The sequence below is a fragment of the Ceratotherium simum genome, chromosome 2 (assembly GCF_057802395.1).
Source record: "Ceratotherium simum simum isolate JZ-2026a chromosome 2, ASM5780239v1, whole genome shotgun sequence".
Taxonomy (NCBI): Eukaryota; Metazoa; Chordata; class Mammalia; order Perissodactyla; family Rhinocerotidae; genus Ceratotherium; species Ceratotherium simum.
In genome coordinates, this window is record NC_141901.1 from 93,660,674 (window position 1) to 93,804,852 (window position 144,179).

Here is a 144,179-nt window from a genome sequence, read left to right on the forward strand (position 1 = left end):
ATTTCAACCCATGTGCACCCTTTTAGAAGAATTCCTTCTAAAATCTGTGCACAACAGTGAGTTGGCTTCCAGGGAGGTTTCAGAAGATTTCTAACTAGCCTTGTGATTTATTAATAAAAACAGCCAATTCGTTAAATGCTTATCATATGCTTGGCACTCTGATAAAATTTTGTTTATATGACATCACTGGACACTCCCGACCATCTTTGAGGTGGATACAGTTATCTTCATTTTACTGCTGAAGAAGCTGTGGCCTATTGGAGAGGTTAAGCTAGTTACTGGCTCCAAGGCCCCACAGCTGAGTGGCAGAGCAGGGATGGAAACCACATCTGTGAGACTCCTGGTCTCACCTTCTTAGCCATGGATTATCTTCCTTAGAGCGGCTGCAGTTCACGCAGCATCAGAGCGTAGTATCCAGAACGTAGTCTCTGGAGTCAGGCTTGGGCAAGTCACCTAACCTCCTCTGTCCCTCTCCTGAGTGCTAATAGCCCCTATCTCATGGATAATAGTCCCTGTGTATCTCACGAGTTTATTATGATGACTCAGTGAGATAATATAGGTACAGCACTTGGGGGCACAGCACATAGAACGCCATAAATGTTAATTATATGGCACCCACTTTCCAATTCCCACTCTAATTTTCATTGTTCTTAATTCCTTCGTCTAAGTGACATATTGTATTCCCATTCTCTCTAACATTTGGGATGTCACCGCTGGTGGTAAAAGTCCTGGGCTTCCCTGTCCTCCTGTAACGCTGTGAAAACTTCCACTGAATTTTAATAGAGCCACAAATGAATCCATTTTCGTGTTCCCTCCCTAACTACGGAGGAACCAAGCTTTCCCCATTCCTGCAGTTTAGATCTTTATGCGGTTTGGATCGCCTGATGTTATCCAAACCTTCGTGTGTGTGTGTGTGTGTGTGTGTGTGTGTGTGTGTGTGTGTGTGTGTGTGTGTGGTGTGTTAACACAGAACAATGAGTTTCTCAAACTGTAGAATACCCTGACGTTTCTTTTATCCTCTGGGAGCTTCCTGTATTTGTGAACTCCCTTCAAATCAGCAACTGCTGCCTCAACATCTGGGTCCTTCCCTTAGTAGGGAACATAAATTAACTGGTAGTGTCCTGTAAATGTCAGGGCGGGAGCTCTGAGAGTGCACAGAGGCACGGTGGGGGGTGCACGGGGTGCTCTCACTATCCAGCAGCTGGTCCCGATGGAGTGCCTCAGAACTGGTTTTAGCTGACGTCAGATAACGCTGATGTGCACCAGATTGGCTTGTAGTACCGGTAAAGCGGATCCCTCCCATTTCCCCTACTGCCCCTGTGCTTGCCAGAACGCTGCAGACCATTATGAACTCACAGTTGTCATTTGATCTCCATCTGGCTGCTGTCACTAAAGCTGCCTTTTATCGCATGCCAAAAGTGTAAAACTAAAGACATTTCTTTCTCACAGATCTTTGCTTCTAGTTCTTACTTTTGCAAGTTTCTGGGTAGTTCCAAATAATTCTCCTTCTGTCTATGTACCACCAGCAGGAAACTAACAAAGGACCCACTATAATATTTACCCACACGCCTTCTTGGAGAACCAGATTTAGCAATAGATTTTTAGGAAGTGTTAGAGGTGGGCTGTAGCTTTGTTGACTTCAAATATTATGTCTTAAGTTTGATGTGGTTTGAATTTCTGATATAAATGTGAGATTTGCGTGTTTGATCTCATGCTGTGGTAAATTTTATGGAGCTGTAGTCACAACAGTCTAGCCACACAATTATATGGGTCGCTGTATTGAATTAGAATCTACACAAATTGAACAATAAATACAAGCGTAACACGCCATAAATTGGACCTTATAACAGCTTAATAATCTGAGGAGGACTGAAGAATGAATTCTGAGGTGATGTTTAAGGTACTTAGTCACTAGAATGTTCTGAGTTAAAGCTGATGGTAAATCTGGTACCAGCTTAAAGATTTACTGTTAGTGATCATCCAGGAGTTAAGATTTAGCAATCCCAGCAGCACAGCCTGAATCATTCTTGGTCGAGAGAACACTTTAGGGATGGCATTTCCCATGTAGTAAGTGTCGTTAATGGTGATGATGATGGAATATCACAGACTCTGAAAGTTTTAGAAACAAGTTTCGGATCCTGATTTTTACTTAGTTTAGCAAATTAATCCTTTAAGAAGTAATTGTAACGAATTTTTTATGTATGTTCTCAGTATACTGTTTATCAAAAAAGGACAAATTAGGAGGCACTATATTCTGTATGAATTCATATAGTGTGTTTATGTGTAAAAAGTGAAATAATTTGCAAAGACATACCTCACAATGTAAACAATGTTCTTCTTTGAGTGATGGGATTACAGGTCATTTTGAGTTTCTTAGTTTTGCTTACTTTTTTTTCCCGAGTAACTTTATTGAGATAAAATGGTTTATAACATCGTGAAAATTAGGGTGTACATTATTGTTTATCATTTTCTGAGTAGACTTCATAGTGGTCGTCCCAAACAGTCTAACTATTGCCCGTCACAGCACAGATGTGTCCCTGCACCTCTTGCACCCCACCCTGATGTTCCATATAATAAGCATGTGTTACTTTTTAAAGTATTTTTAAAGAGAGAGAATTTAGCTTCAGTGAAAGACACAGGTCATAAGTGTACAATCGATGAGTGTTAACAAATGTATACACTCATGTAACCCAATCAAGATATACAGTCCAATCAAGATATAACCCCATTGAAATGCAAATCAAAACAAAACTAAAATATTACCTCACGCCTGTTAGAATGGCTATAATCACCAAGACAAAAAACAACAAATGTTGGAGAGGATGTGGAGAAACAGGAACCCTCATACACTGCTGGTGGGAATGCAAACTGGTGCAGCCTCTATGGAAAACGGTATAGAGATTCCTCAAAAAATTAAAAATAAAAATACCCTATGATCCAGCTATCCCACTACTGGGAATCTATCCAACGAACCTGAAATCAACAACCCAAAGAGGTTTATGCACCCCTATGTTCATTGCAGCATTATTCACTATAGCCAAGAAGTGGAAGCAACCCAAGTGTCCCTCGACTGATGATTGGATCAAGAAGATGTGGTATATATATACCAAGGAATACTACTCAGCCATAAAAAAAGACAAAATCATCCCATTTGCAACAACATGGATGGACCTGGAGGGTATTATGGTAAGTGAAATAAGCTAGAAAGAGAAAGACAAACACCACATGATTTCACTCATATGTGGAATATAAACCAACACATGGTCAGAGAGAACTGTACTGTGGTTACCAGGGGCACAAGGGGGTGGGAGTGGGCACAAGAGGTGAAGGGAGACATGTATATGGTGATTAACAAACAAAAATGTACAACCAAAATTTCACAATGTTATAAACTATTAAGACATCAATAAAAAAAATGATATAACCCCATTAATGACATAACCCCAATCAGGATATATAACATTTCCATTGCCCCAGAAAGCTCCCTTCTACCCCCTTCTAGTCAATCGCCACATCGCATAAGCAACTACTGTTCTGATTTCTATCATAATAGATGAGAATGTCACTTTTTAGTTAAAAAACACAGTTTTTTTAAAGAAACTTCTGTGTAGACTGAGAATAGACCCCCCCCCCACCAAAAAAGTTGAAACAGTTCCCTGCCTTCAAGTATCTTAACTTGTCGGTGAAGAGATGAGAAAAATAATAGAGCAAGCTTAGGAGAGAGAATTTAAGAGTTAAATCATGTAGCTCAAGAAAACCCAGAGAAGACCAAGATAACCAGATAAGATTTTATAAGATCTCGGATTCATTATTTCATTCCAGCAGGAAAAGAGGGAAAATCTACTAGACTATAAGCTCTAGGAGGCCAGGGACTGTGTTTATTTTGTTCACCATGTCCTCAGTGCTTTACACATTACCTGGCAGAGGTACTGACTGAAGAAATATTTGTGGATGAATAAGTGGATACTATTACTCAGTTACTCAGGCAACAGATATTTATTCACTCTTCCAACAAATATTTATTGACCTCTTACTATGTGCCATGGACTGTGCTAAGCCTTGGAGATAGAATGGTAGACAATGGTCCCTAAAAATGATAGACATGGTCCCTAACCTCAAGGAGCTTACAATGTGTCTTGTCAGGAAGGCTGATATTAACAGTGTTTTGGAGCAGATAGAGCGGCACAAATGAGGGATTCAAGAGGAAGCGGCTTGGTGAGCCTGAAGAACTGAGGGAAGTCCAGTGCAGCAAGCAGGGCCGAGGAAGCAGGAGATGGGGCTGCAGAACTAGTCAGGGACCAGAAGATGCAGACGAGCTCTGTCAGATAGGTTTGGGATTTTGTCCTAAGAACAACTGGGAGCCATCGAAGGATTTTAAGCAGAGGAAGGACATGATAATTTTATGTTTTAAAAATATCATTCTGGCTCTTGGTCAGAGAAAGAATGGCTTGGATGAAGGCAAGGGTAGACACGGGAAGACTAGTCAAGAGGTTGTTGGAGTAGGGTAAGGGAGAGTTGAGGGCCTGGGGGAGGATGGCAGCAGAGGAAGTGAAAAGAAATGGAGTTACGTTACAGCATATTCAGAGGTAGAACGGAGCCTTGGCAAATGATTGACTGTGATGAATAATGGGTAGAGGTGTCAAAAGTGACTCCAGGTCCTGGCACAAGCAACTTGGTTGGTGGTAGAACCATTTAATTTTTTTCTCTTAGATCGTTATACAAAAAAAGCCAAGCTCATAGATCGACCATGGTGAGGATCAGACCTCTGTTGGGCAGAGTTCAAACCATGGATCTATAATGTGTCCATTGCATACCTGCAGTGCAAAGGTGGTGATTTGGAATGGCTGGTGCAAGGCAAAATGGTGACAGTGAAAGGATTTTGATGCCCACCTGATGTACCTGTTCATTTGGGTACCTTTTCTTGATCTTGCCCATGCTCCTCCCTTTCTTCCATCAACCCTCATATCCTTTTCATGTATCTGATAACTTATCCTTACTCAGGTAATTATGTACTAATAATTGTGGCTGTAAGGGCGGCTGCCTTTCTCCCACCTCCTAGATCCCACATACCTTGAGTCTTTGCTGTTTAAGAGTAACAGGATGGATATTAGGGAAATAGGATGGGTTACAGAGCCAGTTGTTGCAATTATAATTTCTTAGAGAAATGAGGCTGCACTTAGCCTGTGTAGGCGGAGCCCATCATATTGTTCTCTGTTTTACCTATTATTTTCTTTTTTTTTTTCCTATTTATTTATTTATTTAGGTGAGGAAGATTGGCCCTGAGCTAACATCTGTGCCCATCTTCCTCTATTTTGTACGTGGGATGCCTCCACAGCACGGCTTGATGAGTGGTATAGGTCCACGCCCAGGATCCAAACCCGTGTCCCCCGGGCCACTGAAGCAGAGCACACTGAACTTAACCACTATGCCACTGGGCGGGCCCCTCACCTATTATTTTCTTCCTTGCCCTTTTCCAGTATTTTCTTTGCACTTTGTCTATCATTTATCTTTACTTTGGATCCTAGCTCTGTGACCTTGGAAAGTTTACTTAGGATCTCTGAATCTCAGTTTCTTCAACCATAGTTGGGGAATAATATCAATGTCAGTGAATCCAATGTCTTCTACATGGTAATTCCTCACTGTTAATTGCTTTTCCCCACCACCCACTCATTGGCTCCATTGCTGGGAGTCCTCAGGAAGGGACTCTCAGGCATTCTCAACTTCCAGAGGCAAGCTTAGAGGTGCCACCACACTGGATTTGGGAGATGTTTCTCTCATCTCTATTCCTCTCCTCACTTGCCTACTACATGAGGATATGCCATCTTTGAGAGATGGTCATTTGTCTCACCAAGTTGTAAGTGTATGCCATTGGACACAATAATTATTAAGGGAGAGAGTATGGCTGGATCTGCACAAGCCCATCCCCACCATGAGAAAAGCAATTCAATAAGTGTGCTATAATGATCATACCCTGTGTATGAAGACTAGTCCTCTGTTTGAAGAGTACACATATGAATCAAGCAAACTAACCCATATCATTTATATCTATGAATAATACATGTGTTTATCCAAATCAGTTAACAAGGGCCCAGCATCCATTCATTCATTCAGTCATACTTGGTTGTTAAGCACCTACTATGAGCAAGAGTGTGCAGCAGGAGCTGGGTCCACAGTGAGGAATAAGACAGAGTTCCAGTGGAGTTCACATTCTTTTGAAGGAAATGCACTGAGACAACTAATTACAGAAATAATTGCTCAATTATAATTGTGGTAAGTTCTACAAAGAAACAATTACAGGATGCTGTGAGAGCTTATAGCAGGGAATCTGATCAAGTGGAGAGGTCAGGGAGGTGGGTGGAGATTCTGAGGAAATTACTAGCAAGCACTGAATATGAAGGCTAAAAAGCAGTTCCTGGGAGGGAAAGAGAAGAGCCCCCCAGTTGTTTGGAGCTAAAGATTCTGAGTTTCCCAGTGCTGGTGGTGTCTCAGGATCTGACTCTGGCAGAACGGGTTTCAGCCTCAGTGACTCAGTGTTCTGGAGCTGGGATCCGTAAGGATCTTCCCACTTGGTTACACCCAAAGGGAAGATACCCACTTAGGCACCCTTGGAACCCACCAATTAAAACTGGGTAGAGAGTATAGAAGTATTAAATATCACTTAATTTCTTTACCAAAGACTCACACAGGCTACTCAGGAACCTCACTTGATTGAAGGTCTACTCTGGGACAGCTGTTGTCCACATCCGTGAGCTCACCCAGTCCTCTGTCAACTTTGCAGTGTGGATACAGACCCCGTCGTACACCAGGGTAACTGGGGTGGGGTGGGGGAGGTTAAAGAACCTGTCCAAGGTGGCACCTGGACCAGCCCTCGGCCATCCGATTGGAAAGCTCATGATCTTTCAGCGACACGGAGCTGCCCAATTGTTAGCACATTGTTAGATGACTGCTCTCCTCTTTAGGAGCACTTACAACATTAAAGAAAAATTTTAAAGTGACAGTGAGCCCTGGAACTTGAGTGACCCCAAGTATAATCTGCAATGTTCCCATTTAAAAAAACTGTTATTTAACAAAGATGATTATGACTCACGAGCAGGTCCACGCTTTGACTATTTAAGTTTGTGTATGTTGACATTCTGGTGCCCTAAGGTTTATTGGCAAAGAGGTGAAAGGGAAGCTAGCATGATTGGGGGAGTTTCTATAAGTGGACTGAACCTTGAAAAACTGAATGGAAGAACACACCATTAGAGGGTTAAGGAGAAGTAATTTAGTTGTGTGAACCATTGTCAGCTTCCCAGGATCTGGGTGTGTACTCTCTTCATGTAAATGAAACTGATATTGCTGTATTTACACTGAACTTCCATTTCCAAAGCACTAACGTGTTATTTAATTTTATCCTTATTATAGCAGAGATCACATTCAAATAGTGCCAGAAAACCGAAGAGAACTCAGGAAGCTTCTTGGGAACAGTTTGGCAATTGAGAATTCACATCAGGAGGGTTTAAGGATCATTTCTTTTTCTATTTCATGGGAAAAACTCAAGTGACCCAAAAAGCCATGTTCTCTGGACGGAGATCAAGAAACAAATAAATAGACTCTTCACGTGCCCCTTTGCTTGTGGGAGTTGCAGAAATGGGAATCGGCACAAGGACTTTATTTCTTGCACTTTGTGCATTGGCCTTCTCCGGATTAGGGGGTGTCCCTGATATAAATGATGCTAAATAATTATACCAAGCACTGCTTTAAATTGGTCTGGTAGGCCTAAGCAAAATGGCGACGTGTTCTCCTGAACCCCACAACATTGGTCGAGCCTTTGGTCCATTCCTCTTTCCTCACGGGCTCCCTGTGCACCTGGAGTGTTAACTCCTGCAAGCTGTGCCTCCTACTCTCTTCTCAGACATCCCCACTGAAAAGGCCAGCTTCCAGACTTGAGCCTCTCTGGCCCCGGATAATTGCTACTGCTGCTGTGCTTCTCTCTCTTACACTCCTTCTACTCCCAATAGGAGCGTCAGAAGTATCTTATTGCAAACTAACCCAATCAGGTTGCGTCACTGCTGAGAACCCTTCTATGGCTTCTTGTTAATTATGGGGCAAAGTCCAGGCTGCTTGGCATGGCATATGATCTGAACTCTGCTGACCTCGCCCGTGTCATTTCCTGCCTCATAAAGTGCTTGTTCCCCAGGTACTTCTTGTTCCAGCAGTCCTGAAGCATTTATGGTGCCCAACAGGTCTGGCTCATGGACCTCCAACATATGCCTTTGCATGGGGCCCCGCACTTAGACGGGCTGTTTGATTTAATGCTCTGCTGTAACTGTTTGAAATTCTTAATAATTTATGAACAAGGGGCCCCACATTTCCATTTTGTTCTGGGCTCTGCAAATTATGTAGCTGGTCCTGGTGCCCCACATCATGTTTCTTTCTTCCTCTGTGTGTGACACGGACTCTTCTCTTTGCCTAGCGTATCTTCCCGTCATCTCCATCTCGTGCGCTCTTCTTAGTCTTCAAAACGAATTTGAATACCACTTCTCTAGAGAATCTTCCCTGAGCACTTGGCCCTCCACCCCTAACCACATTAATCACTCCCTCTTCTGTGCTATCCCTTTATGTTGCACAAATGTCTAGTATAGTCCTTCCATGCTATCTGGTGATTAATCACTCACCCGCCTGTCTCCCTCTACCAACCTTTGAACTCCTTGAGGACAGGGTCTACGCAGGGCCTGGGCTGTGGAGCACAGTGATTAGGAACTCTGGAACCAGACTATCTGGCTGGGCGTGACCCTGGAGAAGTCGCCTGGCTCCTCTGTGTTGTATTGCTCCTCCTTCCCCACTTAACCAGAGGAGGAGGATCATAGAATCTACCTTGAAGTGTTGTTGCCTTGAGGTTTGAATAAGATGATCCATGTAACGTGCTTGGAACAGGACCTGGCACAAAGTAAGTGCTGGATAAATATTTCCCGTTCTTGTACGCTATTCTCTTTTGTGTTCCTGGAACATGGTACAGTGGCTAGAACATTTGTCCTTGAACATTTATTGAATACTTACTGTGTACCAGGCTCTGTGCTGGCTGCCTGAGACACAAAGTGAAATAAAACATGGCCTCTGCTCTCAGAGAATTTAATTTCAGTCAGGGAGAGAGATAAGCCATCAGCAATCACGGTCCAGCGTGATAAAAGACTGAGTGCAAGTGACTTTGAGAGCAAAAAAGAAAGGCATCAGAATCAGACAGGGGAGGTGAAGCTTGATCTGAATTGTGCAGAAGGAGTAAGAGTTAGCTAAACATAGGAAAGGAGGAAGATTATCCTAGGGAGAAAGAACAGCATGTGCAAAGGCACGTAAGTGTGAAAGTCTTGCATGTTTAGGGAACTGCATGTCATTCTATGTGGCTGAAGTGAATGGTGATTGGTGACGTTTTGGGAGACTAGAGAGACTGGCAGGACCAGCAAATAGATTTTCCCTCTGGTTGTTGATGGTGGCCCTTGGAACGTTGTATTAGAAGGATTCCGAGGCCATGTGCAGTCTCTGTGGGAAAGAGTGATGAGATACGTAAGCCCAATTTGTTATGGGAGCAGAAGAGGGGAGTGGGAACCTGCATGTCACATGTCTGCCATTATTGATAGATTATGTAGGGCCTCATGTGCTGTGTTACAGAGGTTGGATTTTATCCTGAAAACTACAGGGAATAATTGAAAGATTTTAAGTATGGGAGTGACATGGTCGGATGACATAATAGGTGTTCCATAAATGCTTGTTGAATTGAACTATGAGCCCCACTTCACCTATTAGTGATTTAGTGTATCAAATGCACCCAGATGGTCTGAACCCAGCAAATAAAACATGCATAACTGAGCCTGTCGTGCTCAGAGGCACTGTACTAAGTGCTGAAAAAATTAGAGCAGCATCTAGAGGTGCTTAACATGCTCCCATGGTGTGGTTTACACAGTAAAACAGTCTGGTTCATGCTGAAGTTTCAAACAGAGGATTAAAGTGGCATTAATAATTTATGCAGCTATAATATTTCATGCTATGAGCTGGACACATCCCAAAAGAAAGACTTGCAGGGGGCTTTTTGAATCTTGAACCATCCTGCTGGTTGCAAATCAAACAGTAAGGAAATGATTGGAAGAAACAGATTTTAAATATAAATATATTGATATTATGTTTTTATAAATATTTCTAATAGGTGTTTCATTTGTAACTAAGTGAAAAGAGCTCAGAAATTTGGACTATTATAAAAAATAAATACCCAGTCTTATTATTCTTACTAAGAAAATAAATTAAAACCCTATAAATTTGGCACTTGCTATTTCAGTCGTTATCTTTTAACTGTGACTGCTTAAACAAATCTTGAGAGAAGCTGTGCTTCTGAAAGAATACACAAAGGAAGGTTGTCCTCAACAAATTCAGTATAAGAGCCAAAGGCGTATATATCTATTTATTTTTTCTTGATTCCCAAGGAATTTAAGAGAGCATAGAACAATGCAAACAATATAGGAAGGAAAAATTGATTTAAAATAACTATGAAAGATGGAGCAAAGGGAGTTTGAATATGAGGAAATCCACCGGAGTCCTTGTGTGGGATGAGTGTATGACATATAAGAAAGTGTATGCATCTCAAGGCACTCAAACCAAGAACACTTGAGTTCTTATTATGTACCCCAAAGAAAAATGAAGTCAATGACATTTCTGACTCAATTATTATAAGTGAAAAGACTAAGGTACTGCCTTTCAGTTGCTGCCTAGAAATGAATAAAAGAATCAGTGAAGATCTTGAGATTAAGATGAAAATTTGTGCCCCATTGACTAATCCTTTCGCCCTTTCTTATGTGTCTGCTTGTTGTGTCTTTGTAGCTTTCTGGCATTTCCTGCCTTTGACTTCCTATCATTATGAAGCCCAACAATGGTCATGGATCAGTATGGCAGAGTTTTGTCTTCGTGTAGATATTCTTGTTTGCAGTCACACTTCAGGAGTTGAGGGTAAGAGGAAAGGATTTGGGCTACAAACAACTCGAACAGACAGGGTTAGGTCTGTATGACTAGTATCTAGCACAGTTCCTAATATATAATTGATACTTAATAATTGTGAGTTGAAGGAAGAAATAAAGCTTCACAGAATTTATCAATCCTTACAAAAATGCATAACCACTGAAGATTTATGCCCATGTTGTACCTTTATCATAGCTTCCAAAAATCAGTTCTTAATTTATATGGTCATCTTAGCTGGACAGTTTGTTCTCAAAGCATCTAGGCTACATTGCAGCCCTAAGAAGAAGGTGCATTAGGAAGACGAGGAATAGAAACAAGAAAAATCAAAGAGAGAACACACAGCAATCCTTCTTCCTTTGCTGCACCATTATTTATTGTTTTCTTAATTCATGGTTTTATAAAAACAGGAAGACCTCCAGGGCCTCAAACAGGACTCTCCCACGACCACCCAGCTGCCCCTTATTCTCAGAAAGGATTTTTTAGCTTCCTTTCACCGAGACTCCAGAACACTGAGGAGATTTGGGAAGGAAAGAGGAGATCACTTTTCTTTTTGTTTCTACTTTGTGCTGGGTGCTCCACTAAGCAATTTGGCAGAGATTGTACTATTTAATTTGCACAGAAATTTTGATAGGCAGGTATTTTCTCACGTTATAAATGAAGAGACAACTGCTCACAAAGATATCTGGCTTCAGGGATCATAAGTAATGGGATGGAGGCAAGATTCAACCACACGTCCAGACGCCCAGCTTCTCTCCCTTTACTGCGTAAGGGAGCTGCCTCTCCCACTCTTGAACCTTTCTCGGGGACCTTTTTGTTTTAATTGTTGATCAAGACGCTCTATGCCCCACAATCAGGAGCACACAGTATTCCTCCCCCGCAATGGGTATTAATATTGTTGTTTGTATTTCTAATATATTTGGCATTAACTGTTATCATAACAGTTCAATCCAGTTAGCCAGGTACTTTACAACGATCTATTGTTTGAGTAGAAAAAGGAAGCCATGGCAAGCATACAGAAAAACTACTTTCTGTGCTGTCGCAAACACAATAGGTCTCCAGTCCCATGCGGTGACCATTAAGGTGTGTTTCTCCAATTACCAATATGATATAACGATGGTGATGAAATGGAGATGATGGCAGTAACGCTCTCATTTACTGAGCGTTTCACTTGTGTCAGGGATCGTTTGAAACACTACTATTGTGTCATTTCAGCTTAACAGTAACTCTACGAGGTAGGTGGTGTTGTTCTCGCCCTACAGATGAGGAAACTGCAGCTCAGAGTTGTGACTGGCTGAGTTCTTACAGTACTAAATGGCAGAGCTGGGTCTGAACCCAGATTTGATGATGCTCAGGCCCCTATTTTAGCCACGATGCCGCATAGCCTTCTACAGTAACTGGCACTGTGCCACTATTCCCCAGATTTTAGTTTTGCTTTCATGTCTCTACCAGAATTGCATTTGTTAGATTTTTTTTTTGTATACTTTGTGTGTGTGTGTGTGTGTAGTATGTGAATGTAGTTAATTCTGCCACAAGGGAGAATTCTACCAGCAATTCCATAGTTCCAAGCCTTCTTGGCCAGGATATTGCTGGTTTGTCATGTAACTTAATTTTACTATAACTTATAATGCTTCTTTTCTGTAATAGTCTTTAGAATGTGCTATTGTATTATTTTACTTCATATCCATATCTATTCCGTGAAAAACTTGTGCATATAATCTCAGTGGAATTATTTTACCTTTAAGGTGGAATGGTGTTTCACTCATGACTTCTCCCTCAACTCACATGTACTGAGTGCCCCCTGTAAGTCAGATACTCTGCTAGACATCCAGTATGTCAAGACGGAAGGACAAGGCTCCTGTACTCAAGGAATTCATAGTAACTTATTCTAGTTTATGAGTAAGGACAGATAAGATTGATCTGCAGTCAGTGGAATAGTCCAAGTTTAATTAGTGAAATATATCCCAGTAATCCCATTCCCCACTCCCCCCATAGAAACCCTTCTATGATAGGGCAACAATTTATAAAGTACCCATGTTTAGCATGCTAGAATAAGAGATGCCCAATGGCCTATGGATGCATTCTAGGTGATTCCTGCTCAAGAAGTTCCCCAAAGTCCTGGCACACTAGATATTGAAGGGGCCCCAGAAACTAAGAGAGATCACCATCAGAGATCACCTAACTATTGGAAGATTTTATTATTTCCACTGTGTTATCTAAAGCCTTGAAAAAACATACCCTACAGTCAAATCCTGACTTCTGCAGCTACTGTCTATATCATGTTGCTATGTAATATAACCTTTCCTGAACCTCAATACCCTTATTTGTAAAATGAAGATAATAATGTCTTTTATGGGTTTAAGTATTCATTCATCAAGAAAACATTTTTTTTCTATTTTTTATTTATTTATTTATTTTTCTGAGGAAGATCAGCCCTGAGCTAACATCCATGCTAATCCTCCTCTTTTTGCTGAGGAAGACCGGCTCTGAGCTAACATCTGTTGCCAATCCTCCTCCTTTTTTTCCTCAAAGCCCCAGTAGATAGTTGTATGTCATAGTTGCACATCCTTCTAGTTGCTGTACGTGGGACGTGGCCTCAGCGTGGCTGGAGAGGCGGTGCGTCGGTGCACGCCCGGATCCAAACCGCCAGCAGCGGAGCATGCGCACCCAACCTCTAAGCCATGGGGCCAGCCCCAGAAAACATCTTTTTAAAATACCTATTATATCCCAGGCATTGAGCTAGGCACCGGATAAACAATGTTCAACAAGACAGGCACTGTTCCTGCCCTCATGAACCTTACAGCCTGGGGCGGGAGAGAAGCAATAAATGAACAGTATGCTATGACAGAGAATAAAGGGCGCACACTGCTTTTGAGTGGGCGGTCAGAGAAGGCCTCTCTGCAGAGGTGACACAGGCTGACATCTAAAGAGGGCAAAGAGCGGGCTGTGTAGTTGGCAAGTAGGAAAAGTGTTTCAGCTTTGGGAAATGGTTTGTGCAAAGGCCCTGAGTTGGTAAAGAGGAGTTGAGAAACTGAAAGTAGCCTAGTGGATTGAAAAATAAAAAGGAGGGCATTATCCTAAAAAGTGGATATTGTCTACCCCAAAACCCAGTAATTCCACTCCTGGGTATACATCGTAGAGAAATTCTAGGAGACACATATAAGAACACTCCTAGTAGCACAGGAGTGCTACCTGTTGTTCACAATAGACAAAGCTGAAACAATCCAGACACTGGCAAAAGAAAAGCGAAGTCTTGGTATACTCACACAGTGGAATGCTAGTGGTGAAAATGAATGAATTGTAGCTACTCAGACCAACACAGATGAATCTTATAACTGTTACCTTGAGTGGAGAAAACAAATCATTAAAAAACAACTTACAGTGTTATTTACTATGGATTTAAAATCATCTTAGAATACCCAAAATTTAAAAATATTTTTTTGTGGATACATATATATTGTAAAAGTATTTTTCTTCTTCTTCTTCTTCTTTTTTTTTTTTGTGAGGAAGATTAGCCCTGAGCTAACATCCGATGCCAATCCTCCTCTTTTTGCTGAGGAAGACTGGCCCTGGGCTAACATCCACGCCCATCTTCCTCTACTTTGTATGGGACGCCGCCACAGCATGGCTTGACAAGCGGTGCGTCAGCGCGCACCCGGGATCTGAACCTGCGGACCCCGGGCCGCCGGAGTGGAGTGCGTGCACTTAACCACTAGGCCACCGGGCTGGCCCTTGTAAAAGTATGTTTAAAAAGCAAGGGAACTGAAACTTTTGTTTCTGGCCGAGATGTTGGAATGGACAGCAAATTTACCCTTCTGCCTTAAACAACTAGGAAACTAGAAAATTATATGAAATAAGGATTTTCAGAAATTGGACAACAGCAGAGCAGGACTGCAACGCCTGAGTGAAGGAAAACAAGGTGAGCTCTGTAATTGCACCAGCTCACCCCCCGGAAGGGGTTTCCAGGTGGTAGAGCAGAAGGAGAAACCCAGACAGAGTCCAGTGGTCTTGCTGAGCGGAGGAAACAGAGGCTGGAGTGAGAGGAGAACAAGGCAGACACCATTTGCCGGGCGGAGGACTGCAGAGGAGGTGGCTGTACAAGTGAGCTCAGAGCCCTGCAGAGGATTCACCTGACGTCTTTATCTTTGCTTGAGTGAGATGGACTTATCAGAGGTCAGGGAAAGACCCATCAGAGAAGACTAGACAGAACAATTCCTAGACCTCACACAGGACCGGGAAAAGTTCTTGTTCCTACAAGTCAGAGGGGAAAGACCTCATAACATATGGGATATCAGGAAGGAACCTCAGAAGTCCAACACTTTAGTAGTGGGCCTAAAACCTTACTAAAAGCTGCTGTGGACCCAAAATAACAAAGCTTAAAAGCAAGCTTGAAAGGATCCAAGTGTGACCCAAATAACTGTGTACCAGAAAAAATATAACAGTGTTTAAAGGAATACAAGAAAATCTAGCAAGCAGGATAAATTCACAATATCCAGTATCTGATTAAAAAAAAAGAAAAACTACGAGGCATGCAAAGAAGCAGGAAAATAATGACCCAGAACCTAGGCACAAACCAATCAAGAGAAACAGACACAAAAACAATATCAATGATTGAACTAGTAGATAAGGCCATTAAAACAGCTATTATAAATACGCTGCATATGTTCAACAGGTAGAAGAAAATATAGTCATAATGAAGATAAAATTTGAAGATGTGAAAAAGACCCAAGGGGAACTTCTAGAGATGAGGAATAGTATATCCAAAGTGAAAAATACACTGGATAGCATTTGTGTTGCTGAATTTAAAGTGCATCTCTGGTAGAAAACGTACATTGAATCTTGCTTTCTATAATCCAGTCTGACCATCTCTGACTTTTCCTTGGAGTGTTTAGTTCATTCATATTAAAGGTGATTATCAACATGGTTGGATGAGGTTGGCCATTTTGGTAATTTTTTCTATTCATCTCATCTGTTTTGTTGTCATTGCTCCTCTCTTCCTCCTCTACTAGTTTTTGTGCTTAAAATATTTTTGGGGGGCTGACCCAATGGTATAGTGGTTAAATTGGTGCACTCCACTTTGGTGGCCTAGGGTTCACAGGTTTGGATCCCATATATGGACCTATGCACCACTCATTAAGCCATTCTATGGCGGCGTCCCATATAAAGTAGAGGCAGATGGGCACGGCTGTTAGCCCAGGGCCAATCTTCCTCAGCAAAAAGAGGAGGATTGGCAACAGATGTTAGCTCAGGCTAATCTTCCTCACAAAAAACAAAAAAAATTATATTTTGTATTCCATTTTAATTCCTCTGTTAATTTGATAGCTTTATTTCTTTGCTTTATGTTTTAGTAGTTCCTCTAAAGATATACTATGCATCTTTAACTTATCCCAATCTATCTCAAGTAAACACAGATGTACTTCTAATAAAATACAGGAATTTATCACCAGTCTAGTAGCATTTCCTTCCCTTTTGTGCTATTGTTGTCATATATATTACACCTATATATGCTGTAAACCTTGCAATAAAGTGTATAACGTTTGTTTTAAAGATTCATATACCTTTTGAAGAAATTAAGAGAACAAAAGGGAAAATATGTAAATAAGCATAATCTTTCATATTTATGCACGTATTTACCAGTCCAGTGTTTTTCACTCCTTCCTGTGGATCTGAGTTACCGCCTGGTGTCACTCCCCTTTAGCCTGATGAACTTCCTGCAGCATGTCTTACCGTGCAGATGTGCTACCCACAAAGTCCATCAATTTGTTTATTTGGAATTGTTTTCATTTTGTCTTCATTTCTGAATAGTCTAGATATAGAATTCTTGGTTGACAGATTTTTCTTTTAACATCTGATTCGTCATTCCCATGTTGTCTGGCTTCTATTGTTTCTGACGAGATGTCAACCATTAATGGTATCGTTTTCACCCTTTATTCATTCATATATATTTTCTGCCCCTTTCTCTTTCCTCCTCTTTTGGGATTTCCACTACATGTTGGATAAAGTGTTTCATGTGATCCCTCACAGGTCTCTAAGATCCTTTTCGTCTGTCTTTCATCTTTTTTTCTCTCCATTCTTCAGATTTACCCTTTCTATTGATCTATCTTTAAGCTCACTGACATTCTTCTGTCAGGTCAAATCTTCTACTGAGCGCATCTAATAAATTTTTCATTTCAGTATGTACTTCTCAGCTCTGGAATTTCTATTTGGATCTTTTTTATAGCGTCTGTTTCTCTGGCGATGTTCCTTATTTGTTCACTCATTATTAGCATATTTTCCCTTAATTATTTGAATATATACATCTTTTTACTCCTTAGACATAGTTATAATAGCTGCTTTGAAAAATTTTTTGTGCTAAATCCAACCCCTGGGGCCTTTCAGAATCAGTTTTTATTGACTGGTTTTTACTTCCTGTGAATGGGTCATACTTTTATATTTCTTTGTGCGTCTAATAATTTTTTTGGTTAAAAAGCAAACATTGTGGGCCGGCCCCGTGGCTTGGTGGTTAAGTGAGCGTGCTCCACTGCTGGCGACCCGGGTTCGGATCCCGGGCTCGCACCGGCGCGCTGCTTCTCTGGCCATGCTGAGGCCGCGTCCCACGTGCAGCAACTGGAAGGATGTGCAGCTATGACACACAACTATCTACTGGGGCTTTGGGGGGAAAAAAATAAATAAATAAAATCTTTAAAAAGCAAACATTGTAAATAATCTGTTTAGTGATTTTGGACTCTTTTTTTTTTTTTTAGGAAGATCAGCCCTGAGCTAACATCCATGCCAATCCTCCTCTTTTTGCTGAGGAAGACCGGCTCTGAGCCAACATCTATTGCCAATCCTCCTCCTTTTTTTATGCCCCCAAAGCCCCAGTAGATAGTTGTATGTCATAGTTGCACGTCCTTCTAGTTGCTGTATGTGGGACGCCGCCTCAAAGTGGTCTGACAAGCAGTGCGTCGGTGCGCACCCGGGATCCCAACCTGGGCCGCCAGTAGCGGAGCGTGCGCACTTAACCGCTAAGCCACGGGGCCGGCCCTCTGGACTCTCTTTTATTCTTCTTTTGCTTGTGGTTTTTGGTTTCAGTAGGTAACGAACTTGTCTGCACTCAAAATTGCAACATCTGCCTCTCCCAGATGGGGCAGCCATTGATGTCTCTGCTCAGTTTTGTTTGGTTTGTTTTTTTTCCTGGAGGAGGAGTGCTTGGTCCCCAAGGTCCCTCCACACCTGCATGGTTTATTGGTAAGTCAGTGATTCGGGCAGGGGTTATGTTCAGACACCTCCAACCAGTGAGGCCTTCACTCTTTGCTGTCTATGTTGTGTTTAGGTTGCGGAGCACAGTTTATGGTACAGCAAATTCATACATCTGCCCAGACTTTCCATTTTCACTGGGTTCTTTGGGGAGCACGTGTAGTTTAGCACTCCCCCAGAGTTATGTGAAGATTTTATTACATCAGCCCTTCTATGACTTTCTTTCTTCTAAAATTTCCCCTTCCTAGCTGTTCTGCCATCCTCCCCAAACCAAGGCAACCACTTTATCCAGCCAATAAAGCTGTAGGGTTTTGCTACTCAGCATGTGGGTGGGTGCATGGGAATGCCGCTTGCCCCCAGCCCAGCATGAAGGCCACAAACTCATTCTTCCTATTTGGTATGGTAGAGTTTTCATGAACGAAACTTCTTACATTGCTGCCTGACTTTGGTTATTTTCCAGTGCTGTGAAATGGTTGTTGTTAATAATTTTGTCCAGTTTTATACTAGTTTGCTGTGGAGGGGAGTTTTTCTATCTCTTCTTCATGCCACCATTATAGAAAGTAGAGTCTCCAAGGAGGCTTTTTTTTTTGTAGAAACTGGCACGTTGATTCTAAGAGTCGTATGGAAATGCAAAGGACCTAAAATAGTCAAATAATTTAGAAAAAGTAAAAGAAACTTACTCTACATGACTCCAAGACTTACTATAACACTAGTGCGATACTAGCATAAGGAGAGACATGTAGGTCAACAGAAAAGAGTAGAGTCCAGAAACGGACCCACCCAGATAGACTCAATTGGTTTTTGACAAAGGTGCCAAGGAATTCAACGGGAAAAGGATAATCTTTCAACAAATGGCACTACAACAATTGGCCCTTACTTTACACCACAGATAAAAATTAACTTGAAATGTATCATAGACCCAGAGGTAAGAGCTAAAACTGATAAATTATAGGGGAAAAATCTTAGGGGAAGATCTTTGTGACTTTGGAGTAAGCAAAGACTTTTTGATGGGACACAAAAAATATAAACTGTAAAAGACAAAAATTGATAAACTGGACTTCATCAAAATTAAAATCATTTGCTCTTTGAAAGTCATTGTTAAGAAAATGGGAAGGCAAGCCACCAACTGGGAGAAAATTTTTCATAACATATATCTGATAAAAGACTTGTATCCAGAATATATAAAGAACTCTTACAACTTAATAAGAAGACAAAAACCTAATTTAAAAAATGGGCAAACAGGGGCCAGCCCAGTGGCATAGCAGTTAGGTTCATGTGCTCTGCTTTGGTGGCTTGGTGTTCGCAGGTTCAGATCCCGGGCACAGACATACACACCGCTCATCAAGCCATGCTGTAGTGGTGTCCCATATAAAGTAGAGGAAGATGGGCATGGATGTTAGCCCAGGGCCAATCTTCTTCAGCAAAAAAGAGGAGGATTGACAACAGATGTTAGCTCAGGGCTAATCTTCCTCAAAAAAAGAAAAAAATGAGCAAACAAAAAGAAATTTCACCAAGAAAATATATGGATGACAAACACATAAAAAGATGCTCAACATCATTAGTCCGTAGAGAAATGCAAATTAAAACCACAATGAGATACCACTACATACTCAAGAGAATAGCTAAAGTTAAAAAGACTGACCATACCAAGTGCTAATGAGGATATGGAGCAACTGGAACTCTCATACATTACTGATGCAATGAAAAAATGATGCAACCACTTTGGAAAAAGCTTGGCAGTTTCTTATAAAGTAACACACTTTTCATAGAACCCAACAATCGCATCCTGTGTATTTACCTAAGAGCAATGAAAACATATGTTTACACAAAGACCTGTACCTGAATGTTCAAAGCAGCCTTAGTCATTCTAGCCAAAACCTGGAAACAACTGGAATGTCCCTCAGCTGGTGAATGGATAAACACATTGTGGTATATCCACACCATGGAATACTATTCAGTATAAGAAATGAACTACTGATATGTGTAACAACCTGGATGAATTTCAAAAGTATTATGCTAACTGCAAGAATTCAAACACAAAGACTACATATTGTATGATTCCATTGATATAAAATTCTAGAAAGGCAAGACTATAGTTACAGAAATCAGTCATTGCTAGGGCAGAAGGTAGGGGTGAAGATTTACAGCAAAGGGGCAAGAGAGAACTTTTTGGGGTGAAAGAAATGTGCTAGATTATGATTATGGTGGTGGTTACTTGATGGTCTATATTTAGCAAAATTCGTTACATTATACTCAAGTTATGTGAATTTTATTGCATGTAAATTATTTGATAGTACATCTGATTAAGAAACAAGCAAGAGAATGATACAACAAAATTCAGAGAGTGGGTACCTTTGGAGGAGATGCAGAAAGATGGAACATGAGAGGTGCACATAAGAACCTGGATTATTGGTGATGTTTTTTGTAGTTTTTCTGTATATTAAGTTAAAAATAATGGAGGGGAAACAAGTGAATGGGGGAGAAGAAGTGTGGACATGTGCAGATAACCTTAGAGAGTTAAGGCAGCGGCTACAGAAGAATGTGATTCCAAGGCTCTTATTTGTTTGTTTTTAAATACAAGAGATGCTGGAGCATGTTGTTACACCAATGAGAATGGCTCACTAGGGAGGGAGGGAATACTAATGGAAGAGGAAGGGTAGGAAGAAGGAGCAAAGTTGTTGGGAAGGCAAGAGGGGACAGCTCTGGAGGCACGTGGAGGGACCGGCCATGGTCATGGGAAAGTCTCTTCCTCCGTGGTAACAGGAGGGGTAAGGAGAAGACGGGCACAGATTCAGCTGGGCTTAGGAGCTTAGTGGTGGGACGATGAAGCAATTTCCTTCTGAAAATTTCTATTTTCTCAATGAAGTATGAGGTAAGGCCATCAGCGGAAGTGAGGGGGAGTAGGAGATTTGAGGAGGGTGTTTGAAATGGCCATCTGGAGTGAGTAGTGAGGGTCCCATTGCGGGGTGTGTCCTCAGTGCCTGGTCTATAACACCCTTCCTTCCACCTAGTGTGCCCACTTTCAGCTAAACTCGGTGCCTCCATCAGTTGGGGGTTATTGACTCCCGTGGCTGCAGTCTGGAGGGCAGAAGTGCTCAGCAGTGACTTAGAGTCAGCAGAGGCGGCAGCTGTCTTCCTGGCAGGCTCCTTGTCCCGGAGCTGCAGTCGGAAACACTGCTAGAGATCTGTTTACAGCGTTTTGCAATTTGTGGAGGGCGAAGCAGGCCTTTCTCAATGTTTTGCTTGCTAATCTAGTGTTTCCAGCTAGGCTGCTGCTAAACAGAATGTGTTCTCGGGTAGTTTTTAGTTTGGGGCATTTCTACATGGTGTTTCTGATGTGTACTGAATCCATCAGATGATTGCTCCTGCTCTCTGTGCTCTACTATACTATAGATTATACTATGTATGTGTGTGTGTGTGTGTGTATATATACTATAATATACGATATACTATAGTAGTATTTTCTACTTATGATATAACTTGTGTTCACCATTCTGTCTGTCTGAGATTGTAGGCATTCAATAAATGTGGAAGGAACTAATCAATCAATCAAGATGTATTTATTGAATACTTATTGCAGTGCTTGGGAGACAGGCTTTAGCAAGAAGTGCAGACAGACACTGTCCTCAGGTCACCTACAATCTGGTTGGAGAGACATGTACATACTCTTAAGGAGATGCTGTGGTATAATTTCAACACACAGAATTTGGAGTTAGATTTTAAGTCTATAGAAACTAACAAAATTTATGAGCTTGGGCAAATTGCTCTATTTTCTGGGCCTCAGTTTCCCTGTTTATTAAAAATGGGAGCTTGGCTTGTTGTGAGAAATAAATAAGATAATACGGGTAAACTGACTAGCATAGAACCTGAGAATAATCAGAGCTCAGTAAAATTAACCCCGTGACACGCAAATATCTTGTTAAGTCCCACATTCAAGTGCAGACCGTTGTTCTCTCACCTGTGAAATGAAGACCTCAGCAGCATCTACTTCTCAGGGTCATTATGGAAATGGTGCTGGAACACTAATGAGTAGGTTCCCTGTATTATTTCATTTGGTCTTCATAATAACCCTGTGAGGGGGGAGGATCCTTATGCCCATTTTACAGATGAGGAAACTAAAATATAGAGAGACTGGTTAATTTTCTAGTACATTAACTAGTACACAATAGAATCAAGGGATACAAACCCAGGCAGCTTTTTAACCAGATGTTAGTGATAGTAGTGGTGTTAGTCATACTAGCAGTAGTGATGGTAAACGTAATTGTAGCAATAGTAGTAGTTCTAGAAGCACTGCTAGTGGAGTAGTAGAAGTAAGAGTAAGAGAAATCACTTTGGTGGGGATGGGCACAAAAGCCTTCTCAGTGGTGGGATCTGAGACTGGCTTTTAAGTGTGGCAAGATTTCTGCAGGCAGAGAGGGATGAAGTCTCCACAGCAGAAGGCGATTATCAGTGACAGCTCAGAGTCTGGGCCGGCGCGCTGCCCACAGAACTAGGCCTATTTGACCCCTGCAAAGGGTCTGCCTTACAGAGAAGTAGTGTAACATGAGGCCAGAAAAGACGGTTAGGGCCTGACAGAGAGAGAACTGAGTACAGGAATAAGACATTTGCTCACAGGTTTGTTGGGGGCAAGGCGTGTCTCTGATCCAGTGTGCCAGCCTGGACCTTGGGGACACAGGCCAGGGTAGAAATGAAGAATTGGGATGTGTGCGGGAAGGCGGTAAATATCTCCCGTCGTACGTCCTCACAGAGCTCACAGTTTGCCTCGTGCTCTCCCATCCAAGGCTTTGCTGAAGCTCACGGTAACCTTGTCATTGGGTGGGTGGTAACTCCTGCTCAGTTACCACACGTGAGGTGCCAACTTTAGAGTGGATGCTTAATTAAAGTCCCTTCCTTGTTTACAGACAAGACAGTGACGGCCAAGGACGGGAAGTAACCTGCCCAGGTTCACAGCGCTGTAAATGTCAGAGCGGGGATGTGGACACGACTCTGTTGTTCCCAGCTTATTCAGTTTTCCACGCTTTACGTTGTCTGCCCAATACTTAGCTCTACATAACTCATCAACAAACAATTGAGCACCTATTGTATGTCTCATACAGTATCGAGCTAGAGGGATGCAAAGATACATATGTGCAATGCTCACAAACCACTGGGGAAAATAGGCTTTAAAAATTTTAAAAACAGAGTTTGGCAAGTGGTGAGATGGCAGTGGGTTCATGACTGTGACAGAATGGGGGGAATAGGGGAAGAAAGGCTCCACAGAGAAGGCCAAGTGTGGACCGAGCCACGTATTCAAGTTCGCTCTCACAGATGGTCTGAGTCTTGCACTTAAGCCTCCCGGGAGGTCGCGTGTCAGTGGACACGCTGGGACCAGGGAGCCTCCAAGAGGAGAAACTGTGAGCCAGAGACAGAGCGAGGAGACGGATGTGGCAGCCCGGGGAGTGCTCCCTCGGGTCTCCCTCGAGGGAGCCAGATGTGAGGAGCACAGGAGCTGACAGCCTCCAGCTGCTGCCCCTGCGAGGGCCACTGCAGCGTTCTTACTGGGGTGACACTCTCCCCGGGCTGCCCCTGGCCAGTGTCAGAGCATGGCAAAGGTACTAGAGCCGGGTCATTCCTATCCAGCACCGGAGTCCTCAAACAAGTTCCCTTTGCTCTGGAGCTCATCAGCCTGACCAACACTTTCTCAGAGCTGAGCAGCGTGATTCCGACCCCATCCTCCCTCCTTCTCCTCTCCTTTTACAGGTGTCAGAGCCACATCTGGTGTGAAGCCTCTCCCACCTCCTCTTCCTCCCTCTCCTTGAACCGACACACAGAGTTAGAGAGGGAGAGACACAAAGGGCAAAACGCTTAGGAAATGCCTTTGTTTTGTAAGTGAGGAGAGGAGAAGGAAGAACACCACAGAGGTAGGAGGGAACCCAGCAGAAAACCCTGGGACCAAGACATGGAGAGAAAGCACATCTCAGGAGGACGCTCCCCAGCTGGATTCTGATGAGAAAATAGAGCTAGTGAGAATACTCACAGCTCCACACAGACACAGCAGTCAGCGCTACACAGAGCAATCTGAATGAATGAACAGAAGGGGAGAAATATTGGGGTGTTTAAAGCCAGCAGCTGCAACAGATAAACCCCCAGTTCTCAGTGGGTTTAACCCAATAATGGTTTAGTTGTCACTCACAGCAAGACCAGCGCTGGTCAGGAGACCCTTCTCTGTGGCTTGTTCTCTTGATGCCAAGAAAGGGGAGGAGGGAGCTGGAGCACGGGGGTCTGACTTACGAGTGGCCTCACTTCCCCTCACACCCCATTTGCCAGAACCTAGGCACAGGGCTCCAACCTAAGAGGGAGGGAGGGAGGGAGGGAGGAGAAAAGATCTGTTCCTGAGTGCCCAGGAAGAGGAAAATGAAACACAGCTGGATGAACTCACAGCGTTCTCTTAGCCACACGGAATGTGCCACAGTGGTTGGCAATTAGGAACCACTATAAACCTTCACAAAGACGAGCGTGGGCCATTTAACCCGTCACATGTTTTAGTAGAACCAGCAGACAGTTCAATCTCGAGGCGTGAGGGAAAGGGGAGTTGGGTTGTAAGGAAGTGGAGGTAACTCAGCGCTGTTTCTGGGAATCCTTCCGTGCTGCTCACCTCTGCCCTCAGAGCCCGGGGTTGAGAACTGCCCTCTCATCTCCCACACACCCTCTGTATCCATGCATCCTGCACCCGTATGGAACTAGTATAGCCCTGGCTCCCTTCACGAGGCCGTGAGCTCTGCAAGGAGGGGCATGAGTACTCATGTCTGTATCCCCAGTCCCTCGCACAGTCCGTTGGGTGAATGAAAAGTATTGCCTACTCTGGAGATTCTGATGTAGGGAATCTGGGGTAGAAAAAGGGCATCTTTCCTTTTTTTAATTTATTTTTTTAATTGTGAAATATGCATACTATAAAATTTACCATTTTAACCATTTTGTGCAGTTCTGTGGCATTAAGTACATTTACACTGTTGTGCAACCATCACCACCATCCACCTCCGGAATATTTTTCATCTTGCAAAACTGAAATTCAATACCCGTTAAGCAATAACTCTCCATTCCCCTTTGTCGCAGCCCCTGGCACCCACCATTTTACTTTCTGTTTCCATGAATTTGACTACTCTAAGTACGTCATATAAGCAGAATCATACAGTATTTGTCCTTTTGTGACTGGCTTATTTCACATAGCATAATGTCCTCAAGGTCCATCTATGTTGTAGCATGTACCAGAATTTCCTTCCTGTTTCAGGCTGAAGAATATTCCATTGTATGTATATACCACATTTTGTTTATTTCTTCATCCATTGATGAACACTGGGTTGCTTCCAACCTTTTGACTATCTGAATAATGCTGTTATGAACGTGGCGTACAAATATTTCTTCAAGACCCTACTTTCAATTATTTTGGGTATATCTATGCTTTTTTAAGATGCTTTGGGTGATCTGGAGCACAGCTAGGGTTGAAAACCTTTCATGCAAACCAAAAGAAGAGAATAAAGGGGATGATGAGGAATGTAGGAGTTTAGGGCAATGAGTGACAGTGCAAAGGTCAGGAGACAGTCCTGGGTGGGATCCTGGGTTCAGTGGAGGGGTTGACTACGGCCAGGAACCAAGAAAGAGAAGGAGGAAAGTCACAGGTGTCTGGAAAGGAGAGGATTTCAGAAGACCTAACTCCTTAAGCGGAGGCAATGTCGTCTGCTGATCAGAGAAGGGACGGGAGGAAAGCGAGGCTGGAGCTTGAGGAAAGAGAAGATGCGTGCAGTTGTTGAGAGGGATGCAATTGGGAGATGCTAGGAGGATGGATGATCAAAGGAAGAGACAAGGAATGGACCCGGTGGCATGTGTGTGTTGGAGGAGAGGGGGTGGAGGTAGAAGGAACTCCTTTTTATTAAAATCAAGTTCATTTGACGGCAGGGAGTGAGGAAAGTTTGTGGCAAGTGTGCTCAGAAATGGACGAGAAATCATGAGAAGGCAGCAAGCTGTCTGCAAGCGCCCAGGCAGATGGGCATGTGATGGCCCGGGTCACGTGGTGGGCTTGGGGGCTCCAGGGTAAGGTGGAGAAAATGGATCATAGAAGTGATCCACAGTTGGAAATGGGCCAGAGGATGTGGCAGAAGGTCAAGGGAGGGAGGGAGGCTAAATGCCAAAGAAGTGCTGAGTGTTGCATACCTCAACAACCCCATGCACTGCAAACCGAAATGCACAGAGGTTTCCTGGTACAAATAAGTAGAGTGGCTGGCACTGTCGCATACATAGGCACCATTGTCTTATCCCGTCAAAGCAATAGCAATGCTCTCTTCGAGCCTGCCCTCCTGGGAGGCCTCTCTATCCCTAGACTGGTAGTCTTCCTAGCTAGTCAAGGTCTCCTTGGCTGCATTCAGGAACCAGAATTCTCCCTTGATGGATGCCTCATTTCTCCATCACTGCAGCCAGGAACCCATCCAGGGCCACCAGCAACAGAAATCTGAGACCTCAGGGAGTCCCCTCCATGAGTCAAGGCGGTGACTTTGCACTTCTAGAAGTCATTGCCCTTCCTCCTATTTTACGATGGCAGCTGTGGGCTGCAGTGATAATGGCCTCAGGGACCTCATTTTGAGCTCATCTTTGTAAAAAGGAAAAAATCAGAAGTTTTCTAAGCAATTGTACTGAAAAATCCATTCCCATCCCCCTCCCTTCCTCCTCCTCCCTTCCTCCTAGGCGACCCAATCTATCTTTTGGATCTGAAACTTTTTCTGGTGTCTTACGGCCGATATGAAGCTTTGTTCATATTTCCCTCTGATGCCCTCAGTTACCCTGTCTTTGTTGGCATCGTTCCGTCTTTTTTCATTGCTCTGTGGGTCTTGGCTTCATCCCTGTCTGATTGCTCAGACGGCCTCCTGCCTGCTCTGAGAAATGTGTCAGTTGCTGCCTGCTGCTTGCTGTCTGTTGTCTTTTACTTGCTCCACTGGGCTTCAGGCTGCCCTCTGGACACTGCTGCTGCTCTAGGACTAGATAGAGATCTGTTTGTTTTTCTAAGTAGCCTCTTACACTAGCACTTTGCTGTCCACATTTTATTGCCTTTCTCTCTTTTTTTTCCTCCTTGTCTACTTCCTATTGAGAGCAGGCATGTTAGAGGCGCTCCAGAAGGCAGGCACCATCCTACTGGGAAACCACCACCCTACTGGAGTCCTTGGAGATGTCCAAAGTGACATCTTTGGATGTCAATGCAGTGCAAATGTGCAGGCAGCCTGGCAAGTGGCCAGCTGACTCTGGGACAACCCAATCCTCCGAGGATATGGAGGAAATTAACTTTGTTTAATAAATACACAATAGCCAAACAAAGTTAACTATAAAAGACGTGGGACTGGGAAAAGAAAAAGACGTGAAAGGAAGCGTTCTCTGGTTCTTTCTTTTGTCCGGGGCAACACTTTCATGTGCCATGTGGCTTCTGACTAATAATGGGAAGAGAGGCTACTCCAGGCTCTTCTTGGAAATGCCCAGGACCCTCCTTGCTCCCTTTCCAGCCTGCGTCCACTTCATTCCAGCTTCTGCAGAGCTGTTGACCTTTGACCCTTCTGTTTGCCTCTAGAAAGTGGTGCTGGCCCTTGTCTTCCTGTGTTTGTACCAACAGCACTCTGGGGATTTGGGCTATGTCAGTTCTTGGCTGCCCCAGGCAGAACACCCCACACTAGTTGTGGTCCCTTTTGAACTAACTCTAGGCACTGTGGTCAGGCTTTCCCCATCTGTCAGGCCCTCAGAGGCTGTCAAGTGGGTGGGTGGAGGGGGTGGTGGGTCATAGCTCACGAGGAGTATTTGAAGGATGCTTGACCCAGGGTGGCAGAAATGTGAGAAGAGAGAATTTTCAAGAAAAGAGTGGAAAGAGGTTTAGACTAAGTTCTTCGCAATATAAGTGAAAGAAATATAGGAGAAAAAGTCAGAATATCAGTCAAGTGGTTAAGAATACCATGAATCCAAAATTGGTAAAGGTCTTAAGAAATGGGGATAAATATTGAGTCAAATAGTGGAGCTGAATAAAAGAATCTGTGTGAGAATCAGATCCATGTAAAACGTAATAATAAAGACAATTGATTCACAACTGGCTTATACTATTTAAGGTAAATACTTAATATTTCCCTCTCCATGATCAAAAAAGTGAGGATATCTGGTCTCCTTCATTCTTTCACTGACCTAGTCTACAGATATTTTTGAACACCAGGCGAGTGCCTGCCTGGTGCTAGAAACCACAGGAGAAACAAAGAAACATAACACATCGTGCGTGCATGCCCTCAAGATAGCCAGATACGTAAAAGTGGAGTCAGGCCAAGGAAACAATAGGTGCTGCAAGAGAGCGTAATAAGTGTGGATTAAATAAGTACTACGAGTCCTCAGGAGGAAGCATCCTGGGGCTGGAGGGAATCGAGGAGGGTTCATGGAGAAGGTGAGCCCCAAGGGGCCTTGATGAACAGGTAAGATGGTAAAGGAGTACCTCCTCTCCTGGTGATTTACTGAGTTCTCACTATACGACAAACTGTAGAAGAGCTGTCTCGAGTTAAAATCAGCAAAGGATGTCTTTGCTATCTTCCAAAACCTAAAAGGAGAGAAAGATAAGAAGACTCAATGACAAACATCTGGTTTCTGGTAGTTGGGGTGACTGGTCGGGTGTTGTGGGTTTCAGATGCTGCACAGTATCTTTATCGCGGTACACATCTGGAGGATGTGTTCTGTGACCTGGAGAACAAGGATATACGTTTAGGATGCATTCAGCTTCCCATAATAGGATGCTTGACTAACAGCGGCTTCAACAATAGAGAAGTTTAATTACTTCACAAAACAAAAAGTCCACGGTTGCTATAGCTGCCCACACATGCCATGAGGGGCCCAAACTACTTCTTTCACTCTGCCATCTTCTCTGGAATTTTTCTGTGTGTGCTTAGGCTGATTTCCCCACGGTCACAAGATGGCAGCTGCAATTCCCACAGAACCGCATTCCAGGTGCGAAGAAAGGGGACAGAGCCAAAGAGGTTCTCTTCCTGTGGCTCTGTCTTTCCATCTAAGAAGAAAGTCTTTGACAGAAGCTCTCCAGCAGATTTTCCCTGAAATCTCACTGGCCAGAACTCGATCATAGGCCTACCTCTAGCCAGTTACTGGCAAAGATTTAAACCACTCATGATTCATCCCCTTGGCGTCGGGTAGATGTGCAGCTTCCGTGAGATCGAGGGATCTCTACCCACTTCCTTAATAAAACCAGAGCTCTCTGTGGCAGAGAAGGGAGTGGGGATGATGGCTGAGTAGACAGTGAACACTGTCTGCCACATTCACCAGCGTTAAGGGTCCCTGCCCATGTGGCTCCTCCAGTGGCTGCAAGCACCTTCTTCCTTTGCTATAGCCAGCCCCTGACCTTGGCCTTCATTTACAACTGTGAATTTTTTCCCACTTCTTAAAAATTATTGTTCCTGCATAGTGGATCTGACATATGCAAGAGAGGTAACTCAAAACTCCAAACAGCAAACCCTCACTCAGAGAAAATCCTTTGGCCGTATCCCATAACATTGGTGAATGAATGTATTTTATATGTTTTAAGTTTAAAAAATGTTCAAGTTAGGTACCATTTTTACAACTCCCCTCCTTAACTTAACTGGCTAAAAATGAACCAACCAATCTCTAAAGCCAACTGCTTTAGATAACAGAGCTTCATATATAATAATAGTTAGCTTTTTTGCTGGAGTTCCCTATCTGATTAAAATCTAGAGGACAGAGTTCAATGTCCTAGACAAGTCTGCATCCTGAATTCTAGAACTGTGTTCCCAAGCTGTAACTCTATACCGATTAACAAGTAACTCCCCATCCCCTCCTCTCCCCAGCCCCTGACAACCACCATTCTACTTCTGTCTCTATGAATTTGACTACTCTCAATTAAGCAGTACCTCATATAAGCAGGATCACAGTATTTATCCTTTTGTGACCCACTTATTTCACTTAGTGTAATGTCTTCAAGGCTCATCCATGTTGTAGCATGTGTCAGAATTGCCTTCCTTTTTAAGGCTGAGTAACGAAATTGACTCAACGGTGCTAACAAAATATTCCATCGTATGTATATCCATCTGGAACTGTGCAGCCCAATACAGCAGCCTCCAGCCACACATATGGTTATTGAGCATTTGAAATGTGGCTAATGGGATTGAGGAACTGAATTTTTAGTTGTATTAAATTTTAATTAATTTAAATTTAAAACCTGATTCAGTTACTGGAAAACTTTCAAGTATGCTTGGAACAAATCAGGTATGCGAATTTACTTTTCCAACTGTAAATTTTATGAAATATAGATATAGATTGACTATTTCCGATGAAAACTTAGCATCTGAATTGAGATATGCTATATGGGTAAATCGTGTACTGGATTTTGAAGACAATATGAAAAAAAGATGGGCTGGCCCCGTGGCTTAGCGGTTAAGTGCACGAGCTCTGCTCCTGGCGGCCTGGGCTGGGATCCCCGGCGTGCACTGACCCACCGCTTGTCGGGCCATGCTGAGGCAGCGTCCCACATACAGCAACTAGCAGGATGTGCGACTATAACATACAACTATCTACTGGGGCTTTGGGGAGAAAAAGGGAAAAAAAAAAAGAATGTAAAAAAAACCTCATAAATAAATTTTTATATTGATTACATAATGCAATGGTAACATTTTGAACATATTGGGTTAAACAAAATGTATTAAAATTAATGTCACCTGTTGGTTTTTACTTTTTTAAAGTCACTGCTAGAAAATTTTAAATGACACATGTGGCTTGTGTTGCATTTCTCTTGGCCGGTGCAGCTCCGGGACGTAGCGAGCATTCAAACATTCGTTGAATGAACGCGTGAGTTCAGTGACTTGACCAGGGTCATTCAGAAAGACTCAAAACTGAGTCTCAGATTCCTTGATCCCCACTCCCTCTTCCTCTTCACCATTCCTTGTAGCCTCCTCTATACTACACTGGGCTTCCTGGTCGCATTCTCACGTCTGCCTCCAGGAGAGAAACTTGCCTGATGGAAGTGAGCTTTGCAAACTCCAAGGAGAGGGAGGAGCACCATGTTGAGGTTCTGTAAAGACAGCAGCTTATAGGAAATGGAGCCCTCTTTGATGGAGAGAAGTAAATGCTTCAGGAGTTCAAATCTCAGAGGACCCTTTTGTTGGATATTTTGCCGTTTCTGGGTATATTTTTTGAGCTCTCCAGTCATCTCAGCGTACGTTCTTATTCTGAAAGTTATTTCAGTAAAAGGGTGGTTTTACACTTCTGGACAGATTTCTTGCCATCCCCAGGGCTCTGGTGACACAAAACAGACAGGAGTAACGTAGGCTGCATGCGCACAACTGGAGGAAGGCTGGGAAACTGCGGCCACCCACGCTGCTCGCCGGAGAAGAGCACTCCCGCGGCTCAGAGAGCAGCTGCTCTATTAGACCCTGCAGTCTCCACGCCTGCTCCCCATTTCCCTTTTGAGGTGCGGCTCTTGGAGGGAAAGATCATAACCAACTTTGGGGTCCACTTTTGAAACGCAACAGCTTTCTGCAATTTGTTTTTGTGAAATCAGCATTTTGCTTTCTGGAAAATCTTATGCCCTTTTCTCTTTGAACTTCAAGATTTCATTATGTTTTTTCATGAAAGAAAAATAAAAAGTAGAGGGTGGCACAAAATGCACTCACTTCATAACTCAGATATTCAAAGAAAAGTGTCATTTCCATGCTGACCTGGTGTTCCTCAGCAAATCCGATCCATTGCTGAGTGAGAGGAAAGACTCGCTCAAGAGCCAATCTGACTTAAAGGGAAGTCTGATCTGACCATCGCAACAGGCCCTTTTAGATGGTGTGCCACGTCTCTGGGATAAAGTGCTTTGTCTCTTCGACAGTCTTTCCCTCCTCCTGGCTTCCTCTCTAAGATGCTCTCTGGGTATAAGGGGGACAATATGGCTGTTGATGCTTCCTGGACAAATGGAAGAGCCCGAGTCCTTGTGGCCACGTCCTGTCCCTCCTCTGGTCTGCAGGGTGGTGCTCCTTGTCCCCTGCTTGCTGCTTGCCCTACAGGCAGTGGCAGCTGAAGTCTGAGGCTGGTGACAAGTCATTTCCTCTCTCTGGGTTGGGCGGCACGCCTAGTGGTGCCTCCTTCCTGATTCAACTTCAGCGGAGTTCCTGCAGGTGTCCTGGCCACTCTGAGGCCTGGCCGTGGCTCCCGGGCTCTCCCAACCCAGACAGTCAGCTCTGCTGCTCTCTGTCCGGAACAACCTCACCCCAATCCAGCAACCCCTCTGGCATTCTCACGGCCTGAATCTCAGCCACTTCTGGGTCTAGCCTCCACCTGTGGACCACACTGCCAGCACCATCACCTCAAACTTTAGTAGTGTTTGCTCTTACAAACAATGCCTTGGTGAACATATTGTTCATGTCTGGTGTTTTCCAGGAACAGAGACAGAGAAGTGGAATTGCAGGTTTATAGGTTATATACATTTTTATATTTTACATTTATATGTTTTAAGATGGTCCCGTATTTACCTCTAAAGTCACTATCACCAATTCATACTTTGTTTCCCCACACCTATGCTAATTCTAAAGATTATCAAACTTTATAAAGTTGGCCAATCTGATGGTTATCAAAAAGAGATTTTACTACTGCTAAGCAATTTTTCTTATGTTTATTGACCATACAGTAGTCCCCCCCCTTATCTGTGATTTTGCTTTTTGTGGCTTCAGTTACCTGAGGTCAACAGTGGTTCAAAAATATTAAATGGAAAATTCCAGAAATAAACAATTCATAAGTTTTAAATTGGGCACCGTTCTGAGTAGCATGAAAAAATCTCGTGCCGTCCCTCTCCATCCCTCCAGGGATGTGAATCATCCCTTTGTCCAGCGGATCCACCCTGTGTGTGCTACCTGCCCCTTAGTCACTTAGCCAGCTGTCTCAGTTATCAGATGACTGTTGGCAGTTTGGACGTGCCAAAGAGAAGCCATAAAGTGCTTCCTTTAAGTGAAAAGGTGAAAGTTCTCAATTTAATCAGGAAAGAAAAAATCGTATGCTGAGGTTGCTAAGATCTACAGCAACTCCTATTACAGTATATTGTTTTAATTGTTCTATTTTATCATTAGTTATTGTTTTTAATCTCTTATTGTGCCCAATTTATAAATCAAACTTTATCATAGGTATGTATGTACAGGAAAAACTGCCTATCTAGGGTTTGTTACTGTTTGCAGTTTCAGGCATCCACTGGGGGTCTTGGAGCATATCTCCCACAGATAAGGGGGGACTACTATGTCTATTTTGTGAATTTTCCATTCATATCTTTGACTTCTTTTTTTATCAAGTTTTTGTCTTCTTTTCTCATGGACTTATATATCAGAGTACCTGTCAGCTCAGGCTGCTGTAACAAAACACTACAGGCTGGGTGACTTCAACAATGGGAATTTATTTTCTCATGGTCCTGGAGGCTGGAAAGTCTGAGATCAAGCTGCCTGCCAGGTGGGTGTCTGGTGAGAGCTCTCCCCTTGGGTTGCAGACAGAGTCTTCTTGCTGTGTCCTCACCTGGCCTTTCCTCAGTGTGTGCGTGTGGAGAGTGAAAGGCCTCCTCCTCTTCTTATAAGGCCACCAGCCCTATTGGATTACGATCATTTAACCATAACTACTGCCTAAAACCCCTGTCTCCAAATACCGTCACATTGGGAGTTAGGGTTCAACATGTGAATTTTGTGGGGACACAATTCAGTCCATAGCACCAGGGTACTATTCTTTTGCCTGTTACATAAGTGTGTGTATCTCTATATGCATGTACGTGTGTATATACATGTGTTAGTGTGTGTATGTGTGTGTGTATGCATATACATATATATGCATATATTTTCTCCTAGACCATAACTTACCTTTTAATTTTGTTAATCGTGTTTTTTGTCATAGAGAGGTTTTTAATTTTGATGTGTCAAATTCGTCCCTCTTTTCCTTTATGGCTTCTTGTTTTTATGATTTGCTTAGAAAGGCCTTCTGTACACCAAACGGTGTAAACATATTACCTATTCTTCCATATTTTAGAAGAAGATCCTGCCCACAAGCTTTTGAGACTGATGCCCTTTGCAGGGGCTAGAAGAAAGTACATTTTTAACTAACAGTTCAATTTCTTTCATGGTTATTAGTTTAATGTTCTCTGCTTCTTCTTGGACAAATTTTGGTTATTTATATTTTCCTAGAAAATAATCCATTTCATCTGGGTTTCAAATTCATTGGCATAAAGTTGTTTATACTGTTCCCTTTAAAAATTATCCTTTATATGTGTATGTTCGTCCCTTTTCATGCCTGATATTATCCAGGTATTTTCTCTTTGTCAATCGTTCTAGCCAAATAATTTTTTAACTTAAAAAAAGCAAACCTGTGGTTTTATTGATCAGTTTTGCTGAGTTTTTTCTCCTTTTCATTAATTTCTGCTTCTATATTAATTAATTCATTTCTTACTGCTTCCTCTGGCTTCATTTATTTTTCTTTTCTATCTTTTTTATGTTCTAATACATAAAGGTAGGTCTAGAGTTTTCTTCTGAAAATTGCTTTGGCCATATCCCATTGGTTTTGATGTGCGCTGTTTTCATTGTGGTCCAGTTCCAAGTAGTTTATTTCCTTTTTAAACCAAAAGATCTTTAGAAGTGTGTTTTTATATTTCAGGAGTATAGATTTTTTTTGGCTCCCTGTTTGTTAATTTCTAAATTTATTGCATTCCAGTCAACGAATGTGGCCTGTATAATAAGTTTTTTAAAATGTGTTATTTCCTTTGAGCATAGAACAGAGTCAAATTTGGTGAGCTCTGCATGTGTGCTTTTAATTTTAGAGAAAAGGCTTAATATTGCATTATTTTTACCTTCCAGTGTGGTCACAGCTTCCGAGACAGGCAATAATTTAGTTGCATTTGATAGCATTTGACTCATTTATTCAACAGACATTTCTTGAGTGCCTGCATGATCTAGGCACTGTAGGCTTTGGGGGACATGAGGATGAGCAAACACAGACATGGGCTGCCCTGTGAGTTTACAGTCTAGTGGGAGAAGCAGGCATGACTTGCATCGTCCCAGTAGTAGCACAACGAGCCGAAGAAGAAACATTTGATTCTGTGGATGCATCTCACAATGGATCCCATCTTAGGGAAAGCTTCCCCGATATTGAACAGAGAGCCAAAAAGGGGAGTGGAAATTAACCAGGAAATGGGCTGGGAAGGGAAGAGAAGAGTGCTGTGGGCAGAACAGCATGTTGTGAGGCCCTGTGAGCATGTGAATAAGGGTTCTGGGGTCCAGAAAGCAGACTAGGGGGGCTGCAGCACCCAGAACAGTGTCCGTGGTGTTGGCTCGAGCTGGGAGGGGTACGTGCGTGTGGTGGAGGGAGGCGAGTGCAGACCATATAAGGCTTTAGGAAGAATTTTCGCCTTTATTTCAGAAAAATGGGAAGCTGTTAAAAGCATTTAGAGAGGCTTACAGGATCATATTTGTGGTTTTAAAGATAACTTGAGGAGGAATTTGTAATGTTTGCTCCATGGAGTTTTTATTCCCTGTCGTTGTAAATATAGGGTCCTACTCCCCTTCTGTTCCCTCCCTTTAGTTGAACTAAATACGTTGGAGAAAAAGAATCACCCGGTGCATTTTCTACCAGAGGCCTACAAATCACCCTGTGCTTCTGGGCCCCAGCCTGCACTGGAGGTAGATTAAAATAATGATACAACGATAATCACATCATAACCACGATAGCTATCAGTTTTTGAGCATTTGCTGTGTCCTAGCTCTGTGCTAGGTCCTCCACAGTTTTATCTCGTTTAATCTTCATAATAACCTTATGAAATTTTCTTTTGCCACACGTCAGTCACCATGTCTGCCACAGCTCGTGCGGGAAACTCTGTGCCTCCCCCTCAGGTGAACGGGGGCCGCTCCCAGGGGCTTTGATTTGTCCAGTGTGATTGTCCTCAAACACACACACGCGCGCACACACACACACACACACACACCCCTCTCATTGGCTCAGGGGTGGTACCCGGATCCAACAGCAGCCAATCCACTGGCCAGTCAGCAGCTTTCGGGGCATCCCAGTCTGAAAAGCTTTGTCCAAATAGATTCTTGCTTTTAGACATTCGAGTTGGGATATATAAAGGAAATCAGTTAATTGCAGAAACTGAGGTTGAAAGATGACAGGCCGGAGAAGCAATGACGGCCCGCGTGAACTGAGGCGGGAGTAAGCCAGAGGTCTCGGCGAGCAGAGGCTGTGAGGGAGAGAAAAGACCTGGGGAGGATGGAGAAACCGAGAAACCGGTTCACAGAGGGAAGAGAAGCTGACTCAGGAAGAAGCCAGCGCTTGGAGAGTGGCTGAGTCATGTGAACGATGGGAACTGGAGGAAAGCTCCACACATTTGTGCCCTGAGATCCTGTTCCCGTCTCTGAAAGCCCAGCCACAGAGTGGTTGCTACTCTCACTTGGCATGAGATGCCGGCCCCCTCATCAGGCCCGACCAGAAGCGCAGTATAGAGTGCGTCTGAAGGGATCTCGGCGCCACGCAACACAAGAGACTCAGCATTCCCGCATGCAGATGAAGAAACAGAGGCTCAGAGAGGTTAAGTAAATTGCCCAAATTGCCACAGCAAATTGGCGGAGCAGAAATTCAAACTCAAATTAGTGTGACCGTGAAGCCCTTGTCCTTAAGCATAACACTGTTAACATCGTTACAGCAGCAGGAATTATCTGCTCAAAAATACTTGCTCAGACCTTCAGCTTTTCTTACTTTGAAAACAAACACAAGGGGCACACGACTTTCAAATCAGTAAACCAAGTGACTTGGCATTATTGGCCTGTTCAGTATTAGGGTTTAAGAATATTTAACATAAGAGGATCATTGCTTTTGAGTGGACTGCACAATAGCAATGTTTTCACCTAGTCTGCTATTTGGAGAGGGGAGGTGGGGGGTGGGGGCAGGTACACGTAGAGAGAGAGGTTTATAGTTTCTCCCCCGAGAACTGGTTAGAGCCTTGTGTGGCTGGGGGCCGATTATCCATTCACCCAGGGAATGGCCCTGGGTGAGCTGCATCATGCAAAGGAAACTTCCAGCAATCGTTGAGAAGTAGACTGCTGCTAATCCGGTTTTTGGTAGTGGAGGAACAGAGCTGGGTGCCCAAGCAACTCTACTTGTGGTCCTCTATGTGGAACGTCCTCTTCCTCGTAAAAGGGTTTCCAGGTGAAGCGGCGAGGGCAGTGAGTCTGGAGCAAATTTAATGAGTGCCTCGTAAGTACGAGGCCTTGTGCCCAGGGAAAGCATAAAGGTCGGAGTCAGAGGTCCATGAGGCCTGGAGTAGGTCACCTTGACTGTCACAAGGCAGGAAATCTCAGAGGCTGCAGCCTTCTGGTAAACGGGCACCCCATCTCTCCCCAGACCTCCTCGCAATGTGTGCACTGACCCAATTGCCCCTCCGGATTGTTCCAGGTCCTGTGCTGAGGGCGATGGGGAGCCTCCTTTTTGGTGTCCCTTCCCAGCAAGCCTTATGTCTCCCGAGCTCACTGCAGCCAAGGACGTTTCCTTTCCTGACCTGTGCCAAACCGCCTTTTACCTAATTCCTGGCGTTTGCCCTGTTGGGAGGGGGCGTGGCCACAACCCAGAGGCCAGGCAGACCACAAAGGGGGGCAGATTAGGAGGTGCCCGGGCGATGCAGCAAAGCCCAGCGGCTTCCCAAGAGGGTCCGCAGACTAGCAGAGTCCAGAGCCCGGGGGAGAAGATCAAAACCAAGCCTCGAGGACAGCCCAGGATTCCACAGGTTGTCACCACTTCACTCTTCTTTCTTTATCCATAATCCCACTGCTCTATTACTTACTTGACGTTTTTCGTTTAAAAATTCACTTTTTAACTTAATTAAATAAAACTTTATATCAGTATAGTAAATGAAAAATGAGGATCACTTGTGAAAAATAAAGGACTCCTTAAAAGTAGATTTAAGTATTAAGGTGAAAATCGATTGTCTGTCATGTTTCACCTAAAATCGTAGCTCACTGCTGTCGGGGAGCCTTGTCTCCCCTTGGCCTGGAATGTGCGGGCCTGACCTGCAATCAGCTCGCCTGTGGGTCCTGTTTCCACCGTCTGTGGTTCAGAGACCACGGAGAGGTGACTTAAGCTAGCTGAGCCCGTTTCTTTCCCTGTCAACTGGGGACGACAGTATACCTGCTTTGCAGGGGTGTTGCAAAGATCAGATGAAATATTGTAACGGGAACACTTAGCACAAGGCCTGGCACATATCACACTCCATAAACGCTGTTTTTCCAGAGTTCTCCCTATAAGTGCACTTGTAATTTTCAGACTAACCATCACAAAATTTTTGGGAAGTATGGTTTTTGTTGGTAAGACAAAAGTTCAACTTGAAATAGAAGGCATCTAAGTTAAAAACAGTGAGAAAGATATAATTACAGTGCTATTATTGCCAAGGACAAGAAACAGTAAACTAGAACAATGGTTCTTGAGGGTCAATTAGCCAAGATGAAATGCATCTTTAGGAGAGGGGTCTGGGGCTGCCTCGAACAGAAGGTGTGACCAGGTCCTCCTGCGCACAACGCCCTCACCCACACCAGAGCCCTTCAGAGGAACCTGACTCCAGATTCTTGGCAGCACGGGCTGGAGGCAAATCAGGTCTGTTTGAGTCCAGAGTCCAGAGTGCTGAGCCCCACCTGGCTTGGCTTCAACCACAGGTTGGGCGTCCCAGTCACGCCAGTTCAGCCGGAGGTACAGCTCCCGGTGGAGTCAGGGTGCCTCTCAGCCCAGCTCAGAGGGGCGCATTTGTGGCCAGTCCCCAGCATCCCGCGCGGCAGCTTCCAGACATTCTGCCACAGGATTGCCCAGATGCAACCCCACTTCCTGTTCAGCTTGGCTCTGGCCGCCTTGACCTCCTCTCACTTTCAACCACTTCCTTTCTTTCTCCACAGCAGCTTTCCTCTCCCTGCCCTGCATTTCCTCATCATGTCCCTTCACCGGTCTTCCAGGACACTAATCTCCTCTCCTCTCCCCTCCCTCAGTCTCTCTTTCTCCGTCTGTTTCATCCTACCTTCTCCTTCCCTTCTTTCATCCTTCCCTCCCTCACTCCCTCTCTCCCTCACTCCCTCCTTCCCTCCCTGCTTCCCTCTCTCCCTCACTCCCTCCCTCCCTCACTCCCTCCTTCCCTCCCTCCCTCCCTCCCTCTCTCCCTCACTCCCTCCCTCCCTCCCTCACTCCCTCCTTCCCTCTCTTTCTCCCTCCCTCCTTCCCTCCCTCCCTCCCTCCTTCCCTCTCTCCCTCACTCCCTCACTCCCTCACTCACTCCCTCACTAGCCCCCATCCTTCCCTTCCTCCCTCCATCCTTCCTTCCTTCCCTCTGTCTCTTCTTCCCTCCCTCTCTTCTGTCCTTCCTCCACAAATGTTTATGGGGCATTTACAAATGGGTTTCTTATTGTGCGAGAGGTTACAGTGGTAACAGGATCCTTGTCCTTGTGGGATGTTTACTCTAGAAGGAAAGACTAACACTAAGAAATTATTCCTCAAATAATTATTTAATTATACCAGCAATAATGCTGTAAATAAGGGATCCAAATGGGCCAGATTCCACAGAACTCACATGACATTTTCCATGTCCAGTTGGCACATGTGAAGCCCTAGGTCGTGACTACCCTGTCGAGCAAGCATGCATCTGCTTGGCATCTTGCATGATCCCTCCAGCATCTAGTACAGAGCTTGGCACACACACAGGATACACTCAGGAATTACTTGTGGAATAAAGGAATAAAATGCTTTTCAACAAAACTGTTAGTGCTCATTTAGATACAGGAGTCATAAGGGAAAGTCAGAGGGGGCAGATCTCCCCTCTCTCCATCTCTCCTTCCTCCCACCCTACAGCAGCCAGGTCATTAATAGCCAACTAGATGCCAAGGGATGAGGTGTCAGGAAGGGATGAAGGCCAAATGTCCTCCTAGAGGCTCTGCCTTCTGGTCTCCCACTGAGGAAAGCTTACTCAGAACCTCCTTCCAGAAACCTCCAGCTCTGAGGACAAAGGAAGGACAGTCACTGCCTGGCTTCAGGGCCTCTTTGCTGTGGAGGCCTTTTGACTGCTCTCGCTGTGGCCGGATAGGGGTCTTCCAATTCACATTCACGCCGGGGCATTGTATTCCGACAACCTCGATTACGTAGGAAGCAGTGGGTCACTGAAAATCGTGTTAGTATGGTCAGCTATGAAAGGGAACTAATTCAAATGGGGGGCTGCATTTTCAGTAATAAAGGCAATCAGAATATATTTCTATTCCGATCTATATCTATATTCTTTATATAATATTATATATTACATAAACGTCAGAATATATTTACTCCATCACATTTTCACTTCAAATTGGAAAATAGTAATAAGGTATTGGAGGATGAGAGGAAACAAATGGACAGAGTCGACAAAACCCTCCAATGACAGCTCAGGCCCCAGGTAGGTGTGGCCGGCGAGGGAGCAGAGTACCAGCGTCGCCCTCAGGAAGATGTGTGCAGGAGTGAGAACGTTGGGCATCTGCAGAGACAGGGGCCTTGGGCTTGACCTGGACTTGACCCGGCTCTGATAAGAATCTGTCCAACTTGGCAGTGATGTGACAGTAAATTCCATGGATTTGAACAGCACAAAAAAAACTAGATTGCTTTTTCGGACAGAATGATCCTCATTGTTATTGTGTGCTGGACAGAAAAAAAGTGCGAGAGCTGCAGCATCTCCCGCTTTCTGGATCAGGACACCGTCGGCCCTCTTCTCCCCAGGCCCAGGGGAGGAGGCTGAGGGAGGGCTGGAGAGGTCGCCTTTACTGCGCTGTGTGCCCCGCAGCACGTCAGAGCGAAGCAGCTGGATGCTGGGCCCACTTTGGGACAAGCAATAGTTCCGTGTGCTCGCCTCATAAACTCCACATTTTATAGCTGTAAAGGACGTTGGGAACCGCCCAGTCCAAACGCCCTGCACTGGTTCAACCCCGTCATTTGTAGGGTGAGACTGAGGTCAAGACACGGGAAATGACAGAGAACGCCACTACGTTGGTGGCAGAGCCACGACCTGCTCACCAGGTGCCTTCTTCCGCTTCCATTTCCTCGTGCAGTAAGTGCTCAGTGAGTGTAACCATTACCATCACTTACCATTACGTGCACTTTGCACACCTGTGGCAGTGAGATAGCGTCTCCCCACGTTGTGAACGCAGAAACCAGGTGATTAGCGGAGGGCCACACACCTAACGAGTGGGGCAGGCCTGCAACCCGGCTGTTCTGATTCTGCCCCCTTCCTCCCGCTGCCTCCACGCTGCCATCTGTCCCGTGGTCTGTCCAGGTGAGACTATGCGCCCAGAAAGACCCCGTGACCACTGACTCCGGAGAAGAACTCTGCTAACATCGTCTACACAGCAGCTGGGCGGTCGGGAGGCTCCCCACGGGGACGGAATGAACGATCTCTTCAGGATGATGTCTTCTTTCTCTCTGGTGAGTGCGCAGTGGGAACCGTGCCGGCAAGCATGAGCAGTTCAGACACCACGCCGGAGAGGAAGGCGAGGAGCAGACGCTGGAGGGCCCCGTCCATGTGAGGGAGCCTGGAGTGTGGGTTACCCGGGCAGCCTCAGGGGCGCTTGAGCAAAGCACGGCAAGATTTGTGCGTGAGGTGTTCCACGCTGGCTGGCGGGTGGGTGAGGTGCGGATTGGAGAGGGCCGCGGGAGGGGCAGGGAGAAGTCAGAGGAGGCAGCTGCTCGGGTAAGACGGTGGGGCTCAAACAGCGGTGTAGGCCAGCAATGGAGGGCCGGGTTGAGGTCAAGAAGGGGAAGAGGAGGAGTCAGGGTGAGTCTGCAGTTTCAGCTTTGAGGACTGAGTGGGAGAAGAGAGGAGGAAGAGCAGGCCCTAGGGAAAGAGCGAGAGCTCTGGGTTAGGCAGCTGGAGATGGAGACGCCTAACAGCTCTTTTAGCCTGAATTCCCGCAAAGCAAGGCCTGGGGCAAAGACTGATGCGCCGGTTGTTTATTAGAGAAGTGATCCCAGGACACAGGAGCGAGGGACCAGGGCGGGTTAGCACCTGGACGGAAGGTCACTCAAGGATGTGTATCGTGTTGGCCACCTTCTCAGGACACTGGCACTGGATCCCCCAGGACCTCTTGAGGAGCATTTACACTGCAGGTCAGGATTGTCCACACAAGGGACAAAAGTGAGAAGCGGTTATTCACTGGTTCTTGTACCTCATTGCTCCAGGGCTCCCCCATGGAGTGTTATGCCCACCCCTCAACCCCCACATCTGGGTGCACATGCATGAGTGTCAGGCTCGTCCACGGACTCCCATGATGAATGACTAGGTGTGCAGGGGCGCCAGAGAAGTCCCAAGGCCCGAAGCGAGGTGTAAGCCACTTGCTGAGGTAAGCTACTATGTGGACTGAATCAAAGCCAGGCCAGAACTGCCTGCCAGAGCTGCTTCTAGGCTTGGAGGTGAGGCCGAGAGGCTATGAGATGGCGCACAAGAGGCACTCAATTCATGGGACGCCGAGCTGGGGCTGTCCAGTTGGCAGGTGTGTAGATCGTCTAAGCTCTGGAGGGAGGCTGGGGCTGGAGATAAAGATCTGTGAGTCATCAGCGTTCAGGAGGTGGTTGAAACTACGGGGAGCTGAGGACAGCACCCTGCAGAGCAGGAAGGAAAGGCCAGGGAGACACAAGGAAGACCAGGGACGTGTGGTTTCACAGGAGCCACAGGGTGGCAGGTGACAAGGAGGCTGGATGGACTGTCTCCAAACATCACAGGCCGTAGGAAATGCCACCGGGTTTGCACTCAGGAGGTCTCGGGTCCCTCAGAGGGAGGAGGAAAGTCAGTAGAACTGTGGTGTTGGAGGCCAGAAAACAGCGGGTTGAGGAATGGACAGGGGTAAGAAACAAGAGAACAGTACAACCTGCGTAGTCACAGGATCGCCCTCGGACAGGACGAGGACCACGGAGAGGTGAGAACAGAGTTTAGGTCAGAGAGTGAGGAGCTGAGGGAGATCAGACGAAACAGCCTTAATGGTCCTGATGAAACTGGGTGACGTGCTGAGACCGTGGAGTCCGTGGACTAGAACCGGCCATCCTCCTCCTCCTGCTGTGAGCTGTGCACCGAGGGTCGCAGCAAGAGTTTGGTCTCGCGTTTTGTTACTGCCCTTAGTCAGCTGGTAAGTATCTCCTGAGCACGGACAACACACAAGGCCTTGTGCGGGTAACTGAGGGCAAAAGAGGACGACCGTGACCCAGCCCCTACTCATGGGAGCTCTCGAGCTTGGAGCCGGGGAATTAGCTGCGCTCCAGAGGAAGTTAGAAACCGGGCCGGGTCAGGGATGCTGACCTGGTGGCCAGGAGTCTGCTCACTCATTCAACAGATTTACTGGAGGGCTGCTACGTGCCAGAGACCCATCCAGGTGCTGCGAATACATCAGAGGACCACACAGACCAAACCCTGCTCCGGGGACCTCGTATTCTAACCGGTGTGTTCGCCAGGACAGTCTCAGTCATCTGCAAAGCGTTGGTGGCTTAACAAACAATGCTTCATTTCTGTCTTTCACACAAAGCCCATTGTGGTTCCCCAGGGCACCTGTCCCCCAGGTAGTGACTCAGGGCCCGGAAGGCTTTGCTGTCTCATTCTGAGGTTCCTTGGTTACTATGGAACACTACCACAGGCTTGTCGGTCCCACAGCTTGGACATGACCTACCACCCTTTCTCTCAGGACTAGTCACCTGGCCCCACCTGATGAGAGAGGAGCAAAGGGAATAGTTGGTGAGCATTATTGTCTCTGCCACAGCAGGGGAGACAGTCTATAGATATAACAGATAGATGTTACATATTGTAAATAAGTTATATATCGTAAATAATTTATACCCTATATAAGAAGGTGGGGAGGGCCCTAGGAGAACGTAGAGCAGAGACGGGGGATTGGCAATGTGGGCTGGGGGAGAGAGGGCAGCATTTTTAAGCAAGGTAGTCATGGCAGGCCTCACTGAGAAGGTGGCACTTGAGCAAAGAACTAAAGAAGAGGATGTTGCCATTTGAACATCTGGGAGAAGAGTCATTTCAGAGGGAACAGTCTGTGCAAAGGCCCTGAGGCGGGAAGGTGTCGTGAGGAGGAGAAAGCATTAGGACATAGTTGGAGAGGTAAGGGGGTGTGGAGGGAGGAGAGGAATAGTGTGCAGATTGTATAGGGCCTTAGAGGCCATTTGTCAAAACTTTGACTTCAACTCTGAGGGGAAAGGGAAGCGACTGGAGGATTAGAGCTACAGAGTGTGAAGCTTTAATGTGACCACTCAGGCTGCTTGTGGAGAACAGACTGTAGGGGCAGGGAGCTTCAGGGGGACCAGACAGAGGCCATTGTAGTCAGCCAAGTGGGAGATGGTGGTGGCTTGGACCAGGATGGTAGCACTGGTGAGAAGCAGTTGAATTCTGGACATTTTTGGAAGTCTGTGCCACAGGGTGGAGTTTCAGTCATTGGTCCTGACTGAGTAGGTCCTGGCAGCCTCGATGGAAGTATCCCTGCGTCCGTGGTGGGCAGAGGTGGAGGCAGGGCAGGTGACCGGGGCCGGGGCTGAGGAACAGGCCGAGTGTCAGCCGGGTCCTGCCCGCAGAGCCTGTTGACGGATCTGCCTGCAGCGCACGGGGACCTGCCGCACGAGTGACCGGCTCGCGCCCCCCGGAATGACCGCAGCTCCGCAGCCTCTCAGCCTTCTTCCCTCACACAAACACACACGGAAGGGCCAGGGAGGAGACTGCAGCCTGCAGAGGCGCGGGGACCTAAACGGCAGGGTCGGGGTCTGAAAGGGACCCCGTGGCCTGCCCGCCGGCTTACAGCTGCTGCCTCCTTTGACCCGTTCTTACCAGGATCAAGAGGGTTGGGGCGGGGGGTGGGATGGGCAGAGTGGATCTTTCTTCCTCATTCCCTCACCCCCGCCCCTCCTCTGCCCTTGGCACAGGCCTTGGGGGCCCCACACCCAGTCTAGGTCCAGCGCTATCAGGTGGACGGAACACCACGGCAGGAGCAGCCGCTGTCCGTGCATGGTCGGAGGTGAAAGGCACAGACTCGGTACTAGAACTGGCTCCCACCCCAGTTCTGTCACCAACTAGTTGTGGTGCCTCAAAGTTACTTTAGCCTCAGTTTCCGTATCGGAAAAATGGGCATATAAACTTATCTCATAGGATTTCTATAACAGACTAATACATGTAAAATGCCTGGCTCAGAATAAGAGCATGTGACAGATCCGGTAAGCTGGTTTGCTCAAAATCTATTCTCAGACATCTCCTTTGCCTTCCTCTACCAGAGAGGGTAGAAAAGGAAATTATACTCAAACTTCCAGCTCCCTATGGCTAGGGGTGGTCACAAAACCCAGTTATGGCCAGTGAGAGGTAGGTAGAAGTCCTAGACTTTTCCAAATAAAAAAGCAAAGCTTCTGAGCAGCAAGTCCTTACTCCTCCGTCCTTCCTTCACACCTTCTTGCCTGGAACTCATCTGTGAGGGTAGAGGTAGAGCAACCATCTTGTAATCAAGAGGTAACAAGCACAGAATCACAAGCAAATGATGATGGGGGTGGCAAGATAGAAAGCACTAGGTGCTTGATGACATCATTGAGCCACTATTTTAGTCCATGGCTACCTGCCCAGAAATTTATTGTTGTGTGAGACAAATACCTCCTTCCTGGTATTAGCCAGTGTTTGTTGGGGTTTCTGCTATGTGAAGCAAACACAATCAATAACAATAGCTATCATCACCATCATCACCATCACCATCATCATCGTGTCTGTTCTCCCGCATCTGCAACAACCTCCAGCTCGCAGCTTTAGATTTTATTATCTAATTGGGGAGCCAATTAAGATCTATTAAATGAATCTCTAAGGTATCATTTCCCAGGGAGTATTCCAAGAACCGTTGGTTCTTCCAGATATTAATAAGTGTTCTGAGAAAATAAAAAGCTGTATTGTTAAGCGAACAAATGGTGGTACCTGGCAGAGATCATTATACCAGTGGTTTCAAGTTGGTGTACTCTTTGAGGGCTTTGCAAAGGATATGTGTGAAAGGGTAATTTCAAAGACTCAATTTCAGATCCCCAACTGCTGTAAGTACTTCTTCCAAAAATTAATCTGTCTGAGGACTCCTCACTGTGGTTCTCCTCTCCCTCCCGTCCTCTCCTCATGTCCATCCTCGCTCCTTCCAAAACAAAGGCACACTGCCCATCTGATTAGAAATTACCCTGGAGCATTGCTCTCAAGCATAGAAACCTCTGTGCCACAAAGGGACGATTCCAAACTTGGTGTTAAACTGGGTTCTAATGACGGGGTAATACTTTTGCAAGTCACGTGGTTCCCAATTCTTTGCTTTCAACAGAACTGAAGGATGTCCTAATTAAACTGCCAGCTGATAGATCATTGAAAATATTTTTTATGATAAATGACTATGTGATCTTTGTCTTATGCCTCTGAAATAGTGTAGAATTGAGTGGCAATGCTATTAAATCCATTCTCACCTCCTTATTTATGTGACATGTTTCTCAGTGCCTAGATCCATAAAAATAATAAATAGGAACAGAATGGAGGCTGCGCCCTGCCTCGTTCGAGCAGTAAATAACTCACCCACGGATGCAGGAAACAACTGAGAAAAAGAGCTACTTAGCTTATTAATGAATGCAATTCCAACAAAAACTTACTCTTTATGTTTAATAATTGTCATCAAAATTCGTAATATTTGTCTGTTGTTTTGACTAATTCTGTGCTAATGATAACTAAATCCAGAAGAAAAAATTTTAAACCACTTTGCAATCCTCAACTTCAATTTGTGTGTGTGTGTAGGTAAAGTATGGTAGACTGACTAAGAAAAGACTTTTAAGCATTAAAATGTTATTTTAGAATACAATTCTGTTGGATAAGTAGAATGGAGGAAAAAAGGGTGGAGATATTTACTAAAGAAAAGCTTGTTCATATACTTTTTAACTAAATGGTGATGGATATCAAATTGTGGTGGTTGGTGTCAAATTGCTATGGTATTTAGAATTCTTTGGAAAATATTTAAGAGAATACTGTAAGAGTTTTAAGCGGCAATGTTTATAATATATCAGAAGTCACATCATTTGCAACTATCTAAACTTATCATGAAAGCTTTTTAGATGTTTACTTTAAAAATGGATGAGGGGTAGATAGTTTTCAAAATTTTTGGAGGAGTATTCAGGCAGAAATTTGAAGATCATTGCCTTAGAGGATCTACTTTCATGAATAGATAAAAATGCCAAGTAATTAAGAATATATTGTGGAAATAGTGCTTCTGCAATCATTTGTTCTTCTTAAAAAGTCTAATTATAATCACTGCCTTGCATATTACACATGTACTGGAAAACCTTTACACATAGATAATGCAAAGGTAAATTTTACCTCCTGTCTCTCTCTCACTTAATCACAAAAGACAGGTATTTGGAATCCAAAGTTGTTAATCTATTAATAAGATTTCATCTAAACTGGGAACAAGAAGATAATACAGTCCACAATCAAGTAGCTTAAAAGAGAAACACATTTGGAGAACAAAATACAAAAAGAAAAAAAAAGGATAAGACTCAAAACAAAAAGCAAATTAAATATTTGCTTTTAAATATTAATTATGATTAAACATGATTAAATATCAGTGTGGGCTGAGTAGGAAACAAAGGTGGTGCAGAAGGATGATAGTTAAATGTCCTGCCCAGCTGTCTTGTGTAGAAGGTATTGTCTACTTTTATGGGATACATATGTTGAGACCCAGTATTTCTAGAAAGAGATGGAAAAGGCAAAAAATAGCAATCAAGAGTAATGAAGAGCTGATTTACTGAATGGTCTGGATACACTTTAAAGTAGTACATTTATTAAACCATTTATGTTTCTCTCTAAATGTAACAGGAAGTCAAATAGTAACCCAAGGGATGTTCTAGAGAGGGTCAAACTTCCCAGAAGGAGGGGATTACTTAGGGTGTATTAAGGATGCATTAAAACATTTTTTGAAGGAATTATTTATTTTGGTAAAGAATCTTTGGTCATTAAAATTCCTGCTCAGATTTCTTCCACTTGTAAAAGGAAAAATGGGATAAAAGCAAAGAAAATAAAACTTCAAGTTAATATGGCATCACCACTATCATGAGATGATCAAATTGTAGCTCGTATCAGTTCTAACAACTAAAGACAACTTTTGGTTAATAATAATAGTAGATGTTATTAATAACCCCATTTGTTGGTTAATAGTTAATACTAATAACTGAATAAATTATCCAGTTTTACACCCGATTTTCAAGCTTCATTTAAGCCAGAAATCCTAACATTTCACCTAGTAGAGGTGTCAACATGATCTAAAGACAAAAGAGATGTGGGAAAGACCTGACTGATCCACAGTAGGGACTCTTATGTCTGAAAATAAGGAGCCAAGTGCATGCAGCAGAAAAGCGGATTTCCCAGTCCACCCAAGAGAGGATGGAAGACCTGCTTTTAAGAAAACAAAACAACAACAAAACAATTCTCTCAATTCCAGTCCACGCCGACATCATATATCAAGTGTTGGTTACTGTGGTGTGAAGAGTAAGACTCTTCCCCGCTGAATTCTCTCCTCCTTCTGCATTGCCGTGCTCATCACAAGTCCACAACCTACACAGCTGCATATGGCAGCCCTGATCCACTATTCACCCATTTGCCTAAACTAGAAACCTGAGAATCAGCCTTGATTTCCTCTAATACTTCACTCATCTACTTCCCTCCCTCCCAACTGCTCCTCCCCAGTCCCCAAGCTGCTCCTGGGAGTAAGAGTGTTTGTCTCCTAGCAAAGAGCTCAATAAACATGTGTGGAATAAATGACCTAATTTGATATGATCTATGATTAACCTCTTCTCTCAAGGAGTGCTCTGCCAAGAATAAGGAGATGGATACAAAAACTCCTTGTCCTGTAGGATCTTCAGGTGCCATCTCCTTCAGGAAGCCTTCCAGATCCTCTCCCACGAATCAGACTGGGGTCTGGGACCCTCCTCTGATCTCCCAAAGCAGCCGGTGCGTACCATTACCAAAGGACTAACAATTCTGTCTTGCAACAATTGATTTGCTTGTCTGAGCCTCCCACTAGTTAGGAACTTTTATATGTGGATCCCCAGTGCCCAGCAGAGTATCAGGTGCAAAGTACAAAGACAATGAATCTGGTTGGATGAATGAATGAATGAATGCTCCAAGGAATAGGTGCCATGAGAGGTGCACACAAAGTAGGCCTATGAGGAGACAGAGAAAGGAGCAGTGCATCCTGTTACTGGGGTGAGTGACAGTGAAAAACGCCTTTTTAACTGGTCTTGAAAGATGGGTTAGAGTTTCCATAGAGATCAAGGCAAGGAAGGGTATTACAAGCAGAAGGAATAGCATGAACAGAAGCACATGGGCAAGAAATCACGAGCAGCACCTAAGACAACGGGAGCCTGGGAAAGCTGGAGAACAGCTTTGAGTGGGAGGAAATGAGGCAGATGTGGCTAGAAAGGGTGTTTCAGACAAATTGTGAAAGACCTGGAAGGGATGCCCAAGGGTTTGAAGACTATAAAGCAGAAAGTCACTCAAGTTTTTCAGCAGACTAATAACATGATCGGATCTTTAAAAGAAAAAAAAATATTTTCTTTCCTTTTCAGTAACTAAAAGCCATAGATGTAACTTCCTCCATTTTTACATTTCTTGATACTTCGTGAAAATAGGAAAACAAAGGCCAGCTGAAGCAATTCTTTCCTTGCCTGGTCTGAACTAGGCGGTTTTTTTCTTTTCCTTGTTTTCTGGCCAGTGGTTCGGTGAAGCGAGTGCATCATCCAGCTGGGAAAACACGAGCTTCTCGAGTTTGTTTGGCTCCGGAGCTCTGTGGGTGAGCGCGAGTCTGGGCAGCGTGTCAGCTCCTTCCTGCAAGTCTGGGTCAAGGAAGTCCACAACACAGCTTTGTTTACTCGATTTTGCTTTCAGTGTCGAGAACACTGGTTCTGATGACTGCAAAGGTGTATGCGGTCGCCGTTGGCTCACAACCCCGTAATTCCTTTGAAAAGGCGATCTGATTGGGACAACTGTGACCTTGTTTTAATACCTCAGTTCCTTTTGAAACACCCAGATGAAAAGTGATGCATTATTTTCCTAGTGGCTTTTGTTCCTGGCTAACCACACTAGTTTGTTGGCTCACTGGGAGTAATTCTGCAGGGCTGAGTTTGCTGGGCTGGCAGATTCGGAGGGGTGGACGAAGAGGGACCCGTCTGAAGCAACTCCTCTGGCTCAGACACGTGAAGTTACAGTTAATCAACAAATGTTTACTGAGTGCTTGCTGTGTGCCAAGAACTGTACCGAGCACTGGGACACTGAGATGAATGACACAGTTCTACTGGAGTCTAGTAACTAGGCTCAAACTCTTCCAAGGTAAAAGCCAACTCTTCTCTTTACATCTCCCAAAGTGCCCACTGCAGCGTCTAACTCAAGGCAGAGTCTCATTAAATACAGAATGTCTGAATACATAGGTATATTTCACTTTCGCTCAACACGTATTCACTATGCTCCTACTATGGGCTGACATTGCCTCAGGTAGTAGGGAGACAGAGACGACAAAGATGGGGCTCACACCCTCTACCTGCCCACGGGCTGGTGGGGAAGAACAGGCATTAAAACAGCTATTCAGCCTGTACAAATCTGAGCCTCCAGGAACCCCGGAGCCTCTAAAGATCCTCTTGCCATAAGGTCCCTCCTCTGGAACCCCAGACCCCCCTACAAGAGGCGTGATGGCTGGCAGAGAAGAGGGAGTCCAGGATGCTGGACCAGCACCAAGTCCATTCTGATTGGTTGATGCCTTTGCCTTTTCTGTTGATAATATTTTACCGTCGTTCCTGCAGGTGGTAATAGAGGCACAAGGCACTCATATATGGGGATCAGAGGAGGGAAGAACTGCGACATGAGAAGGGTACTTGATTCAGTCTGGAAAGGGATTATGTAACTTCCAGCAAAGCCCAACACAGCAGGTGATGTTTTGTTTCTAGGAGTCTACTCAAAACTTCTGCCCCCACGAGCATGGGCAGGTGACTCCAGATTTAAGGAGCTGTGCAATCCGGATGCAAGGGGGCACCTGCCCGTTACTTCATGTCAATACTGTGGAGTCCAGATACAGAAAGTCGTTTTGAAATCGTGTTATAAAACATTTTAATCTTGAAAGTTAATTTAAATATTGTTTTTATTTCTTCCTATTCTGGACCAACTATTATCCACAAGCCTAGTTTTGTAGCCATCTTGGTTCAAATAATCTTGTTACCTGCTAAGTCATTAGACTCACTCAAGAGAAGTGGTGATCCACAGGACCTTCCAAGAGCCGGTTTAAGAATCTTTAGAGCTAATCCTCTAGGTGGGGGAAAGAGGGGTGCTTCTGTTTCCTCTTCATCCCTTGCAAAGCTGATGCTGAGAGCCTAGAAAGATTATGGAACCGTCAACGTTCTGAGGAACTGAAAGAGACGGGGAGGGAGTGAGAGGGAGAGAGGAAGGAAGGAAGGAAGAGAAGAAGGAGAGAGAGGAAGGACAAGGGAAACAATCAACCAAACAAAAAACACGGGATGCTTCCTAAACCTCTCCTCAGATTTTCAAACTATAGATTCATAAAATCCTAAAGCTGGAAGGGCCAATTTCTCACCTGTAAAAACATCAAACATCACCTGAGCCAGTTTTTCAATAGGAACCACAATTATTCCATGGAAACATGTCAACAGTTCTCTGCTCAATTTTACGAACAAAAATAGTGAAGCAAATTACACTTGTCTGTGTTCTCTAGATAATTGAATTTGGCTTCTTAAAATTCAGGTGTTGGATTATTGAGAGGAACATGCTAGTTTCTTTATTAACTCTTTTGTTTTTACCTCCTTTCACTCAAAGCAGGGTTTCGTAATATTATTTTAAGATAAATTACTGGCAGAAGACTAGACTAGTGTCTAGACACTTCTCCAGCCTCTTCTCTCTCCCCTCTTGCTTTGCCCACACACTATAGTGCTCCCTTCCTACGCAGACACCACACCATTTCACCTCCAGACGTTACCCAGGTCCCTTCCCCCTGGAATGACCCCCGCCCCCATTTTCCCTGAAGTAGGGTCTTCTCAGGGTGGCTTTCCTCATCTCCCTTCCTCCTCTGGATGAGGAGCCCTTCCCTCGTGCTCCTATCACAGGCCAGCACATCTCCATCTTTACACGTGCCACCTTGTATGGTAAGACTCGTGTTTGTGTACACCCCTGTCTCCTCCTCTCCCCCAACACAGTGACTAGACGTTGCTCATTTTTCACATTCTTAAGGCCTAGCACACTACCTGAAAATAGTAGGTACTTGCATCAGCTATCTATTGCTGCATAACAAACTACCTGCTCAAAATTTAGCAGCTGAAAACAATAGTTTTATCTCACAGTCTCTATGGTCGGGAATTTGGGTGCAGGTGTGCTCAGTGGGCGGTTGTAGCTCGGGGTCTCTCACAAGGCAGCAATCCAGGGGTTAGCCTGGCTGCCGCCATCTCAAAGGCCGGCTGCAGGAGGATCCCCTTCCAAGCTCACTCCTGAGGCTCTCGGCAGGCCTCAGAAATCCGCTTCCAGCCTCCATCACGCGGCTGCCGGCACGCCTTAGGGCCTTGCTGGCCGCTGACTGAAGATATCTCCTTGCCGCATGAGGCTCTCCACAGAGTTACTCAAAGCACAGCAGCTGGATTCCCTTGAGAGGAAGGGCTCAGAGAGACAGAGACAGAGGGAGGGAGAGGGAGGGAGACGGAGCGTACAAGATGGGAGCCACAGCCGTTGTAACCTCATCTCAGAAGTGACATCCATCACTTTTGCTGTGTTCTGTGCATCAGAAGTGAGTCGCTAAGTGCAGCCCCCATTCCAGAGGATGGGACTGCGCAAGGACATGAACACCAGAGGGGGATCACTGGGCCATCTGAGAGGCTGCTGCCAGCGCTCAAAAAGTGTATTGAACAAACGGATGAATCTCTCTAGTCAGAAGGAGCCGTTGGTAGCGCTGGAACTCCTTATTGGAGAACAGAGCACAGTGTGACTTTTAGCTGAGTATACGTTCATACAAGCAACTGTGTAAAAACAGTACCAGATATATGACTGGCACTCAATAAATAATTGCTGATTGGGTGAATAAATGAAAGAAAGGTTGGCAGAGACTATCATGTGTCCATCAGTATTGGCTCTTCCATAAAGGAACCTTTTATTTTTAGCTAGGCACTTGGGCACTCCACTAAAGACCACTTTTCCCAATATCCCTTACAACCAGAGGTGGCCATGCCCCCAGTTGTTGGCTACTGGCATGTGAGTGTAACACGGGGTGAGCACTTTCCTGTCCCTCTTCCCCTCACTGAGATACAGAGGTCTGGGGGGGGACCCTAAGAAGGGAGATACACCCTGAATGCGGCGGGCCACCCTATCAGACTATCTGCCTCTGGACCATGACATGGAGCAGAACTGAACTCCTGTCTTATAAAAGCCTCTGTGCTTTAGGGTCTTGAGCATAGAGTACTACCTGTGACACAGGATTGGAAAGCAAGCAAGCAAGACAACTCCCACCACCCCTACCCCACCCCAGCGCTAGCCCCACGCTTCAAACACGCCATAGGAGCTCTTTAAATGTTTGTAAGATTAAATTGTGCCTGTAGACCTGTTGGGCTGCATTGGTAGATAAGAAAGGGGTATTTAAGCACCACTTTCCCCCTTGTCAGGCAAGTGTGGGCTTCTTGGGTTAACTCATCAAGTTCAGAGAAGCAGCACAGAGTGGCCTTAACATTCCGAGGTCCAAGGCTGAAAGCCACCACAGAGAGGCACGAGTCAGAACTGATTTTTCTCAAGGAAAGCCTGTCCAGAGGAGGTTTCCTCACGGGAGGTTGATTTGCTTTCCCAAAAAGGAGGAGTTCTCAGCACAGTCCCTGGGAGGGCCAGGCCAGCAGCTCCTCCAGCCCCTGCAGTCATCAGGGGCAGGGTCCCACTGGGCGGCAGCGGCCACTGTCAGCCTTTCTCCTCACTTGTCCGCTCTCGGAAAGCCAGCAGCCGTCCGGTCCTGGAGGAGCAGGGCCTCTGCCTCAGTCTGGAACTGGACAGGATCCATGGCCTAAAACTGAGTGTTTTCACTCAGTTTGTGTTCTTGTACAGTATACGGATAGAAGGCTCCAAACGACACCACCCTCAAATGCCAAAATAAAACGCTCACCCAGCCAAGTCATCTGTGCTGAGGCTAGCTCGAGGAGATGACAAACCTTGTTAAAATACAGGAAGGGGATCGGAAGGAAGTGGGATAAGCTTTTCTTGCTTGGACTGAAAATTCTGTTAATAGGCTAGATACGTGCCAAGTGTAGAGTAATTTGAAGATATTTCTTTCTTATGGGAAGGTGACTTTGAGAAACAAGAAGTAAAAGAAGGGGTGAGGAGTTCCAGGTTAAAGTCTACAGACTCAGCTTCCTTGGAAGGTGGGGAAGTTTTAAAACACCTACTATTCCTGGGCCTTCAAGAAGCATTCAAGTTACTAAAGGAGACAGCCATGTCCACTACCAACGGTGATTCCGAGTGAAAACGTCTTCATGCTGTTGATGTCAGACCGAGACGGTGAATCTGACTGAAGGGATGGCTTTAGGAGGAACTCACCCTTGAAGATGGTTAAGAGTTTCCAGGTGATCGCAGGCACACAGCAGAGGGCATGTCAGGCAGGGAGCAGCACGAGCCACACTCCAGGCAGCACACACTCTGAGGGTACAAGGAGTTCTCATGTGTGTTTCTGGAATTCCCAGTGACCTAGAAAGGTAGAATCATAGGGCACTTGAGTCAGGTCTTTGATAGGAAAGAGCAGAGATGGCTTCAATGAAAAATATGGAGAAAATAGTGCAAAAGGGTTGGGAGGAGATGAGGAAGTGTTGATGGAGCAGAGAGAAAAGAGAGACAGATTTTGTTCTGTAGAACCACCTACAACAGCAGCATAGGGCTCAGCAAAACGGCTGCACAACTCGGTGGTTTAAGTCACAGGCTCTCGAGTCAGCCGCTGCCTTAGTGTCCTAGGGCTGCCATAACAAAGTACCACAAACTGGGTGGCTTAAACATCAGAAATTTATTGTCTCATAGTCCGGAGGCTGGAAGTCAGAGATCAGTGTTGGCAAGGTTGGTTCCTTCCCAGGCCTGTGAGGGAGGCTGTGTACCCTGCCCCTCCCTCAGCTTCTGGTCGTTTGTGGGCGATCTTTGGTGTTCCTTGGCCTGTAGAAGCATCACCCCGTTCTCTGCCTCCATCTTCACATGGCAGTCTCCCTGTGTCCATGTCTGTGTCTGTGTCCCAATTTCCCTCTTTTATAAGGACATAGTCATAATGGATTGGGCCTACCCTACCGACCTCATTTTAACTTGATTACCTCTGTGAAGACTCTATCTCCAAATCAAGTCACATCCACAGGTACTGGGAGTTAGGACTTTAACAGCTTTTGGTGGACCCAATTCAACCCATTGCAGCCATCTAGGTTTGAATCCCAACTTGGCCACTTTCCTGGATGTGTAGTCTTGGGAAAACTGCTTCATGGCTCTTAGCCCGGAGGAAAACAGGAGGAAAACAGGAGGAAAAGTACACTAGGTACAAGGATTAGCACACAGTAAGGGCCTAATAAATGTTGGTAGTCACTCTTGCACGCACTGAGGGCCGTGTGTGGAAGTAAAGCCCTGGCATCATTCTAATTCAGGAACGAAGGCAGAGGGGCCGCTGACAGGCCCTTATTTCACTCATTTCCTTCCCCCACCCTCACGCCTGGTACCTAGGCTCTTAGGGCCTCAGGAAATGTTTTCTGCAGATTATGACTGTAACTCAACTTAATTTCAATTTTGAGCCGCTATACCCCCAGGGTGACGGAAACTGAAACTCACTTTGGGGTTTCCCTCTCTTTTCCTGGGATTGTGGCTAAATTTCAGCGAACCGCATCCTGCCAGGCCGTGGAGCAGAGGCATGGGAGTGGGTTCTTATTTCATGGTCCCCCAGGCTTGCGACGAGACCCCATGTCCTGGCTAGTCCTAAGGCAGCAGTCCCCCCAGGCCATGTTCCCATCCGGATGCCCCCCACCCACCCAAGGTCTGGTGGGCTCTCTGCCATCTCCATGCCTGGCCAGGGCTCAGCTTCCTTCTGTTTCCTCCGTACCAGCCTGGAACACACAAGTCTCTCTGAGTCTACCTGAGGCTTCAGCTCTGCAGCCACTGCCTCACGGGGTCTCCCTGTTCCCCCCAAGGCCCTGCCTGGGAAGGAGGTAGAGCACCCCTGCCCCTGGGCTCCCTAAAGCTTTCTGAGGACCCACAGCCCCTAGTTCTGAGACCATCCCACCCTGCTCTCATGAACTTCCCCCACCACCTCCCCAAACCCAGCGGGATTGGAGGGATCTTTTCTCTCTCTCTACTGTATTGTCCCCAGACATTTTGGGGATACCCTAACCCTCTCTGTTCCCTTAAAGGCTTGGGTTTTGGAAAGCAAAGCCAGGAAGAGACCTGTGGGCTCTCTGCGCCTTCCTCGCTGTACCTCCCACATTCCCACCCCCTCCCGCACCCCCACAGGCATGGACAGTCTATTGCCTCAAGTGTGAATACCAGGAAAGGAAAAAAAAAAAAAAGTTAATATTTAAAAAATATTATCCCAGCTCGTTTGGGTGAATAAACAAATGAATACATGGCATTGGCCCAGGGCGCTTTGGGGAGATCCTGAGCCAGCTTCATAAAAACCTTTCTCCCCAGGTTCCACCAACACCTACGTCCCCGGCAGGAGGGCCCGGAGCCCCACACATTTCCCTCCCAGAAGCTCAGGGCTGCAGCTCCTCTGGATGGAGGTGCGGCCTGCCCCCCGCCCCACGTGGGACCCGGGTTCCTTCCCCTGTGCGCCCGGCGTGGCTGTGGCTCTAATGAGCAATTAGCCCCGCTGCCCGCTCTGATCACGGTTAATATTTCACATGGCTGACCTCCTCACTACCTGGAACCAGTTCTTACTCAACCGATGCAGCAAAGTGAAAGCTCTGCCACCTCCTACCCAGGTGACCTTGGACAATTTACCTCGCCTCTCCAACCTCATTTCCCTTGTAGGTGACATGGCGAAAAGAATACCCACCTGCCGGATCGCTGTGAGGATTAAGTAACGGGACCCAAATAAAGGCCCGAGCCTGTGGCCTGGTAGACAGTGGCTGCTGCTTGAAGAACTGCCGTTGTGGCTGCCTCGACGGGCCCTCCTGTGCCTCGCCAGCACAGAGAGGGAGAAGTGGGTATGCCACCAATGTCACCACAGCAGAAGGGACCCTGCCTGCAGACTTCACCCAACAGAAGGGCAATCACTAAAACCCACTCATGCCTTAAACCATCAAGATCAAGTCCAGTGTTGATGCATTCAATAACTAAGACTTATGAAACATCAACAAGGAGCCTGGCATTTCATACACCTGAAAAAGGGCTCCCCGGGGACACAGACGTGGACAGAAAAATAATGAAATGGGTTAAAACAACTGAGTTTAAAGTGCTATGGGATCATGGAGGGAAATCATTTGTTTGCTTGTGGTCGTTCATTTATTCATACCACCTTCAGAGCACCCTGTGTTTCCAGAAAGGATTGAAGGAGGCCTGGGAGAAATAAGGAACTTTCCCCAAGAGGTCACCTTTGAGCTTAGCCCCCAAGGCGGTCATTAGGCAGAGCAGTGAGGACAGAGATTCTCCAGGATGAGGAAGCAGCATGCACAGGGGCGTGGTCATGTGGACACGGCAGACCCTCGATGCTACTTCTCCCTGGGAGGAAGCAGAGGGCTCTTCCCCAGGTATCTGCACACCTTACTCCTTACCTCTTTTCGGTTTTCTGTCCAAATGTCATGTTCTCCACAGGCCTTCCCTGACCACCAGTGGTGTGCTCGAGCCAGCCAGTACCGCCTCACGAGAGCTGATGGTTAAATTGTTAGGAAATTGGCGAGCAAGTTAGTAGACACAGTCATTAATGAAAATTAAATTATGTAAACTTATAATTAAATAAACTGTAGTGGAAACCAAGATTAAAAATACCCAAACTCAGGGCAAGCCCCATGGTGGAGTGGTTAAAGTTCCGTGTGCTCTGCTTTGGTGGCCCAGGTTCCTGGGTTTGAATCCCGGGCGCAGACCTACACCACTTGTCAACCATGCTGTAGTGGTGACCCACATACAAAATAGAGGAAGATTGGCACAGACGTTAGCTCAGGGAGAATCTTCCCCAGCAGAAAGAAAAATACCCAAACTCATCACTTCTTAATTATTTTACATTTTCCTATTATCTGTACTCGAGGTTATTTACACCTACAGAGGCAGGGATGCTGCTATCCATCCTACCCTGCACAGGGTACCCCACAACAAACAATTATCCTGCCAACATGTCAATGGCACCTTGGGGCAGAGGCCTGCTCTGAGTTATCCTCACCGCCCCCCCCACATCCATCCGGCCCTCCGTTCCTTCTCTCCTGTAACACGTGCTCCACACACAGCAGCTGATAATAACCCATATGACAACCCATGAGCCTGGGGCCCTGCTGGGCACAGGATTCCCTGCATGAAGATACACACACTTCAGCTGACATTGACCACCCAGTGTGTTGTGTTGTGTTTGGGGAAATATCAAGGAGGTGCTCCCAACCCAAGCTTGGAACATCAGGGAGGACTTCCTGGAGAAAGTGGCCTCTGTGCTGAAACTTCAAGGCGGAGTTAGAATTAATCAGGGGCAGGTGGACAGAGGCTGGCTTTCATTATGAAACACTTACTACGTTCCAGTCACTGTGCTGTGTGTTTTACCGACAGCGTCTCATTTAATCCCTGCAACACCTTCCGAGGTTGATAATACTATTGTTATCTCCATTTTACGGATGGGGACACTGCAGACCAGAAATGCTACATAACTTGCCTAAAGCCACACAGCCAGGAAACGCTGAAGCAGGGCTTTGAATCCAGGTCTGACAGGAGGTGGTTGCTAAACGTTTACAGAGGGCAAAGGGGATAGACTGGGAATTTCTTTTAAAACACAGTTAACCTTTGTGTTATGGGCTGAATTGTGTCCCCCCAAGTTTGTATGTTGAAGACCCAACTTTCAGTACCTCAGAAGGTGACTATTTTTGTAGGTCAGGTCTTTAAAGAGGTGATTAAGTTAAAATGTGGCCATTAGAGTGGGCCCTAATCCAGAATGACGGATGTCCTCATAAGAAGTGGGAATTTGGACACAGAAAGAGACACCAGGGATGCACACGTATGGGAAAGACCATGTGAGCACACAGTGAGAAGGCAGCCATCTGCAAGCCAAGGAGAGAGGCCTCAGAAGAAACCAAACCTGCAGACACCGTGATCTTGGACTTCCAGCCTCCAGAACTGTGAGAAAATGGACTTCTGTCGTTGAGGTGGTAAAACTTCAGGCATGCAAATTGCGTTTTGTTTTCTCTGCTGTAGAATAAAGGAGAATGAGCCGTCTGGTGTCTGACACACACACACATCCCCACCCTCAGGAGCACCTGCTGGACCAAGGCCGCTAGGAGACTACTTCTCTTCTCAGCTTTTGTAAGAGTCCAGATTCATTGAGGAGATTGTGGGGTGCGTCCTGGGAGGGGAAGAGAGATGGGAGCCTTAAGTGGTAGAGGCAGATTCTCTGAGGTGAAGAGGTGATGGCAATCTGAGGGCGCCACCAAGGGGGACCGACGCCTCCTTTTCTTGGCTGTTGGACAAGCCTAATCGCTCATGCAACAGAGCACTGGTGCCTCAGGCATGGCTCACGGGCATCGAAGAGCTGCAGTAGAGATCCAAGGCTGCAGGCGGGGACCACTAAGAAGCTTTTCTCTGCTTATGGGCCTGAGAGCTGATGCTGCTTCTGGAGGACGTGGGATGCATTTAGCACCAATTCAAGCTGAGATCGAATCTCCCGCCAGCCCAGAGAGTTGGAGGGCCCAAGTTAGACTGAGCTGAACTTACAGCCAAAAAGAAAGCAAAGTGATATTTTTGCACACCTAAATCTGTGCATCAAGATTCAAACTGACTACACTTTATTTTCAGAATTGGGATCTGGAAAAGCAAAACCAAATCCAATTCAAGGCAAAGCTAAAAACACTTTTGTCAGCAGGAGAGACAATGAGCCGGGGGCGGGGGCGAGGGGGGGGTGGCGGCGTGAGCTGCCCGCGGCTTTCTTCTGGCTCTGCCGCCGTCTCCTGGCTGTGTTTAGGCTCCTGACTAGACCTAATTAAGCTTGTCATCTGCATCAGAAGGATGGGCTAAGAGTAACAAGTTAACGTGGGTAAGAGCTCGGGAGCTCAGTAGATGAAAGGAGATCTAATTAGCAAAGCCAGCAAGCAGGAGGCAGGCCAGCCAGGGTGGACCCCGCCCCAGTGCTCACCCGAGAACTAATTATAGCTCTGGGAAGGCTTCCCCAAAGTCCCCCAAGCCTTCCGCACTCAGGAGAGAACCTTCCTCGTCTTCCTCCAGCCCTCGAACCCTGTGCTTCTCCGTGGGTGGAGGAAACAGCGTGTGCACCTCCTAAACTGATGGAGAGAAGGAAAAGGTGCAGCTCCCATCCCTTTCTTCTCAGCGCAGGCTGGTCTGCTTGCATCGGGGTCAATGATACACAGCGAGGTCAGCAGAGGTCAGAGGTCAGTTGAGCTCTGCGACAGCAGGGGAGGGACAGAGGCTCAAATCCAGACTCTGCTATTTACTAGATCTGAGAATTTAGGCAAAACACTCAATACCCTCAAGGCTCTGGTTCTTCCTTTGCCCAAATGGGGCCAACGCTTCCCACCTCAGAGTTGTGGGGCGTAGATTTGTTCATGCTGGACCCACATAAGCCTCTGTTTCTATTAACAATAGTAGTGCCTGGCCCATAATAGCTGCTTGAAATATTGGTGGGAGTGAACTCTTTCATTTAACGAATACGTACTGAGTTATCTATTACGGGCCAGGGAAATGGGCACCGTGTACCCTGGGTGTCCAGTGATGAGCCAAAGACAGCTCTGCCCTCACAGAGCCGACCTGTGGATCAGATGGGAACCTCTGTCAACTCTCAAGACTTCTCTCCAGGTCTTGCTTCTCCTCTTCCAAGGCATCACTTGAGAATTTTTTTTTAATTTAAAAATCCTGGGGCCGGCCTGGTGGCGCAAGCGGTTAAGTGGGCGCGCTCCGCTGCGGGGGCCCGGAGTTCGCCGGTTCGGATCCTGGAGGCACACGGACGCACCGCTTGTCAAGCCATGCTGTGGCGGCGTCCCGTATAAAGTGGAGGAAGATGGGCACGGATGTTAGCCCAGGGCCAGTCTTCCTCAGCAAAAAGAGGATGATTGACAGATGTTATCACAGGGCTGATCTTCCTCAGCAAAAAATAAATAAATAAATAAATAAATAAATAAAAATCCTAAAGCTACTCACAAGTATGTTTGCCTGAAAGAAGACAGTTGATTCTACTCTAAGAATTAAGATTACTAGTTCAGAATACCCCAAATTAGCCAAGAATTTTGCAGTGTACATGCTGACGTAAGCCTTTGAACCTTTCCCCTTGAAGTCCACGTGTGTTACCGAGAGCTGCCACGGTGCCTGGTATGTGACTGGCAGCCTGGCCGGACTGGAAGTGGGGAAGAACGTGTGCTGTCTCGAGACTCGAGGAAAGACCAGTTACCCCCTGCCTTCTCCTTCTGGGCACTCACTTATCACACCGCCCCTGAGCACGGTTTGTGTAAATATTTAGCTAACAGCTGTCCCCACACTGGACGGTGACCTGCAGCAAGGCAGAGGCCCTGATGCTGGGTTCCTGGGTGAGTCTCCCTGGCCTGTGTTGCCCTCTTCGCCTGGGCTCCTGGCAGGCAGCATTCCCTCAAGCCCTCCTTGGAGTTATTCTACAAGGTGGTGCTCTCATCAAGCACTTTTTTTTTTTTTTTTTTTGCTGAGGAAGATTCGCCCTGAGCTAATATTTGAGCCAATCTTCCTCTATTTTATATGTGGGTCGCCGTCACAGCATGGCCGCCAACGAGTGGTGTAGGTCCATGCCTGGGAACCAAACCAGGGCTGCCAAAGCGGAGCACGCGGAACTTAACCACCAGGCCACAAGGCTGGACCCCAAGGCCTTTTTGCATATATGGAATATGAAGCATAGCGAGTGGCTCTGCCTCAGAGCTCACAGTCAGGCTCCAGAGTCCTCATGCCCACCCACTCAACCACGCTGACAGCTATTTGACAATATTTGTAGGAGGGGACAGGTGGTGGGAGGGAGGGTTGGCTAGAGAGGTGGGTGCTGAGGTGCGGCAGGATCTACGTGGGCTTCAGCTGCTGAGCTCCGGATCTGCCCTGAGAACAATACCTGGTGCAGGCCGGTCCCTCGACAGATTAGCTGACCACCGTGGGCACGTTACCTCTTATTCTAAAGCCTCGGTTTCCTCTTCTGCAAAATGGTGATTTAAGGAAACACACTAGCAAATCAAAGCCACAATGAGATACCACTTCACACCATACCTACTATTAAAAAAAAGAAAAAAGAAAAAGAACAAGTATTGTCAAGGATGTGGAGAAATTGGAACTCGTGCCCTGTCAGTGGGAAGATAAAATGGTGCAGCCACTATGGGAAATAGTTTGGCAGTTCCTCAAAAAATTAAAAATAGAATTACCATATGATTCAGCAATTCTACTTCTGAGTATATACCCAAAAGAATTGAAAGCAGAGTCTCAAAAAGATATCTGTATGTCTATGTTTACCACAGAATTATTTGCAACAGCCAAAAGATGGAAGCAACCCAAGCATCACTCAAAGATGAATGGATAAACAAAATGTGGTAGATACATGTCATGGAATATTAGTCAGCTGTAAAAAGGAAAGAAATCTGACACACGCTACAACATGGATGAGACTTGAGGACATTATGCTAAGCAAAATAAGGCAGTCACAAAAAAACAAATACTGCGTGATCCCACGTATATGAGGTGCCGAGAGTAGTGACATCCATAGAGATAGAAAGTGGAACAGTGGCAGCCAAGGGCTGGGGGAGGAGGGAAGAGGAGGTTGTTGTTAGTGGTGCAGAGTTTCAGTTTTTCAAGACAAAAGGAGTTCTGGACATTCATGACAATGTGAATGTACTTAACACTACTGAACTGGACACTTAAAGTGGTCAAGATGGGAAGTTTTGTGTTATGTGCATTTAACCACAATTTAAAAAATAAAGAAAGAGGAAAGAAAGAGATGAACCCACCGGGGAGGAGTGTTGTGAGGCAAGAGAAAGGCTGGCGCACAAACTCTATCGAGTTACGGGGTTAAGGGCCCCAACACCTAAGATCTCCCTCAGCCTCTGCATTTAAAAGAGGGTTTCTATACCGCCCCCCTAGAGATGCGCACGGCCAGGCTTTCATCCAGGGTGGCAGCCTCAGAGAGAGGGTTATTGTTGGTGTAGTTTGCTTTTTTTAAAGCAGGGAAGACTTTGGGTGCAATTGCCGACTTCAAAGCCGATACCTCTCCCCACCCACAGCCCACAGGCCCGGGGAGTGTTTCAACCAGCCTCCGGGCAGGGCTGGGCGAGAACAGGGCTGACGGGTGAGGTCCCATCTTTGTGTCTCTGCCACACACTGGTGCCAGTTTGCTACCAGCTGCTGGCTTCTTTCAGTTCTGCCAATGAAAGGTTCAGGAATGCTCACCAGGCCAGAAACGCCGGCCCCCGTCCTGGTCAGCGCCCAGCACGGCCATCTGCTCTCGCTCTCTGTGCCGTCTGCAGAGCAGACACAAGAGATCTCACTTAACGGAGCCCGAGCGTTTTGCAGATAATATCTCATTTAATCTCCACAACAACCTAACGGAGTGAGGGTTAATAGATCCACTTTTTAGGTATGAAAACTGAAGTTCAGAGAGGTAAAGTGACTTGCCCAAGTTAGTGAGTGGAAGAAACTGGACTTGAACTCAGGTCTGTCCAAAGCTGCTATCCATTTCATTATGCTACGCTGGACCTGAATGAATGAATAAATGAAAACCAGAGGGGTTGTTGTTTCCAAATGCCTTTCCCTGAGGATCACAAAGCACTTTTCAAGAATTCAAGGGCAACTTGTTGAATCTCTACTCTGCAGGCACCACGGAGTGCTGGGTTTATTGAGTCAGACCACGGTGGTCCTCGTCCTCAGGGAGCTTGGAGCCAACAGGGGAGACAAACACGTGGTAACCAGGAATAGCTAACAGTTACTGATGTTGCTGGGCTAGCTTTCATACGGGTTCTTTTATTTAATCCAGACAAACAAATAGCCTGTGAAAGAGGGACTATGATTACGACTCCATTATTCAGATGAGGAGACTGAGGCTTAGATGAGTAGAAAAACCTACCTATGGCACTATAACTCAGTGCCACTCAGAGTGTTGTCCTTGGACCTAATTGCTTGTCAGTGGTCAGCTACAAAATGAGTACAGAAATAGAGGAAAAGTGTTTTGTAGCAACTCAGAGCAATTTTATGTTACTTGAATAAAATTATTTTTAAAAGTTGGTCTTGTATTTCATATGTTCATTTCTTTTTATTTCATCTCATTTTTTTAAAGTAATTCACTTTATTTTTCAAAAGTATTGCTCTGCAACAGATTGGGGGAAAAACAGCTGCTCCTTGGCCACAGGTAGTTTGAGAAGCAGTGAAACAGCTAGCAATAGCAGAAATGGGATTGGACCTGGGTGTCTAACTCCAGAGCCAATGCTTGTCCTCAGGGTTGAAAAATGGCTGCTGCCCATCCAGGCTCTGCATCTGCATTCCAGGGACAGAGAAGAGAAGGTAAAGGGCGAAAGGCACATACCAGCTAAGTCATATGCCTCCTTGCCGTTTGTCTGTCATGCCAGATTCATTCCCAAACTCATAGCCTTTGTTCTTGGTATTTTCTCTTCTCCAGATATCCATATGGCTTGCCTCTTCATTTCATTCAGATCTGCATTTGGACGTCACCTCCTCAGAGAAGAGGCTGTCCCCAGCCCTCCTGGCTCAGTGTCCCTTCACTCTTAGCTCTGCACTGTCCAACATGGTAGCCACTTGCTGCTGTGCCTACTGAGCACCTAGAACGAGGTTAGTGCTGCATGTGTGAAATACACACGGGATTCAAAGACTGAGTTTGAAAAAAAGAATGTAAAATATCCCATTCATAATTTTTATATTTACCACAGGCTGAAATGATAACATTTTGGATATACTATATTAGGTTAAATAAAATATATCATTAACATTAATTTCACCTGTTTGTCTTTACTCTTTTTTTTTTATTTTTGTGAGCCAGGTCAGCCCTGAGCTAACATCCGATGCCCATCCTCCTCTGTTTGCTAAGGAAGATTGGCCCTGGGCTAACATCCACGCCCATCTTCCTCTACTTTATATGGGATGCTGCCACAGCATGGCTTGACAAGCGGTGCATCGGTGCACGCCTGGGATCCAAACCTGTGAACCCCGGGGCTGCTGAGGCGGAGTGCGCTTATGTAGCCGCTGCGCCACCGGGCCAGCCCCTCTTTACTCTTTTAAGTGTGGCTACTAGGAAATCTGACATGGCTTTCCTTATATTTCTATTGGACACAGCTGTCCTAGCCCCCAACACAGCTTGATTCCCTTCGTGGGCCCCGTCACCAGCAGACATTAGTGATAGTTGATGTTCCATTTGTTTAGCGTTAGCCTCTCCTGCCGGGATGTGAGCTCCCAGATGTCCTGTCCACCACTCTACCTCCAGTGCCTAGAACAGTGCCTGGCATAAAAGGAGTACTCCAGAACTGTTGTATGATGGGTGAACACGGGAATGAACAAGACCAATCAGACTAGAGTTTCTCAGGCCCCTTCATCTTTGTGGCTGTATCGTTTTGTATGTCTGACAACTTGCTTAAAAAATATTTTCGTAAAAAGTAGAATGTATGTGTGTATATTAACTTTAATCTGTACACTCAAGATAGTTAGATAATATTCAAAGTGCCCTACTTAGAAATCCACACCCTAAAGGAGACTGCTTCAGGTTTTCAAATTTAGAAATCTAAGCTAGGGGTTTGCTAATTAGCATTAGGAATGTCAAGAATAATTATTCATTGCTGGAGGAAGAGCAGAGCTCCAGGTAGCATAGCTAGGAGGACTATACAGCTCAACTTTTCTGCAGAACAAGGGCACATCGTACCGGGGCGGCTCTCGAGGACCTGTGCCTCTTTTACGCTTGACCTACCTACACGGTGGGGATGAACAAGGGCATCTACCTTGGAGTGAATCTTTCAAGCTGGGTGCTTGTGCAATTCCCTCCTCCCACCCGTCACACGTAGAAGAACTGATTGTGGGTTTTGTTCCTAAATTGCTAATAAATATAAATCTGGCAGAATTTGTTCTAAGATCTGCTTTCACAATAGCATATGCCCATGTAGCAAGGTGAGGGGGATCGGATGCAGGCCCCCAGTCCCATGCCATCCACCTCTGACCGCTGGAGGCTGTTGCTATTTATGAAAAGAAACTGCCACCTGTAAGCCAGCAGATGGCTTAGGCCTGTTAGTGAGAGACTAGGAGACTTCTAGTCCCAGATGCTGCCCCTCAGTTCATGCCTCATCTTCAAGCCCTCCCTCCTGGTAACAGAGCCCTGGCCCCGGCTCAGACGACCTGTCTGCGCTTTGGCTACAGTGCTTCTGGTCTCTTCCATGCCTGTTGCAACAAGCTGCTGCCAGGGTGGCGGGCAGCCCTCTGCAGCATCAGAGGTCAGGGTGAGTTGCTCTATCTGAGCCAAAATTTTAGAGGCAGCTGACATTCTCATGGCCAGGCCTCTGAAATCAGCCTCAGACCTTTACTCCCCCTTCAGGGAACAGAGAGCTTCGCTTTTCAGAAACCGGGGGTAGGCCCGACTCCAGGTGCCCAGTCCAGGGGCCCCACCCTTGGCCGTCTCAGGGTATGGCAGGCAGGCGGTGAATCCACACACACACACAGATCATTGTCCAGGGCCTGAAAAAATAACGTTTCTCACTACATACGCTGTATTTTGGATGCTTATAGATGAACACAACTCGTTTTGATTGTGTTACTGACTTCATACAAACTATCTGTCAACATTGGAATCAATAGATCCTAAAGGAACAGATGCTAGCCGTCAGAGTCCCCATACGCAAGGGCTGGGTGCTGCTGAGCAGATCATTAACTTTTGAGCTGAAGAGAGTTCGGAGAGCACCGAGATCCGCGGTTTTCAAATGGGGGGGGGGGGCAGCATCTTCTTTTTTTCTTTTCCCAAAACTAAAATCTAACTTTTAAAAGAGAGAGAGCAATAAAAATCCTAGAAGTCTCCCTACCTGAGCATGTACACAGGGGGCTGGCTTAGCCCGGATCCGCCCTGGCAGGTCTGAACTGAGACACCTTGTCACTTGTGCTCCACAAATGCCTACAGGGCCCTGTACCCCTTCAACCCGGGGCCCGCTACCTCTCCTCTGGAGGAGCCATCCCTTCATTCTGTCACTCGACAGACATTTGTGAGTGTGCCAGCTGCAGCCGTAGGCCCGAGAAGAGAGTGGTGCGTAAGCCGGCAAGGTCCAGTCCTGGGCAGCGGTGGCAGCACGCTGCTCTGTAGATCTATTCATCTGACCCACTGCCACCCTGCTCATCCTTTCAGCAGCCTCCCCTCCTATATCTTGAATCTCTCCTTACCAGTTCCCCTCACCTCTCACCCCGACAAGTGCCCGAATTTGCCCTAATTTTGCTTCCATCGCTGCTACTTGAAAGCAGACGCTTTTCCCCCAACTACCCTGCCCATGCCACACAGCCAGGACATGGCGTGGGTGTGTGCCTTGCTTCCCAAGGCCACTTCCAAACCATTTGACTCCCTTCTCCTTCAACGCCCATTCTTTGGAAGTTTATCTCATCAGACTTTGCCCTCCCATCCGGATTGCTGCCCTCTCCTGTCCGCCCTGTCTCACCTCTTCCACTAATGACGTTAGCGTCCCCTCATTTCCTTCAGTTGCCACCATTCTTGCTTACTTCAAAATTCAGGAGGCTTCTCCATCCAATGCCCTGGCTGCTCGTTCTTCAATCAGCTCACACTAATGGCCCTTTCCTCCATCCTACCTAGCTCTCCTCTCCCTTGGTCACGTCCTTTCACGTTGTAAACCACACTAAATGCACCACTTCTGAAATTTCAACCTGAAATATCCCAGTCTCCATGCTTCCAGCTCACCTTCTCTGCTCCTCCAGTCCAGTAAGGTTTCAACCTCACAGAGACCTTCGATGCTTAGGAACCCTGCCTCTTTCTCATCAGCCACCTCACCCTCATCTCGCTCAGCTGAGATTCACCCTTCCTTTTTTTTATTTTTTTATTTTTTCCCCAAAGCCCCAGTAGATAGTTGTATGTCATAGTTGCACATCCTTCTAGTTGCTGTATGTGGGACGTGGCCTCAGCATGGCCGGAGAAGCAGTGCGCCAGTGCGTGCCCGGGATCTGAACCCGGGCCGCCAGCAGTGGAGCGCGCGCACTTAACCACTAAGCCATGGGGTCGGCCCTCATCCTTCTTTCATACAGTCGCTCCCCTGCAAATCCCCTCCAACAACCTCACCTGCCGAGCTCCAGCTTTCCAGCACTGCGTCTGCATGGAGCAGCTGCACCTTCTTGCAGAATCCACTGATTATGATGACGGACTCCTTTTATGTTTATAAACACGAACCTCAGGTGGGTACTCTCCACCGACTGGCAAGCACTTCTCCAGTATCTTCACTTCCCACTCTCTCCAAAACTCCTCTTCACATCTTCTCCTCTCTCCTCAAACTTCCTACATCGCTTCTTCCTTCACTCTCAGCTGGTGACCTTGACTTGTGGTTCAGGCAGGAAAAGAGAAACAATCGTCTAGAAACTGCCACATCTTCTCTCTGACAAAACTTCCAGCTTAACCCAGCCTGTGCTTACATCCTGCGCCTTTCCTCGTGTTTCTACAGAGGGCTCATCCCTGGTCCCATCCCAGGTCATCCCCTCCCTCCCCTCGCGCCCACTTGGAACCCCCTCTTGTCTTCTCTTGGACAGTGTCTCTGTAAGTATCTCTTCTCTTTCCTGCATCAATTTCCTCCTTTCTACTGGGTCGCTCCCCTTGCCTTCCCTGCGCCCCCATGGAGGCTCAAGAATCAAGGTTCTCAAAAAGAAAAACAAAAATAAACAAACTTTTCTTAGTCCCACATTCCCCTCCAGCTATTGGTCTAAAGCTCTACTTTCCTTTACTGCAAAACATCTTAGAACTGGTTATAGCTGCTGCCTGCCCTTCCCTCCCTCATGCTCTCTTCTCCACCTGTTCCTTTTGAGTTTCTGTTTCCCCCTCTCTCTTGAGACGGCTCTTGGTAAAGTGGCCGTGAGTCCAGATGACCAAACCCAACGGTCACTTTGCTGTTCTTACTAGAACTTTGCAACAACATCGCACACAGTTCACCAGGCCCTCTTTCCTGAAAGACTGTTTTTCTTTTGGTTTCTGTGACACCAAACTTCCCTGGTTTTACCCCCGTCTCACTGGCAGGCCCTTCTTTATTTGCTTTGCCAGCTTTCTCCTCTTTGACTTTAAATATTGGAGCTCTTCTCCATGTTCATTCTCCTCCTTGGTCCTCTAACTCAATCCCACAGCTCAAATACCAGTTTAAGTCTATGTCCTGAATCTATATCTCCAGCTCTAACCTCTCAGCAGATTTCTAGACTCACGTATCCACCTGCCTCCTGGACGCCTCCATGTGGACAACAAACAGACCTTTCAAATCTACCGTGATCGAGGCACAACTCTTCGTTCCCTTGCCACCCTGAACTCCACCAGGCTTCCCACTTACGGCAATGACACCACCACCCACACAGTTGCTCAAACCCAAAACCTATCTTGGTTCCCCGCTCCTGCAGCCCACCAGCAAATGCTCTTCATTTTCTCCTCCAAAATATTTTCAGTATCCATACACTTCTTGCCCCCTCCACTATTTCCATCCCCAACCAAGCCCACAGTATCTTCCACCTTGACCACTGCAAAAAGGCTCTTAATTAAGTTCTCTGCCTTCTCTCTTGTCCCATCTCCTAAAATCCATTCTCCACACTCCTCCCAGGATTATCTTTTTGAAAAGTAATGTCTTCCTGTGTGACTTAGACTAAAACCCATACTTCTTGTCCCAGCTCACAGAGCCCTCCAGGCCCTGGTCCCTGCCCACCCTCCCCCTTGCTACTCTGCACTACTTGGTGACCTTCTTTGTGCTGTGGACTCGGAAGGTTGTTCCAGTCCTGTGGTCTTGGCTCTGGCTCTACTCTGCCTAGAATATTCTTCCTCTAGATCTGTGCAGGCATGACCCTTCTCAAGTCTCAGCTGAAGTGTAGCATCCTCAGAGAGGCCTTTCCTTGTCATCCAACCTAAAGAATCACCCCACCACCATCACCACCACACACATAGCACTTGCTATCACACTGTCTTGTTATGTTTTCTTCATAGTTAGTGAAGAAAAAATACCACTTGACATTTCAGATTTATTTGTTTGCTTATTTAGTGTCTGTCTACCTCCCTCCCCCACCCCCACCAGAGACACTGTAGACTACACCTTTCCCTGTCACTAGCCTAGAAGAGTACCTGGCACTCAAAAATATGCTTGTTGAATGAACGAATTATAAGCTATGTGTTCCACATTCCAAAGTCCAGAATCTGTCCCTGTAGCTAGACATTCTGTGAGAGGAAGCATGAGCAATCAAGAGAAAGGTTTTCAGATGAAATATAGAAGGGCCTTGCAAATAATTAGAGCTAAGAATGGATTGGGATCTTCTAGAAAGGGAGAAGGGTTCAAGGAACTATTATTTAGTACATATTACAAAAGATTGTCTCATCCTACAACGACCCCGCAAGGTACATATTATTAGTTACACCCATTTACTTGTGGATAAACAGGTTCAGAGAGGTTAAGTAACTGGCCCAGGGTCACACAGTGGGAAGCAGGATCGGAATCAAGGATGTTTAATTCCATAGCCCATGCTTTTGACACCACACTAAACTTACATTACCTCCTCAAGCCTCAGAGTCCTCGACTGCAAAAGTATGGTAATAACATGCTGCAGAGGTTGTGGTGAGGATTGCAGGAGACAATGCATTTGGAAGAGTTTAGCCAGTGCCTGGCACATGGAGTACACTCATTACCCGCTATCGTTATGTTGTCCAATATGACAAATTAGTGAATGAGAGAGCTAAGATGTGAAACCAGGCCTGGCTAACTCCAAGGCCTATGATTTCCCCGTGGATTTGGGTGGGAACTAGTCGGATCTGCTGCAGAGGGAAAGCTCCTCAAAGATAGATGGTCCTCATAGTCCCTCCCAAATCTGAGGGTCCATAGTTTCTGCCTCTATCTTCATGGGTCAATAGCAATTAGTTAGGCTGGAGAGGGAAGACATTCCTTCATCTCCCTCTACTTCCAAGTGGCCATGGCATTGTGGGCGCACAGGTCAGGTCACCTGGTGTGATGCTCATTAGTTGAACCCAGCTGGGTGTGGATACCTCTCCTACACCGTCTTAAGTGAGCAGGCAAGTTCCTTTATCTCCTGAGGCCTCGCTTCTTTTATCTGTAAAGTGGGGATAATAATAGGAATTACCTTCATGGATGGTGGGATTAAAACGGTTAATACACACAGAGTACCTATCTCCATGCCCACAGAGCCTGGCAAACGTTCAAAGCGGTCCCTCTAACTGGCAGTTATGGTTATTATTCTCCCTGGAGCCCAGGGGGAGCAGGGCATTGTTTAAGGACCCGGGCAGCCATGTTTGTGCAGAATTCATTTCCTATTGTTGGACCTGTCGGGTTTGCAGTCGGCAGATTAGAATTTGCTCACGTGTGTGAAAGCCAGGACGTGAGGGGGCTGGATCCCTGTGCAGAGCACATAATGAGGCAAGCAAGCTCTGCTGTTCCTGTTTGTGAGCCGCGGGGAAAGACCGAGGGCTATTTTTAGCTGTGGTAGGTTTGGGTTCTGGGGAGGGCACCGGCTGTGTTTGTTACATTAAGTTTAACATAATACAGAGTCACCAGCTGAAGGGATCTGTTTTAGGTTGTTTTTATTAATCAAAGAGTGTTTTTCTTCAAGTTGAGATGTTCAGACTCAACGCACAGCGAGCGAGCACCCAACACCCAGCTTTAACCTAACAAAAATAAATCCTTTGTCCTACCAGTTTCCATGAGGTATCCCAAAAACAGGAAAAAAAAAATGTCATAAACATAGCATGGCCTTTGCTTGAGTAAGTTGTTCTTTTAGGAAAAACATACTTTGTGATTACACTATTGTGTATCTCACACAAATGAACTTTGGAAGAGAGTCTGTGCTTCAGGAACGAGGCCTGGGCAAGACCTTCCCATGGAATTTCTTTGAGCTCTTTCAGATGCAGACAAGACGTCTGTCTTGCTCCTGAGATGACAACAAGCACAAAGCAGGGGGGTGGGAAATAATTACAGCAAGTACAGATAATTTGGGTTTGGGAAGTTAGAAACAAAATGCACATTGCTGGGATGTAACAAAGGACGTCCTCCAAAATCAGACCCAACAAACGCACTTAAGCAGCATCAGCTGAGTGCCCGGATGGGCCCACCACTGGGGATGCAAAAGGGGACGAGACAGATTTGGCCCTCGCCCTCAGGGAGCTTATGGCTCAGAAGGGAGAGTAGACAAGAAAACAGTGTGATGGGTGCTCTGATAGGGGAAATACCCCACTAGCCCAACTCGACAACTTCCAAGTTGCTTAATATTCCTGAACATCGATTGCTTCACCTCTCACACGAGGCTAAGAATTTCTGTTCAAGATGGCAGGTTAAACATGTGCACAGATGGTCAAACAAAAAAACTCCCATGTCCTCTTTCCCACGCTCTGAAATGAAAGAATAATCTAAGAAAAAAGAAAGCAGGGGACCCAAAAATAAAGAATTCCAACCTGGGAGAGAGGCACAAGGAAGGCCCAGGATGACGGTGAAGAATCTGAGATGACAGCTATGCACCAGGCACACAGCCCACCTGCCCGGATCAGAGCTGGTCAGAAGGCCCACAGAGAGATGGCTTCGAAAAGATGAAATTGATAGAATCCCAAATGTATTTGAAAATATTTAGAAAAGATTTATGCAACTGCGGACAGGTTTGAGGTTAAATTAGAGATAAGTATACAGAAAATCAAGCAAGCTTAAAAAATAAGAAAATGATTCCAAGGGAAACAAAAAATTGTGCAGGAAAAGTAAAAAATCTAGTGTGCTAGATGACACAGCTGTGAAAATACCGATCTGGCTAAAATTAAATTATCTCTATATTGGGAAGATAGGACATCAGGGAAAACGTGTGTGTCTGTGTGTTGCACATGGGGTGGTGGGTTGATGGCAGAGCGACCCTGGTCTTCTAATGGTGGAAAGCCAACAGATAAATGCCCAAAACCAAGAAATCCCACAGTAACAATATAAGCATGTTACTGAGAGATATGGAGGGGAGTTAACAAAAGAAGCCTGCTGAGTGTTGCAAGTGGTCGTCTCTGGACCACGGGAAATTGCACTGCATGGGTTTGAGGAAGGAGCTGGGAACAGGGAGGTAATAACCATCTTTTGTATCAAAGCATGTAGAACTTTTTAACTCTTTACATGCACATATAACTTTGATAATCATAAAACTAAGTTTAAAATAATAGTTACACAAGGACAAAAAGTGCGGGAATTCCTTGCTGTGTTTGTTAACAAACATAAAAGTCATGTTCACAACACATGAAAACCTTTCTGAGAAAGAATTGCCATCACGTGGTGTGCCAGGCTGACTGGCCCTGCATATTATTTTTCAGATTTGCAAAGTTGCCTTGTTGATAAAACATCATTTGCTTAAAAATGGGAGGGAGGATAATAACAGTATCTACCCCCACAAGGTGGTGGAGAGGGTGAGACAAGTCATTTACTTAGCACCACGCTCTATAAATGTTGGCAAGTTGTCCTGTCTGTTCTTCTCTTCTCTCTTGTAATTGTATAATCATCTCCAGGTGACACCCTTGGAGGGCTGGGGAGAAGGGGCCTGCTCTCTTTACTTCCCCTTCATAGACACGAGCACTGGAGATGAGAGACACACGGTGTTTGGGGAACAGGAAGAAGTTGAGGGTAGAGTGAGGGAGGGAAGTTGCAAGAAGTGAGGCCAGTGAAGTAAGACATGTTAAGGCCTGATAGGCCATGGTGAGGAGTTCGGGCTTTCCTTCAGGGACAATGGGGAACCAAGAAGGAAAGATGATGTGATTGGACTTTTAATTGACGGTGTTTGTGGTCTGGAGAATGGATTGGAGATTGGAAAGAAGGCAAGGAGACCAGTGAGGAGGCTGTTTCCACAATCGAAGCAAGAAATAAAAGGGGCCTGGACTGGGATAGGCATGGTGGGGACAAGAAGACAGATTTGGACAGATTCAAATGACTGGAGATAGAATCAACTGATTCAACAGGAAGGCCGAGGGAGAATTCGGTGTTGAGAAGTAGGCCCAGATTTCTGGCTATGACCTGGAAGGAGGACTGAGCCATTCATGGAGACAGGGAACAATGGAGAAGGGTTTGAGGAGGAACGTGGGAGATGCTGGTCTCATTCAGACATGCTCCGTTGAAGGAGCCTTCAAAACATCTGAATGCTGGAGTTCAGGGGGCAACTAGGTAGTCAAGAGAGTGTCTGAGGCCCCCCATAGGTGTATACTCCATCTAAAATGAGTGTTGTCAAAGCACTTTTAAAAAGTGAATCAGGGGGCTGGCACCAATGGCATAGTGGTTAAGTTTGGTGCACTCTGCTTCGGTGGCCCAGGTTCGTGAGTTTGGATCCTAGGCGTGGAGCTACACCACTCGTCAGCCAGGCTGTAGTGGCGACCCACATACAAAATAGAGGAAGACTGGCACAGATGTTATGTCAGGGCTAATCTGCCTCAGCCAAAAAAGGAGGAAGACTGGGGGCAGATGTTGGCTCAGAGTGAATCTCCCTCAGCACACACACACAAAAAAGTGAATCAGGCACACCTCTGAGTAGCCACGTGAGGTTGGTGATATGGTATTCACCATGTACAGCAGAGGAAACTGAGGCCCAGAAAGATCCAAAACCTGCTCTCAGGGAAGTTAGAGGGTTAATCCCTTAGTTTTGCTAAAAATACTAATAATAATAGTAATAATTAAAATCTAGACCATACAATTAAACACAACATACAGCTCTGGATCTTTGCAAAACTGCTACTCTGCACCACCAATCAATCCTCTCACTAAGTCAATCATTTATTCCCCAGACAATAACTGAGGGCCCAGCTGTGCTCTGTGCAGTCCCAGGAGCTGCAAATACATAAGGCGAACAGACCGAGTCCCGCCTGAATGACGGCTTTCACTGAAGAGGCTGCTCTCACTGGGGACGACAGAAAGCCACCCACCACCACCTGGAGAAGGTCAGGCCGCGAGGGGTACACACACGATGAAAATAAAGCAAGGTGAGAACCACCGAGAGGCCAGGGGAGAGACTTTAACCCGGATGACCACGAAAGACCTCTGCGCGGTGATGAACAACAAGAAGAGCCCACCATGCACAAAAATCTAGGAAAAGAACATTCTAGGAGGAGAGACCTGCCAGTGCAGAGGCCCTAAGGTGAGGCTGAGCTTGGCTGGAGGAGCAGCTAGAGGCCCCCGTGGCCAGGGTGGGGTGGGGTGAGCCAGGGGGAGAGTCAAGGGAGATGGGGTCAGGGAGGTGTGGGGTGGGGGCCGGAGCACGGGCTCCCACAGGTCAGAGCTTGAAGTCTGTTGTAAGCACGATGGGGAGCTATTGGCAGGTTTTAGCAGCAGAGTAACCTCAGTGCATATCTACATGACCAATCGCTCTGGCTGCTGCGTGGAGGGTAGATGAGGGCCAGGGGAGCAGGCAGGAGTGGACGCAGGGACAAGGAACCACCCCTCCTGCTCGGCTCCACTTCCACGCTGTCCGTAATCGCAGTCTCCACTTCCTCAGGACAACCTGGAGAGGTGGGAGTTTTTACTTTGCATCTTTCCACAAAGCCAAGCACAGTTTGGGGCATGTAGCTGTCCCTTTAATAACGTTTGATGTTTCATTAATAAGTTAAACAACCCATTGATTCCATTTATTCAAAGAGTCAGACAAACCAATTAAAAGGCCTAAAAACAAAGCCGAGACATAGCAGCTGTTTGCCGGCCCTGGTCAGTTGCTTAACCGAGAAGCCTTGTCAAGCTCAATCAACAGGCCGAAGCCAAGAGTGCACAGTGACACGGAGTCGGGTCTGCCATTGTTCTCTCGCCAGTGTCAGGCTGGGGCTCTGTGCCTCCAGGAATCTGGAGGAAAACAAACACATTCTTTGTCAGACCTGGTGTTTCCAGCCTTCAGTCATTTGTCATCATCTAGCCATCCCAGGAGCACCCCCAAGTTTGAGTGTGGATCGGCAGGGCCCACCCGGCAGAGTGCTGCTCATGCTTTATCTGCTTCCTCCCAGATTCGCTAGTCAATGTGGGATCTTTGGGCTTTCCTCGCAAACAAGGCCTGAATCACCACAGAAGCTGGGGAAAGACATGGTCATACTTCCTGTCCTAGCTACCCAGCTCCGGGGCCAGGCGGAGGCATCGACACCACCACTGGATCACTGCCATCCTCGGATCAACAGCACAGGGTACTAGAGTGGCCTGCCCTGCACTGCCCCTCCTGGAGGAAGCCCCACCCAGCCCTGTTGAGACAGTGTAAGAAGATTCCTTGACGGATGGTCTGGGAGCGAACTCTTGACCCAAAAAGGTTTCCTACACAGAGTGCCCTTTAACTTGCAGTGAAGTCAGTGAAATTAGTCTCCTAGGATTTGGAATCCCAAAGCAGAGACAAGACAGCCAAAGTGGACCTGAGGCTGAGAGGTGAGGCGTTAAAGGTAGAGATGGTAACTGCGGGAGGCCATGTGCAGAGGATGCAGAGGATGCTGGCGTGGGAGTGGGGGGTGGGGAGAGAGAGAGAGTGAGAGAGAGACAGGAAGGGAGGGAAGGAGAGAGGGAAGGAAGGGAAAAAGAAGAAAAGTCTAGAACTGTGCTGGACAATAGCCAGGTGTGGCTATTTAATTCTATTTAAATAACAATTTGAATTAATTGGTCAACTCAATTTGTTTAAATTTAATTATTTAAATAACATTAGAAATTTAAAATTCAGTTCCTCAGTTGCACTACACAGATGTAGAACATTTGCATCATCTCAGATAGTTCTATTGGGCAGCACTGGTCTAGAAGACCCACTAGGATGCAGAATAAAGAGTCCTAGTTCTGAGTATTCAATTCCTGATTCCAATTCACGGGAAGCTCAACATACCTCCTGCCCCATATTCCATGAGATAATTTACATTCTCATAATTTGCATCTACCACCCTACCTCTCCCATCACTACCTTTTTCTTGACTTAGTTTGAGTATATTTTAGTTCTTATTTTAGCTTTTTATAATCAAAAGAATCTTAACCAAGAACATGCACTGACTGATATTAATAATAAAAATAATAACCACAACAATTTATTGAGTGCATATGCGTCTGAACACCAGGCCTTGGCATTTTACGTGCATGTTTTTATTTAATTCTCTCAGGAACTTTATAATATAGATCTTTTATTGCCATCCAAGAGCTGAAGGAACCAAGGCACAGAGAGCTTAAGCAAGTTGTCCAAGGTCACAGAGCTGCTAGGGGGCAAAGCAGGAACTGAGTCATCTTCCACCTTCAATGATTGATGCATAGGAACTCTGCCTGACTTTTAACCGTGGAAGCAGACTGTGAAAAGTGGCAGATACCCGGCTTTGGGACATGGTGAGCAGGAACTAGAAGTCTGAAACTTCTTTAGAGATCTCTGGATTCTGGGACACTTTCTTAGGGCAGCTGGTCTGATTCCAACCATCTCTCTGCCCAGCACTTTTTTCCCACTAAGGAACAGGAAGTTGGAGAAGTGACAGGCCACGGGCACAGGCCGGCCCTGCTGCGAAACCGCCGGTCAGGAGCACACTGCCTGTCCTGTGAACTCGGGGCCCTGCCAGCACAATTCCCCGATGCTGAAACTTCGGTTAGAGCGTCAGTCGTGCCTGATCGGCGCTGGGAGCCAAGTCTGGTGGGGGAGGGGAGTCAGCACACACTTCTCCGCTGAACTGCATTTCCCCTTGGGTTTGGCAGCTTGTTTTTCATGAAATGAGGCCAATCCACGAATTCCGTGTCAACACCGCTCCTTTTACTGGAACCGCAAACGCAGCCCCCGGGACCTGCTCCATGGCTGGGCAGACATCAAAAACGACCCCTTTTCCATTTGAAATCGTAACAGGCTTCCAAGAGCCCCCCGCTTCCCTACCTGCGTTTTCGCTCTGAGGAAGAAGCGCGGCCCGGTTTGCGCGCCGCGGCGCCCCAGGGCTCTCTGCTGGCAGAGGACCTCGGGCTGGCGCGCGGCGGGGCTCTCCAGGACCCTCGGCCAGTCTTCCTCTCTTGTGCTGCCAGGGCCTCGTGGTTCCTTCCTGCCTGCTTGTCTCGCTTCCAGGACCAGCTTGATGAGTAGGCACGGCCTCCCCCCACTCCGCTGTCACCCTGCCAGGGCCGCCCTCACGCCGAGACCCCAGGGGGTGCAGAAGGTGCTGCGGCATCCAAAATCCGCTCTCGTCGGTGACTAAGGCCCGGACTTGCGCAGCTCTCCAGGGCTCCTCAGCTTTGGGGAGAGGGGCTCCTTTGAGCTGCTGCAACCCTGCGACCCCAGCGGCAGTGGGGGTGGTGTGCGGGTAGGAGGGAGCCGGCGCGTTTTGGAAGGGAGAATAACAGTGGGTAGTGAGGATGGACTGTTAAAAGAGGATCTATTGGCAAGTGGTATGTACCGACAGGCACCGCGACCGTGGGGTTTGCCGCGTGCAGGTTCTCTCCGCAAGAGGCAGCGGGAGAAAGGCTGTCCCCTGGGGTCCCCTGGGGCGCGGATGCCCCGGCTCCAGGTCACCTTTCTCTAGGAAGGCGTCTGCGACTCCTGACCCCCCAGGCATGGACATGCGGTCCCCCCAACACCCTGTGCTTCTCTCCTTTGTGGCTCTAGCCACCCAGTCACGGCCTCTCCCAGCCAAACTGTCTTCCTCCCGTGTCCTCCCAGCACCCAGCACCCTGGTGGGTACATAGTGACGTCGGTGAACTCCTCCCTGTTGAGAGAATGGATGAGCACTGGCTGCTCCTTGCAGGGCTGGGGAGAAGAAGAGGGGGCGGTGGGGTCATTGCTGCTCCAACCAGGGGCAAGGCTCTGAGCCAAGGACAGCAGAGCGGTAGTGCAGCGGGCCCAGAGTGTGAGTTGGGGCTCCTTCACTTCCTAGCCGTGTGCTGGGCAAGCTGTTTCTCCATCTGTGCCTCAGTTTCTTCATTTACAAAATAGCGATAATAGTACCTACTTAATGTTTTTTTTGTGAGAAATAAATGAGTTAATATATTTAAACTCCTTAAACAAAGTCTATGTTGTAAGCTCTTAATAAATGCCAGCTTAAGAAATTTTTTAAAAACCCTAGAAGAGTCAATCTTTAAGCTGTCATCATTCGTTGCTGACTTCCTTTGTCCCACCTCACTGGCCTCTTCCTATTGCTCTAACACACCCGCCCATTCTTGCCTCAGGGCCTTTGCACCTCTCCTCTCCTTGCCTGGCATGCTCTTCCCCAGGTATTCACATGTAGGTCTTTACTGAAGTATGATTTCCTCAGAAGCCTTCCCTTTGGACCTTATCTGAAAGAGCCCTTGCTTGTTTTGGGTTTCATCCCTTGCCCTGTTTTGGGTTTCATCATGAAGCACTTATGGTAGAATGCCAACACAGGTCTTGTGCATTACATTATCTGAGTTTCGTTTGTGTCCACACTAAAAAGTCAGCTCCGTGAAGACAGAGACTTTGTTTTATTCACTGTATCATTCCTGGTGCCCAGTATAGTGTCTGCCACATAACAGGTGCTTAGAAGTAGTTGTTGTGGGGTGGATGGATGAATGGATGAATGGGATGGATAGATGGATGGATGGGTGGGCGGGTGGATGGGTGGGTGGGTGGGTGGATGTGTGAGTGGGTGGATGGATGGATCCATCGACTTCTTTTGGGAGACTTATGTGTCCATTCCCCCAGAATTCCCTTCCTCAGGCTCCCAATCACACACCCTCATGTGCAGCCCTTCCTGCTGACTCCCATTCTAGGCCCAAACTTGCTCTCTCACTCCTTTCCCCTCAGATGGCCCAGTTTGCTGAAGCCATGCGCTGTCTCAGGAGGCAGGTTCCCACACAAGCAGTTTGGGATTTTTCTGACTAATCCAGAAAGACCAGCTGCCCAGTGTCAGCTGTTAAGGGGACACAGTTAACAAGACAGACAGTCCAGTGGGGGAGACAGATGACTAGAGAGACGATTAGATCTGCATGGAGCTGGGTCAGAGAGAAGCCCAGGGAGCACGGGACACGGAAGAAGGGCCCATGACACACTTAGGACAGGAGTCCCCCTTAGCGCCAAAGCTAGGCTCCATCCTAGAGCCTCACCCTAAATAAAGCCCGTGGGGATGATACATAGCTAGTCTGTTGGATTTATTCTGAGCTGAAAAAGTACCTGGAGAACCAAACTCTTGTGAAACCGAAAGCTGTATCAGTCACAGAAGCTCAGATTTGATATCATCAGAGAAATATTTTTGAGACGGTGGGGAATGGCAGGCAGTGTAGTTAGCAGTGAGTCGAGCACCTCCTGCTTTCAAGGGTGGAGAGACCTTGGGCTCCGATGCTGTGGGCCCAGGACGGGGGGAGGGGCGACTCTCAAATCCCTGGCTGGGAAGGGAATGTTTCACTGACCTTGGTCATCTGTAAATCACTACTCAAAGACCGTTTTTAAAATTTAATTTTTATAGTCCCAGAAGACTCCTACTGATCATAGCTCTTTGATATAATTTTAAAAATAATTTTCAAAATGAGAGTGCTATGGATTGAATTTTATCCCCCACCAAATTCATATGTGGGGATCCTAACCCTCCGTGCCTCAGAATGTGACCTTATTTGGAGGTAGGACCTTTACCGAGGTGATCAGGTTAAAATGAGGTCATTGGGATATGGCCAGTGTCCTAAGAAGGGGAAATCTGGACACAGACAGGCACAGAGGGAAGGACATATGAAGAGACAGAGAGAGAAGACGGCCAGCTACAGGCCACGGAGAGAGGCCCGGAGCAGATCCTTCCCGCACAGCCCTCAGAAGGAACCAACCCCGTGATGCCTTGATTTTGAACTTCTGGTCACCAGAGCTGTGAGACAATGAATTGTCGTTGTCTAAGCCCCTGAGTCTGTGGGGCTTTGTTACAGCAGCCATAGGAAACGAAGACAGAACATAAATAGCAACTCTTGTTTAGAGTGAGAAAAAAGGACCCTACCCATGTCTTTCCCAATCATTGGTGAATTTAAGTATTTCACACAGTAGTTTAGTTTCTCTATGAGAGTCTATGTGTTGTGTATATTATATGTATAATTTGGTACAAGACGGGAGTAATCGAGCCTTTAGAATTCTTGAGGGGTTTGGTGTACTCAGAAAGTACAGTCCCTGCTTTCAAGGAACTCACAATCTGGTAGAAAAAGCACAAGTGTATAAATAATTACACCTTGGAGTGATGAGCACAATGATTAAAATGCACACAGAGTCTACAGGTAACAGGGGGAAGCAGTGGCCGTCTCAGGAAAGGGGCTATTCAGAGAAGCTTCTCAGAGGAGGATCCCAGCCGAGTTACACCTGCAGTCTTCTCCTTGAGGTTACAAATCAGCGAGACCCTCATAGCCACACATCAGTGACAAAGGTGGCACTTATCCATGACATCATTCTGAATATGTTTGCAGAAGTAGAAAAGTCACTGTGGATCATTGCAGCATTGTTTATAACAGCAAAAACAAATTGCGAGCATCCCAAATCTTTATTAATAGACCGTGTTAAGTAAATTACATCATATTCGCATAATGGTCACACTCTGGAAAATTATGCAAGTGTTAAAAAATGAGCTATGTATACATAGCTATGTATACATAGACACATTGTTAGGTGAACAAATTGAAGAGTAGAACAATGCACACAGTAGGGTACCGTTTAGCTTATAAATAGAAGGATAGATGAATCGTGACTCACACTTGCAAATGCATAGAAAGAACTCGGGCAGAATACAGAACTAGCATCATTAGTTGCCTGGAAGGATGGGAGACGAGAAGCAGGGATATTTTGTACATCTGCATATATTCATTTAATCTTTTACAGCAAAATATTTTTAAGGCAAAAACAAACAAGCTTTAAATACATCTGTTATACGAACGGCCAGTTCCGCTCCCTGGAAATCTGTGCTGGATGCCTGAGCTACCTGCTGGAGCGCTCGCCTCCCACGCTTCATCTTCCTGCTATGTCCACCTGGCCTACACGTCTGTTGACCCGGTGGCCCTGTCCCCGGCTCCCCACAGCCATGTGCACGCTGTTTGCTCTGCTACACTTGTAGCTAAGAGCTCTGAATTCAACCGCAGGCAGACCTGGCTTCAAATCCCAAATCTTTCACTCACTAGCCGTGTGACCTTGAAAAAATTTCCGTATCCTCTGAGCCCCAGTTCTCCCATCACCAGATGATGGTGATAATTAAATAAGCAATGCCCATTAAGGGCTCAATAAATCATAGCTTACAAAAGATAAATAACAGGAATCAGCCGTTGACTATGTTCAACTGACCCCTACTGAAATCAGACCAGCCTCCAGGCTACCCTTACCTATGGCCAACTGGACTGTCTACGCCATCTGAGGCAGATCAAAAGTGCTCATTTTCAGTAACTCACAGATTGCACCTTCTCCCTGTGTCCTCTCCACGCCCACCCCGCAGGGCAAGCATACACACACACACACACACACACACACACACACACACACCTTAAAACCACTACATTTTGTAGACCTGTTCCCATGAGAAGAAAATTCAATATGACACCATCCAAATGTGCAAATTTGCTGTAGCTTTTATCAGAGCATTCACCAAGAAGTTTCCTTAAAACGATGCTTGCCCTATAGCCTTTAGCATGTGTTTGTAGAATAAACTCAATTCACTAAATATTTATTCAGTCATCACATTATTAAAAATAATAGCATAGAGGGCTCATCATTTTCAGCTGCCCTGCCTCTGAGCCTGCTGCCTCCTTTAGGGAGTTCTCTCATTCTGTGGGTTTGGGGAAGAAGCAGGGACCTTCTTCCCCCTGCAGATGCTGAAAGAAAGCAGGCATTTTTTCATCCCATACCCTGGCAGCCAGGGCCCCGGTGTGTATGCTGGGCTCAGGCACTTGGATGCCTCCACCTGGAGCGAGTGGTGCAGCCGGGAGGATGGCTCGCGGTGATGGCAGCCACACGATTCAGGTGTCTGGCGGCAGCCTCGGCAGCAGCAGTGCCAGCCACAGGTCATAACGAGACACTTCCTGGGGCAAGGCCCGGGCTGTGTGCTCAGCTGCCCAGTCTACCTTGGTTCCTGCTCATTTTCCACGCCTGGGTCTCCAGCCTTCCTGTTGATCCTGTGAGCTACCCAATATCCTTTCAATAACTTCCTCTTCTCCTTAAGTTAACCAGAGTTGGTGCCTATTTATTTGTAACCAAAAACCCCGACTGGAACTAATCACTGCAAATTGTTGAGCAGCCCTGAGCAGGGAATTACTCTAAGCTCTTTACGTGGCGAATCTCACTCAACCTTCATGACAACCCTAGGCGCATGGAACCTGCTATTCCCATCTGACAAATGAGAACACTGAGGCCTGCTGAGGTTACGCAGCTGACTCAGGGTCGTCAGCTAGAAGAGAGGCAGTCAGGATGCAAATCCAGACCCATCTGACCGAGACTCTTCCTCCTCCTCTGCTCCCCGAGTATTTGTGGATGGGTTTCTAGTTACTCGAAGTGTCTTATACCTTCTCTCAGGTCATCCTCGCAGCGCCTTGAGGTTGGAATTTTTTGTCCCTATTTTACGAATGACTAAACTGGGACTCAGAGGGATAAAAGTGACTTGCTCAAATATTGATCATAAGCCTTAAAACTGCGCAAACCCTTTGATCCAACAATGCCAGGTCTGAGCATTTACCCCGAGGAAATGATCAGAGGTAAGACCAAAGAGTGTTCATTGAATTATAATTTATTACAGGGAAAAATTAGATAGCATCCTTATATCCGACAATCGGGAAACGGCCTGACAAGGTAAGGCGTCCTTATGATGGAACGTCACGTGGTCACTCAAGAAGCACATCCGTGGCCTGGGCCTGGGGTGACGTGGGGACAGACTTCAAAGGGGTGTTCAGGCACTTCTGGAAATGGTGGGAATGTTCTAATCTGAGTGTGGTAATGGCTCCTGAGTGCACACAGTTGCCAACACTCATCAAACCACACACTTAAAATGGGTGCATTTGTTGTATGGCAGCTATACCTCAATAATTTTTTTAAAAATCTTCCTGTATAAAAGATTTTTGTCAAAGACAATGTTCATAAAACATTAAGTGAAAAAGGTTACAAAATAATATTCACAGTATATTTATTTCCGTGTGTGCTACATGCACAGAGAAGAGATAAGAAGGAAATACACCAAAATAGCAATAGTGGTGGGAATCATGGGTAATTTAGACATTCTTTACCCTTTTCTGTATTCTTTAGTGATCAGAAGAAACAAACACTAAATAAATGTTAATGTTTTGTCATATGTCACACAAGTATCAAATAGAGGAGAGGAGGCTAGAAATTAGCACTCTGCAGCCAAGGTAATTGTAACCCCCACTATGCCTCCAAGTTTCCACTCTGCCCCAGGAATTGCTGTCTTGCATGCTTTGGAAAATTGCCTATAACACATGTTCTCGCCTGCTAGGACCTTGAACTCTGCCCGGAAGGGTGAGGAGGGAGTGATTGTATCTGGGGAGGAGAATCAGGAGAGGCTTCATGGAGGTGGACTCTGTGATGAGCCAAGAAGGATGAGTGGGCCTGCACCGGGTGGGCGGAGACCAGGGGAACCAGGAAGAGAGAGGGGCATGTGTGTGGGAACTGTCTTCAGTCCCGTCTGGGGGAGTCGTGTGGAGGGTGATGCTGGAGGTACATTGTGGGGGGGCTTGAATGAGGCCTGAGCAGTGGAGTCCAACAAACTGCTCTACAGACACTAGGACAAAGGCTCCCACAGGTCAGGGTGATTAATCCCCATTCCTGATAGAGACATTCTGAGTTATAGTGTGAATCCATGAGAAAATAAGACAGTACTGAAAAATCCAACTTTGGGCCATTTAGGGGGACACATACAATGGACGTGTGCGTACCATAGCCAGCCCGGGTCTCCAGAGCACACTTAGATGGCTTGAGGTTCCTCAGCTACCTCTTCCCACCACACTATGGGGGACCCCAAGGGCAGAATCAGAGGGTAATTGGATGTTGTATCTCTGGTGCCCATCACAATGTGCACCTGTGACTGGTACAGAGTAGAGGGTCAGTAAATGGCTGTGAAACGAATGAGGGAGACACATCTTAAAAAGATATATAAGAGAGGAGGGACGTGTAATAGTGAGAGCATGGACTCTGGAACCAGACTGTTTGGCTTTAAATCCAGGCTTTGCCACTTACTGGCAGTGTGGCTTTGGGAATGTTACTTAACCTCTCTGTGCTTTGGTTTCCTATATCTATAAAATGAGCATAAGAGTGTATGCCTCCCAGGGCCGTTGTGAGGATTAAATGAGTTAGTAGATGTAAAGCACTGAGAACAATGCCTGGCACATAGAAAACTCTACACAAATCTTAGATATTATTATAAGAGATTTTTCTAGTCCAACTTCGTTACTTTAGAGATGAGGAAACTGAAGTACAAAGAAAGAAAAGTTACTTGTCCAAGATCACACAGGAGCTGTGGGTGGAATGGAGGACCCCGCATCTGAGGATCAATACATCTTCAGAATAAAAGGACTTATTAGCTGGCTTCTTGCCCCATGCCCGACATTGTCCTAGATCCTGTCTGGGGAGCACGAGCCTGTTTCCAGCCTTTGGGCGGGGGTGAAAAGATGTGCACACAAGGAACAACCAAGGCCGGAGCACTAGAGAACACGCTCCTAACCGGGCAGCACACTGAGAGTCGGGACGTCAGCAAACGGGAAATCAGCCTGGGCTGGCCGCAGACGGCAGGGGCCTCTTGGAAGAAGCAGGATTTCAGCCTGGGACCTGTAGGGTGGACGAATCACTAGGACAGATGCTTTCTACTTTTTCTGTGGAGGGAAACATCAGACAGCCCAACTCCACGACTCTCCCCACACCTTACAGTGAAAGGGGCAAGCCCTTTGGAACAGACACTCTGGGTGGGAATCCTGGCTCTGCTCGTCAGCTGAGTGACCTTGGACAGTCACTTGCTGTCTCTGAGCTTTAGTGTCTTAATCTATAAAATGGAGGTAAAAAAAATCCCATTCACTGGGTTGTTGTGGGAACAAAGGAACTAGTACGTGAGAAGATCAATTAAGATCGATCCCTTCTCTCCCTCCTTTTTGTTTGGGGGGCCTCTTCTCTGGCCCACCAGATTGAGGAGTCCTTTAATACCTCTATAATGAGGGACAGGCTGTAAGCCGGAGACAGAGAACAAATCGAACTAAATCTTTGGAAGAGTTTAGATTATCTTCCCCTGAGACCTGAGACCAGGCTTGCTTTCCTTTTTCTTGGCAGTGGGAGGAGGGTGTTGAGAATGGAGGGAGCATAAGGCTTTGGAAAAGGGTGTGAGGAGGGCTATGGGTGAAAGTTCCAGAAAGGGAGAAGAGCCACTGAGGACATTAGGTACGGCCAGCCCCAGGGTGTCAGCTCTCCTTTGGTGGAAAGGGAGGGTGCCAACATGCGTTGAGCACGACTAAGTGCCAGGCACTGTGCTAGATGCCAGGATACAGCGTTGAACTATGTATGACTCTTACCCTGAGAAGCTACAGGCTTTTGGTAGACATTAGCAGGAAAATAAAGCATTCTAATCCAAATAATTTTCACAAGAACAAGACAGAGAGATAGCACAGAAGACAGCATGATTAATTCTTAGAGGAGGTCATATGGAAGGTGGGTTTTGAAGGATGAATAGGAGTTCAATTCAGGGAGGTGACCTAAGGAAGGGGAAACGGCATACTTCAGCACTGTTGGCACAAAAACAGTTTGAAAAGATGAGTTTGAGAGACGAGGCTGGGGACGGGCTAGATGGTGATGGCTGTGTTGGCCTTTAATCAGAGTGACAGGGGCCAATGAAGGGTCTTAGATGAATGGAGGACTGTGTCCAGTTTTTAAGTTATAAAGACCCCTCTGGCAGCAGAATGCGAGGTGCATTGGAGTGGAGGCACGTCTGGAGGCAGTTTCTATGGTCCGGGGCAGAGGATGAGGGTCTGCACCAGGAAAGCACATGGCCATTTTCTCCTGAGCTCTTCAACCATGTGCAGTCTGGTTCTCTTCTAATCCACAGTGTGTGTTTCCCTCACTCACGGCCCTGCGACCCTGGGCCACGTGCTGGGAATATCTGTATATTTATCTTCCCTCCCTGCCAGGCTGGGAGCACTTTTCTCTCCGCACGTCGGGGCCTAAGAGCTGGTGCCCAGTGGGCGCCGATGTGCTCTAAGGGTCATAGGGTCCGGGAAGATGGACATGGGGTGGACGTCGCATGTGGTCCAGCTCGTGAGCCAAACAAGACCTGCAGGCCTTCTGCTCACTTGCTTCCCCTCTCTGTCTGCAATCAGACTGTGCAAAGAAACGTCTTCACCTCCTTCTGTATTGTTTTGTGAATCAACAGAAGAGTCTTGCTTGTTTACACCAGAGCTGGAAGGAAATAACACATAATCAGGAGAGGAAAGAGCAGCGGGTGGGAGCTGGAGTTCACCTGCAAGGTTGTTTGCTTCCCTCTAGGAGAAAAGCTGATCCTGGCTCGTCGTTGAGGGCATTTTCCAGAGGTGAATTTGCAAGTGCAGTATTATTTTCTCCTCGTTCTTCCACAGCTTTCCCTCTGCTGCCTTCTGTTGTACCCGCGTGGGCACAGGCAGGGCGATTGCAGGTTAACTGGGGCCGAAACGTTGTTATCACCTGACATCTGGGCCAACAGCTTATGTAAAACGAGCTGATTCTAGCAAGCACATGTCTCAGGCAGGAGCCGGCCCACCGCTGGCATCCTCCAGGCGCCTGTGAGCCGAGCGCTGCCAAGGGCCAAGATCGAGGCTGCGCCGAGGCAGGGGCTGCGCGGGGCCTGGAGGGAGCTGCCTCCGAGAAGGGCCGGGACATGTGGGCAGAGGAAAGTCAGGCAACAGAGGACTGCGAGTCCCAGGCAGCACCTGTTCCCGGGGAGTAAATAATACTTTGCCCTTGTGTCATAACGCCTGCCTGTCGCCCAGCAGGCATTCCGTTCATCCTCCACTGTGGCCGCCAGCCTCGCCCCGGCCTGCTGCTGCTTTCAGATGTGCTCTGGAAGGGAAAGCGAAGGTCCTGACGGCCTCTGCAGTGTCCCTCCCGAGCTCTCATTTCACAGCTGCTGCCCAACTGCCAGGGCTCAGAGGGGGGCCTGCCAAGTATGCGGCTCCGGTGCCCGGCTCTGGAGAGAGGCGAGGTGCCGGGGCAGAGAGCCCGAGACCGCGCTCGGCTGTGGTCCCAGGAGGACAGGTGCTGGCGGCCGCGGCCTCATCCCACTCCCCCGCTCCCTTCCTCTCCGCCCCTACTCGCCTCTCTGTTTACAGTCCATTCGCAGGACAATATTTGAAGTATTCAAACTATGGGTGTCATCGCCCAAGACTAAATGCCAGGCCCGTTGTGCGGAAGGAGAGTAGTGAGTTTAGAGACAGGGAAGTCTAATCGGTCTGTTTGGGAATGAATCAGAGTTTGGCGATTCCTCTGTTTGGAAAAGACACCGTGTATTGGTTCAAGTAACAGTATCGTGGTCGAGAGCTCCTTGCAGAGGGCAAATGGCCAGGGTTCACATTCCAGCTTGGCCCCTGGCCTGCAGCAGGACCATATCTGGTCAATTCCTATGTCCCCATTTGTCGGGTGACCAACTCACCCAGGTTTGCCCAGGGTTTCCCGATGCTGGGACCCCTGAAGTCCTGGCCCCCCGGGGAGTGGGTAGGGATGGAGCTTGGCGTCCCGGCGGTGAATCTGACTGATCAAGACTCACATGGTGAGCACCACAGTGCCCAGCCCACGGTGAGCGCCTGCGCAGTGAGCTGGTGTGATGCCCTTTTGAGGGCCCAGAAGTCTCGGCACCCTGGGGTCTGTGGCCCTGCTGGAGTGGATGAGACTCAGCCGCAAACCTGCCCGTCACTGTGCAAACACAGTAGCCTTCATTAATGGAGCCAACCCTGTGAGTAGCTAGTGTTATCTCTCTTCTACTGATGAGGAAATCAGGTCTCTGAGGGGTAGGACTTGCCACATGTTAACAGCTAGGAAGGGAAGGACACTGCTCTTGAACCCAGCCCTTCTACAGCAAGCCCTCAGTTCTTATGCCCTAGACCCTTCCACCTCCTTGAGGCAATTCATACGACACCCTGAGTACTGCATAAGCCTTTGCTCAAGCTGTCCCCTCTTCTGAACACCCCTACCTCGCTGCTCTGGCCTTTCAGCCCTCCATCTCTTCACCTGGCAAATTCCTACTCTCCTCTGGTACCCAGCTCAGGCATGTCCTTCTCCAGAAACCTGTACTGACCCTTCTTATGTATCTCTATGCTCTTTACATCCCCAATAGATTTCTTATGGTATAGTAATAATTTACTAACGGGCGGTGAGCTCCTTGAAGGCAGGACTGTTTCTCTCTCCACCTCCCCCAGAGCCAAACACGGTCCCTGACATATACCAGGTGCTCTACGAATGTTGTGCTACTAAATTGAATTCATTAAGGTGTGACATGATTGTTGTGTACCTAACAATAGTAATAGCTACTATTACTTGAGTGCTTATGATGTGTCAGGCATTATGCTCAGCATACATATTATCTCATTTAATCTTCACAACAAACTCATGAGGTTTGATAAATGACAGATAGGAAAATAAGGCTCAGAGAGGTTAAATAGTCTGCCCATGGTCACACAGCCAGTAAACAGCAGATCTGAATTTTGAGTCCAGATCTGGTAATCTTAACCACTGGGCTCTCCTACTATCACCAATGCCTAACTCAGTTCCTTGCACATATTAGGCATTAGGTACTAGTTGACATGTCGGAGGGATGGTGTGGAGTAGGGGCTAGTAAGCTCTCCACGGGACAGGCAGTGCTGGGCCCAGGGTCATCGCCTTCGGGTCCTCACCGGCTGGCTGCGGTATGCTCTTGGGAGCTGCCCGCTCCCTGGGCTGGTACCCAGAGCCCTTCCTAACTCCAGGGCTCGTTCTCACCCTCATGCCCCCTAGCATCTCTCACCCTCCCAGGGCAAGGTGAAGTCTGAGAAAGAGGAGGAACGGGGCTGAATTGTCTTCAACAAATTCTTTGCCGATAAGACCGGGGGCATTTCCAGACACTTTCCTACGACTGTTCCAGTGAGAACGTTGGGCTAAGCTACCATGACTCAGCCATGGAGACCCAGGGCCACCAAACGTTCCCAGGAAGTCGGTGTGCTGTGCACGTCTCCGTCCAGCCAGGGCAGGAAGTCACAGGCAGCTCCGCGGTCCTCAGAGCCTCCTCGTGGAGGGGAGGGGACGGGCAGAAGGGTCTAAAGAGAGAGCGCTGTCCCCCAGGGCAGGAGAGGCCTGGTCTCGAAGCGCCATCCTCTCCCTTTGCCACGACTTCTGATCTATAGGAAACCTCAGGGATGGACTTGGAGAGGGGTTCTGGGTGAGAGTCCCAGAAGAGTGACAACACCTAGTGAGGCAGCCTCTCTGGCTTTGAGGTCCTTTCTGCACAATGGGGAGGAGAGCGGTGCCTACTTCAGAGGGCTGGTGTGAGAGGAAAGGAATCAACGTCTCTGCGGCGCTGAGCGGCCACCATACCCACCGAGCGGGTGCTGGCAGTAGCAGCTATCGTTATCCGAGGGAAGGAAGGAGAACACCGTGCGGGGCTCCCAGCCTGGGGCAGCCACGAGTCCGGCCGCTTCCCGCTGCTCACCACCCAGCGTGTCTGCTCACTGTGGCGGTGCGCCTGCCCCCAGGCCGAGCAGCGCACTGCCACCGCCCGACCCCCGGCTCCCAGAGTGCTTCTGCAGGCCGGTATCTGCAGGCAGGACGGGGTAGCCCAAGCCCATTGTGTTGGCCACCTGTGTTTCGCCTCCGCCAGCTGGAAGTGTATGACCCCGTGACGTTGTCTCAAGGGGACTTCTCCTCCAGGGGTCAGGCTGGGTCTGCTTTCTTACCCAGCGCGAGCCTTGGCTTTGAGAAACTTCTAGCACATTGCATGAGGGCTCATGAGCTCCACCGCGCCCTCCTCCCCTCCCCTCACCGTTATTTTGGCAGAGCCTGAGGCAGATGGAAAATCCGTGCTCGGGTGAAGAAGGATGGGTGATGTCTCAGATAATATCTTTTCTTCTCTGACTTTAAAGTGTGTCAAAGAAAAGCCAAAGGGCCTCAAATTGATAATAAATAGCCTTTTAAGTATGGTCATATCTTCTTGTCAGGTCAACAAGCATCCGCTAAGCTGTGAGTGTTTGAAGGGTGGAAATGATGGAAGGGTGAAGAAATAGTCTCAAGAAGAGAAGGGACGTTCTGAAGATTATCAGCCAGCTGTTGGGATTTAAAACCAAGACTATGACCTTTGGCTTAATTCTCTCCTCTCCTCCTTCTACTGGCCACCCCGTGGTGTTGCTGGTGTGGTACTGGGCAACATAAGAGCCCCAAGAATTAAGGGGAACACCTTCTGCCTTTGAAGAACTTGCCGTCTGCTCGAGAAGCTGGCAGGTTAAACGGCGAGCAGAGGATTCTTAATAGTGCGCGCAGGAGAAAGAGCAAAGGCTCTCATGCAAGACTGACCGTGTCCTGACTCCACGTCCCGGAAACGCCCAACCACTCCCACCCCTGGGACCTGGGACAAGTCCCCTCACCTCCTGAAGCCCAGTGTCCTGGTCTGTAGGACTTGCTCTTAGGGTTCCTGTGGGAGCATTCAGTACAGACAGAGCCCAGCACATACTAGTGCTCAATAAAGGAAAGCAGAAATAAATGCAAGTCCCACAAAAATGCCACCTCTTCCTCTTACACTTCCCCACGGGGACCCTGTCATTCGCAATGTGGATTTATTTCCGTTTTTGCCTTCCCATAAGAGCCTTCTCTTATGAGAAGTTATCACAAGAGCCTTCGAAGATAACGGGGAGATTCTGAATAAATATTCGTGGAATAAGTGGCCCCATGGGGGCATGAATAATAAAACTAACCAGCACAGAGCACTTCTGATACACCAGGACTGTTCTAGGCCCCTTCCCTGTTCTACGTAACTTACACATACACGCGTTATACCTGCACAACAACTCTGTGAGCTGAGGACTACCATCATCCCCATTTTACAGACAAGGAAACTGAGGTCCAGAAGGTGTTAAATAACTTGCCTAAGGTCATATGCGTAGTAGGTAACTTAGGTGAGAAGGAAGCCAGGTACGCCGGCTCCAGAGTTTGGGCTCCTACCCACGCTGTGCTCACTGACTGAATGAATGAATGAATGATGAATGAATGAATAGAGAGGCCAGGTAAGGCTCTATTTTACAAACACTGACGCTGAGGCTGACAGAGCATTACTGACCTGCCCGAGGTCACACGGCTGAATTAGTGGTCAGATGGCCGTCAGACGGCAGGACTCCACTTCCTGCCCCCTCTGAAGTGAAGGGCAGACACGTGACTTGCTGTGTCCAACGAGACGTGACTGGAAGTTGCATATAGCACTAGCAGAGGGAAGCGTTAAGAATTTGCCACATTTCTTAGAAGCACATGTTGAAACGAAGCCCCTGTCTGCCTGGGTCACGACTGACTAAGATAAGTAGAGTCCATAGGCCCACCAACAACAGCATGAAGTGAGAAACACATTTTTATTGTGTGAAGCCCCTGAGATGGCGGGGGGTTTGTTATCACGGCCTCTCTTGACTAACACAGGTGGAGCTCAGAATGCGAGCTTGGGTGATGGAGAGCCTTGTGCAACCCCTGTTGCAGCACCCAACCCGAGGCCACCACGCCCACTCGGGGGTTCACTCCGCCGGTGGCTTTTCCCAGCTGCACCAACCTCGCACCAAGCTCCTCACTTATGGCACGGAGGGAAGACAGCTGCAGACTCCAGCTCCTCACAGGGCTCTGGACAGATGTCGACAGCCCGGCGCTGCTGGTTTAATGCTCCAGATAGTCCCTCCCAGAAGCGCTGTCTTGTGTCAGTTTTTCTTAGTGAAGAGAACACTGTACAGAGAAAGCTCGCCACAAAGCTGTACATAAGCGTTGAGAGGGGCACCACGATCTCCTAAAGCTAAAGACGGAAAGTCGAGTTTAGTTAACCAGATTTGTAGCCAACTGATTTTTTAAAGAGATTGTAAAGAGTTGTAAGAACAATTAGCTACCTAAGCTAAGAGGCTTATCACTTTCTATTTGGCAGATACATTAACAATAAAACAATTGATATTGACGTCAAAAATGCTCAACTAATTTTTCCAAAAAAATTTGATTGGTTAGATGACTCCAACTAGAATTTTTAAAAACCAGTTTCTATACAGAGAGAGGATCCCTGAGATTTAACTACTGAGAGAAGATTATACAAAAGAGGATCGGGATTTTAAAGACAGATTTACACATATTGGTTTCCTTTAATCAAAAATTTTCCGTGTCACACACGGAAAAGTTAATAGTGTCTGGGTCTAGATGAACTTTACACTTGTCCTTATCTTTTTTCGCACCCTCTAATGTTTACTTATAGACCTTACATTCTTCTTTATATTTTTCAAAGCTTCTGAATTTTTGCATATACTACTCTTATAGTTAAATAGAACAATCAAGGTTTGGTTTTTTTTTTTTTAAGTGTCTGACCATCTTTGGGGTCACTGCAGGCCACCTAGAAGGTGAGCCCCACAGTGTCGTCTGATGAGAGCAGATCCAGAACCTTACCACGTGGGGCTGGATGAGACCCTAGAACACACCAGGTACAACCTCTCCATTTCAAAGATAAGGGAACCAAGGCCCAGAAAGGGGATGTGCCCAGAGCCACCTAGCTAGTGTGTGGTAAGGTAGAGAAAGGACTTGAACTCATGTCTCTCTGGTGCCAAAGTTCACGCACCTCCCCCTACTGCCCAGTTTTGAGGAGCGTGTAACATCTCTGGTTTGCATTGTTGCACTAAATGCTCTTCTGAAACTTAGAGAGACACAACTTTATTCCTCATGTTCTGACACCATCTGCCATTTGCACAGCACTTACAGTTAAAACACTTTAAAATGCATTATCTCATTTGAAGCCACAGCAACCCTGTGGGCTGTAAAGGACATTTAGCGCTAAAACTCAGGGCCCCTGTTTTCTTGCCCCTCTTTCCACATCAGCACCTTTAAATATTCACGATGGAAACTGTGTGGCACCAGCCATGTCCTGACGCCTCTATTTCTTAACTGTGTGGTTCAGGGCAAGTGACTCAACCTCCCTGAACCTCAGTTCCCTCCTCTGTAACACGGGCATCGTAATGTGAGTTGTCAAGACGATGAAAGGAAATAACACGGGTTGTGTGCCGGGCCCACGTTCATTTCCACGTTGCAGCTCACCAGGCCTCTCACAGACGCACTGGACCAACAACTTCAGGGCGTGCCCCTTCTATTCCCCTCTATAAGGTCTTCACATCATAGGCTGGTGCCCTCTGCTTCACCAAACCCTGCCCCTCCAATGCAGTGTCACTTCCTCTGAGAAGCCTGCCCTGACTCCGTCAGCCAAACTGAGCACTCCCACTTTTGAATCTGCGTTGAATGGAGGGTTCTTGCCACACTTTCTTGTACTTTAGGCTCAGGTCACTAACTGGGTGACCACCTTTTCTTTCCAGCAGCCACTGTGCCACATCAGAGTCAAGGATCTTTCATAACAGACAAAACTGGATCTTTAACTCAGGCTTTCAAAGATTTTATATCTCTATATCTATAGCTCTATCTATATGTACACACACACGTACAGAACGTGTGTATATGTATATATACAGACACATATCTGTTTGCATATATATAAAATATATATGTATACATCTATATATATTTAATAATTCATCCTTGTTTTTGCTCCACTGGAAGAGTAGCTCCAGACCTGGAAGATCTTTGCTGTTCTTCACTAGCTTTGAAAAGCAAAGGTAAAGAATCGTGAAAATCAAACGGGGGTAGAGGAAGAGGGAAGCTTGAGAACGGAGATGGAGGAGGAGAACGGCTAAATATATCATCTCATTTCATCCTCAGAACCACCTGTTATGATTCCACTTCACAGATGAAGAAGGGAGGCTGGAAGGCGAGGCTGCTATATCCAAGGTCGCAGAGCCAGATTAGGTCCTCGCTCTGCCCTGTTCTGAAGTTGGTGCTTCTCCTGCAAAACCAGGCTGTGTCTCCCTCGCCAGGTGTGGGTGGCAGGAGGTGCACATACTCTGAGCCAGGCTACCCGTGTTGAATCCTGGTCCTGCCACTTACAGCTGTGTGCCCTGGGGTGAGTTACCTAACCCTGGGCTCATTTCATCATCAGTGAGACGGGAGAGAGAACAAGAGAAGGATCGCTTCCTGTGCACATTCAGTGACCTCCAGCAAGTGGAGCCCTTGGAGAGGTTCCCCGGGGCAGAGCTGGACCTCTGTGAGGGTCAGTCTTGATCACTCTGTCACGTCCCCCACGATGGGACGATGGCCCTGGCAGAATCCAGCAGGGCTGGAGGAGCCCACTTCCTCGTCACTCCAGACCCAACTTCTCCTTCGTCCTCCTTCCGGAGCACAGGGCCCGGCCAGGAGGCAGCTGCTCTCGTCATTGTAACAGGTTCCCGTCCTCTCGGCAGGCACAGGTGGCATTCTGATGACAGGAAATACACCTTGTAGAGAACAAACCGATGACAGCAAAACCTCACCGTGCTCCACGTCACCCATTTCTTCCTTGGTTTCCACACCTGGGTCTCTAGCTCATGCAGCGGCAGCAGCAGTTTCTGCTTCATTTTCTTATCTTCCAACGTGCTAGGAAACGGCCCAGGATAAGACAGCTACGACACAGAGGAACTGGGATTTGACCAGAGACCATGGGACTCCAGACCCTGCCGCTGAACCCTGACCCCACAGGGCCTCGACCTTTCCTTACGGACCCTGCCATCACCTCCTGTCACCCTCCAGGGCCAGCGCCTCACAGCTTGCTCGTAACACATAATCGGCACCCACTGATAGGCTGGTTGCCTGACAACATGAAATGCTTTCATTTAATCTCTTCTCTTCAAAGTTGCTTGACTCAGGGTGGAGTTGTGGAGAGGTTGAAACACTCATTCATTCATTCATCAAACATGTACTGACTGCCTACCCTGGGCAGACTGGACGCTAGGTGCTTGAGGAACAGAAATGAGCAAAACAGGGAGGCAGGTAGGGGTCCCAACCTGGTGGATATTTCAATCTCCCAGAGAGTTTTAGAAAAATACTGATGCCTGGCCCTCCCCTCCAGCAGTTCCGATTTAGTTGTTCTGTTTTTGTTTGTGATTGGCTTTTTCCGTTCTTGTTTGTGGTTGGCTTTTTAATAAACTTTTTATTTTAGAACAGCTTTAGATTTGCAGAATTGTTATGCAGGTGGTAGAGAGAGCTCCTATACACACCGCACCTAGTTTCCCTGCTGCTAACATCTTACATCAATGTGGTACCCTGGCCACAGTTAACGGACACTATTGGTGCATTCTTATTAACTGAAGTCCACGCTTTATTTAAATTTCCTTAGGTGTTCTCTAATGTCCTTCTTCTGTCCCAGGATCCCATCCAGACCCCACATTACATTTATTCCTCATGTCTGCTTAGGCTTCTCTTGGCTGTGACAGTTTCTTGGCTTTAGTATATTTTTTTCAAAGTTCCTCAGATTCTAAGATACAGCCAGGGTTGAGGACTTCTGGTCTGGGGTCAAAAGCTTGGAAATGCTAGAGGCAGGCTGTCTGGGTTCAAATTCTGGCTGGGCCACTTAATAGCTACGTGACCTAGATGCACTCAGTCATCCCCCAGTGCGTCTATTTCCTCACATGTGAAAAAGAGAACATTAATAGTACCTACCCCAGAAGTTGTGAAGGGCCGTAGGGGCCAGTGTTTTTCACCTTTTTCACATAGTAGCACCCAGAGAAAATACATAGTGTTTGTGTTATGGATTGGCATAATACACAACACAAGTTACAGTGGCACAAAATGGATGAATCCACCCAGCTAGGGAGGAGGGGATGGGAGACTGCGCTCCCTGCAGCTCTGGGACGCCATGTTGGGAGGTCCTGGTTGACTCGAGTTAAAGCACTTAGATTCCCCCTGGGCCAGCGTGAGTCCCCCATCAATGTTTTCCATAAATATAGAGGAGGAGACAGCAAGGAGCAGTGCAGACTGGGGCAGTGGCAGTGGCAAAACAAGGGCAGGTACCTCAGGGGCTCGTTTGTACTGACCTGTGTGTCTTTCCAAAGGGAATGTGCGTTGTCTCTGCAGCAGGAGGGAACTGCTGGCACTTCCCGATGGACTCTGGGTGACCAGCTACGGACAAACCCCAGAGCACCTCGTTACCCTGTGAGCCAGGCTGCGGACGCACGAGGAACGCAGAGCTCCTGGCAAGCTAAGCATTGGCGCTTGGAAGCGGAGCCTCAAGATTTCATGTCAGGAGCCTCCTACAAGGAGGATCCCTCCGGCTGGCTGCTGCCTCTCTGGCGCCACTGTCTGGTGTCAGCTGGGTGGTTCATGGCAGGCGGAACCTGCCAGAACTCTGGTAAAATTTTTTTTAATGGAGATTTTTTTTCTTTCTTGAGAAACTTAAGACTCAGGTACATCGGATAAAGTCAGTTTCTAGGGGAAAAAAAACTCACAATAGAAAAAAAGTTAACACTGTCTGGGCCACAGCAGAACCCAGAGAATATATTCGTATAATTGAAAAACTCTGGGTACTTCGTAATTGACCTTTTGTTACGAAATGACCTATTAATTTCCCAATTTGTGGTTCTTGGTGTTACGGTTCATAGGAAAAGCTAGGAAGTCCTCAAACCTTGAGCTGAATTCCATGAGGAGTTATTTGGCTTTTGAATCAGTTTTTCCTTGTCTAAGAGGGAACAGCAGCCACAGCCCCACCTCCTAGGCAGCTTCTTTCTTGGCGAGACGAGCCTGCAGAACGGCCCGGCTTCCTCCCCTGGCAGAGGAGAGACTGGGGCGCCAGAGTGTGTGCAGCCGCTCGGAGCTGCCAGGCTCCAGCAACACGCTCTTCATCTTTGCAGCCAGCTCTGAACGCAGGGTTTGGATGAGCAGAAGCAAACCTCCTCCCGGCATCCGCCTCTGTTCCTGGGGAGGTGCTGTGGCCAGCACAGCAGTGACTGGGGCTCCTGTCCCCATAAGCACGTGGACCGCAGGCTGTGGTGCCTGCAGAGGCCTATCGCAAGACGAGGGCTGTGGCCCCTGGAGGCATGTTTGTGTGATGCAAAGAGCTTGCTCATTTCTATCCCAGCCAAGCTTTGTTACCTCAAGGATGATCTCAGGATCAAATTCTGGTTCAAGTGTTCCATCCATCTTCAGTAACAGGAAGTCTTTTTTTTTCCCCACACTTGCTAGGTGTGTATTTCCTGAGGCTGAAGACATTAGAGATGTGAAGGACAGTTAACTCGAGATGGTTCTCTCTCCAATTTGCCCATAGATGTGTCAGCACCATCCCTATCAGACAGTCCTTGGGCCTTTGAGACCTGGAGAGATTCATGGATGGTTTAGAAATAATAATAAATGCTGATGTGCAGAAAAGACTTCTCACCATTATAAAGCATAACTGTGTTCTTCATCTTACAGTGAAGTGTGTAAATGGCGAGAGTTTTACAGCTGACAGACCAGGATTCACATTTTAGCCCTGCTCTGTGACCTCGGGTAAGTTACTTAACCTCCCTGAGCCTCCATTTCCTCATCTGTAAAATCGGGATGAAAAGGCCATCCTCAAAGTGTTGTGTTGGGAGGATTAAGGAGGATGGTGAATGCTAAGCCCAGCTCCTGGCACGTGGAGAAATCTCGGTCAGGGCAGCTAGGACTATGACTATTCCCACCCCAACTCTGTGAGGCGGGGCAGGCCCACTTTACAGATGGAGAAATTAGAGCTCAGAAACATAGAGCGACTGATCCACATGAGTGGCAGAGCCCATCGGGGCTCAAACTCTGGTTCTCCAGGCACTGGGTCCTCACTCCACGTACGAGGTGCCTGCTCCTCTCCCCGCCAAGTCTGTGGACACTCAGCTGAGGCTGAGACGCAGGGCTAGAGAGACAGCCAGGTCAGAGGGAGCCAAAGCAGGGACGGGGGGTCCACCAGGCAGGCATGAGCCTGGAGCTCCAGGCCTGAGGACCAGACACAGCGGTGGGGAGAGTCAGCTGTGTGTCCATGGCAGGCAGGACCAGAGGACCAGAAACAACGGTGGGGAGAGTCAGCTGTGTGTCCACGGCAGGCAGGGCCTGAGGACCAGACACAGCCGTGGGGAGAGTCAGCTGTGTGTCCACGGCAGGCAGGGCCTGAGGACCAGACACAGCCGTGGGGAGAGTCAGCTGTGTGTCCACGGCAGGCAGGGCCTGAGGACCAGACACAGCCGTGGGGAGAGTCAACTGTGTGTCCACGGCAGGGAGGACCAGACACAGCCGTGGGGAGAGTCACCTGTGTGTCCACGGCAGGGAGGACCAGACACAGCCGTGGGGAGAGTCACCTGTGTGTCCACGGCAGGGAGGACCAGACACAGCCGTGGGGAGAGTCAGCTGTGTGTCCACGGCAGGGAGGACCAGACACAGCCGTGGGGAGAGTCACCTGTGTGTCCACGGCAGGGAGGACCAGACACAGCCGTGGGGAGAGTCACCTGTGTGTCCACGGCAGGGAGGACCAGACACAGCCGTGGGGAGAGTCAGCTGTGTGTCCACGGCAGGGTGGACCAGACACAGCCGTGGGGAGAGTCAGCTGTGTGTCCACGGCAGGGAGGACCAGAGGGGCATATGAGGCAGAGGACAGATGGTCTAACAAGCAGCCAGGGAGGGCTGACTCAGGGAGTGACACCGTGACACGAGAGGCCAGAGGCTGGAGACAAGGAGACACGAGAAGAATTCAGTGACGTCAGAAAAAGAGGGAGGAAAACTTGACAGGGAGGCTCCGAGAGCACTGACTGAGGATGGCGCCTGCCTTTTGGAGCGCGGTGGGTGGAAGCTGTCTGTGGTCGAGTCAGTTAAGATGCTCCTTTAGGGGCCGGCCCTGTGGCTTGGTGGTTAAGTGCGCGCGCTGCGATGCTGGTGGCCTGGGTTCGGATCCCGGGTGCGCATCGAGGCACCACTTCTCCGTTCATCCTGAGGCCGAGTCCCGCGTACAGCAACTAGAAGGATGTGCAGCTACGACATACAACTATCCACTGGGGCTTTGGGGGGAAAAAATAAAATAAATAAAATCTTTAAAAAAAAAAAAAACAAAAAAGATGCTCCTTTAGGATTCCTTCTAATGACAAAAAAAAGTGTCTTTCCCTTCTTTCCTTAGCAAAGCAAGCAACATTCCCCTCATCTTCCTCCAAATTCAAGTCAAATTCCTCCAAGTCTCCATCCAGTCAAGAGAAATTATCTGCGAGAGACATGATTTGATCTGGGATGCTCTGGATGTCCATTGAATGTCCACATGTCAGTCCGGTAGGAGTAACCACAGTCTCTTTAAGCTTGTCTTTCAGAGGAACTGGACTCATGGAATCTTAGACTGCAAGATCGTCCAGCTCAAGTTTCCCTCCAGTTCACGGAGCTGCCCTTCCAAAGTGGTCTGCCAGGGTCTGCTTGAACACCTCTGGTGAAGGGGGGCTCACTACTCCCCAAGGCAGCCCCTTATGTATCTGGACAGCTCTGAATTTTAGAAAATGTTTCCTTATTATCGGGCAGGATTCCTTCAGTTGCCAGTGACAGAAAAGCCCAACTGAAACTGTCATTAGCAAAAAACAAATCAAATAATGAGTACATTGTACAGTAGATGTGCCACCCAGACCCCCTCCAGTGAAGGGCTTTCAGCGCCGGCCGCTGGAGAGCCGCCAGCAGCATCCCTGACCTGTCGGCCCCTGCGGGGATGGCTCTGCCGCGGCCCTCCTGGAAGGACTCACAGCCAATGAGCAATCAATGCTAGAGGATAGATGTCTGGTTGTTTCCACCCCACTCCAGTAACTCTGGAAGGCCACTCGAGCTCCAGGGCTCCTCAGGGCTTGGCTGAAGCTATCATCGGGCCTGCACTTGGCTTAAGTCCTCCGTCTGCAACTTCTGCTCCCTCGCCTTCCCTTCCCTTCCTCAGGCTTCCATCCCTACGGCACTCCCTAATACACACCTTGCACCCTAAACTCCGTCCCAGAGTCCACTTTCCACGGAACAAAGTTGTAGCACACTGGCTCCCCTGACTGAAAGGTCTAGAGGATAGCAGGCACAGCTGGTTCCAGGGGCTCGGGATGAGAAAGGCGGGGCAGAGTGTCACCCCTTCTCTTGGCTGTGCCCTCCTTTGTGTTGACTTAACTCTCTGCTAGACACGTCCACGCAGCCTTAAATCCAGTGAGGGGAGAAGTTTTTTTATCAACAATTCCATAAAAGTTCAAAATGTACTTCTCATTGAAGTTATTGGAGTCTAAAGCTGGCTCTCGGACCAATCACTGTGACCAGAGAGGAAGGGACATGCTGATTATCTCAGGCCGGAGTCCTGAGATCACCTGGACCGTGGGGCAGAGTCAGCAGCCAAAAGAGACCACGTGGGCCAGGCGTGGGGAGGGCTGCTCCCTGAACAGTTCTGTGACCAGAAGGAAGGGAAACGGATTCTATGCAGGCAAACCCCACAGAGGTCTTCCACAATTTGGCCACGTGGAAGTCGGTGTCCTTGCTGCTCCCACCTGCGGGGCCACACGCCACGAGAGTCCGAGTCCTCTTCCACGAGAGAGCCCTTGAGATACCTGAAGAGCCCCATTCTGCCCCCCACCCGCTCTGCTCCCTCCAGTTCCCGTTCTCCCATCTTTCCTGAATGGCTTGGCCCTGAGCCCTCTCACTTCTCAGGGTGTTTTCTTCTGAAAACAATCTATCTTTTGTCTTTAGTTTCAAAGTGTGCTGCCCAGAAGGAAATAGAACACTCTCACCAGAGTACAAGACGGTCACCTCTCGGGACCGGCCCTGTGGCTTAGCGGTTAAGTGCTCGCGATTCGCTACTGGCGGCCTGGGTTCGGATCCGGGGCGCACACTGACGCACCGCTTGTCCGACCATGCTGAGGCTGCGTCCCACATACAGCAACTAGAAGAATGTGCAACTATAACATACAACTATCTACTGGGGCTTTGGGGAAAAAAAGGAGGAGGATTGGCAATAGATGTTAGCTCAGAGCCAGTCTTCCTCAGCAAAAAGAGGAGGATTAGCACGGATGTTAGCTCAGGACTGATCTTCCTCACAAAAAAAAAAAAAGAATAAGGAGCTTTTCTTGGTGGACACAAAAATTGGCTTGCAACAATGTTAGCTTATTATTTGTTCAACACAATTATTTGCAAGGTTGCTTTGCCAAGGGCCAAGGCTGTCACACATCCCCTCATTCCATGGCCGTGCGGGTAGATTCTTGAACGAGACTGCATATAAGGAATCACAATTCTGTAGACATGGATTGGCTATTAGAGCTCCTCCTCCTTTGACTCTCTGTGTGTAGGGGGATAAAACTGCCTGAGTAGGAGGGAGAACCAGGTCAGAACCCCGGACTCAAGTCTCGAGCTCCAGCACATATGAGCTGTGTGACCTTTGCTCTATGATCTTAATTGCTCAGCCTCCATTTCATCACATCTAAAACGAGGTAAAAATAGCTACCTCATGAGTTGTGCATATCAAAATCAAATATCATATATGCTTTGAAAACTATATGTATATGTGTGTGTGTGTGTACAGCATAAAATGTTTTATGTTATAAAATGTTTTTCCTACTGCATTAGAAATGTCACAGTATAAAATGTTTTTCTTGCTGTAGGTCAGTTAAAAAATTTGAAGAAACGGCTGGCCCCGTGGCTTGGCAGTTAAGTGCTCACGCTCTGCTACTGGCGGCCCGGGTTCGGATCCTGGGCACACACCGACGCACCACTTCTCCGGCCATGCTGAGGCCGTGTCCCACATACAGCAGCTAGAAGGATGTGCAACTATGACGTACAACTATCTACTGGGGCTTTGGGGAGAAAAAGGAAAAAAAAATAGAGGAGGATTGGCAATAGATGTTAGCTCAGAGCTGGTCTTCCTCAGCAAAAAGAGGAGGATTAGCAAGGATGTTAGCTCAGGGCTGATCTTCCTCACAAAAAACAAAAAAAAATTTTGAAGAAAAACACTACTTTACACCATGTGCTCCAAAGTGTCCAGGCCTATGTCTGCCTTATTCACCACTGTACACACAGACACACACACACACACACACAGAGACAAAAGTTTCATGAAACAAAACTCACTCTTATTACACAAGTAAAAAATAACAAAGTTAAACAGCAAACATGATTTTATTACTATTCAAATACAACATAGAAAAAATATTCCCCCCAAAACAAAACAAAACCCCAAAATGCTGGTGATGACCCACTACATTGATTTCACAGCCCATCGACGATTTCAACTCAATCTCAAAAACACGGCCCTGGTGGCAGAGACAGAAGAATAGAGAGCGATTCCAAAAGTGTGGCAAACATTGGGCTGAGGGCACCACACCTACGGCAGGGAAGCCCAAAGGGGGTGCCCAGCGGGGACCCAGGAGGTCCGGGGGGCTCCCTGGAGAAAGCAGCATTTAAGCTGCAAGTTAGAGAATGAACGTGAGTCACAGAGGTTGGGGGTGCGAGAAGCGTGAGAGGCAGGAAGAGCTACTGGCAGAGGATCTGCCTGTGCAGAGAGGAAAAAACCCTGGTCTCCTGCCACCGCAGCACAAGGGCAGGCAAAAATAATGTCTCCTACCTAAAGTACGGTGCGAAAAGGCCGTTGAACTGAATGGTTGCAAGGTAAAAACATCTTTACAAAAATGTATTCTTGGTAGAAATATTATGTATACAAAAAAATATACGTATACCCAAATAAAATAAACCATTTCAAAACTCTTCAGAAAGATACAAAGAAGGCACGTAGGACCAAGATATTTGATGGGAGGGATGAAGTTCAAGGTTATTCTCTCACTTCCTTAGGGAGTAGTAAATCAGGCACAATTTATCTAATTGCTCACACTCACTTGTAATCTCAGTGGAAATGAAACTGCTTAAACTGCAAAGGTGATAAAGCTTTGAAAAACGTAGACAGGTGTGGTTCCTGGCTCCAGAAAGCTCCCTCCTCCGTGCGTGCTGCCCCCTCCCCTGTGCCCGCCATTCTCAGCATTACTCATGCCTGCAGATGAGGCAGGGCCTCGGGCCGCAGCTCCCGAGTGGAGACAGGGCAGGTCTATAAAGTGCACCTCAACCACACAGCAACCATCTCCCGGCCGGCTCTGCCTCACACTCCACTCTCCGGCGCTCCGATAATTGGGCGTCTGATTGACCTGTTTCCTGGTTCTGGTCCATCTGCCTCATGCCGGGACCTGGCTCCCGCACCTCATCCCTTTTGGCGTGGCATTTCAGCAAAGGTTTTCCTTTCTCCACTGGGCTCCAGCCTCCGTCTCCGCAGTTTCCTCTCTGCATAATCCTTCCACACACCTGCAACCAAGTTATGGCACCAAAGGCCCTTAGAAACCCGATGACCTGAGAGGGGGGCATGCATTGTCACTCATTATTTGGACTCCTTAAAGAAGTCCGAGAGGATTCAGAGGGTACAGAATAGACTAATTTTGAGGGAAAGTGGGGGGCCAACGTGGATGTGAGGAAAGCAACAGGTCTGAGCAGAGAGAGAGAGAAGGCTCGGGCATCAGCAGGCGATATGAAGAGGGAGGATTCAAGTGAGGGGCTGAGGCAAAGAGAGGATGGAGCCCACAAGACAAGCTCTTTCTCACGTTAAAATGTGGCTGCAGTGGGCTCCAGCCACCCTGACCTTTCTGTTGCTCCAACACAGCAAACTCCTTCCTGTGGTGCGTGGTCCCTCTGCCTGGGCAGGCTGTGTGTGCCCCCACCTGGCTCCTCCTTACTCATCCTACAAAGTCGCCTTACAGGTCTCCTGCTTGGGAGGTCTCCCTGGGCCCTGAGGCCAAGTCATCTGTTGTAAACTCTCATCCCACTCTTTCTTTTCCTTAGGGTCTCCTGTCTCACCATGATGACTATACTGAATCTGCCGTTATCTAAGGTCTCTTCTCCACTAGACTGTAAGGCTGTGAACTTTCTGCCCAGCTGTGCCCGACAGCCCTAGACCTTTCAGTTAGGGGAGCCAGTATGTTGCAAGTTCATTGCCCAGAAAGTGGGCTCTGAGATGGAGTTTAGGGTGCAGGATATTTATTAGGGAGTGCCCTAGGGGATCAACACTTGAGGAAGGGGAGCAGAAGCTGCAGAGGGAGCACTGAAGCCAAAGGGAGGCCTGAAGGCACCCTGGAACTAGAATCGTCTTCCAGAATGACTGGAGTTGGGCAGACATGACAGGCATTTGTACTCGGGCATTGATCCTTCATTGACTGTGGGTCAGCTCAGGAAGGACTGTGACCTTGGGCAAGGTGACGCGGCAGCAGAGCCATCCCTGAAGTGGTGGACAGTTAAGGTTGTCTGCCGTCTGTGGTGGACTTGAGTTGTTGGCCACGGTACTGCGGCAGCAGTGGAATCCTCTAGACAGCAGGTTTGTTTGTTTCTCCACCCTCCCCTCCATCATCCAACCACTGATCTCACCGGTATTCGTTGAGTGCCTGCTGGGTTCCAGGCACCCCTCCACAGCACAGGAAGAGCCAATGCAGATTCAAAAGTGGGAGTGCTCAGTTTGGCTGACGGAGTCAGGGCAGGCTTCTCAGAGGAAGTGACACTGCATTGGAGGGGCAGGGTTTGGTGAAGCAGAGGGCACCAGCCTATGATGTGAAGACCTTATAGAGGGGAATAGAAGGGGCACGCCCTGAAGTTGTTGGTCCAGTGCGTCTGTGAGAGGCCTGGTGAGCTGCAACGTGGAAATGAACGTGGGCCCGGCACACAACCCGTGTTATTTCCTTTCACCCACTGGGGGATTCCCCAAGATTGGAGAAAGTGTGCGGGAGCACGAGGGGCAGCAAAGAAGGAGAATAAAAGGCCCCCAAAGCCCAACCTACACCTGTGGAGTAATTTGAGGAAAGGGACGCATAACAATGAATACCAGCTATAGAGACGCACCTGCTGGACATCACCTCGTCTCCCCAGTGAGCGACAGATGCTACTCTCTCATTGTGCCCAAGAGGGGACTAAGTCTCAGAAAGCCGATGAACTTGCTTAGAATCAGGCAGCTCTGCCTGAATGCAGGGCTTACTGCTCAATCTTTTGCCTGAAGACCTTGGCTCAGCCCTTGCTGGGAAGCCATAGCCTGGACACACAAGGCTGCAGCTGCAACAGGGCCTTGTGGTGGCCAAGGAGATGCCACCAGGGCCAGCCAGGTACCTGACAAACCGAGTCTGAGCGCCCGTGGTCCTCTGTGTCTGCTTCCCTCGTGGGTGAACCCCAGTCTGCTCACCTTACCTGGCCTGGCTCCTGACTGTTCTCTTTGCAAAATGAGTCAACCCAGCCCTCCTGACCTGGGGCTGTGCTCTGATCTAACTAACCTGGCCACAGCCACTGTGGCTCAGCCAAGAGGGCCTGTAACCCTTTCTCTGATGCCCTGCCTACTCGCTTAGGGGAATGCGCTCATGGAGTATGACAGGTGTAGGCGTTCTTGCTTCTACGAAAATCCCAAACTTCCCATTGTCTGTGTCCTCCTGTGAAAATATGAACTTGGGCTATCCCATGCTAACTGGTACTCCTTCTAGGCAAGATCAATGTCTAATTTACCACTGACTCCTGGTGCCCAGTACGGTACCGGATAGAGCAAATGCTCGTGGTGCATTTGATGAAAAACTGATCAACACACAATGAATAAAGCTAGAGTTATTCAAAACTAGAATAACACCAACAAAATTACTGGTCAGTCCCACCATATCAGAAAGACCTAGATTTAGAAAATCTTTTATTCATTTAACAAATACTTATTGGACAACTGCTAACCGTCAGGCATTGTGCTGGGTGCTGGAAAAATCTCACTGAAAAAGAAGACACGGTTTCTAACTTCATGAAGCTTACAGACCAGTAGAAGAAAACACTGTTCATCAAATGGCGGTCCTGGTGACCAGCAGCACAGAGCAGAAGCCTGGGGCTGTGCACGTTAACATCACTGGAGGCTGGTCTGCTCTCAGGGGTTGCAGAAGATTTTCCTATGGAAGGAATATTTAAGCTGGAACCTAAAAGATGAATGAGAAGGATCCAAAGAGGAAAGAAGTGCCAGGAGAGCAGGAAGGAGCTCTGTCGTCTAAGCGTCTAAGGAGCTGGAGCAGGCCTGTGTGGCAGGAACACTGAGGGGACAAAGGTGGCACGGTGACACTGGGCCATGGGATGGAGGAGGGCATGGTCAGGTCACGCAGGACACGTGCCGTGGCAGAGGATTTGAATTTTTTAATAAAATAGGAAACCACTGACAGTGTTTAAGCAGGGGAGTAACAAAATTAGATTTGTTTTTAAAAATCTCTCCAGCTGCTATGTGAAAATAGATCAGAGAAGGGAAGAGTGGACGCAGGGGACTGGTGAGGTGGCTTTTGTGGTGGGTCCAGGTAGGAGACTCCGGCGTCTGGGAGCAGGCTGCTGGCAGTGGAAACGAGAGCGACGGACAGAAGTGAGGACCTCTCAGGAGGTGACTGGACTGGCAGGACTCCACCATCACCCAATCACGCAGGGGCTGGGCGCAGGGCAGGTGAGAGGAGAGGAGGTGTCAGTGAGGACCCCTCCCCGATGTCTGCCTTGAGTATCTAGGTGGCAGGTGGTGTCCGCCTCTGGGTAGGAAGCCAAGGAGGAGGAGTGAGTTCAGGAGACAGTGATGAATTCATTTTAAACGTGTCGGGTTTGTGAGGCTGGGCAGCTACCCAGATGGTGATGACAAGTCAGTGTTTGGAGACATGGGTCTAGCTCAGAAGGCAGATCTGAAACGCATATAAACTTGGGAGTGGTCATCAGACAGGTGGCATTAAAAGCCGTGGAAGGGGATGAGATCACCTAGGGACAGAGTGGTGAGAGGAGAAAGTTCAAGTGGAGACTCAAGTCTTCCTGACTCCACCCTCGACAACCAAGGCTCAGAGAGAGAGCCAGGAGATGCTCACGGGTGCTCAGCGCCGACTCTCCCATGCAGGGCTTGGAGCTTACAGGATCAGCAATGGATGAAGGTCAGCCAAGCGATCTGGCAAGGCAGCCGCAGGTGGAGGGAGGGAGGTGCCTGTCTACACCCTGATACTCCTGAAATTAGCCTGTTCCCGAGAGGGGCACTGTTGGAACTCTCAACTTCTCTTGGGTACAGGTCCCCGTGTCACCTCCCTCCGGTCCTCCTCCTGCCCTTTCTGCAGCATTGAAGTGCTGGACTCCTACAGGGTTGATTCCAAAAGCTGAGGGAATTCCATTCCACAGATCTGAAGGGCGTCTGGCCCTGAATGCCAACATTTACACAAGAGCTAGCCCAGGAAATCTGGTTGGTTAAATATGAACTCGCCCACAATCAGCATACTGTCCTCTTGTCAAGCCTCACAATTCCAAAACCAAATTATGTAAGCTCAGTGGATTTGTTAACAGCTATTTGTCAATTTAACAGCACGAAACCAAGGAGGAGCCCGATTCTCCACTGAGGAAGATAGGTTAACGCAGGATATGACTCAGGTGCCTTTTCCTCACCGGCTCCCAAACAGAATGCCACTGTTGGCTGAAACCTATAAATGTTGTAGCAAGATTAGCTTGTACCTTAGAAGTGGCAGCTTCCAGAAAATGAGTTACAAGAATCTTGATACACACCCACACCTGTATACACTCACATACCTATATATGCAGACATATGCACGTACACGTCTGTGTCTATGAACATGCCTCTGTGGATACGCAGGTGTGTACAAATACTTTCTGGAAATGAGAAAAGCATTAGTGGGAGTGAAGTCCTACATTCTAAGTCTGCCCTTTGCACCATTTACCATAATCTGTGTGTGTTGGTGTGGGCACACACATGCACATCCAAAGAAGCAAAGTATATCATTTTCAGCAATGACAAAAGTGTGGTAAATGATCTTGTTTCCCGTAAGGAAAAAGGCACTTGGCTCAGTTCCAAGGACATTTATTGGAAAGAAACAGGCTTTCTGAAGAAGGTGGCATCTGAGCCAGGCCTGGAAGGTAGGGAGTTGGTGGGGATGGAGTTCTAGGGGGAAGGGGACAGTCTGAGCAGAGATGGGAAAGGGGAGTCAGGACCTTGGGAAACACCGGGCTTTCGCTGGCACATTGGGTCCAGCTGGGAAAGCTATGGAAGATAAAAGTGGACATGCAGGCTAGGAACAGGGTCATATCATGGAGAGTCTCGAATGTGGGGGGAAATAATTTAGACTTCATCTGTAGGAAACGGGGAGTGGGAAGCATCTGGAAGGGTTTCCCCAGGAAAGGGACGTGATCAGGATGATGCTTCAGGAGGACTGATCTGCTCACAGGATGGGTAGAAACTAGAAATGGAAAATGCAGGAGTTGGTAACAGCAGGCCAGGCCAGAACTTAAAATAGTGATGTGGACGAATATCTATGACATAGAAAGATGCTTCTAATAAATTTCTAAGCTTATTTAAGTCAGTTGCAAATTGATACATATTATATAATCTCATTTTTTGTTAATGTAAATAAACATACATGTATACACAGGAAATGTCTGCAAGACATACATCCAAATACACACACTGGTTATTTCTGGTTGGTGGGATTACGGATGATTTTTATTTTTCATTTGATTTTGTGTATTTTATTTCCTACGATGAACAATATCTTGTGTTAGAAAAGAGGGGAGGGGAGATGGGATCTGCTTCTATCAGCCAAAAAGTCCATCAGAGTATTTTCCTAAACAACAGAGTCACAGACCTTGGGGCCTCTCCCCTCATTCACCACCCAGAGTAGAGATCATGGCGACCCCAACCAGAAAGGAAGCCACCAGCATGAGAAGGACACAGCCTTTCCCCTCTGAGGTTTCTAGGCACGGTCAGCTCCGGCACCGAGAGCCGTACAAGCTGGTTGAGGAGAGGCATGCTGACAGTCATGAATCCAGGCTTAAAACTGCATGGGTCGTTGTGCCACCTGGGCCTCGAGCTCCTCAGCCCAGGCTGTATCAGCATCACCATGCACCTCACTCACTGGTTCCAGCTCACCCGCAGCAAACAACGTGTGAAGCTCTTACCTGGCCAGGCCCTGCTCTCCGTGGGGCGCACAGGATGAAGGCAGATTCCAGGGGTTGGACCTCTTATGTTTCATTTCCTGGAAGACGCTCGCCAGCCTTGCCCTTCCTCAGTCCTTCCCGCTCAGCTCCTTCTGGCTTCTTGCACGGGAGCGTCCCACAGCTGGGATGTTCAGTGGATGTTTTCTCTGCAGTGGGCCCGGGACCTGGAACACCTGCTCTGCCGACAGTGAGGCCTCGACAAATAACTGTTGGACGAAGGGCCTTCACGTGCGCTGTGCCCAAGGCTGGACCCTGCTTCCCCCACACGTCTGCTGAGCTTATTCCTACAAATCCCTCTCTCCGAGGAGCTTTCTGCAATTAGCCAGATGCTGCTGTTAATTATTCTCTTGGTATCCTGGCCTTCTTTTAGCTCTTTTACCGTCATTGTAATTACATGATTCCTTAATCTGTCTCTCCTGTTAGCACAGAGACCCCATGAAGCCTGGGACGGGGCTGGTCTTGTTTGCCACCATAGCCTTAGCTCCTAGCACGGAACTCGGCCCATGGGAATCACTCAATGAATGGTTGTTGAGTGAATGACCGACTGAAGGAATGCATACAATTTGATGACCACTGAATCCTGGCTGAAAATGAGGTTATTCTCGTTGCAGTGGTTACTGATGACTGTGGACAGCTGGTGGGGAGCGGATCACAGCAACCAGGCTAAGCCCCAGTGCATTTTCCACCACCCTGTGCTGTTTCTGAGAGTAGATTCAGGAAACTGGGGGATGCACTACAATCGCTGCTTCACTCAACAAATGTTTCGGTGTGGTTAGGGGAAGTACAAAGATGACTAAAGCAGTCTCTGCTCTGGAGGGGCTTACAGTTGAGTGGGGATAATAGACCCAAAAAGATAAAGGCACTGACACGTTGGAGGCTGTCTTAGTTTTCTAGGGGTATTATAACAAAGTACCACAAACCGAGTGGCTTAGAAATTTACCTTTTCACAGTTCCAGCTGGAAGTCCAAGATCAAGGCGTCAGGAGGGCCCTGTCCCCTCGAGAGGCCAGAGAAGGACCCGGTCCAGGCCCCTCTCCCAGCCTCGGTAGTTCCTTGGCTAGTGGCAGCACAACTCCAGTCTCCAAGTGGCCTTCTCCCCGTGTGCATCTCTGTGTCCTTTTTATAGGAAGACCAGTCGTGTTGGACTAGAGCCCACCCCAATGACTTCATTTTTCCTTGGTCACCTCTACAAAGACCCTATCTCCAAATAAAGGTCCATTCTGAGGCATGGGGGTTAGGACTCCACATAACTTTTTTGAGGGACACAACTCAACCCAGAACAGAGGCGCTCAGAGAAGTCTGCACGGGATTCAGTGGGGCGGCAGGAGGAAATGATCCACTCCAGCGGGGTGGGGGATGAAGGAGGCAGGAAAGGCTCTCAGAGCCGGGGGACCTCAGTGAGTCTTGTGGGGTGAATGGGTGTTTCACAAGCAGCCTGGAGTGTGGGCTGTACAAGCTGCAGAAGGGGTGGGATAAGGTGGGCAGGAACCAGATAGTAAAAGACTTGGTGTGACCAAAGTGTTGGCCTGAATGTCCCCTGTCCTCCAGCCTTCTGGAACCATCCTTTCACTCACTATTCAAATGGAGAAAGCTGAGGCAGCCATGCCATGAGCAGAGGGAATCCTGACGTCTCTGAGGACTCGGTGTGGTTCTGGTCATGGGGAGGCGAGACCCTCGGGGACGTGCCGCGGGACTCAGCCTCTGCTGCCGCAGTCTGTCCTCTATGTCCCCTCCATCCTTCCTGGGCGCCAACTCATTTTCCACAATGGCAGGCCTGGCAAGCTGACGCCGCAGGCTTGGGGGACCAACAGGGCACAGCACAGAGTAGGAAACAGCGTCTTCTTAAATACTAGCCCTGGTGGCCCCTCCGCTACAGGAAAGTTCTAACCAGCCAACTGTATCTTGTCAGGCTCCCGGGACCACTACCTTCTCTGTCTCTCCAGTCAGAATCTTTTAGAAGCTTTTACAAACACCCAGGACCGCCTGAAACCGTTGAAGCAGAATCTGTGGGAGTGGGGCCGGGCTGGTCTGTATTTTAAAGCTGCTGGGGGATTCGAGAGAGCCGCCAGCACTGAGAGTACCATTCAGGTCTAGACCTTGTTCATACCAACCACCCCCCCACTCTGTCCTGGCAGCTGAGGTCAGCTCCGGTTCCTGTCACCCATTAGGCAGAGCAGTTCCCCTATCCGTCTGTCTGTCTCTCTCTGACTTGCTTTCACTCACCCTGATCTGAGCACATTGGGCCAGATCTTCTCAAAAAAATAAACTATAAATACATTCAATCATGATGTGCTCCCAAACAACAGGATCCTTTTCATTTAAAATGAATTGTGTCCTCCCTAAGAGGGAAAAAAATGCAATTCTCAGCTTTTCTTTTAAATACCATATTTCAGTGATTTTAAGGCTCAAATATTTTCCACATTTTAACCCACGTGATTGGATATGTCTTAATGATCAATGTAGTGTCAGTTTATTTGACAGTGTTTGTTCAGGACTTCAAATAATAATACACCTTACAGTTATAAAGGGATTTGATTTGATGAAATAGTGTAGCAATAACCTTTCTCTTCCTCCTGCTCCAAGGGCAAGTCTTGCCAAGGAGAGTGGACTTAATGCTGTAGGTGGTAGGAGCCCTCAAAGGGTTCGAGTGAAGGGTCAACATGCCCTTGGGAGTAAGGCAGCGATGCTCCTCAACCAGACTGGAATCCCAGGCCTGCTTAGGGGTGAGGGGACCCAAACTTGCTTCCTTGGGGACCTGAAGGATTTCAATTCCCTGTGTTAAGGCCCATGGTCTGTGGTTCAGAGGCTGTCCTCAGGGTTACCTCTCTCTCCCAAGAGACCCCAGGAAGTACATTCATTGCCTCAATGAATTCTCCACTTCCAGGGCCAGCCCGGAGACCTGACTGTTGGCACTCTCCCCCCGCGTCCTTCTGACCTGGGCAGCAGGGCATTAACCGAGTGCACACAAGAGGCTGATGTGTAGACTGCAGGGTGCCCACTCGTTGATGTACAAAGAAAAATAAGGCCGGGAGGCAGACAGCACATTCTCGTAGGGAGATCAGACCATTCCCTCCCCGAAGGCAAATTACTGGAAAAACGAAGTTATAACGAGAAAGCCAATTTATTCTCTTCTAATGAGAAAATCAACTTTCAAGAGTACTGAAGGTGCACAACTGGCCAGAGCGGCTTGTTCTTTCCCTGTTGAAAAATGAATCCCGAAGAAGCCAAATGATCCAGAAGAGACTTAGCGAGAATCAGGTCAGGGGTGATGTGGGCATAAGATGCCTCTCTGAGCTGAATTGCTGGAGGCGCTCCCACCTGCAGGGCTCGCTCTGCCCAGTAAAGCTCATCGCTCAGGTCTGCTTGGCAAGCTCGCTTCTTGCCTGGACGCTGAGTGGACAGACATAGCCAGCATTTGCCCCCGAGACTTGTCATGTTATGCTTACGAGGCTGGTCAGTCCACATCTCTTACGGTGTGGCTTTCACTCCCTCACGGTCACGTCAAATCCAGCCTCATCCATGCAAGAACGCATTTGAACACAGTCTCTCGGATATTGCCCACGGATGGCGGCTTTCCCCTTCCGTATGTGCATTTCTGTGTGGAACCCTTTATCAACTGATTTACCGCTTCTGCGGGACTTCTGGCTGTCACTTCCCGGGGACTGGCTCCAGGAGGAAGTGGCCTTCATTTTCATAAGGAACTTAATTTCCCTTTTTCTTCCTGGGCGGGGAAACCCTTGCTCCTCTGAGGCTTGTCCCGGGGGGCCTGTGAAGTAAGCCGGATTTCGTTCACAGGAGAGAGGAAGACAAGAGTCGGCAGCCCAGGAAGGCCTCATCGGGAGCCTCAGGGCAGGGGTGGGTGTTGTTGGGTCAGACTGCAGGGGTCCTCCTAGCAGAGGGGTGACCACGCAGACCCTGAGGCCACACAGAGCTGGGTCCCAGTCCCAGGCTTGCCTTAAATACAGCACCCAGCTCTCTGAGCCTTATCTTCAAAATGGGATAAGAGTCCCTGTGTCTCCCACAGTGGTGGAACAAAATAATAATGCGCAGTGCTCGGCACACAGGAGCGTTGTTACCTCCTCTTTCCCTTTTTAACTTTCCTCATCACTGGACATCATCCCACAAAAGCCTTTGACCCCCACAAAAGCTCCTCTCGCTGCCCACCCCACCTGCCAGGCGTCCCTAAGGCAGTGAGAGAGGCCTAGCAGTGAAATGTCTTCTTTTCCTTTTTTTTTTTTTACAATGTTTTATACACACCAAAATATTCACATCTATGCATTCACTTCTAAGATTTACTTTAAAATAACGGAACGAGGAAACAGAAAAATGCAGAGGACAGAGGAAAGATGACGGGCCACGACTTGATATTTGCTGAAGCAGGAAAATGGGTACAAGGGAGTTCATTACACTGTTCTCTGTATTTTGTATATATTTGAAATTTTCCACGTCAAAAGTATTTTTAAAAGAAAAAATCTTATTGATAAGTTTCTATATGGCAGACACTGGAGATGGGGTTTACAAGAAGGCCCTGCCCCGGAGGAATTGGCAAGTGGGTGGGAGAGACAGTTGCTTTAATGGTCATTTAAGCAGAGTAGTGGGGTGAACAGTGTAAGGGGGGTCCAGTGGGGCTCCTTGCCCATCCGGGGGACAGGGAGGGTGACACCATGCCTTCTGCTCTTCTCCCAGACCACGTCATGGGCTTGCACAAACGCATGCGAGAGACAGCAGGCTGTGCAGAGAAGAACACACCTGATGGACATCATCCCATCATTGTGGGCTTTAGGACTCGGTTACACATCACCTCCTCCAAGAGCCCTTCATCCTTCTCCCCTCCAGGCGGAATGAGGTGCCTTGCTCTGCACTACCTGCACATTAGCCTTTATCACGATGAACACAGTGGTTATATTTGGCGGGGAGGGAGGGGGGCGGGGAGGAGGGAGGAGGTGTCCCTAAAAACTTTGTAGGCACGCAGGTCTGCCCGCCAGTGATGGTGGCGCCCCCGTGTGGTACAAGTGGGAACATTATCCACAAGTCCCTCTGCCTGCATTGAACTGAAGCATCTCTTGACCAACTTACAATTTGAGAAGCTTCTCATTTCTTCAATATTTGCACACAAATGAGACTCGATTAATACATTTCTACCACACTGCTTCAAATCTGCAGCATAGTTTAAAATTGCACGAAACTTGACTCCTGAATGGTAATTATCTGTTAACTTCTCTGACGGTGTCCTCTTCCTGGCCTGTCCTCTTTTCCCAGTGGAGTAGAAGGAGGGAGAGAGGAAGGAGGGAAGGAAGGAAGAAGGGAAGGTTGGAGAAGATTAGATAGAAACGCTGTCTTCTCTTCCCCCTCTCCCTCCCCCACCCCCCAATGCAAAATGTGTGTCACGTGAGGATTTGACATCAGCCATCACCTTTTCTGGGCTGAGCAGTAATTGACACATAAGAGATCTTAAACCCTGCTGCTGAGTAGCTCCCCCATCTTGGGCTTGTCATTGCCCTTTCCAGACCTTCATTCCCCCCTCTATAACATAGGAACAGCAGTACCGACCTGACCTCCTCAGGGTCATAGAAGGGTCATCCTAGAGAGTGCAGGAAAAAGCCCTTTGACCCTGTAAAGCTGTAGGCTCACCTTAGGGGTGTTACGACCGACCGCTAACACAGGGCATCACAGCTTGGCGCTTCCGAGTGACTCACCAGTCTCCTATACGAGCCCGTCCCCCTGGGAGGCTCTGAGGGTTGCTGAGCTAATGTTTGCAAACCACTTTTAAAGAGGAGAAGGGCTTTAAAACAGCTTGGATCGCTTCCAGTTAGATGACCTCTTTACAAGAGTACAAAGAAGAGCAAATGTGGACTTTTCCTTTAATTTTCTTTCAAAAAGGGAGACAACTCACTCCATCATTAGTGCTCATCACAGTGTTCGAATTGCCAAGTGAGTGCAGAAGAGTTTTCTGAGGACAGGGTTTTTAAAAATATTGTTATTGTTCTTTTTTTAATGGGAGAAGCAATGTGTGCTTGTTAAAAAATATAAATGATGTAGAAGTATAGAAAATAAAAGGGGAAAGCCTCATTTTTCCAAATACCACCCATTCCCAGAGCAGCCACTGTTAAGATCAATGTATAGAGCTTTCTGTGCATACTGTCCTGCAATTTTCTTTTTTCTCTTAACCATAAACCATAGATTTTTTTACAGGGGTGGAAACTTTTAAAGAAATTAGGAAGGAAATATAAATGTTTTACCAAGGAGACTGCTCATTTAAATGTGTTTCTTAGGCCAAAACGCAGAGTTGGAATGTCATCTCAGCATCTGAGAGAAGCGTGTGCCCCATGCACACCATTGTCTTCTGTCTGTTCCAAGCTAGAATACCAGCTTCTCGAAGCAGCATTCCTGGGACCTAGCACAATGCCTGACACTGATAAGTGTTTGCTGATTGAATAAATGAGTGAACTCGTTGACATGACCCTGTGACTCCTGCAGAGGTAACCCCTCTGGGCCCCTTGTGTGTTGTGTAGCACCTCGCCTCCCCAGCACTTTCACACAGCAGGTCATTTTGGTCTCACACCAGCCCTCTAATTTATGTTGCACTTTGCATTTCATTTTATTGTTATTTTACAGATGGGGAAACTGAGTCCTAGTGAGGTCACAGAGCTGGGCCTAGAACCCAAATATTTTTTGTTGTATCCCACTCTTTGTATTCACCAGTGCCAGCCTCTACTGCATACAGCGGTCAAAGGAAAACAAACAATCAATTTAATTTCTACACAGCTGAAAGCTCGCTTGGAGACAGGGAGGGTTAATCCTCTTCAGCTTGTGAGCCGGGAAGGGTGCTTTAGGTCAGGCATGGCATTGCTGGGCAGTAAACTTTACCAGTCCTCTGGTTTGCAAATCCATCTTCCGCCATCTGCTGGGTGAAAGCAACATTTCATCACTGCCGTTCATCAGCCATCATATTAAGGATCTACTTAGTGCCATGCGATTTACATGTATAATTCCCATTACTCCTGAAAGCAACCCTATAGGGAAGGTCCAGGTCTTATCCTCGTTTTTAGATGAGGCAACTGAGGTCCACAGTGCACAGCTAACTTACCTTATGTGGATTCGTCTCCTAGGGCTGATAGAAACAATTACTGCACACTTGGTGGCTTAAAACTATAGGAATTGATCCTCTCACAGCTATGGAGGTCTGAAGTCTGAATCATGGTGTCGTCAGGGCTGCGCTCCTTGCGAAAGCTCTAGGGGAGAGTCCTTCCTGCCTCTCCCAGCTTCTGGCGGCCCAGGCACTCGGCTTGTGGCTGCGTCCTTCCTATCTCTGGTCCCATCCTCACGTGGCCTCCTCGGCCTTCTCCCCGTGTGTCTCTCCTTTGTGTGTCTCTTAGAAGGATATTTGTCATCAGATTTAGGGCCCACCAGGATAATCCAGGTGATCTCATCTAAGATCCTTAACTTAATTACACATACAAAGACACTTTTTCCAAATAAGGTCACATTCACAGGTTCCTGGGTCAGGAGGTGGATGTACCTTTGGGGGTGGGCACCATTGCACCCACTACTGACAAGTTTCGGAGTCTAGGCTCTTAATCATCGTTGTGGGGGGCAAGTTTGTTTCTAGCGACCCCGTCCTCTGTGTCTCCTCCAACCCTCAATCCCCACTACTGTAGGCCCGGTCTCTCTCTTGTCAGTGAAAGGAGAGGCAGAAAAAACGCCGTGCGCCCTGAGGCTTCCTGCTCTTGCTCATTGCACAGGGTGACCACATGACTTATTATCCAAATGAGGACACGTTTGAGATAACGAAGTAAAAGTGGGAGTTAGCAATTATCCCGTGATAACAGGCGGAAACCAGGACTGTGCGGCAAACCCAGCTGTAGGGGGCTCCTGCACCGCCTCCCGGGCAGCCTCTCCTGCTGGCTTTCCCCAGACTCCTAGCTCCTCTCCGCTTCCTTTGCACCTGAAGTCGACTCCCTCCCACTGCGCACCTTTACTGGAAAGGTGACCAGGAGGGCAGGAGGCCCAGCAGATGCCTGCTGCACGAGTGCTAAGTTTATTCTTTAAATGTTTGTTGAACGTGGACTTTGTGCTGCTACTCGTTGGCACGCAATCCCTACCCTCAGGCAGTTTACAGACCAGGAGCCCAGCCAGCTAGGGGACGAGACTAGCCCCGAGGGCCGGAAGTGCGGTCACCTCACCAGCGCTGAGCAAAGGTCCTGGCTGCTGCCTGAAGGTGGAAGTTGCCCCTGAGAAAGGTTACTGGGGCAAAGCGGAAGGAAGGGACTGACACGGCGTCCAGGTGTTCAGGGCGATGTTTCGTGCACCTTCACAATCCTGCGAGGACGGTGCCGTCCACAGTCCAGTATCGAAAATCCTGGGGGCCAAATGTGTTTTGGAATTCAGACATTTCTGGATTTTAGAAAAGTAAGATGTTGCAAGCATTTAATATCACGTACCCCGCGGTCTGGGGCTATCCCTCATAACGAATACATTCATAATTCTGTAGCAACACGTATATTCACATGAAATAAACACAGGCTATAAATAGCGTCATCCAGTCCAGGGAAGGGTTTCACAGCCTAATTAATTCCGATCAAGGAGATTTCACTTAAATGAGTTAAGAAAAGGAAATCAGTTTTCACAGCTCTTGGACATGGGGACTGTAGATGAGAGATGCGAGGGCTGAATTATTTGCTCTAATTCGCAGACAAGGAAACTGAGGCTCAGAAACATGAAGGAATTTGCCCGAGACACGGTAAGCGGTGCAGCGGGAACTGGACTGTTCGTCTGTCCGCCCGGCTCACCCAGCTGCCTTCTGTGCCGCTTTCTGACTCAGGTGAGCTCCCTGGGCCCTGCCAGCCCTGAGCAGTGTCCCGATTTCTGAACTAACGTCGGCTCTCCAGGCCCACTCATCTACGGAGAACACGTGAGCCAAAGCTTTAAGTCACATGAACGCGCACTACCTCTTGTCACCGGTGTTTGTGATCGGCCGTTCTGGGACATCTGGGAGTGTGACTGGTTCTGTGGTTTCAGGTGGGGGTGCAGTGCTCACCGGTGGACTCGGAGGGGCTGTAACGGAAAAGCCGTACAGACGACAACACAGGCCGAGCTGTCTGGACAGCTCTTCTTGTTGCCCGACTTCAACACATATGGTCACTGAACTTGACAAAACGAGAATGAAGTCCCCAAGGGAGTAACGATTATTCCTAGAGCACTTGTGAGAAAATGGTCCAACTGACAGAAAACACCCAATCCAAGAACAGTTGAAAATGCTTGCCTCCTCACTGATAACGCAGCATCAGGATCCCCGCCCTCCCGCTCCCAACACACACACACACACACACACACCACGTATAGACACACCACACACACTACACACACATACACACACCACACATACATACACACACACCACACACACTACTCACATACAACACACACACACACCCCACAGATATATATACACACACTACACACATACACATATACACACACTACACACACATACATACATGTCACACACATACACACATCACAACACACCACACCTACATGTACCACCCACATACATGCACACACAGCCTGCACACACATACTCCACATCACACACACACACCACGTATAGACACACCACACACACTACACATACATACACATATACACACACCACACACACACCCACCACAGATACATACACACACCACCACACATACACTACTCACAACACATACACACCCTCCACAGATATATATACACACACCACACACACTACACACATACACATATACACACGCACCACACACATACATACATGCCATACACATACACCACACACACACCACACACACACACACACACACCACGATGTGCATCCTATGGATGGCGAAGCTCGGTGGTTGAGGGCTGACCCCCACTGCACACTGCTCCCCCCAGGGAGGGCCAGTGGTCCAAGGATTCAGTCTTTCCAGTTTTTCATGACTTATCACCACTTTTTGGCCCCCAGGGGAGAGGATTCACCAAACGCCAACAAAGACGGCAGTTTTCCTTCTACAGTTAGCCCTTTCAGCCTCTCCTCACAACTGGTTTCACCAGTGCTTTGTACCTTGACACAAAAGTTGTCCTGCTCAGAAACGCCCTCAGCAGATCAGCCCCGTGCTCCTCACACTTCAGCAAGAAGGAGAGAAATACCAGCTACCTCACATAGTCCAGAGTTCTCCGCGCAAACTGCAACCACAACAGTGATGAGGATTGCTAGCTTTGTTGATGGAGAGGCTCCTACGTGCCAGGAAACTCCAGCAGGCTGTCATCTATCTGGGGAGAATGGAGGGGACCACACTACAGCATCAGGACTGTCCTACACAGCACGCAAAGAACAACAGTCAATACGTACGTAGTGTGTTCACATGCAGGCGCTGTTCTAAGTGCACTGTGTGTAACCCATACACCACCCCTATAGGGAGATACCTAGGTTACGCCATCTTACCAACGGGGAGTCTGAGACCCAGAGAGGCTCACTTGTCAAGGTGACACAGCTGGTAAGCAGGCAGCTGGAATGACCACTGAGACACTCAGGCTCTAAGTCCATCTTCCCTGCTGCTGTGGGAACGTTCTCTCTAGGCGAGGTCTATGTCGTGCCTGTGTCGTGCAGCCCAACTCCCAGCACTGCACCTGAGAGAAATAGGGGCTTCGTGCGTGTTCAAGGAGGAAGCAAGAGAGAGAGGAAAGAAGGAGGGAGGACACGAGCTTCAGGGATGTACCCACGCAGTGCTCCCCGTGGGCATTAAGCCAGGGCCCTGTGAGTAGCCGATGCATTTTTCTGAGAGACGAGAGCTGAGGACAGATCTGTGAGGTCAGGCTGCCTGCTGTGACCCCACAGAGAGACAGCCCTTTGCAGCTTCACCAACGGCCCACGAGCAGAGCTGTCCGAGTCTGCTCGTGGTTCCAGGGCAGGGTTAAAAGGCCCTACGCTGACCAGGGGTGCAATTTGGGGGCCCAGGAGCGTAGCTAGGTAGGGAACAATGGTTCCTCTGGGTCCATTCGCCAATCATACAGTATTTTCTAATATTTATAAGGAAATATTTAGACCTGAAGATCGTGAAGACTACACTGATGCAATGCAAAAGCCAGACTGTGAGGTGTGGAGAAACTAAGGGAAACACCCGGCCTGCTGCTTCCTCGGGGCTCCAGGATATGAGTCACTCCTCATTAACGTAGCTATCATGTTTACGGGAGTTATTGTTTACTTCTGTCTCTCCTGCCAGCCCAAGTGTTCCTGCGGTGGGGGACGTTGCTACTCCTCTTTAGTGCCGTGTAAATGGTTAAACACGTGGCCCGTGTTTATCTCAGATTATCTGGGATGACAGGAAGGCTTCATCACTTACTGTGTGACATTTGGCAAGTTACTTAACCTCTCTGAGCCTCTCTTTTCTTATTTGTTAAATAGGAAATAACGATAATATTTTCCATAAGGGAACTTCACCAGCCACTGAGCAAAGAACTCTGGCTGCTGCCTCAAGAAGGAAGGTGCACCTGAGAAAGGCTTACTGGGGGAAAGGGAAGGGCGTGGCACTGAAGTAGGGTTCTGCATGCATTATTTCGTGAACCCTTGGTGATTACATGAGAGAGTCGTGTAAACAGTTTAGCACAGTGCCTGGCTCGTATGGCGTGTGACACAGACTTTTCCCAGTACCACACGCCCCTTCTTTAGTAATAATGCCACCAAAGTTTTAGTGGGGGGCGTGCCTGGTTTTAGAAAGAAGGCTCTGGAGAGCTTGGAGAAAAGGAGGAGTGCACATGGTATCGGCAGGTGTCCACGTAGAGAGGCCATTGCCAAGGTCAAGGTGAGAGGAATGCTGACTCTGCCGGTAGTGGAGAGCAGTGGTGAGCGCTGGGCTGTTTCTGGGGCAGAGTCGGCAGATTTGACGAATGACGCTGGGGAGAGGAGGCAGGTGGAAGAGAGGGCAGAGGCTAGAGGACAGCCAGGCTTCAGCATGGTGACTAAGAAACGGGGCCTTGGTAATGAATAATTCACTGAACCAGAGAATGTGGGGAAGAACAGGTTTGGGGAGCAGGCGGTTTGCAGTTCAGGACGTGTGGGCGAGGGCCTGGGGGACGTCCCGTCCAGACGTCCGGCAGAGTTCTTGGTTCACCACCTCTGTGGAACGGCGTTTCATCATCACCACGAACACTGAAAAAGGGTTTTGCAAAGAGCACGCGAACGTTCTGTGCCTGGAAGATCAAAACAACCCGCAGAGACAGCAGCTTTCACTGGCCGGCCCTCTCGAGGCGCCCCTGCTCCCGGGCTGCAGCCCGGCCTGGCCTCCCCACAGCGGCTGGCTCCCGGGCGGGGCAAAAGGTGCGTGCACAGCACAGAGCGGCCACAGCCACCCCGGCGGCACCGGCTTCTGTGGAACGTTTGGTCACGGTCGCAGGTTGTCTTTTCACTGAAGAGTCGTTTCAGTAAAGGCAGCTCATGTGGTTCTGTTGACTGCACAGCTCCCAAGGGAGGCATCTCTCCACCGCGGTTCTCCTCCCTGCAGACACCTCCCTGTAGCTCTGTTTGCACCAACTCCGTGTGGGCTCTTCCGAGTCTTGTAAAGCTAAGAAGGGCCTGACGCAGTGTGCCACCCAACCCCCCGACCTCAGGCAAGGGAGGTCAGGCTGCAAGGATGGGTGATTGTCCTTCTCAGCAGAGAGTTCTAGGAGGTGAACCCACAACCTGGGAGACCCAGCCCGGCGTTTCACCGATGCCTGCTAGAGCCTGTCACTACACCAAATCCTTTATGTGGATTAACACATTTAATCCTTAGAACTAAGCAACGAGGCAGGGAAGGTGAGCATCAGAGAGGTGAAGGAACTTGCCCGATGCCACACAGCAAATAAATGATAGAGATGGGACTCCAGTCAAACCTGTTTCACCCCAGTCCCCAGTCTTCACCAGGAGGCTGCACTGCCCTCCACCCCCAGTCCAGGATTTCCCCTCCCTGCGGACACGCGCACAGTTAACATGTCATTAGTTCCAGGTCCGCGAGCTCAGTTTGCCCTCTTTTCCACTTGCCATTCTTCACTTCTGGGCTCTCTGTTTTACCAAAGGGAATGTGTGTGGTTTCCTACCACGCACCCAGGGAAAGTGGATCTTTCTTTTCCCTTTCCCAGAAAGGGCAAGTCTTGGCTGTGCAGAAACTCAGCAGAGGTGTCTCTGGTCCTCCCGTCTCTCCTAGGAACCATCAGTGGGGTGAACAGTGGTGACCAGCATCATGCAGGCTCTGCGCAGTGGCCACCTGGTGGGGCTGTTTGTGCAGGTGACCATCACACCTCGCTGGGGGCATGATGGTCTTAAAAATAGAGAAGCTGTCTATCTGGGTCCACACCAATGTACTTTTTATAAAGCAAACCTGGGAAATGAATATTCAGAGTTGCAAGCGAAACAAATGGGAAAGGATGGAAATGTCTAGAAGAGACTCTTGATGGTTCTGGTTTTCTTCTCTTGGACTTGTTTCTGTTTCCCCAAGCCACCCCTTCTCCTTGTTGGCCTGATGGCTATCTCCCCTGTTAGACATTGACTGGGTCTGGTGAGAGCAGGCCAGTGGCTGTGATTCCAGGGCTGCAGGGCAGAGAAGACGGAGCGTGGAGACAGCACACAGCTTTAAGGGCTTTAGCCCAGAAGCAGCACGTGTCCGTCCTGATCAAACGCCCACGGCCAGGACCAGTTCTGAGGGCCGGAGAAATGACCTCTCTCTGTGCCTAGGCCAGGAGGAGACCTGGACAGGGGGCCCTGGAGATCTCTACACCCGAGGCTTTCCCTTCCCGTCCAGTGATCCTCAGTGGCTGACAAGGTTAGGGACAAGGGGAATTCTGACAAGATGCCAACAGTAATGGTGCAGGGTTGTTTGTGAGGGTTTTTTAAACTTTATCAAAGTGTAATTTATATATTATAAAGTTCACCCATTTTCAGTGTACAATTCAATGAGTTTTAATAAATTACCAAGTTGTGCCACCAGGTGGTAGAGCAGTTTCTGAATATCCCTGAATCCCACCAATAAAACATTCACAGCAACTGGGTGAGCAAACCAAAAACCCACGGACAATACCTGGTAACCAGTGTTTCCTTGAACTCCAAGTTTGGGTGAGTGAGGTCAAGCTACCAACAATTGCATGACCCCCTTGAGATAAGAAACTGTGAAGAAGGGAGGGGGTGAAGGAGAAGGGACTTTCGATATCTCCCCCTGAGAAATGGAGACCCCCAATCACCAACTCTCTGGAATGTTCCATGGGCCATTTGGAGAACAGCAGCAAAGCTGGGGCTCGGGGGAAGGTTCTCACACGTGGACGAATACAAGAGACCATGGGGAGACCTGACCATGCTGAGGATCCAGGGGTCTGGGCCCTGTGAACCCTTAGAGCTAACCAACCAGTGCCCCCTTCCAGGTCAGAGCCCCACCCTGAGGAGAAAATTCGGGGAACAGCATCCAGACTGAATGAGATAGGAACAAGGGCGAAGAAAAGGGGAAGGCAAAATAAAAGGTGGGGCGGGAGCAGGAAGAGGACCTCAGAACGTAGGACGTCATATGGTTTAAACTACTTCATGAAACCAACAGAAGGGGAAGCTCTGCGCAGGGAAGCTGGAAAGCTCCCTGTTGTCACTGTTCCTCTAGAAAGTGGAGGGAACTCATGTCACTAGAAACGAGCCAAGGAAAGACTGTAGTCAAATACCGGCAACGTTATTATAAGAAAAAAGGAATAAGAAGTAGAATGATCACTACTAACAATGGCAGAATACCAAAAACATGCCACAGGACAAGTGGAAATTGTACCTAATATTTCAGAATGAGCTAAAAAAAATAAGAAAATAATGGAAACTATGAAAGAAAACATGAATCAGAATGTGAAAAATTCCAAAATAGGATGACTCAGGGAAAAGAAGATTTGAAAAGAGAAATGGGGGTTGGCCCAGTGGTGCAGTGGTTAAGTTCGCACATTCTGCTTCAGTGGCCTGGGGTTCGAGGGTTCAGATCCCAGGCGTGGACCTACACACTGCTCATCAAGCCATGCTGTGGCAGCAGCCCACATACAAAATAGAGGAAGATGGGCACAGATGCTAGCTCAGCAACAATCCTCCTCAAGCGAAAAAGAGGAAGATTAGCAACAGATGTTAGCTCAAGCTCAGGGCCAATCTTCCTCACTGAAAAAAAAAAGAAAAGAGAAATGAACGAATTCAAAAAAGAATTGGAAATAAAAGAAAAATCATTTCAGAAATGAAGGCTAAACTAGAGGGAACACAAGAATGAACAAACCAAATGAAAAATGCCTTGAGAGAAGTAGAAAATGGAAAATTGGAAAAGTTTTTAAAACCAAAAAGAAAAGAAGAAAGAGATGGATGCGAAAGGTTTGTGGGAAAGTGATAAATATAGAAAATAGGCAAAGAATGTCCACTATATATATAATAAGAGTCCTCAGAGAAGAAAACCAAAGGATGAAACAAAAAAATTACTAAAAACTAAAATTCAAAAAAACTCTCTCGAAATTAAAAACAAAAACAAAACTTAATATTGAACAGACACACTGCATATATTGGAAAAATCAGTCCTCTACAGGTCCTCTCTGAAACTACTGGATTTTAGAGAAAAAGAAAAAAAAAATCCTTCGTGCAACTAGACAAAAAGAGCAAATATTTTATAAGAGAAAGAAATCAGATTGTCAGTAGACTTTCAACATCAATCCTTTGTGCCAGAAATCCATGCAGGAACTTATTTAGGATACTCAAAGAAAATGGGAGCCAAGAGTTTTAAATCCAGCTAAATGGATCTTCAAATATAAAGGCAGCAAACAGACTGTTGTGAACATGCCGGAACTTGGGAAACTATTTCTAGGGGTCTTTTCTAAGGAATCAGAGAAACCTTCAGGCAAGCAAAGGGGCTGAAGAGACAGCAACAGAAGGACTGCTTATGTAATTCAGCTAACGGGTGAAGACGACAGAGCATCATCAGTTTGCAACCCCCAATGAATTAATAGATCTATTCAGTGATCATCACTGGCTGCCAGCATCACAAAAAGAGAGACAAAGATAAATGACATGTCCCGTGAAGGAAGCACACCATTTACAAATTAGCCTTGAAAAAGAACGAAACTTACCAAGCCATGTAGCAGGTAATCCTGGGAAATGTTGCGATCACACCACAAAGATGCAGTCAGCAAACTCCATCTACAGAGAACATGGTAGGGCAAGTAACACCATTTCTTTAATAATTTTTCAGTTAAAAAATAAGTGGGAGAATTTAGAGATTAAAAGATAATCAGAAGGCATAAGAATTGAGTTGTAAACTTTGTTTTGGCCCCAATTCAAGCCAACAAACTCTAGGGAGAAAAACCATCAAAAAATCAAGGAAATATGAACGTTGACTGGATATTTGATGACAAGGAATTACTTTTTTAGGTTGATACTGATATCATAGTTATATTTTAAATGAGCAGTCTTTGTCTTTTAGAAATTCATAATGAAATATTACAAATATTTACAGATATTTACTACATGACATGAAGTCTGAGATGTGGTTCAGAGCAGTCTGGGGTGAGGGCTGGAGAGCAGATAACGGCAAAGAGGCAGCAAACTTGGCCCAGAGTTGACCATCGTTGAAGCTGACCAATGGGTCCACGCGGGTTCATTTCACCAGTCTCTCTACTCTGCTTGTGTTTGAAAGATTCCACTACAGCATTTTTAAAGAGAGAAAGGCAGTGCACACATGATGGGGAGATTAAGGGAATACAAATCGATAGAAGTTCTGGGTGTGGCGTTTACGGCCTTCAGGCTTCACCATAAAGTGATCTGCCTCGGCCATTGATAGGAACTCTTAACATCAGTATCTTCAGGTCTTTTTACGTGGGCTGGTCAAACCAGAACAGATTCTTCCCATTACTGGACATCAGAGGTAAAGGCCTGGCAGCCAGCTTTCTGGGAGCTGAGAGGAACACGGGGTGAGGGCCTCTGCACTCTGTTTGAATAACCCTCCTGTGCCTGCTACGGTGCCAACGTCCCTGCCTGTGCCTGGGCTCCTCATCCAGAGACCGTGTTTTGTCTTCTCCAGAAAGTAAACCTCTACCCTTCTGCTTGGAGGGAGAAGCAGCTGCCATCCAGCATCCTGGTGAGGGAGGGAAGCTCGAGGTCCAACTCCTACTTACGCTGCTGCCAACACATCCTCCTGATCTTGACACCGATTTAACACTATTTCTCAAGATTCCACGGACCACAAATTCCTGAACCTTCTCAAGATTCTGCAGTGGAAATCAAGCTGGTTCTCAACTGTTTCCTTACCAGTCTAGGATTCTGCTTCACTGAGTCTGTTGAGCCATTCACCGCTCATTCACCTGTTTCCTCCTCTCTTGCTCTCCTGGCCTCCTGAGTCTGTGCAAAACATACGCACGTGCACACACACACTCACACATACACACACAGACGGCAGTTTTTGCTGGGTTCCGGGTGAGAGCAAAAACTAAAATGTGTATGCTCAATATACCAGATTTACTCATGTCTCCACTTCACCCCTTACCCTCTTTTTTAATCTTTAGAAGTATAAATACATTAAAGTACAAAAAACATATGTATAGTTTAATGAATAATTATAAAACACAGGTCCATGTGATCACTACCCAGGCCAAAGAACAGAACGCTGCCAGCACCCAAGGAGCCTCAGTGAGCCTCACTCTGTTGACACCAGGGGTAACCACCATCTTGACTTTTGCAAAAATCTTTCACTTGCTTTTCAACTTTTTTAACTTTTCTCTACAGTAGTCATCCCTATACCATATAATTTAGCTTTGCCTGTTTTTAAACTTTCTTGATTGTTATATTCCTGTGTGTCTTGCCTCTTTCCTTCAACATCATGTTTGTGAGTTGGATCCACGTTGTGTGTAGCTATGACCTGTTCCTTTTCTTTGCTGTCTTGTATTCCATTATGAACACATTGCAGTTTTGTTTTCCATTTTATTTTTGATGGACGTTGGATTGTTCACAGTTTGGGTCTGTTCTATGCGAAATCATGTTATGCACATTCTTGGACTTGTAGCCTGGTGCACACGTACACAGACTTCTTGAGCTGATATCTGACAGTGAAACAGCCGTGTGATAAGCTATGTGAACCTTCAATGTAACTAAAAATCCCCAAGCTGTTTTCCAAAGCTGGCCATCTCACCGCACAATTGGAGGGGCACCGCGCCCCCACGTGCACTATGCTATGCAAATGGCGCCCTCGCCAACGTAAGGTGAACTGGGAACTTTTCGTCTCTTCCGATCCGTTCTCCCACCAGCAGTGTTGAGAATTATTCCCATTGTTCCACATGTTGCCAACTCTTGGAATTTTCAGACTTTTTAATTGTTGTGAATCTAGTGGGTATATAATTACATTTCATTGTGTTTTTCAATTACATCTCCATGATTACAAACAAAATTGCACACATCTTCATTTGTTTTTGAATTCCTGCTGCCCCCCTTTTTAACATTATTTTGATAATATGTTTTAGTTTCCATAATTTAAACCATGTAGATAAGACCTTACATATTTAATACAGTGTGTTACCCCTGTAAGGACTGGGGGAAAAAATTACAGTTTCTATGCCAATATATGTTAAATTCTGCATAATACCAACTCAATAGAGTATAGGTGGATTCTTTTTCCAGAGTTGACAGCACAGCTAACACTAAATACTTTTACGTTTACCTATAAAGACACAAGCAACTCCATCCTTGAACCTACAGAAATCTGATCTCTTCACCAAGTTGCTCCTGAAAGTGCTTTCTAGGTTTTAAGGACTTTCTGTAATCAAGTGGTCTCGGGCACGCTCATCCTTCTTGACTGGTCCATAACATCTGACCCTTTATGCCTCCCTCCTTCTTGAATGAACTCTTCTCTCTCAGCACCCGTGATTTCTCTCTCTTGGTTTTCTTCCTGTCTGGGGACTCTTTCTCTTTCTCCTTCCCCATCTCCTCTTGGACATCCAGTCAATGTTGGTGTTTTCCAGTACTCTGTCTTTAGACCTTTTTTTCTTTAGTAGATGTCATTTGGGGTATATTCCTAGCCCCACAAGCCATCTCTAGTCCCTCTTCCTTGGAGTGTCTCCCATCGGCATCCCACATCCATGGGGTGAGCCTTTAACAGGTATGTTTGCACCACCTTCCTGGCCTTAGCTGATTGGCTCAAGGGTGGACAACAGACCAAAGGCGGGCGAATCAGATTCTTGCTCCCCAAAATTAGGCACTGAGACGCAGTCTTGCTGAAGTCTTTTGGGATCCAGAGGCAGCCACATTCTAACAAGTGGGCTGAGAAGTGAAGACAGCTGTCAGGGAGAGGACAGAACAAAGCATACAAGTGAAGAGAAGCAGAGACAGGAGGCAGTAAGAATTCCAGTCATGATGTTTCAGTTCCCAGGTTCCAGGCCCATTCTCACTCTGCAGTTCCAGGAGACAGTCACAGCTCTGTCCGTATTTCAAGTTCCCCTGCTGTGTTCAAGCTTACTCACCATGCTCACCGCCACTGGCAATTTAGTTCCCAACAGACCTCTGCTCCTCTACCTATACCCACTCACCCGGAAGCTTTCATTCCCCCGGGAACTTATCCCACAACCCTCTTCTACCCAGTTGAAAGGCACCATGGCTTTGTATTTCTTTTTTTTTTTTTTTTTTTTTAAAGATTTTATTTATTTATTTTTCCCCCAAAGCCCCAGTACATAGTTGTCTGTCATAACTGCACATCCTTCTAGTTGCTGCATGTGGGACGCGGCCTCAGCATGGCTGGAGGAGTGGTGCCTCGGTGCTCACCCGGGATCCGAACCCGGGCCGCCGGCAGCGGAGCGCATGCACTCAACCGCTAAGCCACGGGGCCGGCCCAAGCTTTGTATTTCTTGAGGAGAGAACTCGTAGCTCAGGAGAAATCGTCACTGGTGTGCCTGGTTGGTCCTTGCTTCATCCCATTCTGGGGCTGAAGGCTTTTCAGCCATGGCTTTCCACCAAGATGTCATCTGCTCTTTATCTTTCCTGTAGACCCTGCTGTCCTTCCCCAGCTTGGCAAACTCACTTTAGTGCCCCAGACCGATGCCTCTTATCCAGTATTCCCTTTCTCTAAGCCTGGCCAGTGTGACTTAGCACCTGCCTCCTCTACCCAAGAACAGCCAGGTTCTCAGCCATGGCCCCCACTGACCTGTGTATTCATACTGGCGCCTGTCAGCGCCTGCTCTCACGACCCAGTTCCTTAACCCTTTCCTAGGACAGAGCCCACTCCAGAGATAGCAAAAAACATGCTGTCAGTTCCCCCTATTCCCATGACAGAAATGTTTCAATTAATCATATCACTCTTTCTTGCTGATGCTGGAGAGAGCAACTTCTGACTCTTTCTTAGCACACTCCTCCAGCACCAGCAAACTATCCATCAGAGTTGGGTTCTGGTGCTGTGCGAGAATGATGATGACTTTGGCAAGGAAGAGACATTTGGAGAAAGACTTGGGGAGATGTGTTGAATCTCACTTCTGGGGCTTAGATTTGAGGAGAAGGCGTAATTGCCAACTGCAGCAGGCTCACAGGCAGCGGGAATGCCAGGACCACCAGGGAACAGGGCCCAGAGTGACACCTCCCTTGCTCCGTGGATCTCGCTGCAGGCCGGGCTCGCTCCTCTCAGCCGTCTTCAACCCTAGTCAGCGGCCTTCGCATAGCTGTAGGAACTGTTTGCTCTTTGGATAAGGTAGTGGTTAAAAACATGGGTACTAGAGCCAGGCTGCCTGGGTTTGGATCCCAACTCCATCAGTTACCAAATCTGGGAGGGACTTCGGGCAATTCAGTTAACCCCTCCCTCCCCCGTGTCTTGATTCCCACCTGTAAAATAGGATAATAATCAGATCTGCCTCAATGGGTTGTTGTGAGGCTTAAATGAGTTCATACGTATAAAGGCTTAGAACAGCCCTCAGGAAATGTCTGCAACTAGCATTATCCCACAAGGAGACTAACAGAAGCTCCTTGAAGACTCGGTTGGTCTTCCTCATCTTTCCTGGCACAGAGAAGGTTCCAAATAATGATGGAGAGCACAGGCTTTGAAGTCCCAAAGAGGAAATCTCAGCTCTGAGACTCATTAACTGGTGACCTGAGAATAAGTGTCCCCCTTGTAAAACTGAGATCACAATACCTGCTTTATGGAATTGCTGTATCAAATGAGTTCACGTCCATAGAGCCCCATGGATGCAGCAAACCCTCAAAAACTGCAAACTCTCATGATCAGGACTAGGCACAGCACCGTGGCTGCGCCAAACTGCTGGTTTTGAATTCTGGTTCTGCCACACCGTTGCTTCGTGATCTTGGCAAGTTACTTAAGCTCCCTGGGCCTCAGTTTTCTCCTCTGTGGAGTGGGAATAATGCTAGCACCTGCCTTATAGGGTTGTGGTATGGATCAAATGAGAAAACATACGTATGGCCCTTGACCCAGTGCCTGACCCATACCTCAGTGAATACCAGCTTATTCTTGTTTGCCTAATAAATGAATCAATTGTAGAAAAGTTCTTTACAGCGAGCTCTGTAATTACAAAGACCATCCCAAAGTCAGATTCAGGCTGAGCCAAACCCATAAATGCAAGGAGAGAGCAGCTCAGGGAACAAGCCCTCCGTGAGGTCTCGTCTCACGGCGTGGGACGTGGGGACAATTAGCACCTAGAATCATAGGCTGCTAGAGCTGGAAGGATCTTTGTGACTAGATGGGGGAGACTGTTTCCTCCTGAGTAACTGAAACTCAAAGAGGTCAAGTGACCCCGGCCGCGGTCTGAGCCTGAACCAAGATTCAGGTCGGCTCAGCGTTTTCATCACCGCCGCCTCTCGACTCCGCAGCCTCCTGGGGCGAAGATGGAGCTCTGCTCGCTGCCCACGGCCTGTCCACGGCGTCAGGAGTCACGAAGTTCAATCTCCCCCCGGGCCGGAAGCTCAGGCGGCGGTGGAAGAGAAAGCAAGGACGGCACAGGACCTCCTCTCGGCCTCTGGAGGGAGCCCCGCGCGCGGGCTGGGAGCGCCTGCCCGGAGGCTCCCGGGCCTCGCCGTGCCGCAGCCTGAGGCCGGCCCCCCGGGCCTCTTCCAGCGCGCCCCCTCCGGCTCGAGGGGCGATGGCAGCAGCCCAGGGTCTGGGCGCAAGCACCGGGCTTTCAGCCCCTACTCCACTCCTGCGAGGTGTGCGCGCTCGTGCCTAGACCCCAGCCTCGCGGAGCCGTGTGTCACCTGGGAGAGGCGCGCCTGCCTGGACCGTTCCAGGGTTTCAAAGACGGATCTGATCCTCTGGCTAAAGTCCAGGAGTTTATCACAAATAGATCAACCGAAACAGGCCCAAAGATGTGTGTACAACAGCAGATGTCATACTTTTTGGTCTCATGTCCCCTTTATAACTCCTAAAAAATTACTGAAGACCCCAAAGAGCTATTGTTCATAGGCCCTATATCTATCAATATTTACCACATTAGAAGTTAATTCTAAGAGTCTAAATATATACTCATTTATAAACCACAAGTCATAATACGTTAGCATAAAGAGCATTTTTGTGAAATATTATTTTCCAAAACAAAAAAAATTACATTTTTTCCAACTCTCTTTAACGTCTGGCTTAATAGAGAGCTGAATTCTTCCGCGCTGAGTCCGTGGCAATTTCTCACTTCGTGTGACCTCTGAGAAACTCCGCTCTGCACAGAGAGAGCACGAGGGCAAAAAGGGGTTCAACGTTGAGGTCTCCCTGAGAGGGTCTCCAGGACCCCACAAAGGTCCAGGGACCACACTTGGAGAACAGCTGGTATACAAGAACGGTTATCTCCGAGTTATTTATGGCAGGAGACGCCCCTCTCCCTTCTCAGGGCCGCTGCCAGCTTCAGACTAGCATTATCTGGGGCAGGGGCAGCAGAGGCCTTGGAACTGGTCTCCTGGCCCCTGTCCTCCCTCCACTCCCAGCCACGGAAAGAATTCTTCATAAAACTCTGCATCATTATGTCACGTCCTCCGCGGCTCTTCACTGCCTAGTCGGTGCTCATGCACCTGAGGGTCAGGCTCCACGGTCTGACCGCAGCCAGAACTCCCAGCCTTATGTCACACTGCACCCCTCTGACGTGCCTGATGGTTTCAGCAAAAGTAGCCCAGTAGCCCTCCCTCACATGCGCCCTGCACCCAGCCCTAGGCTTTGTTTCTACTGGTCCCTCCCTTCACTTAAAACACCCTCTCTCCCACTTCCTTCCATTCTCTTTTCACTTTCAGACTCATCCCCGCAACTGGAGATCTTCTACAGGCTTCTAACACTATGTTTGCCCTCTTTTATGCAAAGCAGAGTGTTCTGATGTGGGGCTTTTGATCCAGCTGTCCTGAAATAAGTACCAAAAAAGTTGCTTTATTAGTTTCCTGTTGTCACGAACTGCAGCAAATTACCACAAACTTGGTGGTGTAAAATAACAGAAGATGGAAACGGTTCTTTGGAGAAAAAACCAAGGTGTTGGCAGAACTTTGTTCCTTTTGGAAGCTCAAAGAGAGAATCCACTTCCTTCCCTTTTCCAGCTTCTAGAGGCCTCTTGCCTTCCTGAGCTAGTGGTCCCTTCTTCTGTCTTCAGAGCACATCACTCCAACCTCTGGTTCCATCATCACGTCTCTCCCTCACTGACTTTCTTGCCTCCCTCTTATGAAGACCCTGTGCTTACACTGGACCCACCTGGATAATCCAGGATAATCCCCCATCTCAAGCTTCTTCACTTAATCACGTCTGCAAAGTCCCTTTTGCCACCTTAGGTAGTATGTTCACAGGTTCCCGGGATTAGGATGTGGCTATTTTGCAGGGGCCATTATCCAGTCTAATATCACAGTTGCTAATCAAAAGATGAAAATCAAAATGCAACCTCAGTGAGTGGTACAAATCTTGGAGTCAGACATATGTCCCCACATGGAGATAAACTCATGCCTCTGATTGCTTTGAGGATTCAGTGAGATAATTTGCATGAAGCATGATGACAGCTGCACAGTGATCACTTACCAAATGTCTGTGGCTATTATTGTTAGCCATTATTTGGCATTTTACCACCAGCTGTCTTAGAGTCCCCATCATAGCACTTGTCGTATTTCATAACTATATATTTATTTTGGGTGACTGTGTGGTGTATGATTTTTTAATTGATTTTTAATTATGTAAATAGTATCTTAATACATTCTTCTTGTAAAGAATCAGTTTGTTTAACCTGTGTCTCTCACATTAGACCATGAACCCCACATGGGCAAGAACCATTTTACACGCCATTAAATTCCCAGAATCTAGTCCAGTAGCAAATACATGCACAGTTAATGCTCAATAACTAGCTGTGGAGTTAATGAATTCAAACTGTCTTGTAAAATACCTCTCTGGCTTCCCATTGCCTTCACATGGAGTTCAGGTTCTTAGCCTGACAAACAAGCTGTAGCAAGATCCTGTCCCAACTTGCTTCCAACTTCCCTTCCCACCAGCCCCTCCAGGCCCGGACCTTCCCTCCAGCGATACAGCACTCGCCCTGTCCTCAGGCCTCCAGGCCCTTTCTTGTGCCCCGGCAGCTTTCTTTGCCTGGAACGGCCTCTCCCCACCCTCAGTGACAAAAACAGACACTACCCTTCCTTGTCACCTGGGTAATTCCCACTCACCCCTTCTTAACCCAGCACCCTACCCCGGACAGTCCCCACCCCACATTCTGCATAAGGGAGCTGACCAGATCTTCCAAAGCCCCTTGAGCTTCTACCCAACAGCTTGAAGGGCACGGGATGGTAATTGCCTGTCCGCCTGACAGTTCCTCCCCACCCCCGCCCCACAGCCTATGAGATCTGTAAGGGCAAGGCCAGATCTTAGTCACTGTGTGTACCCAGAGCCTGGTCAGTGCATGAACGAGTAGGAACTCAGTTAGCGTTAGCTGAGTGCCCGCCTTGGCCTCTGTCTCCAGAATGTCGGCTACTTGGGTGCGGGGACTGTTTTATTGATCTTGTGTCCTCAGAATCCAGCAAGGGTCCTGGCAGGAACGCAGTGGGCGCGCCGCAGATGTTTGCTGAGTGGCCAGCTCTCCCCATGAGATGCCTGCCTACGTTGACAACAACTTACAGGCTGTGTGTCAGTCACTGTGTGCTAATCGCCACTGCTAGGCTTTGGGAGGGATTAAAACAAAACACTGCTCTTCCCCCAGTGCTTACAGGAGCACACGGTGGGCAGGACCTAACAAAAATGTCTACTGATGGTTCTACAAAGGCTTTTCAGTGGATTCCATCAGTTATACTTCTCGCAAAGAAGTGTATCTCTGCAAGAAGGCTAAAGAATGATCCCAAAATAGCCACTACTTCCCATGTTCTGTCAGCAATTCTCTGGTTCACTCTCTCCTCCATGTACCTACTCTGCATCTGACTACACCCTTCGTGGATAACACCAGGCTCCTAAACTCTTCTGACAAAGCAGCAGGCCTACTATGTGTCCAGCATCAGCCCTTCCTGCGCTTGTTGACACTTTCCCGAGGATCTGGAGGGCTTCCCTTCCCCAGTGCACTCCTGTCTCACTTGGCAGTCCCCAGATGCCCAGAGCGTCGGCCCTATCTTCCGAAGCAGAGCCTGGCCATGGCTCTGGTGGCAGAAGAAGGGACAGTTGTGACAGGAGAGAGGTGTGAGTAAAACAGTCTCCAGAGCACCCAGACACACCCACTGAAATGGCAGATACTGCTTTGTTTCCCGTACGACAGAGGAAAAAACACTGTCAGTCTGCTATTAGAGAGCACGTGGCTGGTTGTGTAATTACATCCTTTACAACCGTTTGCCTAATTTGTTTCTTTCCAGCCATCCTTATTATCAGCAAGCATATTAAACATTACCATGACTTGGTGGGAATAGAAGATAAAGAAGGGAATTAACACTTGAGAAGAGACCGCTATGCGACAGGCAAGCACATTTAATCTCACCAAAACCAGCACACAGACAAAAAGACCACACAGTAGTAGGCATTTTATCATCCACACCTCCTGGGGCTTCAGAAAGTTTAAGTGGTCACACAGCTGGTAAGCCGTATTGTCACAATTTGAACTCAGTTTCTACAAAACCCACGCTTTTTTTTTTTAAAGATTTTATTGATTTTATTTTTTTCCCCCCAAAGCCCCAGTAGATAGTTGTATGTCATAGCTGCACATCCTTCTAGTTGCTGTATGTGGGACTCGGCCTCAGGATGGACGGAGAAGTGGTGCCTCGATGCGCACCCGGGATCCAAACCCGGGCCACCAGCGTCGCAGCGCGCGCACTCAACCACCAAGCCACAGGGCCGGCCTAAACCCACGTTTTTTATGCTACACAAAGTTTTCGGTTATTGAGCAGTTGTATATGACAGACACTTTGCAAATGATGCTCCATGAATGCTCCCCACTACACGATGGGAAGTGGTTTCATACAAACATTTTATCGGTGAGGAAGCCAGGCTCAGAAAGGTTGTTGGGTGCTTGGTCCAAGGCCATATTTACAAATCAGGGGATTTCACATTCAAATCTCGAAGAAAAACAAAATACACACAAGATAAAAACAGTTCTAGCTACGTTAAGCAGGAAAGGATTACAGGGAATTGGGTGATTACAAAATTGACGGAGGAGCGGGCTGTAGGCCGGGCCCGCGGGAACGGCGCTCAGAGCAGCACCAGGTGGTATCTCAGCTGCTGACTCCAGGCTCCGACTGCCTCGGCCACGGCCCCGGATCCGGGAGCTGCCACCATCAGTGTTGGCTCTGCGTCAACCAGACCCGCACCAGCCACACGGTGTAGCGACAAGGTGACCCTACCTTCGCACCCACTTAACGCGCTTCTGATTTGAGCCTCCTGCGAGCACATCTGAAAGGCATACTCGAATCATCCCCAGACCCCTTAGTAAAGGAGGCTGAGAAAGGTGGATTTTACCTTTCCAGCCTCTGCAGATCAGAAAGACACGAGGAGGAAGGACGGACAGATGCTAGCGAGTCATCCTACTGTCTCCGTCATAGTCTGCCTTCTCACGAGGCAGCCGTCTGCTGGAGCTGAGAAGCCTCCTTTAGAAGGAGCCAGGAGTTGAGTCCTCCTACTCAAATCAGCACTATCTGTGCAGCTAATCTGTCCCTTCTGTCTGCTGCATAGTATCCCCATTGCATGACTCCACCGCTTCTACCTGTCCCCTCCACCACGATGGAAACCCAAGCTGCCTTTTGGGCCTCCTCGGGAAATTGCCCAAGACACAGGCTTGGACCCTATGGACTTTTGAGCTGATTTCAGTGTTATCCACTATAGAATAATACAATATATAATAATAATAAATTACATAATGTAGATTAACAGTAGGTAACTTTTACGGAGCATTCACCATGAGTCAGACACTCTTCTACATGCTATAATGTACTAACTCATTGAATACACTTCTCGTAGGATTGTCATGAGGATTAAATTAAGCAACATAAGTACCTGGCACTTTATACCAGAGACAGAGGTGCTCAGTGACAGTTATCATCACCAAGCGGGAGGTCAAGGGCTGGACACCAAGGCCAGCCTTTGTCTGACAGTCTGGAATGCACTCGCAGGCAAGGTGCCTCGGTTTGTGTCTCTGTGCCCACCCCATGGCCTGTGCCCCTTAAACGGCACTGATTGGTTGCTCTCTCTAACTCCCCACGAGGGTCGGATGCCTTTGAGCAGGGAGTGGGTCTTCTCCCAACACCCAGCACAGTGACTGGCCGTGTCAGCATTCACTCTGTGACTGCTGGATGAAGACAGCAATGTGTAAGGTTGCTTATGACTACGCCTGACTCTCATAAGAGAAAGACCAGGGCAGGTATAGATTCCATTGGTGTTACAAGGAATATGGGCACATTGGCCTCTGAATGTAAAAAAAGAATATTTTGTAATATGCCGGGTTTTGTCGTTCCCTTGGGGGATGAACTATAGGGAGATACCAAAATGCAGGGCTGTGTCCTACATGCCTGGCAGAAGCTTGGTTGGGAGCGGGGTGACGGGGGAGGGCAGCGCCTTCCATGATGTTCAGGCAGGCTTGCTGTTCTCAAAGTGAACATCTCCTGAAGGACTTCTTCGCAGATCAGTTGGCCACTCTATATGCAGCAAAGCAGCATCCCCTGGTGTCTCCCATCATGTTTCCAGGGACTGATGGGTTCAAGGTCAATAACACAATTCTGCCCAACTCAGATTTATTGCGCCTGCCGTGTGGAAGAGTCAGCTGATCCTCCTGAGTTTCTGTGCCCCGCCAGCGCTGGCAGGCAATTCTATCTCCAGCACTAACTTTAACTCTCCTTCCCCATCATATGAGTGGGTGCTGTTGCAATCCACACTTTTAGATGAAGCAACTGAGGCCAGGAGAGCCTGAGAAACTTTGCTCAAGACCTCTCATCTGAGTGGGGGAGGAACCAGCATTGAACCCAGGTCTGTCTGGCCGCCGGGCAACATGCTGGTCACGGCAGGAGCTGGCCCCTTGTCCTTTTAGAACCTCTCACAAGTGTAATTCATCAATTGTGTCATTATTAGTTTATTGTCTGCCTCCCTGGCCAGAGCATACACTCCAGGAGGGCCAGGCCTCGGCTGTGCTGTTCACTGCTGTGTCCTCAGCACCAGCACGTTATAATGGGCCTGGCCATAATGGAAATCCACTTCGAGTCATTGAAGGAATATTTCAATGAATGAAGGAAATTCACAAACACAAATGGCATAAGATCCTGCTCTCCAGCATGTGGTGACGGTCACATACTTGGCTGCTCGTTGCCTCTTGCCTGGACTGTTACATTAATTTCCTTGTCGTCTCCACGTTTCTGTGCATTTTCCCGTCCTCCAAGTGGGGATCGACTTGATCTCTCTTACAACGCACATCTGAGCACATCATGGTCCTGCTGAAAGTCATGACCAGTGCCCCATTTCCTACTGGATAGAGTCTCAGCTCCTGGGAATGGCCTAGAAGGTCCTTGTGCTGCCCCTATCTGCCTTGGGAGCCTTGGCTGTCCTCTGAGATGTGGGCCCTGTCCCGTCGGCCCCAAGCATGCTGTAACCCTGCCTCTCTGCATTAGCCCTCTGTTTCCCGAACTTGCTTTCTTTACCTGAAATCTCCTCACCTCGAGTCAAACCTCACCCCATGCCTTGTTTTGTGTGCCTGATAGATATCAAGGCACCTTTTTTTCCAATTGAGGTAAAATTCACATAATATCAATTTCACCATTTTAACCATTTTAAAGTGTAAAAATTCAATCACTTCCATTATATTCACAATCTTCTGCAACCTTCACCACTATCTAATTCCAGAACATTTTCATCACTCCAAAAAGACATCCTGTGCCCATTAAGCAGTCACTCCCCAGTCCCCTTCCCCCAGCCCCTGGCAATCTGCTTCTCGTCCCTCTGGACTGGCCTATTCTGGACATTTCATATAAATGGAATCCTACAGTATGTGGCTTTTTGTGTAACTCGTCTTTTACAACTCAACTCAAAGCTCACTTCCTCTACAAAGTCTTCCCTGACCTTTCAGACGCTGGGCCCAGCTTTGTGCACCATTTCCGGATTCTAGTGGACACCACAGTGTGGCCCCCACACTCCTGTACTTCTGTCGTGGCACCTGGGATACGTATTCCTCCTATTTGTACCATGTCCATGTCCTTCCACTAGCTTGTGAGTTCCTTGAGGGCCGAGAGCTTGCTACTATTCATCTTTACATTTGCAGCATCTCCCAGAGTGCCTGGCACCCAGCAGTTTCTTACAAACGTGTGCCGAATACATATATAAGGTAGTGGTTATGTCCCCAGGTTCTGGAGCCCGACTGCCTGGATTCCTGCCTCTACTGCTTCACAGCTGTGTGAACCCAGGCAAATGACTGAATCTCTCTGTGTCTCAGATTCCTCAGTGTACAGTGGTAATGACAGTAGAATCTACATCGAAAAGCTGTTGTGAGGGTAAGATACCAGAGAAGTGCCTGGCACATAGTAGTGTCCGATAAATATTAACTTGATTGATTGATTATAAAAAAATATTTATTATTATGATAAATGTCATTCACAATAGAGGCTCAAAAAAATGTACGGGTGGTGTATGGAGTAGGAACACATTAATATTGATGGAAGGGATTTAACAAGGCTTCTTGGAGGAGGTAGGATTTGACCTGATCGTTGAAGTTGTGTGGGCACTCAAAGAGTAGATATGAGGAGGCACTGAGAGGGGGGCCAAGGAAGGGCATTAGGGGCCGAGAGAAGAAGGCTTCAGCAAACACAGGTGGGAGAGGGAGTGCCGGGCTTATTCCAGGAGGACGTGGGTGAAGTCAGGCGTGTGGAGGCTGTTCAACAGGACACAGGCCTGGAAAGGTAGCTTTGGACCAAGCTTGTAGCAGATCTAGGCAGTGTGGACCTATTAAATGCTTTTGAATGTGAAAATGGGATAGTCAGATCATGGTTTAGGAAGATAACCCTAGTGGTCACAGGAGGATGGGTTGAAACAGGGAGAGACTGGGTACGAGGCCAGCAAGCTCAGATACCTACAGAGGGCAGGCAAAGAACGTAAACAATTGAGGGAGGAAAGGCAATGGGGCCCCAGGCCAGCTGAACCAGGGATGCCTTCTCATCCTTGGACAGCTGCTGCTCAATTTCAACCACTGTTGCCACGTAGGTTGTGGTCCAGTGTTAGCAGATTTTTCTGTTTTTCAAAGAATGCCAGATGATATAGATTTTTATGTGATTCTAACTTTTAACATGAATTGGTAAGTTAAAATGGCCCTCAGGCCTCGCATGTGTCTTCACTGAGGCAAGTATAAGCCATTGTAATTATGTTTATCAAATTTATTGACAACATCCCTTCATTCTACTTCCAGTAAGAGCCTTCCAGTAAGTAGGGTCTGCACTCTCCCCCATCCCCACATCCAGGATGGCCAGTGAGAACTAGCATTCCTGTGCTGATAGTGACGGGTGCAGGGACGAGGTCAGAGGGTCTGAAAAAGGAGTCAACACAGAGCACGCTGCATTGAGGGATGAGAGAGACACGAGTCCTTCTGGAGCGCTTGATTTTCTGCATCTTGCTACACCTGAAATCAGCTCCACATCTGGGTGTCTCAGTTAATTCCCCTTTAGGTTATGTCGTTTTGGATTGGATTTCTGCCATGTGTCACTAAAAGAGTCCTAACTGATTTTATTAGTACGACCACTGTTATTATGATTTTCTAATTTAGATTCCTAACAGTGGCATATCCTCTGTAGAGTTTAAAGCTGACAGCCCCTGGGAAGGCTCTCTCCAGCCATGGTCCCCTGGGAATGAGAACCTGTTCTTGAACACCTCTTAGGTGTGAGTGTGAACACGACGTGTATCCACAAAAGGCCCGAGGAGCCATGAGGAGGCATCCCACGGTGGGAACCTCCCCTATCACAACTCGGCAGTGCCCACCCAGCTTGAAGTTCAGAATCCCAGTTTGAGAGGGAGGCACAGGCAGTGGGGTGTTGCTTCTGCACCTTCTGGGGTTCCTGTCTGGTTCCCAGAGGAGAGTTTCAGGTGGGACACTAGTTGGGGAAGCAGAAGGCAGGTGACATCTACAGACCAGAGAGAACCTGGGATGTGTGAACAGAAGATCCTTCACCTTGCTCTCCAGGGGTATGGTGCCTAGGCCTGGCCAGCTCTGCTGTCACAACCCAGGGGGTCGTGAGGGGGTGCCATGTGCAGGGCTCTGGCTGTCACTTGGGAGATATGGGTTTCGGCCCTATCTCCAACACACACCAGCTGTCTAATCTAGGGCATGCTACTCGCCTCTCTGATCCTTATTGTCCTCATCAGGAAAGCTGGGTGAATTTAATAAAATAATATACCTAAAGCGCTTAGCAGTATCTGAAACATAGTACACATGTTCTTAGCAAATTTTTCTCCCTCTCTGCGTCTCAAGTTACTCATCTGCAGAGTGAAGACGAGGCTGAACTCTAGTTATTGGATAATCCATGAGGTTCCTTCCAGCTTGAAAATATTCTAAAACATTCTGTGTTTCTTTAGCTTATTTAAAGTGGTAAAAACTATACTGCAAGCTCATCATGATACTACAGAAACATGACCCTTTATTCAAAACTCGTGGTCCCAGATGCAATTCGTAATTATTTAGTAATCTTTATTGAGTACTGCTCCATATCTTCTATATAATAGGACACCCCCGGGAGGTATAGGTGGCAGTCCTGTGGTGGTTTTAAAATATGTTCACGAATTCTTTGATACTCCTTTCTTCAAGAGGTGGAACCTACATCTCCTCTTCTTTTTTTTTTTTTTTTTAAAGATTTTATTTATTTTATTTTTCCCCCCAAAGCCCCAGTGGATAGTTGTATGTCGTAGCTGCACATCCTTCTAGTTGCTGTATGTGGGACTCGGCCTCAGGATGAACGGAGAAGTGGTGCCTCAATGCGCACCCGGGATCCGAACCCGGGCCACCAGCATCGCAGCGCGCGCACTTAACCACCAAGCCACAGGGCCGGCCCTACATCTCCTCTTCTTGTGTGTGGACTGAACTTGGTGACTCACTTCTAAGAAACAGGACAAAGCAGAAGTGACAATGTGATGCTTCTAAGACTAGGTCATAAAAGGCATTATGCTTCCTCCCGCCAACAGCCAGCAGGGAGCCATCTTGCAGGAGATGCCTCAGCCCCAGTCAAGCCTTTGGATGACTGCAGCCCCAGCCTCCACACAAGAAACCCTGAGTCAAAACCAGCTAGTTTAGCCACTTCTGAATTCCTGACCCACAGAAACTATGAGATAATAAATGTTTGTCGTTTCAAGCCAGTAAGTTTTGGGGCAATTTGTTATGTAAATATAGATAATTAATACAACCCCATAATGAAGCATATTTATAATTTTGCAGTGCAATGGAGGAATATTCACAGCAAGTGGTTGAAATAACATCTTACCTCACCTTACCTCAGTTCAGTCAGGTTTGACTGTGAAATGAGTTGCCCCACACTCAAGACTTTCAGTTTTCAGAGCATTTTTGTTTTATTTTATCTTGGAACTGTAGAGGAGAAATTGTGAAAGAGGATTACACAACGCAAAACTCTCTGGGGACAGTTTCCAGCCCCAGTGTGCCTGTCAGACCATGACCATATCAGGGAACCAATGCCATGAACTGAATTAATTCTCTTACAAAAAACATTCATGGCAGCAAACTGCCCTCCTCACTAAACTGTATACTCAGAATATATGGACTTTCTCGTCTTCACAGACTTTGCAGCCAGAAGGAGCCTTAGAGATCATCTAGGCCACAGTTTTCCGAAGTACAATGAAGAGGTCACCGTCATCAGAATTGGGATGTTGAGGAGGTGCTGGTCATGCAGATTCCTAGGCCTTCCCCGGGCCTACTTAGTCAGAATCTCAGTGAGGGACCTGGGAATCCTATCAGCTCCACGGTGTTGGGTAAGTCACTTAACCTCTTTAAACCTGAATTTCTGCATCTATAAAATGGGGATAATAATGTATGCTTCTGAAGATCGTTAGGAGGATCAAAGGAAATGATGTAGTGAAGTGTCCGACACAGCGCCTGGCATAAAAATGATGTTTCAACTGAGTTATGTGATCAAGGCTACACCTTGATTCCAGGGAGACCTGTACCGCCTTCACTGTCATCCGAGG